The sequence below is a fragment of the Misgurnus anguillicaudatus genome, chromosome 25 (genome assembly GCF_027580225.2).
Source record: "Misgurnus anguillicaudatus chromosome 25, ASM2758022v2, whole genome shotgun sequence".
NCBI classification, from domain to species: Eukaryota; Metazoa; Chordata; class Actinopteri; order Cypriniformes; family Cobitidae; genus Misgurnus; species Misgurnus anguillicaudatus.
This window is the reverse complement of record NC_073361.2, coordinates 22,729,707-22,873,885: the sequence shown is the minus strand read 5'-3', so window position 1 is coordinate 22,873,885 and position 144,179 is coordinate 22,729,707. Positions and strand designations below refer to the sequence as shown.

Sequence of the window (144,179 nt, the reverse complement as noted above, 5' to 3'; positions counted from 1 at the left end):
TATTGAGTCTGTGCTCAGAATTGGGCCGTGCCGAGCAGAGCAAAACTGGTGCGGCCGTCGCAGACTTGCAGAAGATCAACAAGGAGCTGGAAAAATTACAGGTGTCGGATGACGAATCCGCATTCTCGGATTCTGCCAGTTTTTCTACCGAGAACGACTATGGGTCCAAAGCCCGGGAGAAACAGGGCAGTGAGGAGAGACCGGTACGGCAGCGGCAGAATAGTGGACACAAGGAAGTAAGGGCGGAGTCAGCAGCTGTTTTTGGCTCCGCCCCCACACCCTCGCCTCGGCTGATACGTACAAACAAGGTAATTTTTTACCGGTCTTAAGTAGCATGGGTATATTTGTAGCAATAGCCAAAAATACATTGTATGGGACAAAAATATTGATTTTATGCTAAAATTATTAGGATAAAATGTAAAGATCATGAAAATATTTAGTAAATGTACTACCGTAAATATGTCAACACTTTTAATTTTGTGAGCGGATGCAGTCATTTGGACAACTTTAAAGGCGATTTTTATCAAAATTTAGATTTTTTTGCACCCTTAAATTCGATTTTTAAATAGTTGTATCTCTGCCAAATGTTGCCCTATCCTAACAAACCATACATCAATAAAAAGCTTATTTATTCAGCTTTCAGATTGTCATATAAATCTCAATTTAAAAAAATTGTTGTCCATGGTAATATATTATAAAAAATGGTCCAGCATTGTAGGTTTTTCAAATGCTGATAGTACTGTCTAGGGCAGTGGTCTCCAACATGGTGCCCGCGGGCACCAGGATGCCCGAACAAAGTCTGTGAGGTGCCCGCCAAAGCACATTCTATTAAAGGTGCAGTGTGTACTTTTTAAAAGGATCTCTTGACAGAAATGCAAAATAATATACAAAAGTATATTATCAGGGGTATATGAAGACCCCTTTATAATGAACCGTTATGTTTTACTACCTTAGAATGAGGCGTTTTTATTTACATACACCGAGGGTTCCCTTTATATGGAAGTCGCAATTTTGTGCCAACATGTTTCTACTTTAAACTTTTTTTACTAAGTTGTCTCCGTCTATGACATGTTTTTCCGGTGGCGGCTGTAGCTTCTCTATGCGTTTCAAAAGTGAGGGGTGAGCAGTGGACTGAGACGTTGGTTGCAATTCGCAACCTCACCACTAGATGCCGATGAAAATTTACACACTGCACCTTTAACAGCCTCAATTGTAATACTTATTTTTACATTATTTTTACTATTATCTTTTTTTATATTAGCTTGGCTTCTTTCATGCATGTTAACATTTTAAATCATAATAAAACAGAGCAACAAGTAAAATAAAATAAAATCAATCAGTAAAACAAAAAAGTTTTGAGTAGACTTTATCAAAAAGTAGCCCTCAAGATTGTCTTATCCATTCCATTGTGGTAGCCCTTCCTCAGAAAAAGTTTGGAGACCCCCTAGTCTAGGGAGCAGGTGGCTTAAAACAGACATCTAGTAACATCCTACAAGTCAAATATTATATATTTATAAACAGAAGTCTAGTTTAGTTGCAGTGGTTAAAAAATGTTTATATCTACACAAAAATTTTTATTCTCAAGTGTATAGATTGAATGCACACATTGCACGGTAAGTCACTTCGGATAAAGGCATCTTCCAAAGGCATAAATGTAAATTAATCTGTGCTGATCAGGTGACCCTCAGCATTTTCCACTATAGCTTCATGCACAGAGTTTTATTCGCTCATGCAATGTGTCTTTAATCTTGTTAGGTAATTGAATCGTTTGTAAAGCCTTACTGCTAATTCCTGTGAACTTATAAGAGTTTCCCACCCTTCCTTGGCATGCACACAACCACACACATACACACTAATCCAATGAGGAATGTGCGGATGTCTTCCCTCCTGCTCATGTATGGAATGATGCACTGCACTGGAGAAATCCTGTTAAACTGGTGATGTGCGCAACTAATTGACAAGTTGGTAGGTTGCCTGTATGAGGAGTCATTTTAGGAACTCATTAGTTGTAATGAAGCTCTGTTTAAATCGGCTGGTGTTTGTTTACCTGACTCAGATTCACAGTGGGCATTTATTTACAGCATGCAAGATGTGTTTGTGCACACAACATTGTTCAACTTGACGTGCCATCTTAAAAATGCAACGCTTGTAGTGGAACACTCCATAAACAGCATAAGACCCTTTAAAGGTGCTTTATAGATGATCTTTTTAAGGGTTGTAAAACACTATTAAAATTAGCATAAGACTAGTCGATAGTGTAACAAAACTATTCAAAGCTTTGGAAACTGTGATATGGTAATATAAATCTGTTTGCTGCTCTCCTTTGCCTGCCCCCCCCACACACACACACACACAAACGGTGTTGAGAAAATCCAGAGATGTGCCACCCATAGCATAAACTACGATGAGGCGATATATAAACATCACAGTCCAAATATAGAGGAGTCACGGACATGATCTTTCCGTCACACCTCACTGCATGTGCTATACCAGGGGGCTTTTTGTGAGCAAGGGCTACCACAAGGGTAAAACAATGTGGAGGGCTACTTTTTTGATATAGTCTACATAAAACCTGTTTTACTCATCGATTTTATTTTATTTTACTTGTTCATATGTTTTAGCATTGTTTAAAATGTGAACATACATAAAAGAAGCCCAGCTAATATAAAAAATATGTATTAAATAAAAATTTAAATTGAGGCTATTATTAAAATGTACTTTGGCGGGCAACTCACAGACACCATGAGGGCACCATGTTGGAGACCGCTGTGCTATACAATGGACAATACCAATATCTCTCTTTGTCTCTCTCTCTCTCTCTCTCTCTCTCTCTCTCTCTCCTTAAGAAACTCAAAACAGACAGACATTCCACTGAAATTAAAATCCTACATAAATAATTGGTTAAGGAAATATAGGAAGTAGTTCCACCCTTCTCAAAGTTTTCTCAAAGTTTCTATTGGATTTATTCTGTTGTCGGGTCATTCAGTGGCGCTGCTGCCACAAGGAGGCATGTCTATGCTGTATTTCAGTGCTTTCCAATCATGGTCCTCACGTACCCCCTTCCAATAAGTTTAAGATGTCTCCTTACTTGAAACACCTGATTTAACTCTTCAGCCACCTTCCAGAATGGTAAACATGTCTCCCTTACAAACTAATGAGTTAAATCCCGTGTTTAAAATAAGGAGACATCTAAAACATTCTGGGAGGGGGTACTCGAGGACCCCCTATAACTATTTTAGGGCTTTAAAATGTTTTTAAACAATTACATAATAAATAATTGATAGAGTTTTAAAGGACAAGTTCGGTATTTTACACTTAAAGCCCTGTTTTCAGATTGTTTATGATAAAATAGAACGGTTTTTGCTGAGATTTGGACGTGTGATGCTGTCCCGAGAATTTTCGGGGTTTCTTGTATCACCTCCCACCTCTATAAAGGCTCTATAGGTGCACAGGAACAATCCTTCCTAAAATGCATTAAACTTTTGTTTATAAAGACGTGAAACTCACCGAGTGGTCAGGGGTGTTCACTGATATGCTCACACAAAAATTGCTGCAAAAGACACATTCCAACAGGTTTTATCGTAGTTTTGTCCAACTCCATTGACATGTATTAGATGTGCTGTGAGGTACGGTATTACTCCGCGCCGGGAACTTTGTTTGTATTCTTGCAATTGGCAAAGGCGGATTATCGCCACCAACTGGGCTGGAGTGTCTATTATTCAAGCTCTCAACGGAAGAATATACGGGTGTGAGGCGTTTGGAAAAATAGGTCCACAAGTTTACAACGAATGGTAAAACACCTGTTGGAGGGCATCTTTTGCAGCCATTTTTGTGTGAGCATATCAGTGAACACCCCTGACCACTCGATGAGTTTCACGTCTTTGTAAACGAAAGTTTAATGCATTTTAGGAAGGATTGTTCCTGTGCACCTATGCAGCCATTGTAGAGGCCACCTGATAAAAATGAAGAAAACTTATTAATATCTAGAAAAAAAAATGCAGATGTGTGTCTATCAGTAATAATTTCCTCAAATGTTTATTACTCAACAAAATAATATTCATATAGCTAATATTGATAACACTAATAACACTATGAAATTATGTCTGATTAAAATCCTACTTTTACCTGTGTGTGTGTGTGTGTGTGTGTGTGTGTGTGTGTGTGTGTATATATATATATATTTTTTTTTTTTTTTATATATATATTTGTATTTACTGTAAAGCTGCTACAATACAAATTTTTGCTGCAGAAATAAATTGAAATTGACTCTTTTGCCTGTGACCAGATTCACAATATAACATCCTCTCATATAGTTTTGGTTAATAATTGTTTGCTTTCTGATGTTAGTTAGTAGTTTATGACATTATGATGTCATCTGCAGGTGCCTGAGGACGACGCACAGTTAAAGCTGGAAGTGAGACGTATCGAGGAGGAAAGGATCCAGGTCCTGAATAATATGGAAGAACTGGAGCAGAAGATCAAAGACCTGGACAACCAAATGGAGGAGTCCATTAGAGAGGTACGTGTACTTGAGGGAAGGGGGCAGATTTTATGAAAGGTGGGATTAGTTGAGAAAGGGTTGTAGTCACATGTTATGTGGAAGAGCACATGTGGCAGAGTGATCAGGAACCGAGGTGCGGATGAGGTCTGACGTTCAAACATATATGTCTTTTCCTCTCTCTTGTCCCCATTAAGTTTTAAGGTTGGATGGCTTACTTAAATTTGATATTTTGGTCTAAGGTATAAAACAGAGGAGGTTGTAGTTGTTTGACAAGACGAGAGATGAAGAGAAATTACTCTGTTGTTGTAAAGCAGAATCGTTCCATCACTTGCATGTCGATTGGTCCTCCGCCAGCAGTTTCTCTTTACTGCTACGTCAGCTGTTCCATTAGATCGCCATTTAACAAACAGTAGCTGCCTGTTTTTTATAAAACTGTAGTTTTATGAGCTTGGGCTTTCATCAGTTTTATGAGCTCAGAATGCGGGCCCCTTTTTATGTGTGTGAACTGAAGCACCCTCTTGGTGGTCCAACACTGACATCAGTGTTTGCTGCAACATTATCAAATTTTCTGCAGTTGCTGTGGTCAGAGGTTTTGCTTTAGTTAAAATTAAGCATCTGTTTTTATGTCTGTATGCACATTTAGCTGGAAGTGGAGCGTGCTCTGTTGGAAGGTGAGCAGGATTCAGAGATTGCTCAACTGCAACAAGAGAGAGATGCTTTGGAGCAACTTAAAGACAAGATGGCTGACATCGAAAACAAAGCACAGACGGAAAAATCTCAGGTATGTGTTCGAGATCTCGAGTGCTTGCATATTCTCAGGATTCATATCAGTTCACCCTTTTGAGAATCCAAAAGAAAATAGGGTGCAGGACCTCGATCTTAATTTTGGACCCTGCACATTAAATTTAATCTGTTCATTTCCTTGCACACATTTCCTGGCTGCCTCTCAGTCACATTACACATTTGGTAATCCCAGGTCTGCTCTAAATACACCACCTCTGCTAAACCGAGTGACACCACAGACTCTGTTGATGTGAGGGATTTCTAAGATAGCATGTTGTGGAAACCCTGGCACTTGCATCTGCAGGGTCAAGTTCACACTGACTTCCGGCTCAATTCATTTGAACCTGGCAGCTGCAGAGACACACGAGTCTACAGCCCTGCTTGAACTCACTTGCAAAGGTCATTGCAGAGGTGCTAACTCTTGTAAAGGATGGTTGTTTGGCTTGTATGAAACGGATGTCTTCGGCTTTAAAACCTGATTGAATGAGCTATGTTCAAAGCTGTTGTATATTGCAGTAGCTGATATATGTACACCTGTGACCACACATCAACTTTGCCTTAAATTCTTTACCTAAGCTAAATAGGCAACACAAAAACTGTACCATATGATCAAATCCAGATGTGCATGACTTCCTTTCTTAAGCTGGACACAACAAATACATTTATATTTTAATGCTTTCATGTTTTCATATGTTACTCCAAATGGCTAAGCTCCAAAAATTCATACATCCATCATTAAAGTAATCCAAATTACTCCAGTGGGTTTTTATTGATTCTCTTTTTTTATCTTTTTTATTTTTGTTATGGACCTAAGGGTCTGAAATAAGAATTGATGGATGGATGGATGAATTAATAAATTAATTATTGTATTTCTTCTGAGGCCTAATCCACACGGACACGGGTATTTTTATAACTGGAGTTTTTCCTCCATAAAAATCCCGTCCACACATGCTCGGTTAAAAAGAAATCTCCATCCTCATGAAAAAGCACTGATTAAGCGCTGTCAAGAGCATGCCACACCAGCAGGTGGCGATATAACCCAAATCATAAAGCCACCTTGGCCAATCAGAAGCATGACAAAAGTGACATCGCAAGGCAAAAACCCTGGTTTTACTGTCTACACGACAACACTGAAACCGGCGTTTCTTAAAATCCTCACCCTGGCAGTTTTTTTTTTAAATGTTCGGTTTCAGTGCTCGGATACTGCGTTTTCGTGTGGATGAACGGCCAAACCGCTTAAAAAAGTCACGGTTATAAAATACCCATGTCCGTGTGCACTAGGCATGAAGTAAAGTCATAGGCGCCGATCCCACTGAAATGGCAGAGCACCCACAAAAAAACCTGTTAGATATACTAAATTAATTTTTAATCAAAAGCGCTTTCGAAATTCGGTAGCCTCTCTGATTTTTGGATCTCACGATTTGTAATATCCACAATGCTTTGATGATTAAGAGGCACCTTACATTTTGCGTGTAAAACCGCAAGGAAAACGCAGCAACGCCACCTTCCTCCTCCTTTCCAAAGCACTTGGGCGCTCCCATAGCGTCTGCCGTTGCTAAGCAACCTAAGGGGGGCGTGTACACCAAGGCGTTTACGCATACATTTTTAATTGTTTCCAATGGAAATGTTGTGCTTTTTAAAAAAAGCCAGCAGCTGGCAGATTTAGTTTGGCTGAATCCCAAACCGCCTACTTCCATACTATATAGTACGCAAAGTATCGCTTTTTACATACTATATAGTATGGAAGTAGGCGGTTTGGGATTCAGCCTTTGTGTTTTTTCTACGCTCAGTTAAGCACCCAGAGTTGAAAAAAATGTGACTTTGGGTGAAACGCTCAGCCTGTCAATGTTATTTTTCACTTAGCCGTCCAATCACAGTGGAGTTACGGTACATTCACACGGGGCGTAAGCGTTAACGCTTCCCATTCACTTTTAATGGGTGATGTCATGCGTTGCCGAACTGAATTGTGGATCCGTCAGCGCCGTGTCAGTGCCGTTGCTCGGGGTAGAAGTGAACATTTCTCAACTTTTCAAGCGGCAACACATGCGTCAGCCAATCAGATCACCTTTTGCAAATAACCTAGGCAGAGCCAGCCAATTACGTTTAGGGAAGACCGGAGCATGTGTTGCGGCCACTGTGCTTAGCTGTTGGCCACGCTTCAAACAAGCCTTCCGTCAAGCGTTAAAGCTTTCGCCTCATGTGAATGTACCGTAACGGCTGGACAAATATCACAACAACCAAAGTATCATAGCAACCAAAGCGCTTAGCTAAAAAAAGCTGGCAAGCGCTTACAGATGGTATCCGCCTGGTGTTTTCCCGCTTTTGGTGTACACGACCCTAATGCTGCGTTCAGACCAGCCGCGGTAGAGGCGTCAAGGGAGAGTGATTTCAATGTTAAGTCAATGTAAAGACGCGTTGACAAGCGTCTGGAGGTCTCGCGGTGCGAATGATGTGTTTAGCGAGGTGCGGTAGACACGATTCTGCGTCATTCGCACGATTGCTGCGGGAAACGCGCAAGTTGAAAAATTTGAACTTTGGCGGAAAAACGTGCCGCGTTAACCAATCAGGAGCTTGCTCTAGTAGTGATGTGATTACAGGAAGCGAGCGGAGTCGCAGAAGACCTCCCATGACGCGAATTTCCGCATGAATGTCTCGATGACTTTCACACACAAAAATAAAGCGAGTTTACACGGCAAACTAGACGCGGTAGACGCGAATTTGACACCTCAAACGCTGCTGGTGTGAACCCACAGTAAGCGTTGCATGATGTTGTGCCGAGCACCCACCTATGAGTAAAATGATACAATTTTAAGAGAATTGATTAATATGTTCAGCTTATGTACATTTAAACTTGGTGGCTAGATGACTTGGTGGATTGAATTGTGACTATTAATGAAACTTAGTTTTGCATTACAGGCATAGATTAGTAATTTTTATCAGTCTTTTCTTAGTTTGAGAACTAATGATCAAGATAATATTGGATTTATGCAAGAATATCTGTTTATACTGTCATCATCATGCCATGCTAATCAAAGACAGTCATGTTCTTCATATTAATCCAGCATCTCCGCTCCGTTCTCCATATTCTCCTGCTTGTCTGATTGTAGTAACTAACCCCACCCATCCCACCTGCTCCATCGCTAACCCTTCTCTCCTCTCTTCTTACATCCTATCCATACGCACATGAAGGACAAAGTCAAGCTAGATGCAGAACGGGTAAAGTTAGAGCACCTGGTGAATCTGCTAGCAGAGCAGAAGACTCAGCTGGACTCCTGCCCTGAAGCCCTGAAAGAGCAACTTCAGCTGCAGCTCAGCAGGGTCAGTACTCACAAAACCCCTTCGTCCTCTTCTTCCTCTTCTTCATAATAACCAAGAGTCTTTCCTCTCTTCATCTGTAGCACTTGCATCTGTCTCACTTCAATGAAAGTCATGCTGTCTTTCTCTCTAATACCACATGCATGTCCTTATTGAATGTGTTGCATGGTATTTAATGTAATCATAAATAACATCACTGTCAATGTCATGCCTGCCTGATTTATCCATTCTGGCACTGATGAATCTCATAAAGTTAAAAAAAATTTAGCATACAATTTTTATGGTATCTTAATGACAATATTCATCCAAATATTTATTATTGTACAACAAAAAAGTGACCACACGAGGTGTGAATGAAGTTTTAGATTGGAAATGTGGTTTTACAAAGCTTGATGGCTTTGAATTAAAGTGTTGCGTAAGTTGGCTGTTTATTTAACTGAGTGGATTTGCTGCAGGGCTTGCGGTTGCGGGGGTCAGGTTATGTGAGTGTTGACGTAATTGATCTAAAGGTCAGTGGTCGCGAGTGAAAGTTGCAGCAGTTTGTGTGTTGTCTGACATGTGGTGGCTGAGGAGGAATGTTTATGGCTGTGATTGGCCCGGTTCCAGCGATGTGAAACCTTAACCTCAATCTCCATCCCAAGGGAGGGTGGAGGAACCAAGAAGGTTTTGTTTGAAATTTTGTTAGAGGAGTGGGAGTGCTGGTGTCTGAAGTTTTAAAGACTGTGGGGAGATGACTTCACTTCCTTACTTTTAAAATGTATATAGTTCCCTAGAGAACCTTTAATATCCACGTTACTACTGCACAAAAGTGAAAAAAGGTACAAAAAGGTACAAACTAAATTATTGCGTATTATGCAAAATCCACTTTTACAAGGTGTTTGTACATAAAAGTTTATTGGCAGTGTTTGAACACAACCATCCAATGAAAAAAAATCCCCATTAAACCAAAACAGTCTTATTATATTAAAATAACCCTTTAAAGTAACTTTATTTTTAAGTGTTGGCTGCAGATGATAAGCTTTGAAAATGTTGATGTAATACAAATGGAGAACCTTTTTTTGTGTATCAGGATGCAGAAACCCTTGAGGTGGAGACCAAGCGTTTTGAAGATCTTGAGTTTCAACAGCTGGAACGAGAGAGTCGCCAGGATGAGGAGAAGGAGACGCAGACTCGGCAGATTCTCAGAGAGATCGCAGATTACCAACGTAGCACCGTCACACGAAAGGTGGGTTTCCTGTTTGTATGCACACCATGTGCATTTTCACTGCAAAAAAATGACTTTCTTATTTAGTATTTTTGCCTTGTTTTCATTTAAAATATCAAAAAAATCTTAAATTAAGATGTATTTTCTTGATGAGCAAAATGACCTGGGACAATAAGTCTAGTTTTTAGACCAAAAATATAAAATTTAAGTGATTTTGTGCATAAAACAAGCAAAAAAATCTGCCAAAGCAAATTTTTCTTGAATTTAGTGTTTAAGAAAATGTTTAAGACTTTTTTGCTTACCCCATTGGCAGATTTTTTTGCTTGTTTAATGCACAAAATCACTGTAATTTGATATTTTTGGTCTAACGACTGGACTTGTTTTCTTGGGTAGTTCTGCTCATCAGGAAAAAGCATCTTAATAATTAATTTAAGAATTTTTAGATATTTTTGCTGAAAACAGGACAAAAATACTAAGAATTGTTTTCTTGAAAATCTTAAATTAAGATTTATTTTCTTGATGAGCAAAATGACCTAGGAAAATAAGTCTAGTTTTTAGACCAAAAATATATAATTTAAACGGATTTGTGCTTAAAACAAGCAAAAAAATCTGCCAATGGCATTAAAAAAAAATCTTGAATTAAGTGTTTATTAAAAAAGTAAACTTTTTCAAGAAAATTTTTCTTATTCCATTGCCAGATTTTTTTGCTTGTTTTAAGCACTAATTTACTTAAAGTTTATATTTTTTGTCTAAAAACTAGACTTATTTTTCTAAGTCATTTTGCTCATCAAGAAAATACATCTTAATTTAAGAATTTTTTGGTATTTTTACTGAAAACAAGACAAAAATACTAAGTAAGAAAGTCATTTTTTGCAGTGTTGGTGCCAGAAAATGATGGGATGGGATCCTGTCATCTCATGATGAATTTCGCATGCTTTTAAATAATTTTAAACTATCGACTTGTACACTGCAAAAAATGATTTTCAAGAAAAAAAATCTTAGCATTTTTGTCTTGTTTTCAGTGAAAATATCTGGGAATTCTTGAATTAAGATGCTTTTTCTTGATGAGCAAAACAACCTAAGAAAAAAGTCTAGATTTTAGACCAAAAATATCAAGTTTAAAGTAATTTTTTCATAAAACAAGCAAAAATGGGGTAAGCAAATTTTTCTTGAATTTTTCTTGAATTAGTGTTTAAGAAAAATTTTCAAGATTTTTTGCTTACCCCATTGGCAGATTTTTTTGCTTGTTTTATGCACAAAATCACTTACATTTGATATTTTTGATCTAAAAACTAGACTTATTTTCTCGGGTCGTTTCTCTCATCTAGAAAAAGCATCTTGATTTAGGAGTTTTTAGATCATTTTTACTGAAAACAAGACCAAAATACTAAGATTTTTTTCTCATTTTTTGCAGTGTATGCATTTGTGTATGTATATTTATAAGCATTTTAATGTTTAATCCCATTAGGAGAGGCTCCTGGCCCTGAAGAAACAGTACACACAGATTTCCCAGCAAGCTCAGCGGGACAAGGAGAACTTCCTGAAGGAAAAGAGTAATCTTCAGATGATGCTACGGCGGGTATGATCCTAGTCTTTATGTCATATACTGTAAATGTGACCAAGTCCATGAAATTCATCCATTCTGTTTTTAATCCCCAGGAAAAGGAGCATCTTGTCAACTTAGAGAAGAGATATTCAGATCTCACAGGGACATTGGGTTTCCCTGTTAGTCCCATCAGTATGAAAGAGGTGAGTAATCCGACAGCTGCCAATCACAAATCATGTCCTCTTGGTGTCTGTAAGACAATCTTTTCTTGACATGGACTACAGCATTGTCCTCTCTTGGACCACACATGAGTTGTGAGACCTGAGCGCTTTAACAACCATATGTGGCTGTCCCAAAAGATCACCATATTTCACAGTAAAAGGGAAACTTCTGTGAATCAGGGAAGAAGTATCTATGTTTTCACTTTGATTTATTGGTTTCCTGCAACACTCAAGGCCCAATCACAACTCTTTCCTCTTGGAAACCTTCAGTCGCAGAAGGTTATTTGTGTTTGCTCAAACGTTTCTGTATTTGGAAACGTGTCTGTTTCCCTTTATTCCAGGACTGCGTCCAATTGGCTGACGTTTGTCTGCCTCATAGTGAATCTCGCCATGCCCACAAAACTCAGTCTGCACTTCCTGCCGACCTGCTGATGTTTTCTTCCCTTCTTTCCTCTCTGTCTATCAAAAATGCAGAGGTAACGCACTAGCCCTGTGTGCATGCAAGATAATGTTCCTTATATGCTGCTTTCCGAAATTTCCTAACATGCTTAAACAGTTGATATTAAAAATAACATACTAATATTTTCCATTTTGACTTTTTTGTCAGTGCTTCAAAGGTGAGGTGTGTAATTTCTACACTATTAGTGGCAACAAATTAAATTCCAAATATGTGATCCAGTCTGTAAAAAAAAGTCATTTTTGGTCATTTTCTACATATAAGATTTTTTTTTTAAAATATTATTTTGATTAAATCAATGTGAAATCAAATATTGGTGCTCCTAATCTCAGAATTAGTTCATGAGACTTTAGCCTGGATTTCAGGGTCATTTGTTTACATTTTTGTGAATGGCTCATTTATACATTATAGTCTACTCGTATTAATTTGGGAAAGAGCAAAGCAAAAAAATTACTTGCATCACCTTTTACATTTAATTTCTTGTTTTGAATTATCCAATAAACATTAACAGATTTTTTAATATTCATTGTTTCATCTTATAGTTATTAATTTGCTTATTAATAATGATTTTTTAACCTACTTGAATCTATTTTTCTACCTCCTCTTCATCTCTCCACCGTTTTTCAAACGGTTTATTCCACAGGGCTATGTCACAGTCAATGAGCTCACTGAACTGTACTCTCAACTGGGGGTAGACCCCACCCCAGCCCCCCTCCCTACCCAAGCCGAGCTCTCCCCTGACGCCCCTGCCACAGAGACTGAAGCCAGTCCTGCAAAGAGCACTGCCCTACCAGGAGAGGGTGAGGTGTGTGTGATCAGGATGGTTAGTGTATTTTAGGATTTAGGAGTGTCCAGGTTGCCATTATACAGGAAATATTGAGTATAAGGTCAAGTTACATGATCAGTGTGTGGTTTTCTTTCTCATAATTCCAGATTTTTTTGTGTGTTCTGTTTTATCTGTTTAACTTGAATTGTTGTTTTAAAGTAATCACATCTTGTTTTGGTAATATTATAATTATTTAATACTATAGCTAACATGAAATAACTAAACTAGTATGTGTCTTAAAGGCGCAGTATGTAATTTTCACCACTAGAGGTCAGGAAACAATAATATATAGGCAATGCTGTGAAGGAGCATGAAATGAGGGAAGATGTAGGCTGTGTCCAAAATCACATACTGTCTTGAGTCACTAGTTTTTTGAATAAGTAAATACTTGGTCACAATAAAATTAAAATAAAAAACTTATTTTTGTAAATACTGTGGTATTTATTACAAATGACTTATCTGTAAACTTCATTATTTTTCATTTTAATCTTAAAAAAAACATCTCCTCTTCTCAAAACAATCTCTCTTTATTTCCCGTCACGAGCTATGACATCTGGGCGGGGCCTGGGAAAAGATTGCAGCGATTAGCAACTATCCACATGACCCAACTTAAAACGATCCAATCAGTTTTTGATGGACGAATTCAAGTCCCGCCCTACCCTTTTGACTTTGACCTCAGCTCGCAGTAACATCACTCCTGACTACTCCCCCTTTCGCTCAAACTTCCGTCAATATTATTGCACCCGAGGTCGAAGTGCTGCAAACTAAGTGCTCTTCCGCCATACAATATAGTTCTCTTTTTTTTCTCCACTTGAAAAATTGCCACATTTTATTTTGTGCCACCATACTTACTTGTGTAACTACTCATGTCTTTAAATAGGGAAAACATGGAAGTGTTTGGTGGCTTTTAAATTCATCCCGGTTTGGATCTTAAGGAATGAATGGGGCTAGGCTAAATGCTAACACATTCACGAGGCGCTGTACAAAGATTAAGTGTATGCATTGAATAAAGATAGGAATGTATTAATTGTCATTTATTGGCTGGAACACTTTGTTATGTTTTGTTGTGCTAGGTTTGGCCACTATGTTGATATTGCGGTTTGTCGAGCCTGAGCTGTCTACAGAGATCGCGTTTTTTTACAGTTTGATCAGCGGACAGGCAGCAAACAGATAGTGAGGAGATGTTTGCTGTATGTAACAAAAAATGTTTTATGGTCTAAAACGCGTCAATTCGCTTAGAGCGCTTTTAAGGAATTATGATAATGTCGGTCTTCTGTACATCATCAATCCCAGGAAGTAAACTGTTGCATACAATCCGTGTGTTTGTTGTAGTCCAAGAAAAGAGATTTACGTTGGAGGCGATAACTCGCATCATCAATTACTTTGGAGTTTGTACCTTTTGCATATCATTAACATAAACTAAGAAAAAGAAAATGTAAAAAAGTGAATCGGACAATATGTGCTCTTTAATGCAAAACTTACATATTGTGCCTTTAAAGTTACTACATACAGTATTTACATGGTACATCAAACTTTTTTTAAATATGACGACTTTAAACTAACCTTCCTGTTGGCCAACCTTCTGCCATATTTGTTTCCTGATTGGCTCTTCTTTTCCACCCCCTTCCTTCATTTACCAAAGCTCTTTTCTCCTTTCTGTTCACTACCTCCCTTCAATTCTCCTTCCTCTTCCACCCCATGCTCTCACCCCAACCTTAAATCACCCTCTGTGCACTGGCCTGAGGACTTAGCGACCTTCCTCAACCCTTCTCCTCCTCCTCTACCTGCCAAAAAACTGCGTCGCCACAGGCAGGTAAACCTTGTTTGTAGGCCTGTTTGTACAAACGAGTACAATTATTACTGCAACGCTCACATGAAATATTCTGTTCCTCAGCATTTCCGCACACTAGAGGAAAGGAAACGGTACGGGAAGGAGGGCGGATCTCATTCGAGCGACACTCTTCCTAGGAAGAAGACCCAGCCCACTGTGACTCCACAGTTTACATGCGCCACACTTGGTCGTAACGTGCCCAGCAAAGTATGTATACACACTTACACAAGCATACATACACTTATATACCAATATAATCGTACCTATTATATAATATATCCTCTATAGAATCAGCTATGCCTGGCTCACTCCCAAGGGTTTTTCCCCTCTTAGGACTTTTCCCACAGGGTTTTTCTCCTAGGGTTTTTTCAACCCCTAAGGAGTCTGCTGATATTGACTTAACTTTGCACCCTCTTATATACGTTACATTATTACTACACTCTCTAGTATGGCTAATCTTAACCACTGTATTCTGCTGCTTATGTTTTATGATTTTTCTGTGATTTTGCCTGCATCTTAACTCTTTCACCGCCAGCGTTTTTAAAAAAATAAGTTGCCAGCCAGCGCCAGCGTTTTTCATGATTTTCACCAAAGTTTAATGCCTTCTAGAAAATGTTCTTCTTTACATATATAAACATACAATATACCCACCAAAAAAAAAACTTTTCATCCTACCTTCAGTGGTTCTTTTGTAATCAGCTTTTGAATATGGGTAGGTTTCTGCAAAAACACCACATTTTGAGCAAAAAGCTGAGATAATTCAATTTTTGTGACGGACTTTTCATAGAGATCCCATTCAGAGCGATCTTTAAAACAGACACGGACATGCAGCTGCTTGCCATAGGGCAATAATTCCGGGTTTAAAAAGTTGCGGAAGGGCGCCACCTGGTGGATAATAGCGGTATTGCGGAAAGACGGAAATTCTTGTCATTGGCAGGGAAGCGTTTTCTCTTGATTGACGAGGTTTCTCGTCAATGACGGCAAAAGAGTTAATGTAAAGCTGCTTTGAAACAATTAAACAATTGTGAAAAGTGCTATATAAATACAATTGAATTGAAATTGAATATTATAGCTAATATTTCATAAACAATCTGTATTTTTATTATTAAACTGTGATGCAGTACATTGTTGATAGAGTTGTGAAGTTTGATTTAATTCCTGTGAATTAGATTTTAAGTTCTTTAAACTGACACTTCTATGAACATTTTTCACTTATGATGCAAACAGAGTTTTGAACTGGTTCATTGACATGATTCAGTGAATCAGTTCAAACTTTGTCATAACTCAATGTTACCAGAAGTTTCATTTCAAAGCCCTTTTTACTATTTTAGGCAATTATTGATTTCTACTTTTGGGTGCTGTTATCCAAGCCTAATAAACGTGTTTAAATATATAGTCATCGCCCACACTAACATCATCCTCTTGTGTTCAGTCTCATCCGCCTTTAGCTCAAAGCTCCAGCTGTGGAAGCGTGTTGAACCGAGCTCTCGCCGTCTCTCCCAAAGAGACACAAATGGAAACACACCGCTTGCACAAAGGTAAGACTCTCTCCACCTCAAACATTCACTCTGTTTAAAATATACAGTGTTGTTATGTGGGATTTAACTTAAACTAATATGCATAGAAAGTGTAGTTTTCGATCTTAATGGCTTTTAGTGGAACTAATCTTAGATTGCTTTCTCCTTCCTGCAGGCAGATCTAAGAAAGGTAGGGTACCGTGTGAGGTCTTTCTGCCTGATGTAGTTTACTGTAGATGTGTCTGTTACATAATGTAAGGTGTTTTTTTCATGGGTGTCCATTTATCGCATCATTAGATTTTAACCTTAACCGATGTCACCTCTCATTGTTTAATCGAAAGGGAAAACCATTTTTTATTGCATGTTTTTTTTTATCCACCAAAGCCATTTATTATCCTGCCATCTACTACCTTGTTTCATCCTTGTTCTTTTCACAAAGAATGTTTTGGTTAAGCAAATCAACATAGTACATCAATTTAAGGCCCTGGAATGTTTTTTAAAATATACATACATTGATACAGGTCATTAAAAGTGCTTGAATCTATTTTATGCAAGAAGTTTTCTGGAAAAAAATCCATATTATTCCCTGTGTAGTGTGGGATAATATCATAAAATTTCTAGACTTTTTAAGCACACGTGCTAAACTGTTTTCTTTAAATGCTTATATTTTCTGTATGAATGTTGATTCATACCAAAATGCTTTTTTGCATAGTTGTGTTTGAGACATGAAAACATCTCTGGTTACGTATGTAACTGTTTTTCCCTGAGAAGGGAACGAGACACTGTGTCTCCCTTGCCATACTTCATGCGTCCCTGTAACGCCGTCTTTGGCAATATTTCAGATAGCGATATACTTCCTGGCTCCCGCATCACCCTGTCTTTGAGCCTCACCATTGGTTGAACTAAAAGGAATAGTCTACTCATTTTCAATATTAAAATATTGGAGCGCGCTGTGACGCTTCGATAGCATTTAGCTTAGCCCCATTCATTCAATTGTACCATTTAGAGATAAAGTTAGAAGTGACCAAACACATCAATGTTTTTCCTATTGAAGACGAGTAGTTATACGAGCAAGTTTGGTGGTACAAAATAAAACGTAACGCTTTTCTAAGCGGATTTAAAAGAGGAACTATATTTTATGGCGTAATAGCACTTTTGGGAGTACTTTGACTCGGTGCAGTAACACCCTCCCTCTCCCATTATGAGAGTGAGAAGGGGAGCGGACTTCGAAGTACTCCCAAAAGTGCTATTACGCCATAAAATATAGTTCCTCTTTTAAATCCGCTTAGAAAAGCGCTACGTTTTATTTTGTACCACCAAACTTGCTCGTATAACTACTCGTCTTAAATAGGAAAAACGTTGATGTGTTTGGTCACTTCTAACTTTATCTCTAAATGGTACAATTGAATGAATGGGGCTAAGCTAAATGCTATCGAAGCGTCGCAGCGCGCTCCAGCGCTTACGTGCACGCACACAGATGATAGAGGGATGTATCAACAATTCTTAGTTAAGGTAATAACATATTTTTGTGAAATGTGGAAAAGATCAACCCAGTAACTTAGTTTTGGGAAACCATTATCTACAAGCACATGAAAAAATAGGTCGTTGAAATTTGGCTCTCCTTATGATGTCATAAGGAGCTCTTATTATAATAATACTGCCCCTTAATCTGCACTATCCAACCACAGCAGTGCCATTTAGTGCAGAGAAAAGCACAATTGAGATTTAATTGCAACAAACCACCATTATTGTGATCAGTGTTTGTGTTTTATCTGCTCATTTGCTTTTTAAAGGACACACCCAAAACGGCACATTTTTGCACACACCTACAAAGTGGCAATTTTAACATGCTACAATAAATTATTTATATGGTGTTTATATGAGCTAAAACTTACATATGTGCTCTGGGCACACCAAATATTTATTCGACATTTATTGTACATTGCATTACTTATATATTTATATACTAAATAGATTTTCTATTTAATCTTAACGCTGTACTAGCACTTTCTTTGTCACTGGATTTAATTCTTGTCTGTACATAAAGCAGAATATTTAAAGAAACCAAATCAAGACCAATTAAAGTGAAACATCTGCTTATAAGGCATTGTGTCTTTTGACCAATAGGAACTGTTTATTCCAACCGGGTGGAAACTTTTTACGTTTGTTTATTTATTTGTCTGGTGAAGATAGTGAAAGAATGCTGGGAAGACAGGAAACTCTTTCATTTGTGTTTGTGACAAACATCCATCTCAACCAGACTGAACTTAAATACATAATTTTACTTCCCAGGTTTATTGTTGCGAGAACAACCAAACTTTAGTGAAGTTGTAATGTTTCATGTTCACATTTTAATAATATAGATGAAACGCTTGGCTGTGTTGTTCAGATGAGAGGTCCTCTGGGTAGGACCATCAGAGAGGTGTGTCTGCGCTTCTGTACGCTGTGGTTGATGTTATCAAGGTTAATAGTGGAGTCTCACATCCGTTGGACTAACTACAGCCACTCTATAACTGCTGATTTTAACTTAAACTCCACATCTCCAAAAGGGAAACACTTAACTAGACAGCAAGCTCGGATATATCAGTCTGTCATTTGGTTTTGGACTTCTAGCTGAATAAGTGTTGGGATTTAAGATACCTTTAAGCTTTCTCTTACATATAGTCAAGATATCATTGCACAGTGGCTGGTCTTTGTGAACAGGGTAAGGGTGCACTGGGCACTGACCGCCCAGAGGTCACCGAACTGGGCAGCAGGAATGGTGAACCACCCCCTGGTGGTGATGTTGCTATCTCAGGTAAAGCTACAATAGCACTGAAACTCTAATAGGAAGAAGTCTACGGTACGTGGGATAAGGCGTGCTTGATAATTAAGACGTTCATTGCTGAATTTTTGATTTCATTGTTTGTTTGGTTTGACAGGACACAGCCAGCAACACATCGGTGAGGACCACAGAACAAGGTCGGATAATCTCAGCGGTCGTGCATCCTCGCAGACAAACGTTTATCTTGACTCATTCGGTTATCAAGACAACGGCCGTACCTTCGACACGCTGAGCGTGGACAGCTCAGATAGCATGGACACAAGCATCTCCGCCTGCTCACCCGACAATGTCTCGAGGTAAGGCAATGCCCATTGTAACTTGACGCTGTGCTGGATTTCATATCAAAAATATGACGTTTGCCAAATGCATACATTTAAAAATGGAATGTCCTCCCAAATCATACCAATAAATATAAATGGCAATGCCAAAAAAGCATTTAATAACGGAAAAATACAGAAATCTGCACATTAGATTTATATTGTATACTTTTTATTATTTATTTATCATTTTTATTTATAGTGGAATAAATTACCCAGAGGAAAATGCTCAGAGATTGCTCAGGTTTGTTTCATTTAATTTTTAGATGTCTTTAGTGACATTGCTTAGCAGAAATAAAAATAGAAACAAATGAGACAATTGTTAAAATCCAAAACAGTGTGGAGCAAAAATAATCTGGATACATTTGATGAGAAATGTTGAAATCTCATCAGTTTGTGACATTAAGATCTCTTCTTGCAGAGACATTTGTAAGATTTCTGGGGGGGGGGATCCTTAAATCTCATTGATCTCTCTAAATCATTAGCCTACCCAGTTACGAAAATTGTTCCCAAATGTGTGGAAATTGGCTGATGTCTTTCCTGTATTTAAAAGAGGCGATCACATGTCCATCTACAACTATAGACCCATTAGTATCCACCCGGTGTTTTCCAAGGTGGCAGAAAAACTTAAGAACAAATGACATCTTAATACTAGTTCCAATCCTTTACATCCAAATCAATTCGGTTTCCGTATTAATCATTCAACAGAAACAGCCAATTGCTATTTTGTTGGAAAAAGTCAAGTCACTGTTGGAAAGAGAAGGTGTAGTTGGTGCAATTCTTCTTGATTTAAAAAAAGCTTTTAATACCATTAATCATGAAATTTTACTATCTAAATTGCAAACATTTAACTTCTCTTCACGCACCATTAAATGGGTTGAATCTTATTTAACACATCGGACTCAGTTTGTTAGAGTTAGGAATCAACAATCAGATGCTATTTCTAGATCTGCAGGTGTTCCGCAGGGCTCGATCTTGGGTCCACTTTTATTTTCCTTGTATATAAATGATTTGTCTTAATGTCAATTCCCAAATGTATGCAGATGACACAGTAATCTTTGTATCCTAGTATTATTGATGTGCATTGCATAACCTTTTTTAAGTTTTTTTTGGGGGGGGGCAATTTGTGCCTTTATTTGACAGACAGTATGTAAGGAGAGGACAGGAAAGTACAGGGTGGAGAGAAGGGTACAGGATCGACAAAGGACCACGAGCCAGGAATAAAACTTAGTCACTAAAGTAGCGTCTGCGCCATATGATATAACACTGCCCAATACACCAATATACTATAAACTTTTAAAGGTGCATTGTGTTACTTTAAAAAGGATTTCTTGACAGAAATGCAATATAATATATAACTATATTATCAGTGGTGTATAAACGCCTTACAAAATGAACTGTATTGTTTTTATTGCCTTTTGAATGAGTCCTTTTTATCTACATACACCCACTGGTTCACTTACATGGAAATCACCATTTCCCACGAGCAAGTGCCAACTGCTCTATAAAGAGTATTTTGTCACTAGATTGTCTTAGACGATGACGTGTTTGTCCTGTGGCGGCTACCGTAGCTTCTCTATGCGTTCCAAAAGGGAGCGTGAAATGTGGACTGAGTCGTCCATTGCAATTCACAATCTCACCACTAGATGCTGCCACTAGATTGCGAGAATGCATGTTACTGTATGCCAGTATTCTCCAGAAAACCCCTCCCGTCGGGTTCAAAACTCCAGAGAGCAGTTATAAAAATATGTTGCCATTTTTAGAAAGCATCTGTGAGTGTATGTTGTTTGATCTACATCGCACAGATGGATCGTGTCAACTCACCATGATGCATAAACATATGTCTCTTCCACAATCCAAAACTTCTCCAAGCTCCTATTGTAGTTCCAGCCAAAAAGGAATACAGGTAAAACCCGAGCATCTGTAATCCAGAAATAGTTTCTGAATGCACGGCTGTAGGTTACCATAAACTTCAACCTTACTTGTGTGAGAGTGATTAGTTAAAGACCTTAGTGACCGTGACAGATGTGACATACCACACGAGATCATTTCTCTCGAGTGTTTATTCTGCGCGTGTTTCTGAGCTGGAGGCAATGGGCCGGTGATTGTGTAATTTGAGTTGGGCTGTTTGAATAATGTGAGTTCTGAGGGGCCCGGGTATGACGGTGTGCACCCCCTCCTTTGCTTCAGAGATGGATCCACTCGGATTACAGCAGGAGGAAACAGATTTTGGGTTTTTTTTCTTCAGTTTGAATGTAATCAACTGCAGAGCGCGGGTTCGAGCTGCGCTGGGGTCTTTGTGTGGTATGTTCCCCTACTCTCTTGTGGTTCGTTGGGTTTTGCGAGTTCTAGAGCAAGAATGACCTCCGTGTATCTTCAGCATTACCGGTAAGATACTATAAAGATAGAAGATCTGAGAGGAATGCACAGTGCATGGATGAGGTGGAAACAGGGAGACCAGATGTTAAGCTAGTGAGCAAGATGGGTAGATGGTTGTGAAGGAATTGATGTAGATATGTGTTAGGATTGAATGAAGAAGTTGTAAAAACATGACATAAGAGTTGTTTTGTTTGTTTTTCCATTACATATCTGCTGTAGGCATAGAGGATTGTGTTTGTGTTTGATTCTACTTGTGGATCGGCTGAAATGATTATGCTGAGGATTATTACAGCAAATGTTGACTTCTATATGATTTGCATGATCTTTAAATGTGATTTAAAACCTCTTGACTTGACAAAAACAAAAATTGCATTATTTTTTTGCACCTTGAAGAATCAGAAGCCAGTTTACTGTCATGCATCAGTGTGTCATTAATGATTGACAGCTGATAGACACAAATCTATACCTGTGCTTTTCTGTCTTGTGCTATGAGGAATTTTATACAGCATAATTTACACCAGATGGTATAGAAACCAATACTAGAGCTTGAAAGTTAACCGCAGCGATGATGTCATTGTAATATTTGAAAACTGAATTGTGATTGGTCTTTTTTCATTACATCAGAATTATGGGTGGTCTTTCCTTTGTTTATTTGCATACTGAATTGCAATCTTTTCTTTTCTATTTAAAAAGTACACTGATTATAAACACATGTATGGCGTAATAGATTAACAATGGCATTGGCTATAGGAATGCGAAATAAAAACGGTACAAATGTCATAGTTTAAATAAACTTTTTAAAAAATGTTTACTCCGAGGCCGCCGGTTTGTTTACATCACAACACATGATGTCAAAATGTTGCAATCAAAACCTGTTTTATTATCGAAACAGTGAAGTAAACATGGTAAACAACAAGTCTTTAAACAGATTGTAAAGTGATGTGAAACGGAAGATGAGTTATAAATGCACACAGACAGTAGGTGGCGGTATGCGGTCTTGACACCTGCATGCCATTAAAAATAAAAACATTAAAGGAATAGTCTACTCATTTTCAATATTAAAATATGTTATTACCTTAACTAAGAATTGTTGATACATCCCTCTATCATCTGTGTGCGTGCACGTAAGCGCTGGAGCACGCTGTGACGCTTCGATAGCATTTAGCTTAGCCCCATTCAGTCAATGCTACCATTTAGAGATAAAGTTAGAAGTGACCAAACACATCAACGTTTTTCCTATTTAAGACGAGTAGTTATACGAGCAAGTTTGGTGGTACAAAATAAAACGTAGCGCTGTTCTAAGCGGATTTAAAAGAGGAACTATATTGTATGGCGTAATATCACTTATGGGAGTACTTCGACTCGGCGCAGTAACACCCTCCCTCTCCCATTATGAGAGTTAGAAGGGGAGCGGACTTTTCAGGCGAGTCGAAGTACTCTCAAAACTGCTATTACGCCACAAAATGTAGCTCCTCTTCTAAATCCGCCCAGAAAAACGCCACGCTCCACTTTGTACCACCAAACCCGCTCATCTTAAATAGGAAAAACGCTGATGTGCCTGGTCACCTCCAACTCCATCTCCAAATGGTACCATTGAATGAATGGGGCCAAGCCAAATGCCATCGAAGCGTCGCAGCGCGCTCCAGCGCTTGCGTGCATGCACACAGATGATAGAGGGATGTATCAACAATTCTTAGTTAAGGTAAAAACATATTTTAATATTGAAAATGAGTAGACTATTCCTTTAATATTTGGGTCAATGACGTGACGGTAATTATTTTGTATATCCGCATGGTTCAATTAAATGTAAAAGGGTTAAAAAAAATGTAAAATAAATTTGCAGATTACTTGCATACATTCTCTTTTTTGAGGACTAAGTCTAAAATTTCTGGTTTTATTTCATTTTGAATGAATATTTGGGGGATAATTGCAAAAATGTCAATGTGGTGTAACCAGTCTGTGTCAATTGGTGTAACTAGTATTTTATGTTTAAATATAAATATATTCATAAAAAATGTGTAATAAAATATAATCATCTAGTTTAGTGTAGTATGATTTTTTTACATACATTTTTGAATCATTTGTCAAAGATTATTCAGAAAACAGAGCTGTTTACAGTATATGTTAGGACAAATATTACAAAAAGACATTAAAATGTATATTTAGAAATAAAAAATAAAATTATATTTTAATTTTTTTTTCTTGATGATTACGCTTACATGCCATCAAGGTTAAAATATTTAATATTTCTAATTCTTTGGCGCAATTGGCGGTTACACCATTTGAATTTCAGCTCCATTCAGTCTTAACTTTCATAAAAATGGTGCAAATTAAATTTTTTATTGCTTAAAATTAACATAAATACACTATGTGCATTGAAATAAACCTGATGCATGCTTTTAAAAAAAACGTTTTTTAAAGATTTTTTTAAAATTCTTATCTCACTACACGCGGACCATAATGGTGGCATCTACAGGTTAAAATGTGTATTACGTGTTTTTTTAAATAATTAAAATATTTCATGTTTTTAACAACTGAATTTAGTAGGCGGTGGCAAATATAAAGTATTAAAGCATACAAGTCTTCATAGTCGAGGTACTCTTTAAATATCTATAACCACATAGACACTGCCAAGACTGTCCTGTTATATGTTGGTTTTTATGCAAAGCAGCAGAAAACAGGATGCGGGCTGACTGTCATGACAGCAGCAATATTTCATTATGCAAGTCTAAAACCTGCTGTTTTCTTCAGGAAATTAAAAACATCTTTAAAAAAGTTACAAGCATCTTAAGAAAGGCATCATGGAGCTGTCTTTTATTTCATTGACAGTTGTGGTTTTAGCAGGACCTATAATGCCAAATGGGGCGGTATGGGGTTTGATACAGATTTTATGATACCTATATGTTCTTCATGGGGGGGAGGGGGAATTTTAGTGTAAAATTGTAGTTGTACATGAAGGAGGGACTAGTCAGATCTATTCCACGTGTTTTGTTTGAAGTCTAAATGGAAAGCATCAGTGTCAAGACGATGGGCGGAGCTCCCAGGCCTTTTCTGTCTCGACTGTTAATACATTCCAGCACTGGACAACTTTATTGATTCCTTCTGTGTTCTCCGACTACAGCCTGTATACATATGCGCCACCCCACGTACGACAGGTTTACGTTTGCACGTCTCGGACATAAACTAACCGTAATGGCTCACCGGCTTGGTATTAGATTGTGGGAGGTCTGCTGTTAAGGAGCAAAATGATGATTTATCCTGTATGTTATTTTTGGTAGTGCCAGCACCAACGTTTCGAAGATGGAAGAGATGGAACGTCTTCTCCGAGAGGCTCAGGTGGAGAGAAACAGGCTCCTGGAGCACAGGGTAATAATATGGAGATGCAAACATCTTATATACCAATACAGATTAGTGGTAGAGCATTGCATTAGCAGCACAAAAGGTCACGGGTTCGAACCCAGGAAACACAGATACTGATAATATGTATACCGTGTAATGCACTGTAAGTTGCTTAGGATAAAAAGGATCTGCCAAATGCATAAATGTAGAAGTTAAAGAGGTTTTTAATTACAGTAATGGGCAACATGTAAATGGTTAAAAAAGCCATGAAAATCAAATCCAGATACTTCTACAGATCATAAACCCAAATGATAAATGGAACACATTTGGTAACAAGTGTTTTAGATTTTAAACAGCTTGTTTATTGTCTTAGAAGTTTTTCAGTCAGCCGTGATCTGTAACAAATTTGGCTTGAAATACAACAGCATTGCTGGAAATGAGTCGTTCTTCCTGTTTGTGATGTTTTTCATGGGAGATGGTGCTTGTACAATAATCGTGCAGCTTTAAACATTTTATTAGTGAGTATTTAAACAGAACAATGGCATTTGTTTATGTGACAGGAGAGAGAGATGGAGAGCAAGAGTCGAGCCCTTGAGGAGGAAAGGAGGCGGCGAGAGGAGCTGGAAAAGAGATTGCAGGAAGAGACCAGCAGGAGGCAGAAACTCATCGAGAGAGAAGTGAAGCTCCGCGAGAAACAGCGAGCACAGGTGAGATTTAAGCACACATGGTGATGAACCACAAATGCGTACAACAATATTACTATTGCTTATACTTAGGGTGTGCTATAAAGGACAAGTTGGGTATTTTACACTTAAAGCCCTGTTTTCAGATTGTTTACGATGAAATAGAACGGTTTTGACAGAAATTTCGACATATGATGCTGGCCCGAGAATTTTCGGGTGTTTGTTGTATCACCCCCACCTCTACAATGGCTGCATAGGTGCACTGGAACAATCCTTCCTAAAATGCATTAAACTTTCATTTACAGAGACGTGAAACTTATCGAGTGGTCAGGGGTGTTCACTGATATGCTCACACAAAAAACGCTGCAAATTATGCTTTCCAACAGGTTTTATCTAGTTTTTGTCCAACTCCATTGTCTTGTATTAGATGTGCTGTGAGGTACGGTATTACTCCACACCGGGAACCCGTTTGTATTCTTGAAATTGACAAAGGTGGATTATCGCCACCAACTGGGCTGGAGTGTCTATTATTCAAGCTCTTAACAGAAGAATATACCGGTGTGAGGCGTTTGGAAAAATAGGTCCTTAAGTTTACAACGAATGCTAAAACACCTGTTGAAGAGCGTCTTTTGCAGCGATTTTTGTGTGAGCATATCAGTGAACACCCCTGACCACTCGGTGAGTTTCACGTCTCTGTAAATGAAAGTTTAATGCATTTTAGGAAGGATTGTTCCAGTGCACCTATAGACCCATTATAGAGGTGGGAGGTGAAACAACAAACACCCCGAAACTTCTCGGGGCAGCCGCATATGTCGAAATTTCAGTCAAAACCGTTCTATTTCATTATAAACAATCCGAAAACAGGGCTTTAAGTGTAAAATACCAAACTTGTCCTTTAATGATACCAAAGTTTGCCAAAGAAACTTTATTAACCAAGTAATTTAAACCCCGGTGGGTATAAAATGCGTAAAATGTCAAAACATAAAAGGATTTCCAGGTACCCATGCCATATTTAAGGACTAGAATATATGAAGAGTTTGGTTCCAAAACACAATAAATCCATTTTTACTAATTTGGGTAAAAATTTGTTTTCTATACCAAGAAAGTGAAGAGATGAAAACCACTATTTTCTGTTACAAACTTTCACATAGCATCTTAAGGTTATAATAACATTTGAAATTAAAATCCATAATTTGATTTTCAAACATTTATTATAAAAACTGATAATTTTTTCAGCAAAATGCAATAAATCCATGATCCAAAAAATATATAAATGTGCATTCATCTTTGTCATGTTATATTCATTTAGTTGACTAGTGGTATTTACTGATTAAAAAAATAAATATTAATAGCATTAATCAAAACACTTACTTTGTCATATTAAGAACACTGTCATTGCTGCGCTTATACTTGGGACGTCGTCGCTGAACTTTTTTGACAGCGATCAGCTGTAAAATGTTTTGGTCCTGCTCGATTTTCGTTGACTCAAAGTAAAATATTGAAAAGTTTTTCATAAGATCCGCTGAGGTCAAAGTTTTAGCATGACAGAAGCTTGATGCTGTCATGTGAGAAGCAACAGCCGGCATTTTTCTTTTGCCCGAGTGGCTTACATTTCTTCCCCGCCACAGAAAACCACCACAGGTTTATCAATGCCATCAAAGTATTATTTTGTTTTTGTTTGTTTGATGATCACGAAGTACAAAGTAGATGAGGAAAACTAGGATTCTGTGTGTATTCAACGCACCGCTATTGTTGTTTACAGTGTAATGGTGCGCTGTGATTTGCTGAGCGGATTTATTGCATTCTGCAGAGAAGAAGGACTGCCGTATATCGCATTTTGGGAAAAAAGGGAGAAAAGATGACAGATTATCAAGGCAGATATTGGATTTTGTGTAAAATTAAGAATTTCCTTTTTAATACGGACCTAATACAATACTGATTTTGGTGGTAACAAATTTTTTTAAAATGGCATTTATCACGTTTTGCAAGCAAACTCTTCATATGCATTACCCAAATGATCAGATTATATACAAATCTAGTTTTAAATATATGTATTATTCACTCGTGTTTCTTCGTAACGTCTTTCATATCGACTGACTGTGACCTTTGACCCTCAGTCTCGTCCGCTAACGCGCTACCTACCGGTAAGGAAGGATGACTTTGACCTTCGCGCCCACATCGATTCAGCCGGCCACAACACCGAGACCTGTTTCCACGTATCCATCACAGAAAAAACTTGCAGGGGCTTCCTTATTAAGATGGGGGGCAAAATCAAAACCTGGAAGAAGCGCTGGTTCGTCTTTGACCGCAACCGGAGGACCTTATCCTACTATTCAGGTCCGAATCCACTTCTTGGAAGATCCATTTACATTTGGTCGATACAAGTGACATAAACGCTGAGTATTTCATTATTTTTGCAGATAAACATGAGGCCAAACTAAAAGGAGTCATTTATTTCCAAGCCATAGAGGAAGTGTATTATGACCATTTAAAGAGTGCACACAAGGTAACAAAAGTAATACTGCAAACCAACAGCATTTGCAGTACATTTACAGTCGTTTACATTAGTGGTTCTCAACTTTTCTCACTTCAGGGCCCCCACAACATTTGAAGCCCCTCCTACTCATTCATTTTTACCAAATAAAATGTACTCGAGCACAAAAATAACAAAGTATAAACAAAATATCTTGATTTTAATGCTTGTTTTGTCTTATTTTGATTAATTGAATGATCTTTAGGCCCCCTTGGTAATCTGTTGAGGCCCCCTGGTTGAGAAACACACGTTTATATGTGCAAGTATAGGGCTTATTCGCAAACACCGGAAGTCGCTCGCCGCGGCCATCTTGTTGACATGACATCTGTCCTGCCCCTAGCCGCACGTAGATTTGAGTCAAGGGGAGCAGTAGCCTAATGGCTTAATCTCGTCTGTATTAAGAGAAGATGAGCTTGATTATTGTGGAACAATATCAAATAGACCCAATAGCCTTAAGTAAAGATCCGTCCTTATTGCCAGCCGTAACTTATCCGGATATTTATAACTATATCGTTCATACAGTATCCGCATTCATCATACAAGCACTGAAGCACCGTTCACATTATAACGATAACTATAACGATAACTATATCATCGTCCACATCACCAAACAATACGTTTATGCTAATTCGCTCACGGCACTCGCGCAAATCACTTGCATTTAATATTGCTTGTAATAAAAACTTTTGCAGATGTCCTCAACGCGCTGCGTATCGCGTAACTCTAAACAGTGAATCTAATAGTTTGTGTGATCTCTTACCTTTTGGCATAACAGTTAGTTAATGTAATAGATTAAAAAGCATTACGTAGTCAATTTTCACAGCAAATGGAGGTAATCTAATGTTATAGAGCTCAGCAATGAGCTTCACTGTCATTTTAAGTGGCCGTGCGTGCACTTGAAGTTCAAATAGATTTTAATGCTATCAATGGTTTATCCTTCATCAGGTGGGAAAATCGCTCAGAAAGTGATCCCAATGATGTCGTTCATTGTATCTGTATTGTTATAGTTTTGGTGTGAGCTCCGCTATTCTGTTTAATATAAAACGATTTTCAAAACTATGTGAACGGCCCTTAATTCCCTACCTAGTATCAATGCCAGACCTATTATTATGTTCATATAGTTATTTATACTAATTGAATAACTGTCTCAATTTATGGCAGCTTATTTGAAAGAGCAGTTTCAGCCACTGCTTACAGCTAACCATATGTGATCAAATTATGGGGACAGACTTTGCTGTGAGCATATATCCCTAACGTTACCTGTGGTAAAACGATGGGGACAGACTTTGCTATTGGGAGTCTCTCCTTCGCTGGTTCAACTCCTCTGTCTCCTTTCATGTTTTCTGACAGTCGGTATCGCATAAAAAGTAATTCCGGGGTTCTGTTTGCTGTTGTTAGAACATCCGTGTATTACACCACACACCATCGCGCGGTTTTAAAAAAAATTACACCGATAATACCATGCATAATACCCACGCTGCCTCGCTTGTCAATTGACAGACTGACAGTTTTATGTCAACAATATGGCCGCCGCGAACATTGATGACGTAGATCGAATAAGCCCTATATATGTGCAAGTGCTGCCCTCTAGAGGCCAACTTCTAAATCTCAAATTTTTCTCCACAAGAGTCCAAACCCGTCTCTAACGTTCAGTGTCAAGACTCATGATCGTGTGTACTACATGGTGGCACCCTCACCAGAGGCCATGCGAATCTGGATGGATGTTATCGTAACGGGAGCGGAGGGATACACGCAGTTTATGATTTAAGACGTTGTCCGGCATTAATAGGAGGAACGTGTGCAACATATGAATTTGTTGGACTGATCTTTTGTTATTAGTCTTCTATTTTTATTAGCTTCATTTTTGATCCGATCTCAATCCACAGTGTTTGGACGCTTCTCGGCTGCCTTAGTACTTTACTTGAACTTTTACTTGGCAGCCCAGATGATGGAGCACATATCCTATTATTACAACTGCTAGTGTGTGTGTGTTTGTGTGAATGTTTCTGTGTCGTTTCTGTTTCTTTTAAGTGTGTGTATAAAGCAAAATGTGTTATGTGATATTCAGTGCCAGTGTGCCACCGTTGTGTGTGGTCTGTTTGTTACCTTGTGTACAGGACCTCAGGGACACACACATTATATCCATAAACAGTTGTCAGCTGTTCTGCCAAAGATGAAAACAAACCGTCCACATGCTGTAGAGAGATTTTGTATAGACTCATGTGGTTCAGTGCCTTCAGTGTTATGCATTTATATCATATATATGATAAATAATCAACGGTGCTATACGACATGCAAACATATTCATGGTTTTATGAATTTGTGATGCAGTTATTATAATGGTTTTATATCTTCTGTAACACTAAAGATGCTTGAAATTCAAGTATTGCAAAGATTAAATCCTGTTTGTTTTGAATATGTTTTGTCTTCATAGCACATATAGGAATATAGACTGTATTCTATAGCATTTTCAGGCTATGGTTACTTGTATTTTATCTCAAGATATCCCAGAAATGCTTTTGGTTAATAGATGTATTTTGTATTATTTTTCTGGCTTTACATTTATTACAACAATGTCCTTTATTTCTTTATATTAAATTTAAAGTCTTTGATCAGCAGGGGGCGACAGACATCTAATGCATTTACATATACTAACATGCTTTAAGCTTTAATATGTGAATTAGAATATCGTGTTAATACTCTTTTGTGATAAATATTTATACTTCACCATGCATGTGCCTTCATTTTTGCATATGCAAAATAAAGCAAATGTATATTGTTATGATTCAAGTGCACTCTGTAGTGGTTTGATGATGTTTTCTTGTATATGTACTGTACTCATGTAACCTCAATCTCCTTAGGCAGACAAGATACGCTGGATGGAAATCAAATTGAGGATTTGAGTAATAACAAGTTGCTGAGTGGATTTGTCAGGTTACTCGACTGGTTTTCAGAAAGATTAGAAATAAACAAGACGCCCTACAGAAGCAGATGAAATATTTACACATGCATTATTATTTGAACACCACCCAACCACATGATGCGTGCATGAGTGTTTGTACAGTTGAACCCTACGGGCATGTTCTTATTTTTGCATATATAGTCGTGTTAGGATTTGAATACCAGGGTTAGGTTGCAGCATGACATCAGTCCCACATTTAGATTATTTATTTTTTTACTAAAATGTATTCCCAAATACAACCCCAAACCCCTTTTTCCGACTGTCCTTTGTGTGGTCCATCATCTTCCTCTTTCATTTCTCCTAATTTCTCATCATCTCCCTCTCTTTGTTGTGGCACATCTTCTTGGTAATGCATCCTTACACTTGTGTGCCCACAGCTCCCAGCATAATAAATGAACGTATTGAACTCATCCTCATATATTAGCAGTGGAAGAGGCGATTGGACCTCATGTTGTGAAGCGTCGCCTTGTCAATTTAGAGATAATTGATGTCGGAGGAAATCAGACTCAAACACATTTATGCAGCGCAGTCTGTCCTCAGGGAATACACATACGGATGTCATTTTCTTTAAGGGTTATCCCGAGGGAACTTGTTTGCATTTAGGGCCCCATCTTTCACCTTAGCCCCAAGGCAGAGATGCACACATGCATGCTGTAAAAAGTGGTTGAGATGATACATAAGCCAGAAATATATTTAATGTATAATATGTGATGCAAATGTTTCTAGCTACACTGGCCGAAAAAAAGGTCAATGGTTTCTAGCTGTCACCATGGTGTTACCCCTTTTAAAAAAGTACACCTTTGCACCTAGAGTTCATATTAGTAGCCTACCTACAAAATACATAGCTGGGTATTTCTCAGATTAAGGGCCAAATTGGGTTGCTGCAATTTTGAAAATTAAAATTCTAAATTTGACTAATTGGTATACATCAAATTATTAGTCCGCAAGTCAGGAGCGACATTATGAGCTTGGTTGAGACCATAAGATAAGGGAATTTATGATTTTTTTTGCCATTTTCTAACTATGTCAAGTAAATGTAAAAATAAAACTTAAATGATAAATCAGTGCCTTTATAACATTTTGTGGTTTCACATGAAATCTAATTTATCTTGAACTTAATGAGATTTTTACTTGCAAGATGAATTATAGTCATTTACGTATCTACATTTCTGATTCATCAATCTACCCTGACTTGGAATATAAGCTTATTTAAGTGAATGCCATATATCAAAACTTTTTAATAGTGATCATTTAGACTGTCCAACCTTGTCAGAAATGTATAATTGTAGGATGCTTTGTAATTTATACATAATTTACTGGCAAAAATATGTATGGTGCTGGTAATGACGGTGCTGGTAATGACATTTTTGTCAAAAAACTAGCCCTACTAGCTAAGATGATGACTAAGCAAGAGTAGCTAGCTTTCTACATGTAATGTACACAACTTTAACTATTAAAGTGATACAAATATTTCAAAAATTTCTAAATAACATAAATACAACACATATGGTAATGACGCATAATAAGTGTACATGCCCATCACAAAGAATAAAGAGTAGATTTACTTACTTTTCTGGACATCAAGGCATCAGTCTTGTAGCTTGAAATACATGTGCACCATGTCATTAGGTTACCATGACTACCAAATAAACTTTTGATGAAAATCAGTGGGAGAGTCCCTTTATGCAGTGCGTGTTGGTAATGACAGATAAACCATGGGACAGGTAGAAATTACGCAAAATAAAGTACAAAATGCATATATATGCTTAATCTGTGCATTAGTTCAAGTAACATTTAATTAATATGAATATATTTTTTATTAATTTGTGATAAATGTGAAAACTCTGGTGAAGGACAACACCAAAACATAGATATTGTACCACAAAACACTAATAAAATGTGATAAAATTATTAGTAAGAACATCCATAAAAAAGTCTAGGCTTGTTTTTGTTTATACTAATTAATGGTGCTAAAATGTATTAGATTTAATTAGTTTTTAGTTTTTGGTGGACATAAATAGGGTCGAATTCTGGGAAATACCCAGCTACTGGTACGCAATGTATATCTGTACCTAAATGGTACATATTAGGACCATTTTATTAAAGGGTACTGCGCCAGTGACAGCTTGGGACCATTTTCAACCAATTTCTACAAAAATGTTGATATGGTAAAGCTTGTTATTTTGTTAAACTATAGTTATGTCTTATTAATAGCACATCTGATTTGTAATTTTGACTGTAACACAGGCATGCACTTAAATGAAATAGAAAACTATTATGACAGTGTGCCACTAGATGGGAAATATCTCGAATAATATTTTCAAAAACATTTCCTAAACCTTTCTCATACTGTCTTTCCACCCTCGGGTGTACATTGATAGGTCTCGAGTGACATTATTCTTAACCTTCAGTCCTCCACCCCTGTACACAAAGCATGAATATTTAATCCATGATTTTTTAGTTAATGGAAGATTTTGTTGGGGAAATTATATGTTAGGGATGAGCAAAGGTAATGATTGTACGTCAGGCGTCCCAGCTGCTGTTTTTTATTGTCTTCGGCTTCTCTGTCTTGTCTAAACTGACCTCAGGCAGTTCATCTGCAAGTGAACTTGACCTCGAGCCTTTGTGTCTGTGGCAGACGTTTTTTATGGGTTTACTCAATGGGGGAAGGAGGCACAGTTAGTGTACGCATGGTGGGACTGATAGAGCTCCACCTTTTTTTGAGTTCATGGTGGTCCACACAAGGGGTGTCTGGTGGAGGGGTACAGCTGGTGCGTCCAGCTGCAGTGTCAGATAAGCCTTTCCTGTCATGTTGTGTATGGGAATAGTTGGATTGGTGTCTGCTAAGTGAATAAAATGTTGATGCTTTGATGCTGTTAGTTCTTATATGACAGTGCCCCAGACATAAGATTTTAATGTAATTTTAATAAAAAACTTTTGATGTGAAATTTGCTATTGAAAACGTAAAAATTGACATGGGCCACATTAGGGCATTTCACAATTGAATAGTTAACCCTGGGTTTTTGGAATCCTGGGTTATGTTTCACGTTCACACTGTTCATTTTTAACCAGGCCAGGGGTTATGAGAGAACCCTGGGTATTTAATACTCTAATGGTGCGTTCACACCAGACGTGGAAGAGGCGCCAAGCGCAAGTGATTCACATGTTAAGTCAATGCAAAGATGCAAATAGGCATCCTGCGGCGCGGAACACATGGAAGGCACGGGATGGATGGCGTGGAACACGCGAAAGGCGTGGCGCGGATGGCACGCTCTGTGGGAACTGAGCGTTGCCGCATGATCCGCACAAGTTGAAAAATCTGAACTAAACCAATCAGGAGCTTGCTCTAGCAGTGACGTGATTACAGGAAGCGAGCAGAGGCAGAAAAACAAAACAACAATGGAGTACAATTATCATCGTTACATGAGACATCTTCATACTTTTACAGGAATTAAAAGGATCTTGTTTGGAAGAAAGTGAGTAAGGAGCTCGAACAATCTGGTAAGTTTACTTAATTTGAGCTATGTAAGCCCCTCCCCTGATGCGAATTTTCGCGGGAAGCAAGTAAACTCAAAATGTTCAAGCGTCCACCCAGCTAACAATTTTTGGTTCCCAAAACGTTTCCCTAACGTTAGTTTTTGGTTCCCATAATGTTATTTCCCAAGATTTGTTTTTGGTTAGCCAGGGAAGTTTTTTAAGGTTCTGTGTAAGGTTCTGTGTTTGCTGGGCAACTACCCGCCAATAGCGCATTTTTGCCGCCTCTTCCGCATCTGGTGTGAACGCACTGTTAGGCAGGGTTTCCCAAACGAGGAATCGCGAACCCTACTGGTTTGTGGGGGAAATGCAGGGGGTTTGTGAGTTGATGAAAAATTTTATTAAATGAAAAATTATGAAAATTCTAACAAAATATATAATTATCTGTTTATGACGTGACTATTACACAACACTAATTTATCAGAAAACTAAGAACTTACGCGAAATGGACAGATACATTACTTTTATGTAGCAATAAAAATAAACATTTTGAAGTTAAAAATGCAAATTTGCTATTAAATTATTTAATTTTATCTCAGGGGGTATTTCAAGTAAGCCATTTAGGTCAAGGGGGTTCGGCTGACAAAAACGTTTAAAAACAAGGTTTCAAATTGTACATTTGTAAAAACCGGGTTAACGTTTTAATTTGCATATTTGCGGTGTCAGCAATCATGATTGGATAAATGAAGCTATCGCTTTAAATAACTAATTGCCTCGCGCTGCCGCATCAGTGACAAAACCGGTCGCCAGGCAAATCTTTTAATAGTTCACGGGACATTTTTATACTACAATTCGGGAGTTTTTCCATTACCGTTGACAGTATTTTTTACGTTTCCCTCAAATGGTGAAGTTCAAACAAAGCCTGTGGAGTTTCTAAACACAGCTCGTGAGTCGTTATATGAGGTAAGTTACGTCGAGTCATAGCACTCACCCCGCTTCGTTTCCGACAGCGGTATGGTTTCATAAACCCTCGTTTAATTTTGGGGTTAACCTTGCTTCTAAATTACAAGTGTGAGCCCGGGGTTAAAAGCGGGCTTTAAAACGATGAAAACCTGGAGTTAAGCACAGTGTGTAAAGCCCTATTCTGTGTGCACATACAGTATACACTTTTATAGCTCCTAACTTTTGTTTCCTAGTAACTGTTATTTTGATTTCAAGAAACATTAGTGACGGGGAATACAATTATGTTGACCGACCATGAGTGAATTACTGCTCCATGGTTCATTTATATTCATTGAACCATGACTCAGGTCTATCACTGACACAAAGGGTTCTGTTCTGTTCATGCCATATAATGTCTACAATCGTGCCTGTAAAATGACAGTTTAGCATAATCTGGTTAAGATGAATGGTTTGCCCTTTATCTTCATTATTTCCTGCCCTCTCTCCAGAGATGTAACCATGTAAAGTTGACAAGGCACATCAGGCTAAGTAATGGCGTATTGATCAAATGGGTTTTTAAAATTTAACTTTCTCTAGAGGCTTTTTCCCTCGAATTCAGACTGTGGTTGAGTGACTATGGTGTATTAGCGGACTGATCATAAATGTGACATTTAATTTATAAGACACAGACCAGTGAACATGGCTAAGTTTTTAAAGAAATAGTTATAAACATGGTGCATTCACTAAAGCTTCCTGAAAGGTTCTTTGTCAGTCGTATGGTTTCATAGAGCAGTGCTTCTCATACTTTTTTTGGCTTGCGGCCTCCCTTGCATACGGTTGCGCTCACTCGTGCCCTCCGTGCCCCCCCAAAGAAAATTTATTACATAAAACATAAATGATTTCTGAGGTTTAATTACACAGAATTCATGATAAATTGTAATGTATTTTATGAAATGTCATAAAACTGGGGCACCCCTGGCACAATATTGCCAGGTTTGAGAACCACCTTTAACATCCAATGATCTACAGATAATATAAAAGTAAGAACATTGAACTGAAAGGTTCTTTGGGGTACCAAAAATTGATCTATGGCATCTCTCTGAGAATACCTTTTCAGCACCTTTATTTTTAGTGTTCAGTTTTTTCAAGCGTGTTTCAGTTTCTTTTGAGCGCAAAGAGAAATGCTTTTCATACATAACAATGAACACTGGTAACTCTGTCTGACCAGATCTGACTGAAAGGATATGATGAAAGTATCCCAACAACAGTAAATTACCTGTAAGATATATGTGACCCTAAGGGTCAATTACATCACGAAAGGTGAATAAATAAGCTTTCCATTTATGTATACTTTGTTAGGATAGGCCCATATGCAAAAAAATTAAGCCAAAGTCCCCCAACCTTGCCCGTTGGCACTGTTAACTGTGGCGCGCAGGTCTGTTAACAACATATACTTTTAATAAGGTAGTCCAATATTTTTACTTTACTTTTTTACTTTAAAGGGTAGATTTAAATAAAGAAAAGTGAAATGTTTGGGGTAGTTTTTGACTCGTGACTAACTTCTCCGCCTTCTCTTTTCTCTTTAAGGCCCCACTTTTATGTTTATATTTGTCCATCCTTAATGTTCATGTAGATAGCCGCTATAGTAACCTCTCACACTGCGTTTTCTTTTTTTTGGCCCAGCGTTGCGTCATGTAAAAAAATTATGGCATAGTAGTCTACGGCAGCCGCAGAGTGCAAAAAACAATTATAAACGCAAACAAGAAATGACGGAGAAATTAGACATTATGGAGAAATAAGAAATCACTACACATGATATGCATACAAAAATATATTTATTACGGCCACAAATAAAAATTTAATAAAAAAAAATGAATTAAAAGCTGGGGCGGGCCCAGGGCCGGGCCCCCTATTGGCCTGGACCCATTTGCACGTGCATACCCTGCATGCCCAGTGTAACGTCCATACCGCCACGCCGCCAGAGGGAGCCCTCGCCGGAGTACTGACATGGCGCCGCCCTCTGCTTCTCTGACTGTTTCCTGTTTGTCCCTATTTTAGTTTCAAGCTAGCTTAGGGCTAGCGCGAAGTATTGCCAGCTAACCCCTGCATACCGAGCGTTTACTGAGTATTATTCTGACTGCCTGTTGTTGTGACCATCTGCCTGTTTATCTGTTTCTCTGCCTTTGGATTTGCCCTTTGTATTGGTTGCCTGGTTTGGACTGCCTATCTGTGTTTGATCTGCCTGCCTGTACTTTGATTACTCTTCTGCCTAACGTCTTGGATTTGTTTGCCAGATTGGTTTGTTTTAATAACACCACAAAATGGATCCCAGCGTTTCTGAGCCATCCTTACAGAATACTTCGCCCACCATCGATCCAGCGGATGTCACCAATCTGAGGGCTGCGTTTGAACAGCAAAGCAGCCTCCTGCAGGGTTATAGTGAGCAGCTCACGCGTCTTCAGTCCGTTAATGAACATCTCACCGTTTACATTCAAGCCTTGCCATCCACGTCTGCCAAACGAGTGTGTGTATCTGAACCGGAGAAGTTTGACGGTACTGCTGAACACGTGAGGGGTTTCCTTCGCCAACTGGATATATATTTCCAGGATCATGTGAGTGAAAAGCTTTCTGATGTTACCATGTGCTCTAAAATGTTTTCATTACTGTCTGGTAAAGCGGTCGAGTGGGCAGCCGCTGTTTGGGACACGGATCAGCACATTCGCACTTCTTACCCCTACTTCGTTCAACAACTGCGAGAAGTATTTGAATATCCAGCCGGAGGAAGAAGTGCCTCGTCACAGATCATTCACATGTCGCAAAATCATCGTCCTGTCGCCGAGTACGCCATTGAGTTTCGCACGCTTGCTGCACAAAGCGGTTGGAACGAAAAATCGCTTAAGGACGTATTTCAGAACAGTCTGGATATTGAACTTCAAGCGGAGCTGGCATGTAAAGGTGAGAACCTGAATTTTTCTGACTTTGTAACTCTGGCAGTCCATGTTGATAACCTGATGAGAAATGTACCGTCTAAATTGAAGCCGAAAACCTCAGCTAGGCCCGAGAATACATCCTGTATTGCAAGGCATATTCATGCTGAACCTAATGATACCGTAGAACCTATGCAGATGGGGTTCGCACCTCTCACCATGGAGGAACAGCAGCGCAGACGTACATTAAATTTATGTTTCTACTGTGGAAAACCAGGCCATCGCATTAATTACTGTCCGGCTAAGAAGCCTCGCTATAATAATGTGGTAAGCCACTTCCTTAACCTCCCTTCGTGTACTGATATGTGCTCACAAGCAATAACTATCACGTACAATAACGAAGCCATACCATTGACTGCATTGATTGACTCTGGCTCTGCTCTAAATCTGATTCATGAAGATGTTATTGCTAAATTTCTGATTCCTGTAATTCCTTGTCAACCTCCTTTGAGTATTTCTGCAGTGAATAACGTCCCCATTGGCAAAGGCATTACTCACCAGACTGTGCCTCTCCTTCTACAAATTGGTTCCCTTCACTTCGAAACCATCACCCTGTATGTGATATCCTCACCTCGCTATGACATCATATTAGGACATCCATGGCTTGTGGCACACAACCCTAAAATCAACTGGAGATCTGGAGAGATTCAACAGTGGTCATCACGTTGCCTGGAGAACTGCATTGTACCTTTGAAACCTAAACCCTGCCTGTCTACCCAAGTTGAAAGCCCGACGGGTAAGAACGTTCTAATTCCTGATATATACTCAGAATTCACTGAAGTATTTAGTAAAACTAAAGCCACTGAATTACCACCACATAGACCATGGGACTGTGCTATTGAGTTGCTACCTAATGCCATGCCTCCCAAGTGTAAAGTTTATCCCCTGTCTCAACCTGAGACCCGAGCCATGGAGGATTATATATCTGAAGCACTACAAAACGGCTTTATCCGAACATCTACCTCTCCTGCTGCAGCTGGTTTCTTTTTCGTGGAAAAGAAGGATGGTGGCCTGAGACCCTGCATAGATTACAGAGGTTTGAACAACATTACAGTAAAATTTCCTTATCCCTTACCCCTGGTGCCGTCTGCCTTAGAACAACTCAGAGAAGCTAAGATTTATACCAAGTTAGATCTACGCAGCGCGTATAATCTGGTGCGCATCCGTGAAGGTGATGAGTGGAAGACTGCATTCCACACCACTAGAGGGCACTATGAATACCTCGTAATGCCGTATGGTCTCTCTAACTCTCCCGCCGTCTTCCAATCATTCATTAATGAAGTTTTCCGTGATCTCCTGAACCAATGTGTCATTGCTTACATCGATGATATTCTGATTTATTCCAGCAGTATGGAGGACCATGTCTGTCATGTCAAGGAAGTCCTGTCTCGCCTCCTCCAGAATAAACTGTATGTAAAAGCGGAAAAGTGTGAATTCCATGTTTCTCATACTAACTTCCTGGGCTACAACATCAGTTCACAGGGAGTGGAAATGGACAATAACAAGGTCAAGGCAGTCACAGAGTGGCCAACCCCCCGCACTGTTAAAGATCTACAAAGATTCCTGGGATTCGCCAACTTCTATCGCAGATTCATCCGAAACTACAGTATTGTAGCAGCTCCTCTGACATCTTTGTTGAAAGGCAAACCCAAGAAACTTCCATGGAACCCTCAAGCTGACCATGCTTTTCTGAAGCTCTCGCCATCAAGGCAGCCCTTGAAGAGTGGAGGCATTGGTTAGAGGGTGCTAAACATCATTTTGTCATCTTGACTGACCATAAGAATCTGGAATACGTCAAAGGAGCCCAGAGGTTGAATGCACGCCAGGCAAGATGGTCACTATTCTTTACCCGATTCAACTTCTCCATAACATATAGACCCGGTCACAAGAACGGAAAAGCTGATGCTTTGTCTCGTTGTCATGATCCCACACCCTCTGACCGATCACCCACTTCCATCATACCGCCTTCTCACATCATTGCCCCCATAGCGTGGGATATAATGCAGGAGATTACCCAAGAGTACCAGCAAGATCCTGTACCTCCTGAATGCCCTCCTGAAAAAACATATGTCCCACTCACACTTCGTCCCCGCATTATGCAATGGGTCCACACCTCACTTAGTTCTGGTCACCCAGGTATCACCCGCACTACGGCCCTGGTGAAGACATCATTCTGGTGGGCTACCCTGAACCACGATGTGGCCCAATTTGTAAAATCCTGTAGAGTTTGTGCCCAGTCTAAGACACCTAAGGAATTACCCTCCGGTCTTCTGAAGCCATTACCCATACCTCAATGCCCCTGGTCCCATCTTAGCATTGACTTTGTCACCGACCTACCCCGTTCCAACAATTACACTGCTATTCTGGTGATTATTGACCGCTTCTCTAAATCCTGCCGTCTTGTACCTCTCAAGGGTTTACCCACAGCCATGGAAACTGCTGAAGCAATGTTTCACCATGTGTTCAGGAACTTTGGTATCCCTGAGGACATTGTCTCTGACCGTGGAACACAATTCACCTCCCAGGTTTGGAAAGCATTTTGCAATAATTTAGACATAAATGTAAGTTTGACATCTGGTTATCATCCCCAGTCTAATGGCCAAGTTGAAAGACTAAACCAGGAGATTGGACGCTACCTTAGGTCCTATTGTACCCGAGAACAACATCGCTGGTCAGAATTCCTGCCCTGGGCCGAGTACGCACAGAACTCGTTGAGACATTCATCCACCCATCTCACCCCCTTCCAGTGCGTACTCGGCTATCAACCCCCCATGTTCCCTTGGTCAGGAGAGCCTTCAGATGTTCCTGCGGTTGATGATTGGATGAGGAGGAGTGGAGAAGTCTGGGAAAGCGCTCATGTTAGGCTCCAGAGGGCGATCCGCAACCAGGAGGTCCACGCCAACCGTCACAGACGTCCTCATCCCCCCTACCAGCCTGGTCAGAGGGTCTGGCTCTCCACCCGGGATTTGAAACTCCAGCTCCCGTCTAAGAAACTAAGTCCGAGGTACGTAGGACCTTTCAGAATAATTAGACAAATAAATGATGTTACATACCAGTTAGAGCTGCCTGTTAATTATCGTATTTCTCCCTCTTTCCATGTTTCCCTGCTGAAACCTTACCATGCGGAGTACGACCCCAACGCCGAGCCTCCTGAGCCACCTCCTCCTCTCGACGTTGCTGGGGAACCGGCATACGCCGTGAGAGAGTTGTTGGACTCGAGACGGCGCGGGGGTCGTCTCCAGTATCTGGTCGATTGGGAGGGCTATGGCCCTGAGGAAAGGTCCTGGGTAGCCTCGGACGACATTCTAGACCCGAATCTCATCGAGGAGTTTCATCGAGCCAGACCTAACCGTCCTGCACCACTCCCCAGAGGGAGGCCCCGTAGAGCGCCAGGAGGCGCTCCTAGAGGGGGGGATTCTGTAACGTCCATACCGCCACGCCACCAGAGGGAGCCCTCACCGGAGTACTGACATGGCGCCGCCCTCTGCTTCTCTGACTGTTTCCTGTTTGTCCCTATTTTAGTTTCAAGCTAGCTTAGGGCTAGCGCGAAGTATTGCCAGCTAACCCCTGCATACCGAGCGTTTACTGAGTATTATTCTGACTGCCTGTTGTTGTGACCATCTGCCTGTTTATCTGTTTCTCTGCCTTTGGATTTGCCCTTTGTATTGGTTGCCTGGTTTGGACTGCCTATCTGTGTTTGATCTGCCTGCCTGTACTTTGATTACTCTTCTGCCTAACGTCTTGGATTTGTTTGCCAGATTGGTTTGTTTTAATAACACCACAAAATGGATCCCAGTGTTTCTGAGCCATCCTTACACCCAGACGCTACTATTTGAACATAGGCATGGTCCGGTTACCGGTTTCAAGGTTTACCGAGGTTTTCAGTCAAGGTTTCAAAACCGCAAAAATGTTCTGTGATACGGTCTCCGAGGTATGAGATGTGTTTATTGACCGTTTCAGCAGTAACAACATAAACAAGCGGCTGTCGTGGTCTTCACGTAACTTCCGGTAAACTCCGCTAAGAATAAATAACAACATAGTTCTTTAAACATAGTTTATTTATATAACAAGCAAAAAAACAACAACAAATAGATTACCTAGGAAACCAAAACATTTGTTATTTTCGACGAAACCGGAAGTAAAGTTCGGATCCAGACGTGTATCGCGTCAGTGCACGTGTGTCCGATGAAACCGTCTATACAAAATTCATTAAATCATTAAGTCATGTGATTGATTTGATGTTTACATTTAATATACATTATGAAAATATATTTTTTGAAAGCATATTATAATTTAAATGCTTTATTTTTACCTGGCATTTGAAAATAACACCGCAACACCGTGAAATCGTGGTATTTTTGCTAAAGGTTATCATACCGCCAGATCTTATACCGGCACCTGTCTATTTAAAGGGGACATTCCAGAAGACGTTTTTAAGATATTAAATAAATCTTTGATGTCCCCAGAGTACATATGTGAAGTTTTAGCTCAAAATACAATATAGGTAATTTATTGTGGCATTTTAAAATAGGCACTTTATGGGGCTGAGCAAAAATGCACCGTTTTTGTGTGTATCCCTTTAAATCCAAACGAGCTGCTCAGGTGGGCGGAGTCTCAAGCGCTCGCGCTGTAGAGTGCAGTGTAGAGAAGAGAAGACAGAGCATCAGGGAGATTCTCTCACGAAAGAAGTTAGTGAGCGATGTTAAGCATTATATATTTGAACAAGTTTAAAAAGTCAATTATCTGTTTTATGCATACTAAATACATGTTTATCAGCAGATGGGGAACATTGTGGAATAAAAATAAAGACTTTTAGGTCTCATGCTGCCCTTGTTTTAAACAGGCATAATGAGTCTCAGCATGTTACAATAAAATACACGTCCACAAACACTCAGAAGTTTACTTTTTGACCAAACCACACGAGCACATTTAAATGATCTGTAATAAAACAACACGTTTAATGCTTAAACGTTAGAGAAACAGATCAAATGACATGTTTAAGTTTATTGTGTACACATATTGAAAACATTCGCGTTTCTGTCAGTCTCTCATCTATTTTGTAACTCCTCATTCATTTGAAACTTCAGAGAAACATTAAACAACATATTTACTTATTGTGTATGATAGTGAACACGCGTTGTTCACTCACTCTGTCTCGTGCAGTGCATTAATCCTCGTGTTCATTTATATAAAATCAGAGAAACATATTAATCAACATAACTTACTTGAAAGCGAACCGTCGCGTTGCTCTCTCTCTCTCGTTCGTTCGCTCACTCGCTCTCTCTCTTGCACTAAGGTAACGTTAATCCTTTAGAACGTTGATTCAATCTTTAGAAAGATTATTAAAACTACAAGTTATAAGATTGTAGGCTCCTGTTTGTGTTTGATGGAATACAAATGCGTCATGCTGTCAGTCATTCTTTCTCTCTGTCTATCGCACTCGAGGAAGCATCATGGTTGGATAGCGCAGATGAAGGGGCGGTATCATTATAATAAGATCCCTTAGCTACGTCATGCGGGGAGCGAAATCCGCATGACCTAAGCTGTGTCTGAAACCGCTCCCTATCCACTATATAGTGCACTATATCGGGTGTCGGCCATTTTGTAGTGGTGTCCGAATCCTGAGTGAACAACTTCATTCCCTACATTCATTCACTACTTTTTACCCACAATGCACTCTGATTTTGAGGGTACATTCGATGTACACTCGTTCACTCATATTTCCCATGATGCAATGGGAGACGAACGCAACTTGAATCAGCTGAAGGATACTGACAGTAAACACCAAACATTTAGGTTGATAACACTTTTGTTACTTCTTGTTGTCAGTTATTTTCTACTTTTTGAAAATAAACAAATGAAAAATAATTGCGTTATCTTTTATTTAAAATCTAATACACATTTTTATTAAACAATAAATAAACAGAAGTACATAAATATTATAAGCAGTTGTTTTGCTCTCTTTATTATCAACTAATAGAATAAACATGACAAATGTGAAAAACAGTAAGAAAGTAAACTTTACCATTTCACAGCACAATCAATAAAGCCACACAGGTGTTTATGATGAATCTCTGCGACAGCTCTCTGACGCATGATATTTACGTCAGTGTCCGAAATCGCTCACTCATTTTCATTTGCTTCTTCCCCATATAGTGGACTCAATTGTCATTCCCCATATAGGGAATAGTGAATGAGTGAACGGTTTCAGACACAGCTCTATTTATTCACATGCATGCAGAGAGAGCCTTACCAAAACAAAGTTACAGGGTTGCTATTTTTCATGTTTTCTGGGTTAGTAGAAGCACTGGGGACCCGATTATAGCACTTAAACATGGAAAAAGTCTGATTTTCATGGAATGTCCCCTTTAAAAATCTAGGGAAAATATTGAGAAAATCACCTTTAAATTTGTCCTTAAGTCCTTAACAATGCATCCATTCACAAAAATATTTTTTATATATATTTACGGCAGGAATTGTAAAAAATATCTTCATGGAACATGATCTTTACTTAATATCCTAATGATTTTTGGCATAAAAGAAAATTTGATAATTTAGACCCATAACCATTTTGGCCTTTGCTACAGATATACCCATGCTACTAAAGACTGGTTTTGTGGTCCAGGCTCACATATATTTATAGTTGTATGGATTAAAGTATGGCTAGTATGTTGTGTAGCTCAGTGGTGAGCATTGCGTTATCAGTGCAAGAGGTTGTAGGTTCGATCCCAGGAACACACACACATAATGATCAAATGTATACCTTATAATGCACTGTAAGTCACTTTGGATAAAAGCATCTGTCAAAGGCATAATGGAAATATACTTATTGAAGCTTGATGGGAAACCACCATTGTGTCTATTGTGGGGCATGGATGGATTAAAAATAAAGTCAGCAGAATTTCGCATTTGGGAATCTATTCCACCGTCTCGCATGTAAACTTACTGAACAATATGTTACTTTGTTCGTCCTGTTTCAGAGATGGAAGACCTTGTTTCCACCACTCAGCTGGAATGAATTATACATGTAAAGTTTGTGATGTGGATTTATTATTGATGGATGGATGGAAGAGCAAAATTGAAACAAGCTTGGAAAGAAACAACGGCCTTAAGGGAAGGAAATGACATCATCCTTCAGGGAAAGAATTTTAGAGTCGCATTAAACTGAAAATATGGAGACAGTCATACATTCAAATCATGTAAAAAGAAACTAAAGGGGTTTTCATTCTCAAACGGCTGCAGCAAATCAAATACTGCAAGTGTATGAAACTAGATTTAAGTCTTACATGTGAGCAAGAATTTTACACAAATTTACCCTGCACCATTCTCACTCCAATCAGTGTCCTCAAAAATCTCTGTCAGTCTCATGAAACCCACCCCCCCAGCCCCACCTCCACCTCTCATTGGATGACCTACTGAAGTTGCCATGGAGATTTGTGTAGTAGGGCAAGCGTGTGAAATGAAGGGTGCATATTTTGAATGGTCAAATCCCTGTGACATACTTTAATATGCACACATACACAAACACAAATTTTTGATAACGCTAAGCTGATGAGATGGAGCAAAACCAAAAATTGCATTTGGCAAACGCTTTTAACCAAAGCAACTTACAGTGCATTCAAGATATAGGCATAATTTTATCAGTATGTGTGTTCATTAGGAATCGAACCGGCAAACTTTCGCACCGCTAACGTAATGCTCTACCAACTGAGCGACAGGAACATTTCTCTTGCTCATTCCTTGTGGAATTTCCTTCGGATGATGGACTTCTAGAAAGGAAATTGCATGGAAAACAGGAGAAAGAGAGGAAGCAGAGAACGCAAGAGATATTAAAGGTCTTTGGTTTGCTCTGTATCAGGTTATCTGTCAACTAAAAGCAGTTAAACAGGAAAAACAGGGAGTGCATTTCAGCCGAGCACTTACGAAAGTTCAGGCTTGGATAGACGGCAAACACTTGTGAAGTTTTAAGCAATGGCTTTTAGTTTCCCCTGGAGATGAAGGAAATGTGTTCCTGTAAGGAACAAAACAGAACGAGCCAAGTGAGACCACTGGTGGAGTTTTAAAGCTGAAGTGTGTAATTTTGATGATGTTGAAATACTACTTCCAAGCCTAATATGCAGAGACAACTATTAAGCAACCTATTCTTCCAGGGAATTCCCCAAAAAAGTGTAAACAGCATTCTCTTGCACTGTCGAAACATTGCTTGGTTTGTTAGGGCAGGCAAATACTTGGATCAGATAGAGTCTGAGTTTGGACTGTTGCTGTTTGTCTGATCAAGATGAGATAGATGGGACAGCGCTGACAAACCTGCACTCTAAAAATTTTTTAGTTTCAATCCATGTTTGGGTAAAATATGCACAAACATTATTGTTGGTTAAAATTCCATATGTCCATATATTTCCCAAACATGCAGCATAGGTTAATTTAAACCAAACATGGTTTGAATCAACCCCACGGTCCTTGAAAGTTTGTGAATCTGGGGAAAAAAATTCAAGGCCCTGGGACGTTTTTGAAAATATACATGCATAGATATGTTCGTTGAAAGTGCTTGAATCTATGTTATGCAAGAAGTTTTCTGGAAAAAATCCATATTATTCCCTGTGTAGTGTAGGATAATATCATTAAAATTCTAGACTTTTTAAGAACACATGCTAAACTATTCGCTTTAAATCCTTTTATCTCCTCTATGCGAATGTTGATTCATACCAAAATGTTTTTTTGCATAGTTGTGTTTGACACAAGAAAACAACTCGTGTTACATATGTAGCTGTTGTTCCCTGACAAGGGAACGAGACGCTGTGTCTTCCTTGCCATACTTCCTGCGTCCCTGTAACGCCGTCTTTGGTAATATTTCAGATAGCGATATACTTCCTGGCCCCGCTTACCCTGTCGTTAAGCCTCACCATTGGTTCAATTTGATATACACATTCAGACCCACTTACCCCTGGAGGCCTCCCCAAAGTGTCACTGCAGTGACGCAGCGCGAGTTCCCTTAATAGGGAACTGTAACTATGTTTCTTAAAAGGTAACACAATGTAACCTTGCTCTCACTTGAAATGTGTCTCCACATTTAGTCCTTGAATTTGAGTGTATTCGACCTGGAAAGTTCTTGAAAAGTCATTGAATTTGAAGTTAACTAAGGTGTGGGAACCCTGTAGCAGTTTTATAGAGTGTGTTTGAAAACAATAATTTTTTATATTTGGTGACAATAGTGGTGCAGAAAAATTTTATTCTATCATCAATTACTCACCGTCATGTTGATCCTGAACCTGTATGAGTATTTTTATTCTGTTAAACAAAAAAGAAGATATTTTGATAGATGATGGTAAGCACACTGGTGATGGTAAGACTTCCTTAGTATTTGTATTTCCCACTATGGAAGTCAATGGGTACCGTCAACAGTGAGGTCACCATTGTGTATAAAATATCTTCTTTTGTGTTCAACAGAATAAAGAAACTCATACAGGTTTTGAACAACAGGGTGAGTAAATGATGACTAAAGTAAGTAAACTCCTGCTTTAAAAAGATATCAAAGAAATGCTGCCCTGTGCCTCCATGGTCTGTTTCTGAATTATTTAGCTTTTAGGATGTAAGCATGCGCTCATACAGCAGCCCACAACTGTAACTCACAAATACGGCTTTTCACTTCTTACTTCCATTTGACATTTGGGGTTTACTTAACACAATCCTCCACTCAGTCATGAAATAGAGCACTCTTTCTCTCTCTTTCTCTCTCTCTCTCTTTCTTTCTCTCTCTTTCACTTGTTTATAAATGCACTTTTGTGTATCTTTTCTCGGTTGTTTGTAATCAAATTCAGTAATTCCACCCAAGCATTATCCCTCCTATAATGGACCCCACTTATTACATTTAGTCCATAACAGTTTTTTTGTGGCTGTTTACCTTTTGGTCTCTCTCTCCTACTAACACACTCCCTACTAAACACACAGGATTCATTATACAACCAGTGGCGGCCTGTGACTTCTTTTTCGAGGGTGCTCAATGCAAATTTCGTCACAACATGGATGTAGCCCGCCATCGTAATTTCAAAATATGTGTTCGGCGCGTCAAGTAAACCTGTGTGCATCAAGTGTCCTGTCAAAATAAGTGCTTGCTGTAGATCTGCGTTTGCCAGATACTCGTATAATCTCATGCGTAATCAGAGTTTACTGGTAAGGGAGTGTCTTGCTTGTATTTTGTGAACGTGAGCGTCTCTTTTAAATGGCTTTGACGCGTGTGCAGCAGGCACTTATTTTGACAAAACATGTAATGCACATGGTTCACATGACACTCCGAACACTTATTTTGAATTTGCACCCCTCGGAGGAGCAGCCACGAGCCGCCACTGAATACAAAACACTGTTATTACTTTTGTTTTGTTTTTTTAGTAAAAATATCTGAAAATTCTTAAAATAAAATAAGTCTAGTTTTTAGACAAAAAATATAAACTTTAAGTAAATTAGTGCAACAGGCAAAAAAAATCTGCCAATGGAATAAGAAACATTTTCTTGAAATTAGTTACATTTTTTAATAAACACTTAATTCAAGAAAATTTTTCTTTTTCCTTTGGATTATTCCTTCAGATTTTTTGCTTATTTTAAGCACACTTAAATTTTATATTTTTTGTCTAAAAACTAGACTTGTTTTCCTAGGTCATTTTGCTTATCAAGAACAAACATCTTTTGCAGTGAGGGTCCTAAAGTCGGTGCCAAATCTGGCTTTTTGGTGCCTGTCTGAAACTCATACAATGAGTTAACAGGAAATATCATACAAAGTTAAAACGAAAGATTATGTGTACACTGTCAGAAAAATAAATAGTACACTGGGATTGTACCTCTTAAAATGTTCTAATATTTACCATTTAGGTGCAGATATGTACCTATTAGGTACTAATACACTGAAAAAATAATAATTCATTTTATTTACTCAATTTTTGTGAGGTAAGTGGTTGCAATCCATTTATTTAAGCTACATTTAAACAAAAGTTTTTTGTTTTTTGTTAAAATGTAGCTTAAATAAATTGATTGCGACCACTTACCTTAAAAAGTGAGTAAATTGAATGAATAATTTTTTAGTGTATGCACCTTAAAAAACAATGGTTTTAAAAGGGTACCGCCCCAGCGACAGCTTCTGTACCTTTTTTTCTGAGAGTGTTCCAGAAACCATTTAAAAATGAAATTGACAAAATAAAATTGATTGAAATTCAGTCTGTGTTTTTAATGAACTTTATTTCTGGAAACGTTTAATAGTTTTGTAGCCAAGCCTTTAAACTATATGCTTGAAATTGACTTTCAAAAGTATCTTGTAACCTCACCTCCGGGGACGGTTGAGATTTCTTTATACAATGTATTACTCAATATATTGCATCATTCTGTCTCTCACATAGCGTTATTGAATTGCCACACTAATGATTCTGCCTCTTGTGTTGGTTTTGGAGCAGATCCTGATCTTATTAAAGAGACCGCCTGAGCCCCGCGGGAGTCAAGCCACCGCTCAAACCATAGCGCTACCCACCCAGCTACCAGGTGTGATGAGAGGTTAATGAGAGTATGAGCTCAGGACTCAGCAGGTTAACCCACCCCCTTCCCTCAACCACATGCTAAGTGTAACCATCTTATTGAGCCAACACATGATGCAGATAACTTATTCTAGCTATCTTTAATACTAGATACCATTCAGTACCTTGATGTTCAATCCTAAATTTAGGAGAAATAAAATAGAAATAAATGCATTTGCATTTATGCGTTTAGCAGACGCTTTTATCCAACGCAAATTGCATTACAATATATAAAATTTTTATTAGAATGTTTTTACCCAAAGCCTTTTGAGCTGCTAACACAATGCTTTACCACTGAGCTATGATTAGACTATATGTAAAATAATCTGGATTTGTGTAAATATCATATAAAAAATATATAATATTGACTTTTGATTGCAGATTGATTGGCAACTATATGTTCAGTTTGTGACATTGAGATTTTTTTTAACTCTATAGGAGACATTTGTAAAATTTGGGGGTTTCTTTCTCCAGAAAAAAAGTAGCTTAGACACAGGACACTTAAGCATAAGTTTCCATTTGCTCTCCATTTAATTTGCTCTTCATTGATGTCTATGAAAAATATAATTCCATATAAAAAAACACATAAAAATGATACTCGTAGGCATCAAAGTAACATTACCATCACTGTCCAATAGTAACACCACAGTGTTTTTATTGATTTGTTTGTTTGTTTATCTCACAGTCTGTCAACCATTTCCCCCTAACTCATTTAAAAAATCAGGTCTTTGAAAACTAGGTCACCTAACCATTACTCACACATACACACTCTCATCTCTCCTTATGCATACAGCAGTAATGTGTCATTCAGCTGCCCTACACACAGATTAAACGCATTGAAGGGCAATGCCAGATGTGGCTAACACAGTTATGGCTAATTCAGAATTCATTTATTAAACCATGATGGTTAATAGTACACAACCAGTTCTCTCCGGTATGAGGGTGATATCAGAGGGTTATAGTGTTACGTAAGGGCTTTACATAAGAAGCCAAACACTGCAGCCAGACAAATACACACACACACACATCCTTAATGAATAAGTCGAGCTCTTATCTGTATTCTCTCCACACATTTCTTTTACATCATCTTTAAAACCACATTAGTAACAGATGTATGACAATAGAAGCCCATAATTCTCCTCTAAGTAAACCACCCAGATTTGCATGTAGCCCCACGCCGACAAATCAACCCACACCCATGATCTTCTGCCTCACGGGACAATTTAAATCCCAGTCCGGCAGACTGTGACTGGCTGCAAAACAGCAACCATGATGCCCACTTGCATCTCTGCGATTAAAAACTAAGCTAACATCTGAGCTCGGTCAAGCTTCCCCACATGGCCCCGCTGTGTGTGGGTGAAAATAATGCACACTTTCTGAAATAGACTTCCACCAGCTGGCACACAAAGTGCGTTTTTATTCATTAAATAAAGAACAATTTAAAGAAAGGGAACAATTCAACTTACAAACATAGTGGTGTTTAAAAACAAAAACTTTAAAGTAGAAAACTTTTGACAATAGTGGATCAACCCCAGTTCTTACATGATGACATATGAATGCCCAGTCTGAATCTGAGAGCAGGATACCTGGATGTCCAGAAGAGCCAAATAGTGGAAGACAATTAACTCATAATTTATATGGGCTTGTTCATATCTCTCTCATTTATAGAGCTTTAAGCAGGCAATAAAACAGACCTGTGCTTAATGTCATGCTACATTCAAAATGTCCAGCTCAGTATGTCCAGTTAGTGAGAGATTACAGTAAGAAGTGAGATTCTTATGATCCGTTTTTTGCAAGTTGTATTTTCCAAAAGACAAAACAAGCAGTGCCACATATTCACAGTGAGGTCACAGGGAAGTCCTTATACAATATAAAAGAGTAAGAAATGTGAAGATTCGGTAATAAGAAATGTCCTCACACCAATAGGAAGTCACATTTTATGATACAAAAAGTGTCTGAAGGCTGTGCTCCCTGATCCGGTTCGAGTGTGCAAGTCCGTGCAGCTTTGTTTAGGTGTGTCAGAAGTGCTCGATCTGGCTTCGTCTTGCACAGTTGCACTCCAAAATGTTTCGTAAAATCTTGGAGAGATGAAGATTGCAGCTGCATTTAACACAGTGCTAAGGGCTTATTGGATGAATGAGCCAGAAATTCCCAAGTTGAATCGAAGGGAACTTTTTAGAGAGAACTTCTCTGAATAAGAAGCTTTTTTGATTTAAACATTCTTTTACTATCAGCATTGTCACCATATCATGCTTTTTTCGAAGGCTGGTATTCAAAAACCTTACAAGCTTACTAAGAATGTCATGTGTTAAATATTGTAGGGCTTACTACAAAGGTAGTTTGCAATATGTGTAAAATCACAAAAAAAATTGTCCTCAATAAATGAATGTAACCAAAGTAGAAGTTGATTGCTTCATATTAAGTACATTTGTTTTGGCCTAAAGCTCTAGGTGAACGATTTCCTATGTCAAAAACATCTGATAGGTCTCCAAGCTCTTTACTTCCTGCTTTGTGTGCTGGAAGCACTCTTGTTGCCGGAACGACGGACAGGAACCTTAGAGACGGGGATTCGAGTGCGTGGTGGGGCATCAGTCTTTTTAGAGGGGCTATTTGAAGTGGGACTAAGATTTGAAGACAGCGCTCCTTGGCTTGAAGAGTGGGAAGGCGGAGTTGGTCTGACACTAATGGGAATCTTGGAATCTCGAGGTAGGCTTGTGCTGCCTTTCATGGAACGGAAGGAGGGAGAAGAGGAAGACGAGGATTTCTGGGAAGAAGAGTTCAGTTTAAAATCACCTGAAGATTTTGTAGGCGAACTTACATCGTCGTCAGACCCAGCGGCACTAGGGCTGTCAGGATCGTAGAGGTCGTAGAGCGCATCTCCAGAGCAGCTGTCCCTCATAAGGCCGTCCCGCCGAAGGAAGCTGCTTTCCTCATCTTCAGGTCCAGGTGTTGGAGAGTCCCAGTAACCTTCATCACTGGGTGGAGCATCCTGGAGGTCTTTTTCGACAGGGGGAGGGGAAGGACGTGCAGTCTGCTGTTTTTTTTCCACCTTACAACCACTCACAGGGATTTTACTGAGTCCAAGCGCCTTCACTGGTGGGGTCTTCTTGTCCAATCGGGTTGGCACATGATGTAGGACGGGCTCTGGACGACGTAAGGCTGGGGAGTCTTCACCCTTTTGGGGCAACATGTGCCACAGTCCCTGCATATCTGCATCATCAACACCTTCAGGACTAGCCATCTCTTCTCCTCCACCCATGTAGGCAACAACCCCACTGCCCTGAGGCTTTTTAGGGGCCGCACGTGCTCTTTGGATGTAGCAAGAAGCTTGAATGGATGATAAACTACTGACCTGAGGAGGAAGCGGAGGCTTGGCAGGTGAGCATCTCTCAGAGTTCATCCCAGCTCCATTTAGCCTGTGACCCACACAGCCCCCACTACCGCTACCCGTTCCACTGCTCGTGGCACTTGCCCCATTCCCAGAATCCTCTTCTGGGTCAGCGATGATGTCACCACAGCCTGTTAAAGAATCAAAGCTTTTAAGGGAAGTAACATCAGTGAACATGGAGCATAAGCGATCGACCGATTGTTCAGGTGGGTCGACTGTGCCATGTTCCACTGGAGGGGTCAAAGCGCAGGACGGTATGGAGGACAGGTGCGTTGAATCACTGTGCTGAAGTTCCCCTGCCTGGTCTCGCAGTGGAGAAGGAGGTGGAGACTCCTCAGTGACTGGATGTTGTTGTGAAAGACTACACGTGTCACAGTCCACTTCATTAGCTCCCTGTAATTCCTGCATAGATGTTCCCTGCCATTTCCCGGTGTCCCCTGGGAGACTACTTTCCTCAAAAACTTGCGGTAAGGGCTCGAGAGTAAGAGTCATGTCCTTCTCTGTTTTCGTGTTGTCAGAGGAAGCGGAAGGTAATAGATCTCCCTCCTTCCCCTCTTTGGCCACCTCCTGCACCTCACCTGAGTAATCTTGAGCCTGAGGTTTCCGGCGCCAACGCATGCTGCTAAAAAGTCCCTTTAATCCACGTCCCCGCCGTCCTACCGTAGTATTCCCATCTCCTGCACGGCTGCTGCTACGCCGCAGTAGAGAGAAGAAGCTGAAAGACTTAGTGATGGAGCTGCGTAGGGGGGCGTTGGACACACCATCTGGCGTTCCTGCGTGAAGCTGGTCGCTGCTGGCAGATTCATCTTTCCTGTGGCCGTCAAGCACCGAGGGAGTGTCTGTTATTAAGCCATCGTGGGTTTTGCTCCTAACAAGTTCCAGCGGCTTGCCAGAGGCTTTTCCGGCGCCCTCTCCTTTGTTCCTGACTGAGAAGATGCTCGGCATGCTGCTGCCGGACTTGCGCTTGCTGAACAGCTTGAAGGCAGCTTTGTTGAGCTTTCCCGGTGGCTGGGGGTCGCATGGAGGTGGTTCACTGCATTCAGTCTGTACCTCCATCTTTGCAGCGATGTTGTTTTTCTTTCTCTGCTTTTCCTCTGTTATTTTACCCTGTCTCTAACCACTGCTCTCCTTCCTGCTATCGCTGCCGTCGCTTGTTGGTGTTCTCTCTCCCTCGCTCTCACTCTCTCACTGGTGGCTGCGCCTGACAGTCTCTATGGTAACTAGGAGGGTTAAGCAGCTTTCGTCAGCGCTGAAGGCAAGCCAGTGTTTTCTCTCCGCCCCCTCAGCTCGCCCCCTCCATACACACAACACACCCTCATCCCCCACGCGGCAAACATCACATATCCCTCTGTTGTTTCTTACCTCAATTATTCTCTCTTGCTACTCAATAGGAATCTGATATGGATCTATGTGCAGGCTCCAAAGAATGTAACGTGTCATTGTTACGTGTGCACGCATTTGTTTACATGTGTCTGTAACAGATAAAGGGCATATGTTTAGAAATGTTTTGCGTCATTTACTTATCATTCTTTACTTATCCATAACAGATCACTTATGTTACAGAAAACAAAACATCGGCATTAAGTGAAAATAAAAATAAGCCCCTTAGATGAGAGGGCTCAGAGAAAAACATAGACTTGAGTCATTGCTTTCATGTCTAGGCGTAGGATTTAAATTAAAGCTGCTGACTGGGGAACGTGTGTGAAGACCTTACGCAGATTTTGCTAAACATTTATTATAATTATATATAGTGTATCCACTATATATGGACACTTGAAATGGTTTAAAGAAATAGCTAATTGAATTTAAATGAGATTAGATTAATTCACGTTGGTGGTCCTCACCTGTTATGTGCCGTCTGGGGTGGTTGATCATGTTCAATGTACCCCTCAATATCCCGCAGTCCATCTGCCTCCAGCATATGGGCTCGGGGGGACTCCTGTTACCACACTCCTCCACTGTTAAAAACAAAGCAATTAGATCTACTTTACTCCAGTTGTGTGAAATGGCTAAACAACTGAAAGCTTTTGGGTTTTTTGTTTATAGTGGTTGAAACATACACTTCAACATTTGGTAAGAAACCATATGTGCTATAAAAGAGTCCAGACATTACAAAAATATTAGTCTATACTCGTGTTTTCTATTTTAGAGGGAAACACACGTGCATTATGGATGTGAAAAAAGGACTAGTTTTTGAAAGACAACATTCTTTTGTAGAAATTCTGTGAATTTTGCAAAACAAAATAAAAAACGCTCCACATTATTATTTGGTTCCCAAAAAAGTTACTTAATAGGAATCAAATGTGACTGTCTGTAAAAATTCAGACTATAGTCTCATACTCAAATTTTGAAGTTATGAGCATCTTTGACATGGCCTTACTCAGTCAATATTAAAGACATCAAGGTTATATTTTCAATACAGTAAATCACAAAATAGCTGGGCTTTCACAAGCGGGGTCACAAATCCTAATAATAAGAGGACGTTCTGTGTTTCCTGGGTAGGAAGTAGAAGTGCCCATCCGCTTACCCCCATTTGGACATACAGGCCTCCTTTTCCACCTCACTGACATGAAACAATGTCTACATTCACATAATGTGCAGTAAGGCTTCGCCTGAGCATGCGGTGTGTGTGTGTGTGTGTGTGTGTGTGAAGGTAAGCTACCGTGCAACCATTTCAACAAGGTCAAGTCTTCCTGGCCTCTGAATCATCTTTGGTTATAGGTCTGCACCAAAACTCCCCACCTGTGTTTGCCATTTCTTTCAGCGTCCTCTGGGGCACGGCGGGTGGAATGCACCTTCCCACCTATTGTTTCTAAGTTTGGGTCTGCACTCTTATTTTCAACTATCTATTCTGAACCATGGGCGGCTCCTCTGCTTTAGGGTACAGGAAGACAATTAGGCAGAACCATACAAGTGAAGTTGGAGACCAACAGGAAGGAACAGAAAGATCATGAAGGTTTGCAGTTGTCCAATTTTTAAGCTCCACCTTACATCATTTGCCCGCAGTGTCACATTCCTGTTGCTGTCGAGGGCAGAACTCTCCTGAGAAGCAAACTGGGACACTTAGAATAGAATAGGGCTGCACTGTTTGTGAATAAGGGCGTGTTGTCTAGGTTGTACAAAGCTGACTTTTCCTCCATTATCTTCAATCTGAAAGAGCACAGGTGCGTGCAAAAAACTCTTCAGATGTCGTGACGCTCTTAACGGAGTGTTTGTCAATGCCAGACTAGATCAGGAACATCAATAATGACAGTGTTTGAGGATAAATATTCTCATGGACTGCATAATGCAGTTGACTACAAAGATTTTATTTAAAGAGTTTAATAATCCCACAGAGATGTGTAACATCTGCGAATCAATACACGTGATGGGTCACATACCATTGCTTCGTTGTACATCATTTAAAACCGCAGTGTTTGTTATACTGAAGACTTTAAATCTTTGTAAAGCCTAATTTCTTATTTTGACAGTGATCGCTAATACAAAGTAACACTTATTGTAACAATAGTGTTTTGGTGGAAACTATAGTGACACTGGTAAATTTGTATAAAGATATCTTTTGTTCTCCATTTGAGAAAGCTTAGCTTACTCGCGGTGGTTTGATGTTGGCCATACATTGTTTCCTTATAAAACTTGCTGTTTGATATCAGTAGGAAACATCAATGCCTAAATTACATCATCCACAATGTCACGTACCCATTAAGGAGTTATGGACATGTCCAGCCCTGGTCGTGAATATTCAGTCACATAGGTGCTTATTTGTTTCATACACTCAAAACTCAAAAATAAAGGTACAAAGCTGTCACTCGGGCGATACACTTTAAAAATGACACCTTTGTACCAAAGAGGTACATACGGCAATAAAATGTATACATTTCTGTACCTAAATTTGTGTGTGTGTGTGTGGTGTATGTGCGTGTGTGATATATATTTTTTTATTGTCTGTGTATGTGTGATATTTTTTTAATTGTGTTTGTGCGTGTGTGTGTGATATATTTTTATTTATTGTGTTTATATACTTTAAAAAGTTGAAAATTTTGAAACCGTTAAATCAACTAAAAATGTGATTTAAAAATGTGAATATATATTATATAATTTTTTCTAAATTTTCTACTTTTTTTAAGTTAACTGATATTTTTTTTAACTTGGCAAAAAAGCCAACTAATATATATTACATAAACTATTTTCTTTTTTTTAAGAAAAGATCTTCTTTATTATAAAATCTTGCCAAGCAGCCTGAACACTCTCTTTTTAAGTTGAACCAACAAATCTTTTTTTTCTGTTTGGCAATTCATGTTTTACAGGATGGTTAGTTCATATGAAATTTTGATCTCATTTAAGTTTTTGTATAAATTGCTTTTGCCTCAGTAAAGTTGGGTTTTGGGGATCATTAATGCTTTTCCTCATATTGTACATTTTTTATACGATTTACTTTGTGCAAATTCATACATATCACAGGAATTCACATGCTGATTTAGCCACACGATGAAATACATACGAATTTCTATGGGAATAGATATCTCAAAAACTGTTATATTTCATGGCACAGGTTCATCGATACAATAGGCTTTATTCCCAGCTGCACTACTTCCTGAACTTCAGCCAGCTCCTTGTTTCCTGTCTGCCATTATTGGACAAATTGATTAATCCAGGTGTGCCTGACCTCAGTAGTCGCAAACAAACTGATTAATCCAGGTGTGCCTGACCTCAGTAGTCACAACAACAATAATCAGACACACCTGGATTAATCAGTTTGTCCAATAATGGCAGACAGGAAACAAGGAGCTGGCTGAAGTTCAGGAAGTAGTGCAGCTGGGCATAAATCCTATTTATGAAGGCAACATCAAAAAGACATTGGCCATTGTTACTTCATTGATTGAGTTAATAATTCAATGTATTATTACTTGGATCTTAAACAGAAGTCCAGTGAAAAGACACATTTCACACTAAAGACCCTTTCACACCATACGCAAAATGCAAGCATTTCTGTTTGAAGATTTTCATACAGCAGGCAGTCACCCAGAGCCATATTTGCAAGGATTAGGACTAATTCCCATTTCATCTAGTGATCCTCTTCCAGTCAGTAATACACATCTCTAGGGTCTGCGACCTGATAATCACTCTTAAGACATGCTTACAAACACAAGATAGTTAATGAATGGTGAATGTTTAAATCTGCCAGTGTGGCAGTGAAAGACAGTAAAAAATGTTAAGGTACTGAATTTAGCTAGACGGTAATACTCTAATAGTTCACATCAAAGGGGTCTTTGGTTTAACCCAATTCTGATAGATAGACCGCCAGACCAAAAATAAATAATTTATAATTATAACACATAATTGAATTGAGTTTTGGGCCACAGGCATTTGCTTTAGCCCTCTTTTGTTCTTTGTGCTACTGGTTATTTTGTATGTGACAATGATAGATTGCTATAGATTCACTTTCAGATAAGCCTTAATGATTTATTGTTAGCTCATATAATCACCTATGAGGAATTATGACCCTTGACCTGCTCTATAACATTGCATTAACCTCTTAAGTACTACGAGACCGCACATGGAGCACCTTTGTGTCGGGCACCACAAGAGTCATCCTTTATTCTGAACATCATTAATCTTTATAAAGACCCTCACTATCCCCCTCCCCTCAGATAAAGTATATGTGGCACAAAGATTAACTTGATTCACAGGTCCTTCTTCTCTTAGTTTAATCTTTTCTTTCAAGTGCTATTAACATCTTTAAAAAAATGAGCGACAAGCTAAATGTAAATGATGACTGATATAACATTTGAATGGACAGATATAACAATGAATTTACATGAAAGGATCCACCTCTCGATTCCTTTTTCCTCTTTAGCTATAATCGTACATGTAGAGATCACAGCAAGTGCAGTCCCATCACACAGAAAAAAAACAAAAGGCAAACATACTTCACCTTTCTCACAAATGACTATACAAATGTCTTTAAAGATTCCTTAATTTTCCAAAGCTTTTAACAAAGTCCTTAGCAGGTCATCCTGGCCACTCCGAACTCCAAGGTAACAACTGCCGGCTCGCTTTTGGAACCAAACGATCCTGGCAGCTCCCCGTACCCGTTCTCTGTAGCACTGCTGCCATCTACAGTCCGTTTTTCATCAGTGCTTGCCGAGATCTCCTCCCTGGCCTCCTCCGCAATCACCTCCTCATCTTCCTCCCGTTGCACCTCCTTCCTGCTGAGAAGAGGAGCTCCCAAGATAAGAGATTGAGGTCGGGGAGGGAGACTGCGCTCTTTTGGAGGCATCTGGGTCTTTAGTGGAGAGGTGCTCACTCCAAACTTCTGCAACTTCTGTGGAAAGAACAAAATTTATTATCTTTATCCACTTAACAAAAGTAAACAAAGTCCTGAGGTAAACTTACAGCCTTCAGGGCTTCCACCGTCCCCTCAAGCTCTCGGTTGCTTTCTTTCAACGTGAGGACTTGTTTGAGAATGGACTGTCGAGGGTGCATGGAACGGTCATACTGGTGGTACAAGTTTCTCCAAAACCTGCAACACAAAAAATGACGGCTGTGTGAAACCTTGCAGTCTAAAGGAGTTGATTTTATAATGCGAGACGGATGGGCATCCGTACTTGAAGTGGTAGGCTTGGGTGGACGGCTCCAAAACCGGGTGCGATTCGGCAAAGCTCGGGCAGTACACGGGGTTCAGGTAATTCTGTTTCTCACTCAGCAGGTGAGCCCAAAGAGAATATGATCTTTCCTTTATCTGAAATTACAAATGCAGGTGAACAAAGACATTTTAGAGATGATGGATGCCAAAGAATCCTAAAACTTTACTGGTTTGTAAACTCACTGAAGGTCCTCTCTCTGTCGCTGGCTGTTCCCGAGGAAATTCCCGAACTGGCAGGAGTGCACGTGCTCGTGGATCTGAATGAGGAACCACTCGCTGAACTCGAAGGCCTGAGGAAACTGCTCGGTTAGCTGCCATACGCACTCCAAAAACTGGGTGAAGATGGGCGACACTTCTTTAGAGTCACTATATAACTGATCGCACCTGCAGGGAAACAATCACCATTATTATTCCTAAAAAAAAAAGGATTGTGAATCTTTCAGAGGACATCTGTGCATTCCAACCTGTCTGCAAACTTGTGTCCAAAAGAGATCCAGTCTTTCTCAATAAGTACCTAAGAAAAGAAACATAATTTTTTTTTTGATGATGTCAGGTTGCTAATACAGCAGCCACATTTATTCATTAGATAGCATCTTACCATAAAGCCTTTAATGGTGCGGTAGTAAGGATCCATCAACAGAGAGCCCAGAGCGCAGACTTGAGCCGTGCGGTCCCATCCGTCCGAGCAGTGCACTAGAATGCTGGCGCCCTCTACAGTCACGGCCTGTAATAAAAACATTTATGAGACATCATCTGTTGAAACCAGCAATGCAGCATTGGTGAAATAACAAACCCAATTTCACCTTGGAGAGAAATATGGCGGCATCCATAATGGCTTTGATGTGACGCAACCATCCGCTGTTTTCCAATCCGACCAGGTAATCAGTCATGGAAAGGGATCGTGTTCCTATCACTACAAGAGGCAAGAAAATAAAATGAGCGCGATGATACAAACACACCCAAATCCGATTAGTCTCACAAACCTTCCAGGAGTTTCTGCAAACTTCCTCTCATCACATGGATGTTCTCAATGCCGACAAACTGGAAGCGGATATTCGAGTAGTTGTCCTCATTCTCGTAGCCTTTCCCCGCTGCACGATTCGCCAGCGCATTCAGCTACCAAAAAATATGAAAACCAGACTAAGTGAACCTGATTGTTCTAGCGAACAAAGGAAACAAAAAAAAAGGCCTACCTTAGGCCGCGTGTCCATCACATAGATGCATCGATTGTTGTGATTGGCCTTACTGATAGCCTGAATCATGTGCTCATCTTCCAAACAGCGAGCGCTGAAGCCGGAAAGAGGCTGACTGCACCGACACACTGCCGCCTTTTTCTCCTGGTAGAAATACGTGAGAACGGGAAAGCGGCCTTTGCTCCTGAACTTTGAGCTTCCGACAATGATGGGTTTACTGGCAGTAACGGGTACATATAAATCTCTGGGATATGTCTTACACACCTAAACACAAAATGTATAATCAATTTCAATAAAATTACACTAAAATAAACAACATTATCACAGTATAAACAATGCGTACACATACGAGACCTGCCTGGTGATAATATATAAAACTTACACACAGTGGCGGCCGGTGACTTCTCTTCCGAGGGGCGCAAATTCAAAAAATATGTGTTCGGAGTGTCGTGTATTGCTCATAATTTCAAAATATGTGTTTGCTGTGTCATGTGAACCATGTGCATCATGTGTCTTGTCAAAATACGTTCCTGCTGCACATGTGTCAAAACCGTTTATGATAAAAGAGACGCTCACGTTCACGAAATACTCGCAAGACACTCCCTTAACACTAAACTGTGATTACAAATGAGATTATGTGAGTATCTGGCAAACGCGAGCGTCTCTTTTATCATAAACTCCTTCGAACCATCTGTAGCAGGCTTGTATTTTGACATCACACGTGATACACATATTTTTTTAAAAGACGAGCCACAGATGACGGGCTACTTGCATGTTGTGACAAGCCACCAGCCGCCACGATACGAATGTTATGCGGCTTTCACAGATGCGATGTGCGCTGCGCTATGAAACCCGTTCATTTCAATGGCTTGTGCCGCGCAAGGGCGGTTTTTTGTTGCGCCGAGCGGTCAAAGTTCAAAATAGTTTAACTTTTGCGCTGCGCTCTGTGACGATTACCCGCGCATCCAAACAAGCAAAATGGACGAAAGCTTGTACTCGGGATTCTCAGAGCTTTATAATACAAGTTTATGCTCCTACAGAAACACGTAGCATGGAAACACATAGCAATTCAAGTTGGCATGTCAGGTGTGTTTTAAGTCAAGCAGCTTGTTGTAGGTAGGCTTAAAGTTACGTGAAATGGAGACGAGCAGCATCTCTGTATTCCTCATCGACTATTTTACGCAAATATAAACACTGTAGTAATTTATTGAAAACCCCGCCTACTTTGGTCTGGCCATCAGAGCACAAATCGCTTGGCTGCGCGGAACCCAGCGGCGAGCGCAGCGCACACAGCATCCTATGTGAAAGCCGCATTAGCCTCTTCAAATTTATGTCTTTAGCACTTTCCACTTGTCTACTTTTAGCAATTTTCCATTGTTGCATTGCAGCTTTACAGTAAATGCATGTTAGTACAGACATAAGGAAATACTGCAAATGATGAAATATAGACTATATATTATTCCCATTATTTTTGCTATTGCTGACATTTTTATTGTAAGTCATATATATAAATACACGATACTAATTAAAAATAATTGTCTGTAAGATCAGTTTCTAAATTGAAAAATTAACGCAATTATGATGATAACTACATCAAATTTGTGACTCTGAGCCATACTATGGTTTTTTTTTTGTTATTGCTACAAATATACCCATGCTACTTATGACTGGTTTTGTGGTCCAGGGTAACATATAAACCATTTCAAGAAATAGACAGGTTTTGCTGCTAGTCATTTCATCTGATGGCTGGTAACTACACTGAAAAAATAAAGTCTGGGTTTACTTAAAAATATAGTGCATACATTTTTGCAAAATTTATGCAATTGCTTAAAATCTCATGTAAATTTTAAGCAAAACTTACTTAAAAAAGTGGATGCAAAAATGATGCACTATATTTTTAAAGGTGCAGTAATAATTTTTTTATACAATGTACCTCAGTGCTTTATAAGCAATGTATTTAGACATGTAGCCTACTAAAACATTCTGTCCTTTAGTAAACCTTGTGTAATGATTTTCATTTAGCAATGGTGATACTAAAATAAAAAACCCACAAGTTCACTTTTAAAATGAATGAATTAACCTTCCCATCATACCTTGTAATCCCTGTTAACATCTGTCAGCTGCCATTGGTCACATGGCACACCCATTCGTTCAAACTCAGCACCGAGGTCTATAAGCTGCCACCCATCCTCTCTCTGTTGGTCATTTTGCTTTGGGTTGTAGGAGAATGCGTAGAGATCATCAAAGGACACTGAAGAAATTAATTAATGATTAAACGTCACGAAGGTGAATACAAAAAGTCAAAGCATTCAAATGGCCATCTGGAGTACATACATGTCTCTGACCTCATGCCAACAAAATATGACCACAATATCTCTGACTTTGTGACTTTCAGGAAACTTCTTCTTGTCTTTAAAGTATTTAATAATGAGGGTCGACGTGTGGATTTACCCACCTGGTCTAAGCAGCTTAAGCAGAGAGCTGTAAACATCATGGCAGTCGCGCTCTCGTGGAAAGACGAAGTGTACAACCCGAAAATTACGACACTGAATGAGGAGCGGGCAGCCATTTGTCGTGAGGGACAGCTTCTCCACCGAGGCGATGTGATGATGCAAAATCTAAACACACACAATTGTGACGACACATGAACTTCAAGTACTTTAGAAAGTGTTGAATACTCTGGGATAGTTTCCCAGAGAGGGTTTAAACTTTACATTCATCCAGTTATAATAGGACATTTACATAGTTTTTACAAACATACCTTACAAAAAACAAATACTGATTTGCATATTGAGACAAAACAATGGCATAGATATGTGTTTTAGCATCAATTTTAGCCTGGGACTACTGTCTGGGAAACCACACCTTTGTCATTAAATTGGATACATACATCTAATCACCTACAAAGTCAAGCCATTTTCAAAGTAACACATGTGAATGTCATTGCGTTAGCTGTCAAACAAAATCTCATTCATTTATAATTTAAGGAAAGATGGCACAAGCTGTTCCCGAAAAAACATGTCACAAAAATAAATGACAAAAGGGTGAGTCATATAAGTGTTCTTTCACTTTAAGATGTACATTGTGCACATATGTTATTTTTAAGGCTTTAATCAGAGGAATTCAATAGATGCGCACAATTACCTTCTTCAATTAAATACACTGCACTTTTTGGAAGGTCAGAATCTGGGAAGGCATTAAAATGCGCATGTATCTGCATTTTCAACTGGCATCATGACTCAGTGTCCTGTTGTCATAGATTGCTGAAGTGTGCACGTAATGCATAATGCATAGGGAACAGAAGGCACTATTGCGTGCACAGAGAAATGTTTTGTCTAAGTGTGATAAGACACAGATGCAGAATTTATTAAGGTGGCGTCCAGACTTTTATGTGAAGTATAAAATCTAAGATAAAGACCCAAAAATCTCAAACATCTCCTATAGACTTTCAAAAGAGATCTCAACAATGCTCATATTTGCCAAGTCTGCAATTAAAAGTAAAGATTTTAATACACATTTTTTTATTAAATTTACCCCCAAATCCTATAAGCTTACGGGGGCTGCATGATATTGAAGAAAAATGTGATATGTGATCATTGGATTTACGATATGCAATACAATAATGCTTTAAAGGGACACTCCCCTTTTGAAAATATGCTCATTTTCCAACTCCCCTTTTGTTAAACATTTGATTTTTACCTTTTTGGAATCCATCCAGCTGGAATCTCCGGGTCTAGCTGTACCACTTTTAAAATAGCTTAGCATAATCCATTGAATCTGATTAGACCATTAGCATTGCGCTAAAAAATAACTAAAGAGTTTCAATATTTTTCCTATTTAACACTTAATTCTTTTTGTAGTTACATCGTGTACTAAGACAGACAGAAAATTTAAGTTGCGATTTTCTAGGCAGATATGGCTAGGAACTATACTCTCATTCTGACGTAATAATCAAAGACTTCGCTGCCGCAACATGGCCGCAGCAGGCGCAGCGATACCACACAGCAGCCGAAAATAGTCCACTTAGTAACTTTCAATAGCAGAGGACTATTTTCGGGCATTTTCGTAATATCATTGCTGCCTTCACATGGCTGCAGGAGGCGCAAAGTCCTTGATTACTACGCCAGAAAGAGAGTCCAGCTAGCCATGTCTGCCCAAAAAAAACCCGCAAATTTACTTAGTACACGATGTAACTAGAGTCAAGTTTTAAACAGGAAAAATATCAAAACTCTTTGGTTATTTTTGAGCGCAATGCTAATGGTTTAATCAAATTCAATGGATTGTGCTAAGCTATGCTAAAAGTTGTAGCGCCAGACCCGGAGATTGGCTAAATGGATTCCAAAACTGTAAAAATCAAATGTTTAACTCTAGAGGACCCGGAAAACAAGCATATATATTTTTGTTTGTTTGTGAATGCTTTTTTAACAAAATATGTTTTTATACAACCAACATACATGTTTCACATACTTGATTGGACAAAGAAATGGCTCTCGTTGTAGCACCTCTCTGCTTTCTGCATAAACTACCTACAACTTTGATCTTATGTAACTTTAGAAGTATTACAATCATTAAGTTATTGCATTTCGCAGTCCTAGCAAGCGCAAACAACACAAGTGTATTATAATAAATAAATTCTGTCTGTCAGCGTATGAAGTATCCCCTGATTTCTGACCTGCTTCCTGCGTGTGAAAGATGTTAAGATGATGTTCATCAGCTGTTATTAACATCATGTTTACACACTTAGACAGACAGACCACCAGAATTTAAACATGGCAGACGATTCCTTCAAGTATGTGGGTCATTGGTATTCATGTCTTCTCATGGCCTTCCCTACGCTCTCTTATTCACTTGGCCTCCAGGTTTCCACAGCAACAATGTCATCAGCCAACGTGAGAAGCTAGTAACTCATTCTCATAGTCTAACTCATTATAATCCTGTTTACAAACAGGGTGACTTCATGGTATCGGATATTGACTGTCACAAGAAATCAGTGCTAAATATAGATGCAAACAGGGTTTTGAAAGGATGTTCATACCCATATCTCTTGGGCACTGGTTGAATTACTCTCCGCAAAGATCAGATGTGTGGCTGTCAGATGCAGGGTTCCTGTAGTGGATTTGTTGTTAAAGCGATCCAGCAGCTTCACCTGTTCTACCTGTAAAGTAAACATACAATCTTATCATTGTGAAAATGTATTCAGTACTATGAATATGAAATATGTAGCCTTTGCACCGTTAAATTGTGGAAATGACAAATGGCACAGATAAGTTTAAATTTTTTAACTATTAAAGACAATACACTTTTTAACTTTCTAACCAAGACAAACTCATCTAATTGTTAATATGTGTTCCTGTAGCTCAATAGTAAAGCATTGTGTTAGGGATGCAAAGGTCATAGGTTCGATTCCCAGGGAACACATGGGTGATTCTCACAAAATTAGACTTATGAGGTGGAATGAAACATTTTGATAAAAAAAGTAAATGCAAAGTAAGAGTATCAAAATAAGAAGCATACAGTTACAAACATCTCTTCATGTACTATTTTGCACATGATTTCAAATGACATCATACAAACCAATTTGGTTGTTTTTTCCACATTTAAGGGGAACATTTTCATTACCGCAACATGTCCATGACTGGATTTGGGTTCTTTGACATGGAAATATTTATAATTAAAAAATCAAAACAATAAAAAGCTTCAGTTCATGTTATACTATAAACATTTACAGTAAAGAAACATGTGGTATTTGGTGATCATTGGTAAATATAGAGACAATAATAAGGAATATAAATGTGTCCAATACCAATTATCTCATCCTCCACAACAATTTTCAATCATTGTTTAAGCCCTCAAGACCTAACATTTAAAAAAAAAAAACAGGTAAGGAGTATTTATTTTTTCTCTCCAGACTCCAGATAAAAGTTGAAATTTTGTTTGTCATAGTACCTAGACAAGTTTTTAGTTCTCATTACCGAAACATGAGTTTGTAAATGCATATATTTAATGTAATATCATGTTGCGGTAATGATAATTTTTTATAATGATAATCTAAAACAATTTAAATAATTCTATAAGAAATATTTTTTAAATCCTCTAAAAATAATGGTTATAGTAAGTTTAGACCTTAATCTTATATGTACAAAAAAATTGCTTTAAGGGCTTTTTAAAAATTCTGATGCTGGACACCTTCTAAATCTGGATTTCGTGAGAATCACCCACATACTGATTAAAAAGTTTATCTTGAATGCAGTGTAAAATCCATAAATGTAAGTACTTGTATGTTAATGTAAACGTATTATGCGTGACATATTCGTACCTAATTAACAGTAAATGATGCTTCGTGGGTGTTGCATTGCATGCATATGTTGACTCACTATTAAAAGTAATAGCATCTGTGTTAATGGCTTATATTATACTAACACTGTTGAAAGGCATAGATAAAGCATAAAATGTGACCCTGTCCTTGAAGACCCAGCTAGTCATTTTTTTTTTCTGTAAATATCATCCTAAATAATGCAATGAACATTATGAGAAAATGTAAGCTTGCTATCTTTAATATTGACTGAGTAAAGTTTGAAATCAATTAGTGATATTAAAAGCAGGTTGCATGATCTCTGAAAACCAATGTTGATATCTGAAATCACCTAAACAAACACGCCCCTACCCCAATAGAATCTGGACCTTCTTTTCATAGACCCGCCCCACACATACGCAACCCAGGCAACAATGTCAGTTAGTAGACATGCACCTTACTGCTGATTGGCTACAAGTGTGTTATGGTACTCGGCCCGACTCCCAACATTTTTCAAAAATCATGCACCCCGCCTTTAATCATTGGCACTCCAAATCTCATAATTAGACTTGTGTGGATTTGTAGACACATTTTGCTAACTATATCACCTTACAGACCACATACAGAGATATTAACTTATATTATCCAAAAACTGCTGTATATTACACACAATTATGCCCGTCTCTGTTTCCTAGCAACCAGTCTATGCATGCAAAGCTACACTTCCTGTGACCGCAGAATAAAATCAGCAGTTTCACAAAAACAAACCATACGCAAGACTTTTAGAGGAAACTTTGGTTTGGTGAGGTTATTTCAGACAACAACAGTTAATAGAAACTGGTCTAAAAAAGAAAAGAAGTAAGAAAGAGCATGTGTAGTACAAGCAGACTTGTATAGGTTTTAATGATTAGTTATTTTTTATAATAAGTGACAGACCACAACGAATAAGACCAAATAAATACCAATAGTTGCGTTTTATTACATCACTCTGGTCTAATCAGATCACATAAAAATGCAGAACCAGCCTCTAAAAGGCCCAAAGATGCCACGACAATACATCCATCTGAAATCTTAGTCAAAATGTCATCGGATATTAACACAAACATCTGTGTTTAGACCACTGATAACAAATTCAAGCGTGAAACACAGTGAAACGTCCAAATGACTTTTACAAGACCATATGACACCATTATAAACATCGACAGGCAACTGCGTCCACTTTAAGTTTAAAGCACCTATTTTGTTAAAATACGCAGTATGTATATATATTACGTTCACAATGAATTTGTAGGTGACAAGTGTTTGTGACTTTTGAGTCTTAACTGATCATGTCATAGCAGAGCAGATCTCGCAACATTTGCTCATTGAGTTTCTACCTTTGGCGTGCGGATGTGCTCCATGATGCCGCTGTTTTGGCGCGTTCGGCACAAGGAACGGGTGACAATCTCCGAAACAGATGCGTTTACACATCGGATGATTAAATGAATGATAAATCCGTTTCCATTTGATGCCACGTTCAAAACATCATATCTTCCACTAGCGGCTAACAGCTTCTCTGCTGCTGTACTCTCTGCTCTTCCTGCTTGGGGCGTGACTTCGTTGAAAACAGACCGGTGAATTCTGGGATATGTAGTTTTATGACGTGTATGGTGTGGTTTGGGTTTTATTATTTTTCTCTTTGAGTTGAGAAATTCATTTGAAGATATTACACAAAATATACCCAACTAATTTACTTCTTTCTAAATTAATGGACATTGGGAATTAATGTTCATTTTGTAATAATACGGAGGAGTCTTTATGTCATTTATTTTTTGATTGCCAAAATGTACAGGCATTTTGGAATGAATGTTTTTCTGTCTTATCAACTAAAATTAACACAGTCATAACATTTAATATGAAAGATATTATTTGTTACTTTGAGAATGATGATAAAAACATTTACAATTTGGTAAATTTCTTCATTTTGTATGGCAAATTATTTATTCATAAATGTAGATTGTTAAAATCTCATCCTTTACACCTGGTTTTCTTAAAAGAAATCACTCTTTTAATGAAGTCTCTAACTTGTAAAAAATGTAAAAGGTACATGTATTGTTAATGTCTATGAATCTGTATTTGGTGTCTTGTGAATGTCTTCTATTTTACTTTTATAACTATTTTTTTGTTTTTGTTATTCAACTTTGGAAGTTTCTATTTTTGATGCCTGTTTTCTGTATTGATGTTCATATGTTCTCTAAACAAAAAAATATATATCTTTGAGAATATTAAAGAATAACACATTTACATCTAACATTACTTGTTGTGCTATGATAAGATATTTTATGTATCTTGAATTATACTATATTATTAATGATAATTGTGTCGTATTTTTAAAAAAGTAAGCAAATAAAAAAATTCAACTTTAACCGTAACGATATTTTGTAAAAAAAAAAAAAAAAAAAGAAAAAGGAAAAAAAGAAGTTTGATTTTGGGTGGCTATACCTTTGAAATAAAATCCACCAAAACTAAGATATGAGGACAAATACACCAGGGTAACGTTACATAAATAATTATAGTGTTTATTATTATATGAATACTGTTGTCATGTTACGGTTTAACTAAATAAAACATTTGTTAACTGGCAAAACAAAATAAAGCAAAAAAGTGAATGCTCTCCACAGAAAAATACGTTCACAAATAAAAAACTTGCCTGCATGCAATTTCCAGGTCGATAGGTGGCGATACATCGCAACAAATATGATTTGAATTTTACTGTAACACTAAGGTAGCTGAAGAAGAAATTGTGCGCGGAAACAATAAGGGTAAAAATATTAGCAGCTATTAGAAACCCAGAACACATTAAAAATAATAGTAATAAACCAATTTATTTTCATATTGTGTACAAATTTTACTCTCTAAAGCCTTATCATTGCGACTGTTTCAGTTAATATGCTATAGTCGTAAGCAGCGTGTTTAAGGGCCTCCACGAGGTCTGATCCGCTCGTTTCTTATTATTTCGTTTCGGAAGCTAAAGTCCAGAATGTCCTCATTTAACTTTGGGGCAAGCACCCTCGGGTCCACCAACACCGGCGGGGGCTTTTCACTTGGAGCTGCGACCAGGTAACTGTATGAGGAAACAGCAAATTATCTAGTTTAGTTTCACTTTAAATGTGTTACTGTGGAAAAACTAAGTTACCGTTTGTAATAAATCCTAGCTGAAACTATACATTTAATTTTTTCTATTAACGTTACAAATGCCATTATGACCAATAGGTTGTTTACCATTAAAACCATTACAGAACGTCCTCATGTAGTTTGTTTTGGACTTTATTCCAATAATATGTAATGGTGTTCTGTTAGTTCTCATCTGCCAGATAACATCCCACATATTACCAGTAGAGATCCACAGAGACCATAATAGTGTTGATTAAAACCAATGCAATAACCATTATAATCATTAAACTCGTGATCATTTTAGTGATGGTTTCTATTGTATTTGCAGCTGCACATTGTCTAAATGATGAATCTCTTCAATTTTGAAGTTATTTTTTATCTCATTTTTCAGTGCACCGCCTGCAGGCACTGGATTCTCAATTGGAGGTTTTGGCCCAGCGACTTCCACAATGGCGACCACGAGTACCACCTCAACACTAGGCTTAGGGTCCAGTTTGTTTGCGCAGAAACCAACAACTGGATTTTCTTTTAACACACCTGCCTCAGGTACATACGTGTTGTTAAATAATTGAATACTATTATTTTATAATACAAGTGTGTTTATTTAATTTTATGCAATTATAACTAACAACCATTTATCATCTATAGCAGCTGCTGCATCTACTGGCCTTACATTAGGTAATCTTTTTTTTTTCCCTTTTTTGTGTCTGCATTTTCACAACCGTTATTTTAAATTAAAACTACACTGTTTTTGTGTGTTTTAGGAAGTCTTACAACTTCAACCCCCTCTACCACTGGGTTCAGCCTAGCATTCGGAAAGCCAGCGGCCTCAGCTACGCCTTTCTCAATGACCACCACAACCTCCGCACCTACAGGCGCAGGCTTGACTCTGGGATCTGTCCTCACCTCCACAGCTCCTCAGACCAGCTCCACCGGCTTCTCCCTTAACTTGGGAGCCACAGCCACCACCTCCTCTGCTCCTGGCTCTGGTTTCTCCTTTGGTTCTAGTCTCTTTTCTAACCCTGCTGCAACAGGTCAACTTCTGTCATTCACTCAACAATTATGCTTAAATGAGTATATTACCCAAAAATTAAAATTAGCCCATGTTTTATTTTCCCCTTAAGCCATCCTGGGCGTATATGACTTTCTACTCTTAGCCGTCTGAGTCACTGTGCATTCACACCAGACACAGAAGAGGCAGCAAGTGCGAGTGATTTACATGTTTAATCAATGCAAAGACGTGAATAGGCATCCTGCGCGTTCCACGCGAATTGAGCGTTGACGCGTGATCCGTGAGTTGAAAAATCTGAACTTTGGTGGATATTCACGCCGCGTTAACCAATCAGAACCTTGCTCTAGTAGTGACGCGATTACAGGAAACTGGAGTCCTCCGGCTGGCAGGCCCAGAAACCCCTCCCATGATGCGAATTTCCCTGCGAATGAAGCGAGTAAACTCAAAGGGGTGGTTTCCCAGACAGGGATTATCTTAAAACAGGGCTAGGACTTAAAGAATGTTAAATAAGGAAATATAACTAGTTTTAACAAACATGCATTGGTGTGGATTTTGAGGCAAAACAAAGGGCACTGATGTATTATACGATATGTCAGTGCAAGTTGATTTCAGTTTGGACAGCTCTTACATATATTTTAGTCTAATCCTTGCCTGGGAAACCGCCCCAAAATGTTCAGGCGTCCAACTACGCGCGTCATTTCAAGCTTTGTAATGGCTTTGGATAGTGCCCCTTTTTAAAGCTCCAAAAAGCGTATCAAAACTAGTCCATGTGGTTTGACCTCTGGCCCTGGCCCATCGAAACAAAAAAAACTTTTTTTTCACTTTGGAAAAAATGTAACCATATAAATTAGTTTTTGATTAATGGATACTATGGGGCACTATTCAATGCATTAAAAAGCCAATTTAAGTAATTTAACTCTGACTGTGTTTGATTGAAAGACAAAAGTCATAGGCTGTGTCAGAAATAGCTCCATACACCCTTAAATAGTGCACTATTTGAGGGGACAGCCATTTATAGTGGTGTTCGAAATTATAGTGGACATTATCGGGTGCACTTATTAAACTTCCGCCGCTTAGTGTCTGAATTCACACACTCATTTTCATTCACTCTTTCAAGTGGGCTATATTAGCAAAGCTAATGTAGGGAATAGGAAGTGAGGGTGTAGGGGGCTATCTCGGACATGGCCATATACATCTAGGGTTGCTTGAGAGTAAGTAAAATTTGGGCTCATTTTGGGGTGAACTTTTCCTTTAAGTCTTATGTTCAAGCATGTGTGATGATTATTTTACTGTGTTTATTATTTTACTAAGTGTAATTTTTTGTAACGCAGGTTTTGGACCGTCTACTCTTGGTGGTGGTTTAAGTCTGGGTGGTTTGGTCTCTACATCTCTTCCGGCCAGCTCTGCTCCTGTGCCCAGTATTGGTCTGGGTGGTGTTGACTTCAGCACTTCTTCCGAAAAGAATAATGACAAGTCATCCAGCACCAGACCAGAGTATGCAACACCGCTCAAAACCACTTTTGATGTAGAAGGAATATAATTTTACAAACTATTTAATTTGTAAGATGGTTTAATTAAGTTTTTTTTTTTATTGTTTACAGGGATAGTAAAGCTCTTAGGGATGAAAACCTACCAGTTCCAATTTGTCAAGATGTGGATAATTTTCAGTAAGTGCTGTGCTTTATTAGCTTTATTATACTGTTTTATTAGACTTGTTTTACTACAAAGAAGGTGAATAATAACAGGATCGGTCAATCTTAAAAAATATAAAAATTCATCCAGAGTTCATCTAAAGCTACGAAATTTAGCGAAATTCAGCATGAGGTTGAGTAATGTTGATGTTCTTTAATATTTGTCTTTATGTCTTTCCACAGGAAGTTTGTCAAGGAACAGAAGCAAGTGCAAGAGGAGATCAGTCGGATGTCCTCTAAAGCCATTTTCAAAGCGCAGGAGGACATCAAGACCCTTAAACAGCTCGTGTCTGTCTGTGCCAGTGGCCTCCAGAGAAATTCCCTCTCTATAGACAAACTGAAGATGGAAACTTCTCAGGTTAGACCGAAAGTCTCTGAATCCTTCCAACACCTAATGGTTCCATGAAATGTCATTAAAATCATGAAACCCACGTTTTTTTTTCAAGCAGGAATTGAAAAATGCAGAAATTGCTCTACGCACCCAGAAGACTCCTCCTGGACTCCAACATGAGAATATGGCCCCATCTGAGTGAGCGTATTTCTTTAACCTATTGTTCTTTTTTTTTCTTAAAGGGACATTCCACTTTTCGAAAAATATATTCATTTTCCAGCTCCCCTAGAGTTAAACATTTGATTTTTATCGTTTTGGAATCCATTCCGCCGATCTCCGGGTCTGGCGGTACCACTTTTAGCATAGCTTCGCAAAATCCATTAAATCTGATTAGCATCGCGCTAAAAAAATAACCAAAGAGTTTCAGTATTTTTCTTATTTAAAACTTGACTCTTCTGTAGTTAAATTGTGTACTAAGACCGACAGAAAATTAAAAGTTGCGATTGTCTAGTCAGATATGGCTAGGAACTATACTCTCATTCCAGCGTAGTAAGGACTTTGCTGCCGTAACATGGCCGCAAATGATATTACGCACTGCCCGAAAATAGTCCCTTGCCATCAGAGCATGTGAGCGGTGCGGAGCGGTGTGACGCTCTGCTAAATATTCCGCTCTACTGTTCAAGCGCTCCACTCAGTCGCTCACCGCCCAAGCAAGCGCTCCGTTAACTTTCCGCTCACGCTCGCAAATAAACCAATTCCCGCTCAGATCCCGCTCCGACATAAAAAAATATTTAGTAAGCCTAATTGTTTTCTGTACTGACGTTCTTGGAAAATTGCATTTAATTAAAGTTTTAGCTGATAAATAGCAGTTATGTACAGTGTGTTGGCTATTAGACCTAGTTTAACTGATACGGATATAATTCAAATTAACAATTTGTTTCCACGACATCCACATATTTTACTAATTCACAATTTTAAGTTATAATAAATGTAATAAGTAATTACGAAATATTATAACAATCCGTTCCCCTTATGAGAAGAAGATTAACAAACTATAATATTATAAATACATTATTTGAAAAAACTAAAATAAATTGAAGAACAATTTCTTAACAAGAAGGTTTTTAAGTGCGAATTTACATTGCATCGGTAAAAACAGAACACGGTGTCTTAAAGAAATTAAAATTAGACAGTATTTATGAACCTGTTAATGTACAAAACGAATTCAATACAGAATATTTATTTATGGCATTTTCAATAGTATATTAGTAGATAAATTAGCATGTATCTATATAGTATGAAAACGAATAAATCATTATTTTGGCTAAATTAATCTGGATAGATCATTTTAGTCAGACTCAACATTTCATCATTTCAAAACAAGAACAAGCTTAAATGCTATCTATAACAACTTACATTTTATCCCAAATGTTACATGGTCGAAAATATGTAGAAATATAGCCTATAACAAATTACAGAACAAAAATGTTTAGCTCACGCGGACCGAACGAAAAGCCGTTAATTAGGCGGACTCTCTGTAAAATAGAGGACGTGCTGAATCAGTCGAGTCGGCAGATTATCATCAATGTTTATAATGTTCCACGCAGATACTGTTGAAGAAAAAATGTAATATCTAAATGTCCAGGTAAGTCAAGTGTTCAGTCAGTTAATACTAAAGGCACCGGCGTTTTTGGCAACAGCTTCCTCATCCACGGAGTGGCTGATGTACATACACAAAGAACTATAAATGTTTTTATTTTAAGTGGTTTTAATGCTGGTAAGCAATCAGTTATATTATGTACAAATATATTTGTATTTGTGTTGATCAGTTAGATTAAAGTTATTTTAATCTTTAAAACTGCATCTAGATGCAGACGACGCTACGGTTATTGTGTCATCTGAGTTTCATTTCTTTCATTTATATATAAGGCTGGCCACTTCATTAAATAATATTTGAACTACAGTGGATATAAAAAGTCTACACACCCCTGTTTAAATTGCATGTTTTTGTGATTTATAAAATGAAACCAAGATGAATCACTCTGGAACCCGCTCCAACCCAACTCCCCACCTCAAACCTACATATTAAAGCAATTAACATCAAGAATAATTTTGTGGTGAACAAATGGCAAGCAAAGTTGTACAACAACCAGGCTGCATAAGTGTGCACACCCTTTTACAATAGTGATTGTGGCAGTGTTCAAAAGCAACCAATCACATTTAGACTTAAGTTAAATATGAAGTAGTACATACCTCTCATCAATTAAAATAACTTTTTAACTATTAATGAAGTGTGCCTGGTCCTAAAGGATTTTTTTTTGTGTATCATCCCACTGAAAAAGCCATTGTCTGTGTAGAGCTTACTCAGCAGGTACATGATCCCATTGTTGAAAAATATCAATCAACAGAGGGTTAAAAACATTTCCAAGACACTGAATATACCATGGAATACTGTAAAAACAATAATCCATAAGTGGAGAAAATATGGCACAACATTGACATTACTAAGACCAGGGCATACACCTAAAATTTATGAGAAAACCAGGAAAGAAAATGGTAAGGAAGGCTGCCGAGAGGCCTACAGCAACATTAAAAGAATTGTAACAATATCTGGCAAGTACTTTTTGCTCCCTACATGTGACAAAAATCTCCTGAATTCTTCATGTTTGGGCTATTAGCATTTTTAATCAAAAATATCATTAAGTCCATCTAAAGTTTGTAAAAACAAATATTTCTATATCCCAAATCCATGTGGAATAATGTATTATAGTCCATTGAGACCAAAGTTGAACTTGGGCCATTATACCAAAATATATATTTGGTGCAATAAAACCCACATCACATCACCAAATGAACACCATGCCCAGAATAAAGAATGAAGGTGACAGCATCATACTTTGTGGCTGCTTTTCTTCAGCTGGAACTGGGGTTTTAATCAGGGTGGATAGAATAATGAATAGCTCCAAATACCCTTAAATTTTGGCCCAAAACCTAAAGGCTTCTGCCAAAACACTTAAGATGAAGAGAAATTTCACCTCACAGCATGACAATGACAGAAAGCACACATCTAATCAACAAAGGAATTACTTCACCAAAACAAGATCAAGGTTTTGGAATGGCCCAGCAAGAGTCCGGATCTAAATCCCATTCAAAATCTATGGGGTGATCTGAAGAGGGCTGTGCACAGGAGACACCCAACCAATTTGACAGATTTAAAATGCTTTTGAAAGGAGAAATGGCAAAATATTGCAAATTCAAAAGTGTCAAATTGATTGACACATTCCCATTAAGATTGAATGCTGTGATAAAATCTAAAGGTGCTTAAACTAAGTTTTAGTTTAAGGGTGTGAACACCTATGCAACCTGGTTATTGTACAATTTCACTTGCCATTTTTTCACCACCAAAGTTTTCTTATTATTATTAGCTTTAATATATAGGTTGGAAGTACGGAATTAAATTGGAATTGGTTCCAAAATGATTCATCTTGTTTTCATTTTTTAAATCACAAAAACCTGCAATTTTAACAGGGGTGTGTAGACTTTTTATATCCACTGTATATAACTTATTGCTAGCCATTTTTACAGATTCTCGAACTAGCAAATTACCAAAGGGCATTCTGGGATGAGCGAGCGGTGCTGAGCGTATTGAGCGAGCTGAGCGGAATTTTCGGAAATGCGCTCTGATGGAAATATTACCGCACCGCTCAACGCTCCGCTCCCGCTCCCCACCGCTCACATGCTCTGCTTGCCATTTAAAGTTACTAAGGGGACTATTTTCGGCTGCTGCGTAAAATCATTGCTCCTCCTGCAGCCATGTTACAGCAGCAAAGTGCCTGATTATTACGCCAGAATGAGAGTATAGTCCTAGCCATATCGGCCTAGAAAATCGCAACTTTTAATTTTCCGTCTGTCTTACATGATGTAACTACAGAAAGTTCAGTGTTTCCGCTATATACATTCTACCGTGGCGGGCCGCCGCGCATAAAACATCCCCGCCACGCCTGCGGTTGTGGATAGAAGGGATACAGCAAACGAAATCTCGCCAGATGAGCACTGTTTTATCCTAATCCTTCACCCAAACCCAACTCTAAACACAAAATTCACACGATTGTAGGATGTATTTGTATCTTATTTAGCCAGAGCCGCTGTGTTCATCCTAATAATCCTACCTCCAAATCTAATCCTTAACTTTTCGGCATTTGCTGTATCCCTTCTAGACAAAACCCACGGCGGCAGATCGCAAAATAAAGCTACCAAAATGTCCGACCTGCCAGACTGGCTGTCTTAGAAATAAATTCTTTTCTGGATTCTCGTTCACTCATTTATAAATAAATCTCCTAAAATATCATAATTTCCTCCCTGGGTTTAGTTTCATGCACAAATAGATTTAAATCAACAGATGATGATTAGGCTACGTCTCTGTTTTGAGAAATAATAATAAAATAAATAAGCCTACACGAAATATGTTACACTTAAATAATTATTAAATTGACAAAACGAATAAAAAAGTATTTGAGTTTGTTCTTTTTTGTGACGCTCTAAAACCAAAGCAGCAGATCGAAGGCACGTCATGTTTTTAATGATTTTAAATAAGCACAAGGTTTTTTCCTTATTGTGAGTTAACACAAATAAAAATACATAATTTGAAGGTTCGAATGTTGTTTTATTTTTATGACTATAACTTTAGGGTAATTTAAGGTCATCACGCGTAGTATGTTCACCGGCGCATATACACCGACGCAGCGCAGGGATGCGAGAAAATAAATGATTAAACTTATGATTTAACATATTAGGAGTTTTTTGGACATTCATTTGTAATCACTGTACTCATATAATCAACTTATCGGGCATTAGTTATTCAGAATATAGACTATAAGCGCAGCGCGCTGCTGACCGCTCAGCTGTCAATCTTCCGTTCTTCGACACTCACATTAAGTTTCATATTAAATGATAAGATATTTGTCCAAAAACAAAAGGCTAAATACTGAATACTACTCATATGCGCCTGCAAGACATTAATAGTCGAATCTGTTTGTAAGGAAACTTACATTATTCCCGTGGGAAGAGAAGAACGTTGGTAATAAAAACTTGAGGCAGACTGTGAATCTGTTTTATCTGTTTTCAGACGAAACGGCAGGGTCGGGGTACCCGCGGGTGAACCGCATAATATTGGATGTAACAGATGTAATAATAGGCTATTCACGTGTCATTTGCGTTGTAGATGCAGGTCGGGACTCAATAGACAAGAGTAAAATTCGGGTCTAACATCCAAGACCAAAATTCGACTCGTTTTTAAATGGCCCGTGCTTATTTGTGTTACAGATTTGTCTGAAGACCATTAAAGGTTTCTATTTAACTGCACGATTTGCGGTGTGAACGGGTCGGGGTCTTTATGTCAAACGGGTCGGGTGTGAAATAAAATTGCTGCTCATGTCGGATAACTGGTCGGGTGTTCGGTCAATCACAGCGGTGCGGATTATCAAACAGGACTGTGCGTGACTTTGCAACAGCTCTGTAACGCTAAACACGAGCATGAACTTGCAATGCACACTACATTAAAACGACAATGAAATATCCCAACTACGTAGCTATATAACGTATTTTTAAGAAAATATGGTTTAGATCAAACATAGAAAAGCAATATGCTATAAATATAAGGAAAAGTAAATGACAGCATGAAAATGATAAAAAAATACATGTTAGTTTACTGTAACCTATATTCTACATAAAAAAATGTACATTTATAATCATCATGGGCGCCCCCTGCCGCCACAGCTGGAAAAAAATCCTAGAGGAAACACTGAAGTTGTAAATGGAAGAATATCAAAACTCTTTGGTTGTTTTTTGGCGCAATGCTAATGGTCTAATCAGATTCAGTGGATTGTGCTAAGCTATGCTAAAAGTGGTACCGCCAGACCCCAAGATCAGCTAAATGGATTCCAAAACGGTAAAAATCAAACGTTGAGCTGGAAAATGAGTATATTTTAAAAAAAAAAGTGGAGTGTCCCTTTTAACTTCTGTAACAGTAGACAAAGTCTGTTTATAAGCAGGAAAAGTTGCTTACTGGCATCCGTCTCTCTCGCTGTAGTTATTTCAGAGATCTGGTTGAGCAGTTCGAGGTGCAGTTACAGCAGTACCGTCAACAAATCGAAGAACTGGAAAATCATTTGACCACACAAAGTAGTGGCTCTCACATCACCCCTCAAGGTTTCTAAATTAACGTCCTGTCAAACAAATAAAACGCTTTAATTTGTCTCATGCATGTGATGGTTCATCCAGTCTCCTGATGTTGTTTATTTTGCAGATCTGTCCATGGCCATGCAGAAGCTCTACCAGACGTTTGTTGCCCTTGCTGCACAGTTGCAGGGAGTTCATGAGAATGTAAAAGTAAGTCATCTCAAGTTTTTGGGCCACATCTTTCTCATTAATAAAACACAGCATTGTAATGTATTATTGTGTCAACCCTGCCTGTGAAATCCAGGTTGGTGTCTTATGTAATCATGAGATTAGGAGCATCAAAATGTGCTGACCTCCTTTTGTTCCCCGTAGACCCTAAAGCATCAGTACCTGAACTACAGGCGAGTCTTCCTCGAGGACTCCACCGACGTGTTCGAGTCGAGGCGCACAGCCTATAAGAAGTGGCAGAGCTCTCCGCACGTCACCACGGGCCCCGCCCCATTCGGCAGCGTTCCCAACGCCGCAGCCGTTGCCATGGCTGCCACTCTCTCTCAGCAACAGCAGCCGGCTCCAGGTCTGACCGCCTTCAAGTTTTAGACCTCTAGACTGATAAGATGATGAGGGAAATGATAAATAAGGCAGACAGAGAATAAACCGAAAATTCAGTCTGTTTTTAGTTTCGGTTCTTTTGATTTCTTAAACTTCGTCTCTTATGGAGATAAGGAGCAACAGGGTTCTCTAACATTTCGGTTATGTGACTACATGTGCCAACTACCGTATTTGCTGACTGTCACACCCAGAAAAACTTCTTATAATGCTGTTATTGGCCGGATATGTTTGGCACATTTCAGGTCAAGGTTTTCATTACATGGGTCTTGATTGAAGTGATCTGTTGGGAGGGGCCACCCTTTTGATCGGCTTGTACATAAATTACAAGTTTTAATGCTGAACGTAGGGTTGGATCTCTGGCTCTGATATAACAACAGCACTAATGTAGCGGTCACTAATTAAAGTAGCCATACACTTCAATATACTTCATTCACTAAGATCGTGATGCACACACAAACTAAACCGTGTTCACTTGTCTTATACACGCAGTCAGCCAAACATTTGGTGTTTTTTAAAGTGCCAATTAACATTTATAACTTCTAAAAATTTTGCTGAGGCTTTCTGAGCAATATGTTGTCTTAACTGTAGGTGGAGATAAACCGAAAGTTATTCTGTTAGGGATGAACGTGCCTCAGGTATGCTTGGGGACAATGTCATGCCTCAGGACAGGAAGTTCAGTTTTCCATATATTCAGTGGCTGCTAGCGGGTATTTCATTTGATGCGATGCATATACTAGTTACCTTACTGCTTGTTGCGAACCGCCATAATCGCTGGTTTGACAGTGCCATTATGCTTTTCACCTTGGATCCTTCACATCTCAACTGCTGTCAGTTTGTGTACTTTTATCATACGTTTATCCAGATCTTCAGCGTACAACAGGCTTGTCAATGGCTGGCTGCTTTACTTTTTCTTCCTTTTTGGGGTTTTGATTGACAGTTGGGTTTGCATACGCTAATGTATTTATATAGGAAGCGTGTAAGCTGCTGACTTGAAGGCTGTACTCGTTATGGTCATTTATTGTCTCACATTAAGCATATCTCGGAGAATGTGAGACTATTTGTGACTCTATACCTTTTCTTTGGTAACATCCTCCATCCGTCGGTAACCATGGTTGCATTTGTGGTTTCCATGGAGATGAGCAGGCGATGGCAGCAGGTCGGAGGTGTGGGAAATGGTGTTAGTTTTCTCAATCGTACTAGTTCTCGGTCTACACACATGAATCCTCACGTATTGTTGATTTTTTTGTGATGCAATAGATGAAAGTTGATTTTAAAAGGGCTTTGATGGTGTGATTTGACTATTAGCCAAAATTACGAATTTTATGACTGTTCTGCGTTCATTTGGCATCTCGTTGATTTCCAGTATTTATCTTTTTTACAGTACTACTACAATATTTTTAGGAATGGATTGTGCCGTCGTGCCTAAGAAAGTCTGGGCTGTTGTGGGTGCTTTTGCATATTAAATAAACTGTAAATATGTAGTGCGCTAAACCAATAGCATGGCTTATTTAGTTGCACAGAATATATATATACACATACACTTGCTAGTTGGGAGAAATAATTCCTGGCATTACCATTGCTACACTGCAGTATAGTCTGCTAAAAATGAATTTGTACACATCAGTTATTAGGATATTTTATTTTTCAAGGGCTACAGTGTTTCAGTCTTTAGTTTGAGTACACATGCTGCTTTAACGGACTGTTGTGGGTCCATTGTGAAGGATTGTGCCAAACTTTAGTTTACTACTCAAACTACTTTACTATACAAATGTGAATGCAGTGTTTGTGATTTTTAGCTTTTTGGTGGCTCAAAGCTGCTAATTCATGCTTGAATTGATCTTTTTCTGCTATGGCTGTTTGCATATTGCATAATATAAAAAAACTTTCCCTTTCAGTTAAGGTCTTTATGATGGCTGTAATACCTCACAGATGTATGCATTAAAAAACAGCCACACAATCACTTATCTAGTTAGTATGGGACATTACAGAACAGTGTAGTAGACCATTGCAAATATCTAATATTTGCTTTGCCTTTAATCAACTACTATTTAAACGAATGGTTTTATTGCATGTCATGCTTTTAGAAATGTGTGGCTTCTGTGTGTTGGTACAAAGCTCTTACGCAGAATGTCTGTTAATATAGACACGTCTGATTTTTACATTTCCATTCCTTGGAACACATAGGGGGCTTAGTATTTAAGTTGTAAGTCAATTCTGAAATCTAACTTATAATTAAAACATTTTATGTTCAGATGATGCTTGTTATGCATATATAATCGTGTGCCTTTGATATAGATACAGCTTTTATTTTAATCATTGTTTGAAGTGATTTTTTGGCACAGGTTGGCTTCAATCTTAAATCGTTTTGAACCGTGTTTAATGCCATTACTACTAGGAATCGTTTTTTTCCAAATGTTTGTCATGTTTAATGTCATTTGAATTGCTTTACATTGACAATAAATCAGTTTTTTAAAGAAAAGCCCTTGTCTTTGTTTCTTTTTGACTGATAATTCAGATTTTCAATTAATTGGATTAAAGGATCCATTTGAGATCCTGATTTATTTTTAATATATCATCTCTGTTAATAACAATCAAATTTAAATAAAATTTTAAACAGCTAAAAGGAAACAAGACACGAGCACGCTTTATGCATTAAGGATTAGCAGGTCAATATATAGTTTCAGCAACATTTTAAAAAGCAACTTTTTCCTTTTATGACTAAAAAAAACTAGTAGGATATTAGTATGGCGAGATGAGTTAAAACAGAAAGTAGGCAAAAATTTTAGTGCATATTTTATTACATTTGCTCCTTATATTTTATCTTAAAGAATTATTACTCCATTTTCTTGAAATAAAATCCCGATGGTTTGCTCACCCCCATGTCGTCCAAAATGTTGATGTCTTTCTTTGTTCAATCGAGAAGAATTTTTTTTTTTTGAGAAAAACATTCCAGGATTTTCTCAATTTAATGGACTGTTGAACCCCGGCGGTTTGCAGTTTGGATGCGGTTTGAAATTGCAGTTTCAACGCAGATTCAAAGGGCTCTAAACGATCCCAAACGAGGCATAAGGGTCTTATCTAGCAAAACTGTTGTCATTTTTGGCAAGAAAATAAAATATGTACTTTTAAACCACAACTTCTCGTCTTGCACCAGCCGTGTGATGCGCCAGTGCGACCTCACGTATCACGTCAAAAGGTCACGCATGACGTATGCAAAAATACCGTCCCAGTGTTTACAAGTGTGGAGAAAGAGGACCATACCGACGTTGTTGTATGTGGATTGTTACTAATATAAATATCTTTGTGTCAGTTTATTGTTTAAAATGGTCCGCAAATGTGCATTTCACATATGTGACGCGTGACATTTTGACGTGCTTATGCAATTATATAAGGTCTCGCTGGGGCGTGACACGGCTGGTAAAAGACGAAAAGTTTTCCTAGATAAGACTCTTATGCTTCGTTTGGGATGGTTTGGAGCCATTTGAATCTGAGTTGAGGCTGCAGTTTTGAACTGCATTTGAACTGGAAACTGTTGGGGTCCATTAAAGTCCATTGAAGTGAGAAAAATCCTGGAATGTTTTCATCAAAAAACTGAATTTCTTCTGGACTGAACAAAGAAAGACATCAACATTTTGGACGACATGATGGTGAGTAAATTATCTGGATTTTTTTAAAGAAAGTGGAGTAATCCTTTAATGAATATCCTTATGATAGTATATATTATATCTTTAAATTATATATGTTATAAGACACTTGATATGATGCAAAACACTCATTCATCCCTTATTCAATAGTCAATAAGAGCTGCGTTTAAAAATGCATTATGAGAATGAGCTTCTCATTAGCCTGTGTTTTATCAACCATTAAGTTTGCATCTAATATATGGGATAGGAACATTGTGAGCTACAGTACATTGTGCATGAGAGTAAGTTCCTCTGCTCTTTCTCTCTATCCCAGGAGCACAAGCGCCTGGCTTAGGGGCCAGTTTTGGCACTTCCTTTTCATCGGGTATTGGCAGTAGCATGGGCTCATCCAGCCTTGGAGGTACATCCTATAATATACCTCTCCTCTTCCTTTTTTGGATCATTTATTCTTAATTTTGAAAAATAAAAAACTTTATTTTGTAGTAGTAATTATCCCTTCTTCAAATCCACAATTTTTTCTTTGTTTTCTAATATGTAAATGTAACTCATCATTACTACCGTCATTCCCCTGCCATGTACAAAAGAGATTGCCCCTGTCCCAAATGGCACCCTAAACTCTCACTGTTTTACTAGATAGAAGAAGTGCACAACAATGATGCATATCGACCAAAAGGCGGGGCCCTTAGCACCCTTTTGAAACCTAAAATGACAAATGGGACACTATGACAGTGGTTCTCAACCTTTTTCACTTCACTCTTTCAATTTTTTTCCAAATGAACTAGAGTTTGGAATGACATATTCACTTCTAAAATGGCCAAAAAAAGAAAAATTTTGCTGGTTGCTTGTTTTAGCTTATTTTAATGCTTGTTTTGACTTGTTTTGAATAATTTGAGGCCCCTTGAAAATCTGCTTTGGCCCCCAGCCCCCCGGTTGAGAAACACCACCCTATCATCTTGTAAACTTATAAGATACACACAAACCTGAGATCCACAAGTCCACATTAAGTGCGCCATTTGGGACAGGGCCATTGACTCTGGTGTACATGTACTAGTCACAGGACCTAAATGGCCCTTCTGTCTCTCGGCAGCATTTGGTAGCGGCCCTGGGTTTGGGGGTCTGGCAACAGGAGGTTTGTCGTTCGGGTTTTCCTCTAGCAAGCCATCTGGAGGGAGCCTGAGCGCAGGTGTGTTCTTTAGCACCCTCCTCTGTTTTCCCCATATTCATCGATACTAACCATAACTAACTACTCGACTATTTTAAATATCAGCTTTTCTTGTGTAAAGCTGTCATGACTTTTTAATGACATGGACAGAATCACTAAACGTGTTTGAGTGTCATTTGCTTGTTTGTGAGATGTTAACAGCTTTGGCATGATATTACTAAATGCTTAGTAATGCTTGTGTGTTACAGCCAAAAACTAAGATAATGTTTTTACCATCAGCATTTACATTTTTCTTTCTTTGTCAGGATTTGGAACGTCTAACACCTCAGGCTTTAACTTCAGTAATCCAGGCATCAACGCATCGGCTGGGCTCACCTTTGGGGTCTCCAACACACAGACTCCAGGCTTTGGGACAGGAGCACCCATGTTACAGCTCAAAAAGCCCCCAGCGGGTAACAAGAGGGGAAAGAGATAAAACAGCATGTTGGTATGGGGTAAAGGGAAATGTCACGAGGTAAAGATGACGTATGTCTAAGATCTTTATTTTTATATATATATACTGTATATGTATGTGTCTGTATATATATATTTTCTCTGTTTGATGCCATTAAAAGGATATTTAGGATTGTTCTGTTTGCGTTTCCTTTTACCCTTGTGACTGTGCTGTGTCTCTATTTTTGTTTACCATTGACTCTGGTTAAGATTGTATTAAGATGTAACTGACTGGACCAGTGTCAGATGAGATGTATAAGATCTAACGCAGCGTGTGTTGTTGACCTGCACAGATTTCAATGTAGATGCCCTTGATATTGAAGATGCTTATGAACTGAGTTTACCTGTGTGTTTGTGGCTTTATTTTCAACTCCATATTCTGTGATTGTAAATGTTATCACGTAAAATTGTCATTTGTTCACTGCTAAATTGTACCAAATAGATGCCACTTGTATAAGAATGTTACATTTGTATACGCCATTTTGTTTCCGTATGTTCTCATTACCAAATCATGCTGAAGTTTCTATACTTAGGCAAACTTTGTGAAAACAAATATTTTTCGACAGACGTGTTTGTTATTAAAGAAAGACAGCGACCATGTTACATGCGTCACTTTTATTTTACCCAACCCTTAGCATAAGTGTTTATTTTATTATGTTGGCTTTGAGTAAAGCCTACATACAGTTGTTGCACTTAAACTTTTAATTATTATTATTATTTTTTTTTTCTGAGACAAAATTCGGTCTGATCTGACAAGGTGTGATCATGCTAGCTTCATGTTAAATAATGTTAGCTTCATGCTAAGTCATGTTGGCTTCATGTTAAATCCTGCTAGCATTGTGCTAAGTCATGTTAGCTTCATGTTAAATCACGCTAACTTAATGTTAAATCACGTTAACTTCATGCTAAATCAATCTAACTTTATGTTAAGTCATGTTAGCTTTATGTTAAATCATGTTAGCTTCATGCTAACTTCATGTTAAATCATGTTAACATCATGTTAGCTTCGTGCTAAATCATGTTAGCTTCATGTTAAATCATGTTAGCTTCAGGTACATTCATGCTAGCTTTATGTTAAACCATGTTAGCTTCATGCTAAGTCATGTTAGCTTTATGCTTAATCCTGCTAGCATTGTGTTAAGTCATGTTAGCATCATGTTAAATAATTTTAGCAATCATGTTAGTTTCATGTTAAATCATATTTGCTTCATGTTAAATCATGTTTGCTTCATGTTAAATCATGTTTGCTTCATGTTAAATCATGCTAGCTTCATGCTAAATCATGTTAACTTCATGCTGCAATCATGTTAAATCATGCTAGCTTCATGCTTAATCATTTTAACTTCATGTTAGCTTCATGCTTAATGTTAAATAATGTTAGCTTCATGCTAAGTTGTCAAACTCTACTCTCAGACTAGGCTTTCTCAAGCCAACATAAAGTTTGTTCAGACAAACTTTTCTATCTAGTTTAAAAAAAGATGCTTTTAATAAGTGTCCCTTTCACTTTCAACTATATCAAAGTAACAAAAGTTTGTTTTGCGTTTATGTGTTTGGCAAAATCCTTTGATCCAGTGTGATTTTCGATGCATTTAATCTATTTTATTTATCATCAAACCCATGCTCTACCAATTTGATCCACAGGAACCCAATCTTTTCCAACCCCCATCTATATAGTTGTTTAAATTACAGGGTTGCTCAATTATTAGTCCTACAATAACAAAATCCTATTTAATGTAGTTTTACAGACTTTGCTCGATAACGTTTACTTAAACCTAATTAATATTCATAAGCTGCCACTTCTTCATTCGCAAATAGAATGGCGCCTAGTTGGCACCGTCTGCTTTTCAGCAAATCAGAACGTCAAACTGGGTGAACGTCACACAACTTCATCAATATTCATAAGTTCCTATCTGTTAGGACAGCAAATGGGCGGCAGCGCAAAGGCGGGGCACGGGTGGACCGATCTCATCCCTCCTTTCCCGTCTTTTGTAGTCAAGGAAGAAGAAAGATGGCGCCTACACATGTACTGAGATGCTGCCAGAGGGGTCTGGCGTGGATACCGGTGATATTTATTGCCTTAGTTGTGTGCTGGTCATATTACGCTTACGTGGTGGAGCTATGTCTACGTAAGTGCTCTTTATTATCCCTAACCGGGCGGCACGTGCCGGCCGGAAGTCATTGGTGTGGAACGCCAATGAAGGATTTGTTTACATGAGCAGGCTAATTAGCTTATTGGTTTTCTACTGAAAACAAACTAATAAACATAACAAGGCGAATGGTTTTGGTGTCATTTTCGAGCATATATTATACGCTAAGTCCTGACTAAAAATAAGTGGACACTGCTGACTAACTTACGTTGTTTAGTTACAGCTGATTCCTGTTCGGTATGCAAATGCAGTGTTTACAAATAGCCACCTGCAACAAGAGGAACGGTGTATTGTGTTTTTTCAACCAATGAATTGGGTTTCTTGTCCTGTACAGGTTTTCACCCTGTTTACCACTATTGAAAATTGAGAAATAATATAATTAAGTGGCTTTAAAATTGCTAGCATAACTATGTAAATAAAGCCATAATCTATTCAGTTGCCTTGTGAGTCACTCCTCTGTACGTGTCTGAATGGATATGCCTTCATATGTCACACTATAATTTATGTTTCTCTTTCTGTTTAGTTACTATTGTCGACACTGGGGAAAAAAGTGAGTAAACTTTTTTCACCCAAACTTTATTGCAGTTGTGTTTGTGCTGACCGCAGTATGTCTGGTCCAGAGAGGCTGCATTAGTAATCACAAACACAGACTGATTTATACATTGTCTGGCTTCTCTGCTGGCTTTTGGTATTAACTGTACTATCTCTTTTATTTGCAGTCATCTACCTTGTTGTCTTTCACTTGTCGTTCATCATGTTTGTGTGGTCTTACTGGAAAACCATCTTTACAAGACCAGCCAACCCTTCCAAAGAGGTACAGAAAACTGTTATGTTTGCAATGCCTCCAGACAGTTATTTCAGTCATGCAAATGGGGAAAGACAGATCCTTCTGTAATATAATAATGTATAATACAACAGATCTATGACCAACAATTAAACCTGACATAAACTGTGCCGTAACTTTTGTTTTTAAGCTCGAACACCTTTTATCGAGATCATTTTAGCTACTGCATGCGCACAGGTTGGCAAGCATATATAGCGTCCACCAAAGTGTTGCTTATTCATAGTAATAGCAGTGCTCAATCCGGTTATATGTAATATCTTTGTCTTAGTTCTGTCTACCCAAAGCTGAGAAGGAGCAGTATGAAAAGGAGCATCGTCCAGAGACCCAGCAGGACATCTTGAGGAGGGTAGCCAGCGGTCTGCCCCTTTACACCCGCACGGGAGCTGGAGGTCAGAGACTCAAATATCTGCAAATATTACCCACAATCCTTCCTTCATCTGCTTAACTACCAGACATTGGCAGACACTGATTTAGTCTTTTTGTTGACCGAGAAGTTATAAATTGGAAACAGTTGTTCACCCTGATTAACTTCAGTATATCTGCACGAATAGGCTATTTATAGACTCATAAAAGTACTTAATAGATAGCTAAGATCAGCACCATCACTTATGGTACATTCACACAGGGCGAAAGCGTTAACGCTTCTCATTTACTTTTAATGGGTGACGTCATGCTTTGCCGAACTGAATTGTGGATCCATCAACGTTGGCTCACTGCTGTTGCTCACGGCAGAAGTTGAACATTTCTTAACTTTTTAAGCGCCAACGCGTGTGTAAGCCAATCAGATTGCCTTATGCAAATAACCTATTGCGAGCCAACCAATTACGTTTAAGCAAGACCGGAGCATGTGTTGCGGCCACTGTGATTGGCTGTTGGCCACGCTTTCACCCCGTGTAAATGTGCCGTTATGGTGTTGCCTCTATTGATTTATGCGAATTAAAGGATAATTCCGGTATTTAACACTTGGAGTCTCATTTCTGGTTTGTTTTGGATGAACTACAGTGATGAACACTGAAATTTTGTCATTAAAACAACACTTTGCATTCATTTTCAAAACTGTGCTACTCGAGTGGTTCGTGGTGTTCGTTGATGATTAAAAACAAATATATCGGCGCAATGTATGATTTCAATACCTGTTATTTGCTATAATGGATCTATTTTTTCAGATACCTCACAACCGCATATAAACTTCCACTCTATAGTTGAGTCTTTAGCGTTAGCACACTCCCGACCACTTGATGGCGACAACCACTTTCAAAATCAAACGGGTCCTCCAGAATTCACCTTTCATAATCCATTTTACATGTAAGGATTTTTGAAAAATTAGATATTTGTTTATTTCGCTACTCCGAGGGCACCTTTGCTCTGCTCACGCTAGCCTTCTGAGAGAAACCGAGCGAAAAAACTACAACCACCACATGTAAACAGACCCCTTTTCCGTTTCCGGCCGCGGAGTGATATATCAGCGAGCAATGAGTCTTCCAAGAGAAGTCAATGGAATTTTACAAAATGCCAAATAAAACATGACAGAAACTGTATTTCGCTACACTACTTGTTTTTAATCATCAACGAACACCACGAACCACTCGGAGAGTAGCACAGTTTTGAAAATGAACGTTAAGTGTTGTTTTAATGACATGTTTGTGCATGACCCTTGACTTCCATTCTGAAGCAGTCAAGAGACGCTTCTAAACGAGTCAAAAAGTCAAGACACGACCCATTGTCAAAATGTTAGTGTCCATCACTGTAGTTCATCCAAAACGAACCAGAAATGAGACTCAAAGTGTTAAATACTGGAATTATCCTTTAACATTTATTTTATATATTGATAAATCTTCATAAAAGTCTATGAAGAACCCTTCTAATGCTCTTCCACAGATATACCTGCAAAAAATGTTTCCACCTGCTCCTGATTTTCTGTCTGTCCACTTTCATCTCTAACTGTAATTGAATTTTGCCATGTGCTACAGCAAATCTTATTGTGTCCTGTGAGAGTGCAGACCTTTATTATGGTTTTCATCAATTCTTATTAAGTCTTGACTTCTTCCTTTGTTGTCTTGTAGCAATCCGTTATTGTGACCGCTGCCAAGTGATTAAACCAGACAGATGTCATCATTGTTCTGCTTGTGACATGTAAGTGTCCATAACACCTGTCTAGATATAACAGAGTAGTACGGTTAATTAAATGAATAAATTACACTAAAAAATCACTTCATCAGTCTGTTATTCATTATTATGCAACTTCACATATGGGTGATTCTCACGAAATCCAGACTTAGAAGGTGTCCAGCATCAGATTTTTTAAAAAAGCCATTGAAGCCAATTTTTTTTGCACATATAAGATTAAGGTCTGAACTTACTATAACCATTATTTTTTTGAGGATTTAAAACATATTTCCTATAGAATTATTTACATTTTTTAGATTTTCATTATCAAAAATTATCATTACCGCAACATATTACATTAAATATATGCATTTGTCTCGGTAATGAGAACTTAAACGTTGTCTAGGTATTATGATAAACAAAATTTCAACTTTTATCTAGAAAGAAATAATAAGAACTGCTTACCTGGTAGCCATCTTGATTGTCACAGTCAATTATGTCCCTTCCAACATTTTTTTTTTTTTTTTTTGAAAATGTTAGTTCCTTGAGGGCTTAAACAATAATTGAAAATTGTTGTGGAGGATAAGAAAATTTTTCTTGGACACATTTATATTCCTAATTATTGTCTCTACATTTACCAATGATCACCAAATACCACGTTTCTTTACTGTAAATGTTTATAGTATAACATGCACAAGTTTTTTTATTTTTTAGATATTTTATTATTAATATTTCCATGTCAAAGAACCCAAATCCAGTCATGGACACGTTGCGATAATGAAAATTTTCCCCTTAAATGTGGAAAAAAACTAAATTGGTTTGTATAATGTCATTTGAAATCATGTGCAAAATAGTACATGAATAGATGTTTGTAACTTTTGCTTTTTATTTTAATACTCGTACTTTGCATTTACTTTTTTTATCAAAATATTTCATGACACCTCATTAGTCTAATTTCGTGAGAATCACCCAAATGCTAAAATGCATCATTCAATGATATTCAAGGCAGCCTTGTGCAATGCTCAAGATCTCAAACATCATTACTTTGTTAAAAGGTGTGTACTGAAGATGGATCATCATTGTCCGTGGTGAGTGAGATATGAGTTATTGACGCTGACATTTTGATTGGTTGATGAACATCGTGCTCACTTCTCTATTCATCTTCCCGCAGGGTGAATAACTGTGTGGGTTTCTCCAACTACAAGTTTTTCATCCTGTTCCTGACCTACTCACTTATTTACTGCTTATTCATAGCAGCCTCCGTCCTTCAGTACTTCATAAAGTTCTGGACAGTGAGTAGATTTATTTAAGGTCTTAAATGTCAGCTTGCGTGTACATAAACTTGTTCACTGCCATTTAGTATAAAGGTACATTTGAATGGACACATGATCTCCTAATATAAATATGTAGTTTCCTGTCAGCATTTCCTCCGCTAAATGACTCGCAGGCCGTATTTGTCTATTCATGTTAATTGTTGGCGTATTTCCTATCTGCCTGCTTCCAGTCACCTCCTTCCGTCAGTGTTACTCTTCCTTTCCTCATTTCTGTCCCTCTCTGTTGGGCAAACACCCATTTTGTTATTGTCCTAGGTCTGTTTCACACTGCACAGACAAGCAGTACATGTTTATTTTGTCGCTTATTAAGTTTTTAGTGTTTATAGAGATTATATGGAGATGCATCTTCCAACTTGTTTATGGATTAACTAGATCTCACCATAAATATAGCCATAGATGCTGGAATGACGTTAACAAACAAATACATTGGATGCTAAAGGATACTCAATGTGTAACCGCAAATCACTTGATTTTCTGCATTGTCGCAGTAACACTGCAGTGTTGTGCCGCCCATGCATGCGATGTGAAACAGCCCTTGTAAGACATTGTAATCTCTCCTTGCCTCTGTGTCTGATAAGCTTCTGCTTTCCCGCTGTGCTTTCCGCGTGTCTTAACAGTCTGTCTCTGTTTGCACTTAAGCTTTGCCGGAGGAAATCGGCAGAAAATTGTCCAAAGGTAATCCCTCACAGTGTTGTGTTCGATAAACGTGTCAATGTTAGCAATAGGTTACGATAACAATGTTTTTGTTGTCTTAACCCCCGTGACCTGGTCAGCTCGTGTCGGTGCAACACGTTGCCCATGTCCTGCCCATTGTTGATTTTTGTCTCTCTCCCTTCTCTCAGAGTGACCCGACAGAGTCGCCGAACGCCAAATTCCATGTCTTGTTTCTCTTTTTTGTGGCGGCCATGTTCTGCATCAGCATACTTTCGCTCTTCACTTACCACTTGTGGCTTGTGGGAAAAAACAGGTCCACCATAGGTAACGCACATAATTTTTACCTCTCTGTATCTTTTGTCAACATGTATAGTTAGATAGATTCACGTTTCTGCTTGTTCCTGAACTGAGCATGCTGTTATAGTTACCATAGCAACAATAGTGGACTTGCTATGCTCAGACAGACCTCGATTTTGGTTACCTGGTAATTTACATTTCCGCCTGTTGACCAAGTCATTTATTCAGTCTTTGAAGCAATTTCTGGCTCATTTTCCTACCTGTTACTAGAAAACTTGAAGCATATACTACCTTATGAACTGTATTGTTTTTTTTTCATTAATTTCAATTAGCTTTTTTATGCATACCCCTGGGTCCCCTTACATGTAAGTCGCCACATCGCCATGATTCTACAGTAGCCCTAAACCAGAGGTGCCCAAACTCGGTCCTGGTTGGAGCTAAACTCTGCAGGACACCGACCCTCGAGCACAGAGTTTGGGCACCGCTGCCCTACACGGACAAACGTGTTTTGTTGCTACATGGTCTCGGACGATGACATGTTTGTCATGTGGCGGCTACTGTAGCTTCTCTATACGTTTCGAAAGGGAGGGGTGAGCTATGGACTGATCAAAATAAAGCACACTCATTTAAACACCTGAAGGGGTTAATGCAACACAAGTTCCTGTGTGTAGATTTTTAGCGGCATCGAGTGGTGAGATTGTGAATTGCATCCAACGGCTAATGGTGCTTTCACACCAGATGCAGAAAAGGAGGCAAAAGCGCGCTATTCGCACGTAGTTGGAAGCTTGAACGTAAATTCGCCATCGTGGGAGGGGCTTATATAGCTCAAATTGAGTAAACTTACCAGATTGTTTGACCTCCTCACTCACTTTCTTCCAAATAAGATCCTTTTAATTCCTGTAAAAGTACAAAGATGTCCTGTGTAGCGATGATGTTTGTCCTCCATTTTTGTTTTGTTTTTCTGCCTCCGCTCGCTTCCTGTAATCACGTCACTGCTAGAGCAAGCTATGGTTGATTAATGTGTCATTCGCTTCGCGCCATTAGCGCTTACCGTGAGGTAGGATCCCTATTCGCGTCTTTGCATTGACTTAACATGTAAATCACTTGCCCTTGCCGCCTCTTCCGTGTCTGGTGTGAACGCTCCATTAGCCGTTGGTTGCAATTCATAATCTCACCGCTAGATGCCGCTAAAATCTACACACAGGACCTTTAAACTTGTGTTGGATTAACCCCTTCAGACCTGATTTTTCAGGTGTTTAAATCAGTGTCTTATTTTGATTGGTTGATCAGCAGTGGACGCAGGGACTGAAGAGGTTAATGCTAAATGTAAAAGACCGCTTCGGTGACCAGTGCTCAGTTATTTCATGTATGGTGATGCATTTTTCTGCGATGTTCTTCTACATTCAGAAGCGTTCAGAGCTCCTGTCTTCAGAAATGGCCCTGATAAAAATGGATTTTCCCTGGGATTCAGTAAGAACATTGCTCAGGTGTTTGGAGACCAGAAAAAGTACTGGCTGCTTCCTATCTTCACCAGGTGAGTCTGAAAGTTTTTAGTGGTGCATGCAGTTATCACTTATAGTAATGCTCATCCGTATTGATAGGCATTTAAACAAAGACTTATGTGTTAACTTTGGCACATAACAAGTTTGACATGCAAATGACATAGCTTGTTGAGGAGCCTTAAATCCATTAGGTTTATTTTTAAGGATGAACACACATTGTTTTTAGAAATGAGAGTACCACCATAGAGACTTCAGGGTGGACAACAACTGTGACAAATCTATACAAATCTGTTGTAATCTGTTTGTTATAGTCAGGGAGACGGCTTTTCTTTCCCCACACGGCTGGTGACTATTGATCCAGAGCAGCAACACACTGAATGTCTTCAGCCTGAGGTGTTGGATAAAGGGTGAGATGCCTTTACACTTGTTGCATAGGGACAGTGTTTGTGCAAAACTAACTTCAACTCCATCAATTCAGAATAACAGTAATGATATTTTCTCTCTTCCCTAGTGCTGTTGATGGATGTGTAGAGCAAGCCAGCCTTACGAGCGAATCACAAAACCGCCTGCTCGCCAATGATTACCACAGTGAAGAAGATCACAAGGAGATTGATGTGTTAAAATCTGGTACGTATTACCATACTGTATGTCTTTATAGCAAATAGAAGTTAAAGGTGCATTGCGTAACTTTAAGTAGGGTCTCTTGACAGAAATGCAATATAATATACTTGACTATATTCTCAGTGGTGTTTAAAGACCTTATAAACGGACTATGTTGTTTTTAATGTCTTCGAATGAGTCGTTTATCTACATACACCATAGAACAGGGTTTCCCGCAGCATATTTCAGTTAAGGCGGCCCGCCTAAGCTTGGAAACCCTACCGCATTAACTAGGCCGTCCAAAAAAAATAAATAAATTGCTGCACGAAAGGTCGTCAAGTGCATCTCGGAGAGTAGCACGTACGTGCATCAAACCGCGAGCGGGGACGCACGCCACATGGCCGAAATGAGAAAGACGTGGTCCGGACCGTCACTGTCTGGAGGATAACTAGCCAGTTGATAAAACATCTCGGAGAATAGCGCAGACGCGTTTGACACCGCGAGCGTGCACGCGCACCACACGGCCGAAATGAGATAAAGATGTGGTCCGTCATGTCTACAGTATAGCCAGCTGATAAAACGCGCGTCCTTGAGAACTGTAAGTGGACTTATGTTTTGGGTTTATTTAAGCCTGTTATTGTATTAGTCTATAGTTTTTGCAATTTTAAAGTAAGTTAGCTGGTGATTTTGTTGTTTGAGCAACCTGCTAGCTAGGTTTCACGTACCTGTTGATTAGATATGATTGTTGCTCACTTTATTTATGTGCATTATATACATGCTACAGTAGTTACACTCCTTTAAGATAATGTAACTTATAGTGGGAAATAATCAGTTTTTACAATTTTTGCGCTATCTATCATTGTTCGCCAGACGTTCTACAACATCTTTGCTTTAGTTTGTGTTCATTAACCCTTTAGTTTCACTTCATCACGCAGCTATTCCCATTAGAGGTAAAAACATTTAATTCATTAATAATCTAGTATGTGTTCATTTTTTGTCATAGTTTCTTCAAACTTAAGTTTTATTTGAGTGTTTTAAAAATAAATATTTTATTTATTTAAATATTTTAATTTTTATAATAAATACACCACGCCCCTTTGATTGCCACGCCCTCTTCTCCGCCCACTCGCCCAACCCTACCACCTTAACTAACAAATTTTCTGCGGGAAACCCGAGAGGCATCCAGCTGCAGCCCCGCAGACTCACTTCTTGCTAGACACCAGTGGCTGGACACCAGTGGATGGACAGCTGAAGTCATTTCCGTATCGTCATTCACTTTTCAAATTTGACGCGCCATGCACATGTCAGCGGTAAGAAAAAATAATAAACTGTCGATGATTTATCGGTCATGAATTCAAATGCACAAACTAGCTAGACAGTTTTAGGGGGCAGGAATGAGGTGTGGTGTGCACAGTGTGCAATAGTTTATTTGGAACGGTTCATGTTTTATTTTCTCTTGAAATCGGGACTTCCCCCACAACCTTACGGGCCTGACTGTTGCATCTTCATTCTGATGGTCAGATTTGTCTAATTTTACTAAGATGTGTGTAATTTCCAATAAATATTGCAAAACCACGAAGTGTTAATTTGATTTGCATTGTTTGGTAAAATGTCTGATCATGTCTATGTATATTTTAAACACAGAAGTGGTTACATAAAAAAAAAACGGTGGTCAATTAACATGTAAAGTTACAAGTCTGTTGTATTGACAAAACGTTATATTCCATTGATCTGGCTGAATTTAAGTCACAAAAAAATAGTGAAATGATCTGAACAATATATATTTTCAAGGTGGTTCTTGTGAATGCAGTTTGCATGAATTATAATATTAAGCATATTATTGAGAATTTTTTTAATGTAAAGAGATATGATAAAGATCATATTTCAATTTGCACACATTTTATATTATATATTTTAAGTCATTAAAGTAAAATGACAATACGGAAAAGACGTGTGCAATTAAGCCTGCAAAAAATGTCTATCCAGAGTTGAAAATCGAAAATAAATATGCTGTCTATCCAGATATGAAAATATAAAATAAATATGCTGTCTATCCAGAGGTAAAAATATGAAATTAAATTGCTGTTCATCCAGCGGCGAAAAAGGAAATTAGCGGCTAAACGGAAATGACGTAGGTTGTCTATCCACTGGTGTCCAGCCACTGGTGTCTAGTCGGAGGTGAGTCTGCGGGGCTGCAGCTGGATGCTATTGGGAAACCCTGATAGAAGTCGCCATTTTGTACCGGCATGGTAGCCTACAGTAGTTTTGTCACTACCTTTTCTCAGACGATGACATGCTTGTCCTGTGGCAGCTACTGTAGCTTCGCTATGCATTTTGAAAGGGAGGGGTGAGCTATTGACTAATGGTGCATTCCCACCAGCCACGGTAGAGGCGGCAAAAACGCGCTATTCGTGCATAGTTGGACGCTCGAACATCATTTGCGCGTGAAATTCTAGTCATTCGAAACATTTACGGGGAAATTCGCTTCATGCGAGGGGCTTCTGAGACTCCGCCACTACGCTCACTTCCCGTAATCACGTCACTACTATAGCAAGGTCCTGATTGGTTAATGCGGTGCGGAAATTTGTCGAAGTTCAGATTTTTCAACTTGCGTGTTTCCCGTGGCAACGCTTATTCGTACAGAACGCGCCATTCGCGTCACGCTTACGGCATGTACCGCGCCGCAGGATGCCTAATTCCATCTTTGCATTGACTTAACATGTAAATCACCCGCGCTTGCCGTGTCTACCGCGTCTGGTGTAAACCCTGCATTAGTCGTTGGTTGCAATTCACCATCGCGCCAATAGATGCTGCAACAAAATTTACACGGTGGACCTTTAAAGCATCTGAGAATTAACCTTACTTTCTTGCTTTCCAGGTGAAAGTGAGGCTGTTACTATCTCCATTGAGAGCGAGTCATAGCCACATGAGACTGCTTCAACTTCAGCACCGATCGATTGATTCTCCCTAGGAACGAAGCTGGCGATGGGTGCGTCCCCTGTGCTCTCGTGCCTTTGACTCCCAGTACTGGGGACTGTTGATGAGAATCGCAGCCATCAAAGCTGATGCCTTAAACTTTTTTGCTGTGAAACCCTTTGCTTATGGAGGGGCCCACATTACAACCGTCCTTTACATCAAGTCCCCGAACGTCAGTAGCAGCGTCACCCGAGATTTGCACGACTCTCTTTGCAAACTGGTTTGTTGCTTGCACAGACCCTCAAGACATGCATATTCCTCAACCTTGCATGTGAATTGAAAAAGTGTTTACCTAAAAATACAGCAGTGCTGCTCCACAGCCCTCAGTCAACCCAACGCAGCTGCCAAAATTTGGTACCAACTGCTGTTTACATGAGGGACAGACACAATCATGACTTCTTCTGGATCTATGTTACTGAGTATGAAATGGTGTGGGTGCTGATGGCGTCAGGTTCAAGACTGGAGAGCACAAGATAGCTGTCTACAGTGTTGGAATGTATTCCTTTAAAACTCCATTTAATCTTTTTTTTTAAGGATGGAAACACAGCCGTTCGCAAAGTGCAAAAGATTGTGATCAGGCACAGGATGCCTGCAAAAGACTGAAACTATCTTTGATGTTTTCTAAAGCTGTATGGTAACGTTTTATTGTTTTCTGATGTGAAATCTTGGCCAGTTTTCATATGCCAAATAAAGGGCTTAATACCAGAGCTCGGAGATTCACAGGAGTGTTTACAAAATGTTAGTAATACCTCTCTGCTTTGGCAGTGTAGCTTCAGTGTCATCTTGGAAACCAAATGAAACTGTGGTGTGACCTCGACTCAACTTTAGGTTTACAGAACTGGCCAGCAGGTGGCACTATTGACACTATTCATATTAATTCATATTTTTGGTGGTCTTGTGTATTGCATCACCATACACTCAATCCGATGTTTTTTACCATAATTTTTTCTTCTATATGTGAATGTTGTTGATGGCTCTTCTTGGATTCTTTAGATGCAGAATATACGTTCTTAAATGCCTTTTTGGCAAAGCGATAAAAGTGATATGTTCGTTTATATTTGTCGTAATTTATCCTCGGTGAACTTTAGTCCAGTGTGGAATAATTGTGCCCGTCTGATGTGACTCGTAGTGTGATCTTAAGTGGAAACCGATGTGTGGAAAGCCGATGTGTTTATGTGCTACAAAGTGAAATGCAGTGATTGCTGCCTTATGTGCTTTGTGTTCTGAAGTATCTCCAGAACCGCCTTGACAAATCAAGTCAAACCACCAAGCAAACAACATTGTGTTGATGTTGTAGAGCATTTGAAGGTTGATGTTGTTAAGCTTGTGTCATTAATTCCAAGCAATTCCATAGCGGCATTTCTGGAAAACGTTGGTGACCTATAGTATGATTTTTAAGTATTGTCAGATTTAAAATCGGTGCTTTTGTTCTTAAAGATATTTGTGACTGTTTATGTTCTGAGAAAATCTAACATGAATCCACTTCATCTCTGCTCGAACATTGTTTTCTTTCTGCTGCTAAGGATTGCATCATGTACAAGATATTTCTGTACGAAATGGTTTAGCAGGTTTTATTGAATGCACATAGCGGTGTAGATGGGTTTAGAGATATATGTTTAGTTTATTGTTCTTTGGGGAAAGTGTATTTTAAATTATTGCAAGGGATGCACAGATATAGACGGTTTCAGCAGTAACAACATAAACAAGCGGCTGTCGCGGTCCGCACGTAACTTCCGGTAAAAGCCGCCAAGAATAAACAACAACAAAGTTCTTTAAACGTAGTTTATTTATATAACAAGCATAAAAAACAACACATAGATTACATAGGAAACCAAAACATTTGTTATTTTCGACGAGGCATTTGTTCAAGAGATCAGTTTAGCAACTAGTCAGACCATTAAAAAACCTAAACCGGAAGTAAAGTTCGGATCCAGATGTGTATCACGTGCGTCCGATGAAACGTCTATATCTGTATTGGCAGATAAAAGCACAATTAGAAAGTGATTGTTTAAAAACATACAATCAGGCCAAATTATATCCTGGAAAAAATGATTATTTTAAATTGGATGCTTGCACTTTTAGGATTTCAAGACAAAATAATTTAAAACAAGGCATGAAGAGCAAAACTGAAGGTATCAATCAGTATCAGAAAACGTCATTCTATTAAATATTGGTATATTTGGCACAGAAATGTTGTATCGGTGCATCCCTATGAATAACAGAGCCTTGACATCATATATAAAAAGCTGCTTTGTTGATGCCTTGACTCTGCCTGAAAGCATGGCCCTGAAACCATTCTTACGTTATTTACCGCAATTCATTACCTCTTTCATTACCTTTTATACTGAATAATAGAGGAGTAAACATAAAGCCATAATGAAATATATAAAACTATTGTTGTTTTTTTATTATTTATGCATTTCTGTTACAAAATACCTTAACTGCATGTCAAGTACAATTATATGTTTGATCTACTTGATGTGCTCGGAGGATTTGTTTATTTTGTTAAATTCATGTTACAGATAATGTAAAACAGAATGACATTTTTTATTTAACTTTATTATTTTGTTAAGGAAGTACATGCTTATATGTAAGAAGAAACAATAAATGTTCTTTTATATCAACCTGTCTACTGTGTAGTCCATCTGCTTTTATACTGAACGAGTATGTACTTGTTTCTTTTACCCTGACCCCTGACCAGCGCATTAGCACTGAGGCCATTCAACCCTTAAAAGTTTAGCATGTTAAATACGCTCCTCTCTCACTCCTTTTTTTAGTTAATCATTTTTACTTTGTAAAAGTGTATATGGTTATTGTCAATCTTTTTGTGAACTTTGATCATTTTAAGCTTGTAACCCTTCCAGTAATGCCTTATGCTATTTTTACACATTTTTTAAAGTCGCAATATCCATTTTGATATGTGGTGAGAAATGTAAATGTTAGAAACTTAACATTAGCACAGCACATTATCAAACCTTATTACATACTTGGTTATATTCCAGGTGATTTCAGCAAAATTGATGAGATCTTTAACCGGGCAGGATCAGAGGAACACATCAGAGGAATTAGACATTATACTTTGGACACTTTATGAGCATCATCATGCCATTATAACAAATGTTACATGAATCATTTCATCTGGATAAAATATTGGCTTTCAAAGAATGTTGTTCCATAAAATGAACTTGGATTTATCTTTTATGTTATCATCAATCTGCTTTAAGATCCCCATAAAATCAAAACTGACCATTCTTACTTTTAAAAGAAATAATGTTTATTAAAGCAATTTATCCATATGAGTCTTTTTTTATTCCTGTTCCTCTTATAATCTTTAATCAAAATCAGAAAATTTACTTCCACCTGTGGTGATCCTTCTCTGATGACGTCAGCTATGGCTTGGGTGCAGCATCCGTTAATCTCTGTTAAACTCTGCTGAGAATAAATAACAATGAAGTACTTTAAACGTAGTTTATTTATATAACTCTAAATAAACAACACGTAGATTACCCAGGACACCAAAACAAACATTTGTTATTTTCGACAATGTATTTGTTCAAGAGTTCAGTTTAGCAATTAGTCAGCCTAGGAGCAGCCACCAGCAAAAAAAAAAGAAATCGCCGCTTGTAAACACAAGATTTCACAAGATTTAAAGGACAAGTTGGGTATTTTACACTTAAAGCCCTGTTTTCAGATTGTTTATGATGAAATAGAACAGTTTTGACTGAAATTTCGACATATGCGGCTTGCCCAAGAATTTTTGAGTGTTTGTTGTTTCACCTCCCACCTCTATAATGGCTGAATAGGTGCACTTGAACAATCCTTCCTAAAATGCATTAAACTTTCGTTTACAAAGACGTGAAACTCACTGAGTGGTCAGGGGTGTTCACTGATATGCTCACACAAAAATCGCTGCAAAAGATGCTTTCCAACAGGTGTTTTAGCATTCGTTGTAAACTTGTGGACCTATTTTTCCAAACGCCTTACACCCGTTCATTCTTCCGTTGAGAGCTTGAATAATAGACACTCCAGCCCAGTTGGTGGCGATAATCCACTTTTGCCAATTGCAAGAATACAAACAAGGTTCCCGGCGCGGAGTAATACCGTACCTCACAGCACATCTAATTCAAGTCAATGGAGTTGGACAAAAACTATGATAAAACTTGTTGGAATGCGTCTTTTGCAATGATTTTTGTGTGAGCATTCAGTGAACACCCCTGACCACTCGGTGAGTTTCACGTCTCGGAAGTTTAATGCATTTTAGGAAGGATTGTTCCAGTGCACCTATAGACCCATTGTAGAGGTGGTGATATAAGAAACACCCAAAAATTCTCGGGCCAGCATCATATGTCAAAATTGCAGTCAAAATCGTTCTATTTCATCATAAACGATCTGAAAACAGGGCTTTAAGTGTAAAATACCAAACTTGTACTTTAAGACATAGCTGTATCCCATCTAGCAACTCCTGTTTGAACTTTAACATAACCTAATATTAAAAACTAGGGATGCACCGATACTTTTTCTAAAGTACTCGTTAAAAGTCCTCCGATACAGGGGATCGATACCACGGTCTGAGAAATGTCTATGTTTGAGTGGCGTGTAAGGGGTTAATGCCTCGTGTTGTCCAAAGAGGCAGAGTTTACAACAAACTGAAAAAATACTTGAGTTGCACTGTCACTGTTTAATTTTTTAAATAATTATTTATTCTGTAATATGTTGCATATAACATGCTTTTCATTTTAAATAAATGTTCCTTAACCCAAACTAGTCCCTTGTTTTTTTTTTATATGACTAAAGCTGTTACATGTAAATTTAAATCATGTTTTTTATTTTATGAAGTACTCGGTATCGGCAAGTATTGAAATGCAAGTACTCGTATTCCAAAAAAGTGGTATCGGTGCATCCCTAATTAAAACCTGCATGCGTCTGTCTGGCCGTTTCTCAACCGAAGGCTGCAGCCTCCGGAGGTCGCATATGCAGGCTGCAAGCTACATCAAGCCTGATTTATTTACGTTAACTGAGCATTATATTCGCAAATCATACTCATATTACAACAATTTACAATTAAATAAAAATAACAGTAAACATTATAATTAATATTCTGAAATAAGACATTCTAGATGCGACCGCCGGAGCCTGCATCCTTCGGATTGTGAAACGGCCAGAGTATGTCATGCTATGAAAGTGAGACCCTATTGCACATGCGCAGAGCGGTCGGATGAAAGCGCTGATTTTAATTGGTCAGATTCCGTTACTGTGTACCACAGGGAATGGGCGGCTCTTTAACAAGTGTTTCTGAATCAAAGGCATTCACTACACGGGCAACTTTATTACTGGACAGAGTTTACAACACAGCAGTCTGGTTTCATTTCATGACTGCTGGTGAGGAGGACTGTTCAGGTTTCAGGGGGTTCAGTTTGCTTCGGATCTTGTAAATAATTTTGAAGATGGACCAGAGCAATCACACTCTGTTTGATCCCAGATGCAGGGAACAGGCTCCCTTTGCAATCGATGTTATTATGCGTAAGTAGCCTAACTTTAGTTTATGCTAATTTACCCAAACACTGCACCCTAATGTTTATTAAATGTTTACTGACATTTGTTTTTGTAATTCGTTTACCACGATCCTCATTACTAATTAGCCATAAGTGTCAGTTTCATTAAATTGATAACTAGCCTATATTGCAACTAAGTCCAATGTAATTGCAGGAGTTGCACTTAGCTAAAAATCAATTTTTGTGAAACTAGTAAAGACAGTAAACATTATTAAGGAAACAAAATAGGTCCTGGCAATTCATACATGAAATAATTTGTAATATTCTAAGAATTGAACTTGAAGGGAACTATAATTTCCAATCTGATCCAAATCTAATGTTGAATATCTTCATATACTCTACAGTACACAATGATCTAGCAACTATAGTCGACTAGTCATCTTTTTTACAGAATATAATAAAAGTAAATAAAAAGGTAATAAAAAGATTAAATAAAATTGTTTGAGATGGTCAATATAACCCCGACCCATACTATGAAAGAACTGTTGTACATTTGAACAGTTATATATTTCATAAACCTTCAGCCTTATTTAAGTGTACTGATTCGATTTGCATACTTTCTGAGTCAGCGCTGATAAGAGATTGACTTTCTTGTTGTATTTGCGGTCAGTGTACTTTGACTTGAGCTGGGCACACTAACTTTCAATGAAAGTAATGTGGATCATTTCCTAGACGTGTAGTATAGTAGACCACGTCAGACTCATGCAGGTGGTTTAGGTGGGAACTACATAAGTTTTTATAAGTAGTTGTAGAAATATTAAGTGGTTTTGGGGGTTCTCACATTTACCCAAATGTGCAGTATATGGTAAAAGTACAGATCAATATTAGATACGCTCTGTATACTAACTGGAAAATTCATGTATTTTGTTTGTGAGTAAATTTATTAGACATTTGTTTACCCCTTAAGTGGCGCAAATACCCTTTAATTTGAGGGGGGGCTGAAAATGTGATATTCACATTCAAATTAATAAAACTCTGGTGTCATTTTTTGGTCTAGAAGCCAGGGGCGTAGCCACGAGGGGGCCTGGGTGGGCCTTGGCCCCCTCATTTACATGTCCGGCCCCCTCAGATTTCCAATTGCTTAAAATAAAATAAGAAAATGTTTATTTCTTATTCTGATGGATAGATTGACCAATCCAAATGCTGCGTGGTAAAATGCAGCTATTTTCAAACTTGGTTTGATTAGCTCATGTCACGCGTTGTTGTGCGTAACTTACGCTGTCATCTTCGCATGAGAGTTCATTAATATTCGGTGACAATGTGCCATCTATATTATATATATAGTTGAGTTGCCCCCTCATTTTAGGATAGGACACCCCAAAAATAAAATTCTGTCTACGCCCCTGCTAGAAGCCTAATCTTGGTTTTGTTTTAAAGAAGACACTTTGGGGGGGTTTCGCAGACGTGTTAGCAGGTGAAAGTATTAAATAAATAAATTGTTATAGCAGTTAACATTTATTTTAATAAATACAAATAATTCCATAACATATTAATTTTATAAATAAAATTATAAAAATGTAAATATTTGACAAAAGTAATCATGCAAACATGAAGCCATAAGTCTCAAGTAGTTCTGATCCAAATTTCAAGTTAAAATCGCAAAAATGAGGTTTGTGTCACACTTTTAGTGATTTGACCAACAACGGCCACTAGGTGTCAACGGTTTGCTGCATACTTTTTTCACAAATTAATAAATTACTGTCACTGCATTATTATTACTGCAAAAAGGTTTTGAAATATGAAAACTACACTCTTAGAGCTTTCCAGTGATATATACTATTGTCATGATTGTTTAGGTTTAGATGGGGTATTAGTGTTGCAAATATATAATAACAACGTGGGCCCACCTGTATACCTGCGGTATTTTAGAAAATGGCTCTCACTATGTCATTGCTTTACCAAAATGGCGATGATAAATGAAAACTACAATCTTAGAGCTTACAAACAATCATTTATCATGATTGGATAAGAATTCACATGCAAAACACTGATGTATGTAGGCGACAGTGACATTGCGCAAGATAGGAATGTTTTAAGGCACACTGTCTTCATAAATGAATCAATTACTCTCCCTACATAATTTATTTTATAAAACACTGTTTGAATATGTATTCTATAGGCTTCGACCTTTCCAACAATATATAGTTTGTTGTAATAGACATAAAATTTACATGGAAAATATTGAAATAAACTTAGGTGTCCCGCTCACAGGACAGCGCCACTTAACAGGTTAAGTATTGCGAGTTAGGTGATGTAATGGCAGACACCTGGTTTGTGTTAATCACTTTTAAACGTGAACCCCCCCCCCAAACTATCTGTTGCCGTAAATGAAAGCATTTTCTTGGAAATCCCCACTAGACTTTCTCAGTTCTTAGGAAGCAAGGAAGCGATTTACAAGGTTTCTAACGTTAACTGCTGTGTATGATGCAGGAGACAAGTCCCAGATTCCCACATCTCAAAAACATGTGTTTGGTTGTTTTTTATAGTGTTGATATAATATAAATTGTTACAAGGTTATAAATGAGTCCCAGATTCCCACATCTCAAAAACATGTGTTTGGTTGTTTTTTTATAGTGTTGATATAATATAAATTGTTACAAGGTTATAAATGAGTAATTATATCCAATAGCAAGTACAGTTGGTCTCTAATTATATTTTTAATTATATTATCAGTCTTTGGACACTAAATGCACCTGCAATTATAAAATCACCCAAAGGAGGACTGGTTATGATGGCATATGTTTCTCTTCTTCAGAGTTGGACATCTTTGGCATAGTTCTGTTGTCTGTGCTGACCTTTATGGCCACGGTCTCCATGCTGATTTTTATTGAAGAATGCATCTATATCTATAAAAAAGTGCCTGCAAACAAGAAAAGTGTAATCATCTGGGTAACTGGAGCAGCACCGGTGGGCATTGCTTAATATTTATCTGTTCTGTTTTCTTTTTGTCTCAGTGTACTGCATCAATTATTTATTTGTCTTGTGTATCTGTTTATCGCATATCACGTGCCTATCCTCACCTGTCATTCTTTATTTCAAAGGCTTTGTTAATAATTCCTCAATTTTACATATTGCGTGACATATTTAAGCTTTATCTGAATTGCATCTGTTTTGTGAGTCATTTCAATCATCAAGTGATAATGAGTGTCAAGATTGAACTTTGGAGACATTATATTTATCTTTTCTAGGTCATTAGCACTATGTCTTGTTTGGGCATGTGGATTCCAAGGGCCACGATGTTCTGCGACATGACATCAAATACGTGAGTTTAAGAAAAAATAAGGCACACTATTGATAAAAATGGAAAAAAAGAGTGTTTCTAGAAGTGCTGTTAACGAAATACATCTAATATATTAGTATTTGTTGCGAAAAGATGCTAGAAGAAGAAGATTTTAATAGACTTCAATAAGTTTCAATAGATTTCAATAAGTTAGTATTGTGCCAGCAAATGATTACAAAAAATGGATTAAAATGTCAATATATTGTTTGTCTTAAATCAGTTAACCTAAGCTATTTACCAACCTGCATTTTTTAACAGTCTTTTTATCCAAGATAAACTTAAGCCGCTTTTCCACCGACATGTCCCCCATCCCCACTGGCACACACACTCATTTTTTTTTTTTCAATTCGGGCCTGAGCGTGGTTTTGTTATTAGGATGTGACTGTTTGGAAGAAAACATTATCTCAGAACAATGTTAAGTTTGTGGCATTTTATTTCAAGTTATTTGGGACACAGTGACACACAACCCTTAAGTCAATCTATTGCTCATGCCACTCGGACATTTTCATGTTGCACAACCATCTGATTAGGCACGGTTGGCACGGTTAGCCCAATTCTGCAAGCGTGCAATGGCATAATTCACCACTAGTCAAACAAGGCTTTATTGGGTCAAACGTGCTCAAGCACAGTTTGGTTTGGAGAGTACGCAAGTAAGTACGCAATAAGAACAATGAGGAATGGTTAAAGTGATGTTTCCACTTGAGAATCATTTGCATGATTACACATTAGGCCTCCTCAAATTCTCGGCACGGATGTCTATCCGTGTTGAATCATGCTGATTGAATGCGTGTACTAATGTCGACACTCAGGATTGGTCACTCACTCATTTGACACCTTTGTCTTCGAGTTAGTCGAGATTATTATTTCAACTCAGATAAGGACTGAAAACAGAAATATCTTTCATCTTTCAAAACTCGATTATTATATCTATCTCGTACCATCTGGAATATCTTGTGGTACAAAGACAATGACTTACGCAATGACTTATCTACTATCAGCCCCACAGTGTATAAACGACGCCATCAGTGTTCCGGACGGTCACAAGAATAGTTTGGCCTGATGATGGAAGAGCGGCTTTAGACATGTCCTTGTACTAATGTACCTCTGCATTGTTGGGTAATTCTTGGGAAAGTACATGTTTCTGCCAGCCTAAAAGCTTTCCAAGTTATTGTTTAATGGTCTTATTATTTCCCAAAAATGCAGGGGAAATAACCCTCCCCCCACACACAGAACTGTGCCTGAAACTTTACAAAGAACAGAAAAGGGAGCACTGTAGACAGCCAAAGAATTGTGCCAAAAATTGTGAGTGGGTGTTGTGAATGAGTGCGAAAAAGAGGTGTTTAGATGAATGATGCTTCTTGTTTGACATATTTCGGCAGATATTTTGCAGTTGTGATCTTTAAGTTCCTGATTCTTATGATTGAAGAGGTCGGAGGGGACGATGCGTTCCTGAACCGATCTGAGAAAAAGACTTTGAGGATCAGCACGGGACCCTGCTGCTGTTGCTGCCCATGCTTGCCAAGCCCTGCTGTGACAAAGTAAGAGACTTTTAAACTAAAAATCTGGCACAAAGATGGGTGATTGTTGGGGAATTGCTTACTGGCAGAACACTCCACCAACCATGTGTTTTTTCTTTCGGTCATGAGATAAATATTCTAATTGCTTAGAAAAGTAAAGCTGACTTTTGTCATTTTTATCATATGCTATCAAATGCCTAATTGTTCTTCCTGTCAATATAAAAATGACTGGAATGATGTATTGCACTTGCATTTTACTAACTAAGCTAAAGTCAGTAGGCCATTAATGGTCCATATCTTTAACTAAACAGGATACATGTACCTCTGGCCATTCAACTCTTCTGCAAACACGGGAGTTAGATTATGCTATGTTATCTGAAAAAAGGCACCTCGGGGCCATTGCACTCTTCAGGAATCTGGATGAAAATAGCTGTTTGTGCCTACTGCCTAACCATTGTCTTATCAGTTTTATGTTAGATCATCATTATCAAACTCAACCATAACGCGTGGATCTTTAACAGGGAGTCCCCTTTGGGATTACAATGGGTCCTCCAAATATCGGTGAATTCAAAACAAAAGGCTTTAATAGTATAATAATAAAAAAATTATTAAAACAAAAGTTCACAGATTACATTTTTTTTAAATGTTATGTTATATGTTAACAATGTGAGTGCATACCAGAAATGTTTATTTTAATATCTTTATAATGCAACCATCATAACACTGGCAGTCCCTGTTCCTCCGGGGGTGGGGGGACTTTTATTACATTTTATAAAATAAGAGCCACTGCATTAAAGGGACATTCAACTTTTCTTGGAAATGTGCTCATTGTTCAGCTCCCCTGGAGTTAAACATTTTATTTTTGCCATTTTGGGATCCATTCAGCTGATCTCTGGGTCTGGCGTTAGCACTTTTAGCATAGCTTAGCACAATCCATTGAATGGTATTGGACCATTGGCATCGCGCTAGAAGATAACCGGGGGGTTTCGATATTTTTCCTGTTTGAAACTTGACTCTTCTGTAGTTATGTCGTGTACTAAGACCGACAGAAATTTAAAATCAAATTTCAGGCAGTGCGTAATATCAGTACGCCTGCTGCTGCCATGTTACATCAGCAAAGTCCTTGATTATTACGCCAGAATGAAAGTATAGTTCCTAGCCATATCTGCCTAGAAAATCGCAACTTTTGGTTTTCCGTCGGTCTTGGTGCACGATGTAGCTTTAGAGGAGAGTTAAGTTTTGGATGGGAAAAGTGTCGAAACTCTTTGGTTGTTGTTGGGCGTGATGCTAATGGTCTAATCAGATTCAATGGATTGTGCTAAGCTATGCTAAAAGTACTAGCGCCAGACCCGGAGATCAGCTGAATAGATCCCAAAACGGTAAGAATCTCCAAGGGAGCTGGAAGGTGAGCATATTTAGAAGAAAGTGGAATGTCTCTTTAAGGGGTCCTTGGCCTAAAAGGTTGAAACCTACTGATTTAATGAGTCTCATTCATTTTAATCTTTCTTCACGTTTAATTTTTGTGAGTGGGATAGTGTGATGTTAACATTTAAACTAAGACTGTGTGTTGTTTTTCAGGCGAAATCTGTTCATATTGAAATTAGGGTCCTTCCAGTTTGCTTTGTTAAAATTGGTCTTGACCATCTTCTCTATAGTGCTTTGGACCAATGGCAACTTTGATCCAGCTGATGTAAGTGTAGACTGCCACTTTATTTAGAAGTTGGCTAAGTTTATTCACAGAAATGTAAAGACTTGAAGTTGTGAAGTGTGTTAATGTTTTCTCTGTTCTGTAGGTGGCTATAAATGGAGGAGCCATATGGATAAACTCATTTTTAGGATTTCTTACAATTGTTGCACTTTGGCCTGTTGCAATCATTTTCATGCATTTAAGAGAGTCGTTACGTGTCCTTAAAATCATCCCTAAATATTCCATGTATCAGGTTTGTGTCTTTTTTATTTGATGTTTAAGATCATACTCAATATTGCTAAAATGATTAAGATTTCATTATTATATACCTATTATTATATAGATGGTGCTGATTCTCAGTCAGTTGCAGACAGCCATCATCAACATACTGGCAATGAATGGCACTATCGCCTGCGCGCCACCCTATACTTCTCAGTTCCGTGGATATTTGAGTATCTTCAGATGGCTAAGCAGTGGGTTGTGAAAGACCAATTATTATGGAGTACACTGAAATGGCTAGTGCTTTGAAATCTGTTCAGATGTTAAAAGTTAATCCGTTTGAATAAAACACATTTATTCATTGCTCTTACCTTTATATCCTTTCTTTGCTTCTGGCAGTGATGAGTCAACAACTGTTAATCGTGGAAATGTTCATCATCACATTAGTCACTCGCCTTTTATACAGACGTCAATATGATCCCATACCAGAAGAGGATGGTGACGCGGAGATGAAAAAGGGATTTACTTCGGAAAAACCTGTGAATTTGGCCTGAAAGGAACAGACTGTTGTGTGTGAATGAGATGTGTGTTTTCTTTATAATGGATGTGTGTGTGGTTATATCTCATATATCATTAAATCTATTTTATTGACGTTACTGTACATTAGTGGAAGACAGAATTTGAGTCTAGACTGAACCGTGACTTTAAGGCTCTGACTTTATAATAAACACAAATGATCAACTTTTTATAACTATAAAGTGAACAACATCTGGATATTGGCAAGTGACAGAAAATTTTGTTTGTTTGTTTTAAAGTTGATGTTTTTCAAGAATTTTATTTGAAAGGGACCACAAAGCATCAATGTATGTGGCTTATTCATAGGCTACAGGAAGACTTTTGTTATATTTCCATATTGTACTAGAGATATTATACTTTTTAAAATACTCAATATTCATGTAGCTCAACTACGTGTATGGAGAAGGTAATGTAGGCTACAGTATTTTTTCTATTTTCTTGTTAACTGTGTTTACATTAGTAAAAAGGCATCGTTTGTTTGATGTAACATAGTGTGTTGATGAGTAAGAATAATATATATTTTTCTTAGTCTTATGGCTTGCTCCAACACACCTGAACCAGAACCACAATAAAATAAAAAACACTGTTTAATGGTGCCAGAAAAAACACCTGCAGCTCATAATCAGGGCAAAGAATTGAGACATGTTTCCATCATTCCCGTGAACATGTGTCTTTAACCGTTTAAAAATCTGCACACAAGTTTTTTATCTCTGCGAAGCACGTGTAACTTTTCAGTCTGAGGCTCTCACTAAAGCCTTTTGGTGTTTTCGAGTCTAATCAAAGGGGCGTGGTTTTCTGTCTCCTGTGAAGTCCTGTGGATTTCAAGACTGTTTTGTCTTGCAGAAACATATATTGACCCCAAACCTGAAGTTTTGATGACTTGACATAACCCACACATGCTCCTTGACCTCAACAACAAACCACGCTTTCCTGATGTCGCCAGACTCCCATCAAGGATTTAGTAAAAAAAGTTACAAATCATTTAATGTGACGTCACACGGATGTGCACAATATCATTAGCAATTGTTACATCCAATCAGATGTAATACTACATAAATTAAAGGTGCTGTGTGTAGATTTCTAGTGGCATTTAGTGGTGAGATTGTGAATTGCAACCAACGGTTCAGTCCGCAGCTCACCCCTTTCTTTCAAAACGCATTAGCTGCCACAGGACAAACATGTCGTCTGAGACAACATAGTGTCAAAACATGCTCTGTAAAGCATTTTGTCCATTTAGGGCTACTGTAGAAACATGGCGGCACAAAATGGCGACTTCCATGTAAGGGAACCTGCTCTGTAGGTAGATATACTGTAAACGGCTCTTTCTAAGGTAATAAAAACTTAAAGGATTAATCAATTTTCTTAAAAGAAAAATCCAGATAATTTACTCACCACCATGTCATCCAAAATGTTGATGTCTTTCTTTGTTCAGTCGAGAAGAAATTATGTTTTTTGAGGAAAACATTGCAGGATTTTTCTAATTTGAATGGACTTTAATAGAGCCCAACATTTAATACTTAACACTTAAAAGTTTTTTCAACGGAGTGTCAAATGACTAAAAACAATCCCAAACGAGGCATACGGGTGTTATCTAGCGAAACGATTGTTATTTTGACAAGAAAAATAACAAATATACACTTTTAAAGCACAACTTCTCGTCTAGATCCGGTCGTGATGCGCCAGCTGACCCCACGCAATGCGTCATGATGTCAAGAGGTCACAGAGGACGTTAGGGATTGTTTATAGTCCTTTGAAACTCCGTTGAAAAAAACTGTTAAGTGTTGAGTTAAGCATTAAATGTTGGGCTCCACCAAAGTCCATCAAAACTAGAAAAAATCCGCAATGCTTTCCTCAAAAAACTTCTTGACTGAACAAAGAAAGACACCAACACCCTGGATGACATGGTGGCGAGCAAACCATCTGGATTTTTCTTTCAAGAAAATGGACTAATCCTTTAACGGTTCATTATGTAAGTTCTTTATACACAACTGATAACATAGTTATGTAGATTATATTGCATTTCTGTCAAGAGATCATCCTAAATGTTACACACTGCACCTTTAAGGGGAAAAACATAGTTAAATTGCAGACAATACAAAAAGAAGATATAAAAATCAGTTTTTGGTTTGCATAAAACTAAAAGTATAAACTCAGTAGCTGAGTAAGAAAAATGCATAATTTAAGTTAAAAAATTTAAATAAATCATTATAACATTTCAAAAATAGTGTATTTTTTGTTCTATAAAAGTCTTAGAGATGAGACAATGGATCTTATTTCAGCACGAAAAGTCGAAAATACAGAGGGAATTAAGCCATTTTTGTTTGTGGATGAAGAATTTAGCATATAAAATAAAAAAGTTAACAGTATTTTCAAGGAAAAACATTTCGGGATATTCATTGTAGAAAATAACATCTTTGATAGTGAAGCTATGGGTCATATTTACAGAGCTGAAAAGATAGACACCTAAATCAATAAATGAGCAACAGTTTCGTTCTCAAAACCACAAAAGGAGCAAACTTCTTCAATATCAGAATACAGGGGGAAATATTTCTTACGAATAGAGTGCCGCAGGGATGTCTTATTTTTGTAGGCCAACCCGAAAGTTAACGGGACACGGTTCTCTCACAAAACAGTCCATTCATTTCCCCCAGACTTTTGGATTATTTAAGCTCAGTGTTTAACAAAAGTTAGAAACACTTATTGTCCAACAAGTCAATCTTCACAGATTTTATTAATTTTATGATGGTAATGACATAATTAGGCCTACCTCTGGACATTTACATTTTATACGTTTTCTGTAAAAAACAAACAAAAAAAACATTAAATTACAGCAAATTTTTTGCTATATTGTAATTTTTCAAAACAATTCCGCCTTTATATATATTCTGTCTTTAGACTTTTGCATAACGTTGATTTCACTGAAATTTTAAACGTCATGCGATTTATATATAATATATGTACACATAAGTAAACATGTCATTGCAAAAATAACTTGTATGCTGTTTTTCAACCTAACTGTCAACATATGAGGGGCGTTTATGCACGTACACGGATTGACCAATCGCAGGGCACCGTCTATATTTTCATCTCACTCGTAACCAATCACAACGCTCGCTGTTAAAATCAGGGTCGGTTGTTCCGTCGCTGTTGTGTACGTGCTGTTTAGCGCAGCAATGTTTCTCTATGATCGTTTTGAAAAGCGCGTTAATAAATAGGTTTAATGCAGTGGCCTGATATATCGATAATATTTGGATGCTGAATGCGGGCATTGCTGTCAGCTGTACGCTTTGGACCGACCCCACTGCCATGATCCCAATTTAAAAGGATTTCTTTCATAAATATTCTGGCCTTGGTCGTTACACATTCTTCCACTCACAATGAGACTATACGCTTATCTCCTAAAGGACCATTTACCAAAAATTGAATATTATTCAAGGTTTTCACCGTCACCTCTGTCAATCAAACAGTTTCTGGAGTTTGGTAAGTGCGAGAGCATCCGTCGCATGATTGTTGACAGTCACTGACAGCGTACTTGTGACGGTTGCTGCGGTATGATTTGTTGATGTTACTGTTATAATACATTTAATCAAAATTGTGTTGTTTTGTACGTTTTTCGTGAGTTTAGTGTTACACACTGTCCTGATTTGAAATTCGACAAATGCTTTGAAATGGTAAACAAAATGTTCATTTTCTTCCTATAAAGATCCATAACTTGTTGGTCAGTTTTTGCTTAGGCCAATGCTTATTATGCTCATTTGCATAGCGAGTAGCCACCTTAAGTAGTTGTCACTTATCTAATTAAAGTCTGATGCTTTTAAGGGGATAGTATATGTTACCCTTAAGGATATATTTATAAATAAGTGTGCCATAAAACATTTAAAGGTGCATTGTGTAACTTTTAGAAGAATGTCTTGACAGAAATGCAATATAATATACATACTTATATTATCAGTGGGGCATGAAGACCCTACAAAATCAACTATTGTTTTTATAACCTTAGAGAATGAGCCGTTTTTATCTACATACACTGTGGGTCCCCTTACATGGAAGTTATCATTTCGCGTCGCCATGTTTCTACAATAGCAAATTGTCCTATAGAGGTCGTTTTGTCACTACATTGTCTTAGAGTCTAAGACAACGTAGTGACAAAACAACCTCTATAGGACAAATTTGCTATTGTAGAAACATAGCGACGTGACTTAGGCGATGACATGTTTGTCCTGTGGTGGCTACCGTAGCTTCTCTATGCGTTTTGAACGGGAGGGTTGAGCTGTGGACTGAGTCTTTGGTTGCAATTCCCAGTCTTACCTCTAGATGCCACTGCAAATCTACACAGTGGATCTTTAAAGGGGCCATGTCACAAGACTTTTTAATAATGTCAAATAAATCTTTGGCGTCCGCAGAGCACATAAGTGAAGTTTTAGCTCAAAATATCATATAAAAATGTATTATAGCGTGTTAAAATTGCCACGTTGTAGTTGTGTGCAAAAATGTAGCGTTTTGGGTGTGTCCTTTAAAATGCAAATGAGCGGATGAAATTCAAACACTGATCACAATGATGGTGGTTTGTTGCAATTAAAACTCAATTGTGCTTTTCTCTGCACTAAATGGCAGTGCTGTGGTTGGATAGTGCAGATTAAGGGGCGGTATTATTATAATAAGAGTTCCTTATGACATCATAAGGAGAGCAACATTTCAATGCCCTATTTTCTCATGTGCTTGTAGAGAATGGTTTACCAAAACTAAGTTACTGGATTGATCTTTTTCAAATTTTCTAGGTAGGTTGATAGAAGCACTGTGGACCCAAGTATAGCACTTAAACATTGAAAAAGTCAGAGTTTCATGCCATGGCTCCTTTAAAGGCTACTAGTCATAGTAGTATTTTATGTAACTTATCTCTATAGTGGGTATTTATGAAATAATTCAGCATGTATACTCCCCAAAATACTTAGTTAAACGTGAGAAGTTGTTTTGTACACGTGCAGGGTATATTTATCGTACTTTTATTCTAACTTCAAGGTGAACTTATCAGCAACAGTTAGTCACATTTAATTGTTTTATAAGGTCCATTGAGCAAACAATAATAGCACACTTGGGAGTTGGGACTGTAATACGATGACTGAGTGTCGACTCATCTTTCGACACATTGTCACACAGTAAATTAGTCCCAGTTTAACTTAACTGCTTGCTTTGCCTATTATTTTTCATTTTGCCATACTTAAAATGTCATAAGTGGGATTATGTAGAAGTTACCATACTCAGTAAATTGTTTCTTTTGCAAACTTCTTGTACATCTTGGTGCTTGAGCATAGTGCTAGCAATAGCAAGATCATGGGTTTGATTCCAAGACAATCCGGGTGATTCTCACCAAAACTTGGTTTTAAAAATGTCAAGCATGAAAATTTAAAAATTGCTTAAATTTACTTTTTTCCCACCAGACATTGAAAAACAAAGTCTGGAGTAAATGGGAACATTAATGTAAAAACTTTTACTTATCTTTCAACACTTTTTTAAACATAATTTAAAAAATTAGTCCTAAAAAATCTCATTACCGCAGCAGTCAGAAAACATCAACACTGACATATTTTCAAAATGAAATGACAAACCTGAAAGAACATAATTATGAGATTCTGCACAAGCATTTAAAATCAAAGTATTATGCTTCTATTAATTAAATTAACATTTAATAAGCATCTGTTGCGGTAATGATAATCAAAATGTCGTGTAAGCATTCTGACAAGACAATATTTCAAATTAACTGTAAAAAAATGATCTTACCTGGTAGCCATCTTGAAGTAACTGGTCCATGTTCTTGGTCACTCAAAATCAAACTTTATTAAAATTCTGTATGTGTGCTTAAACTGTTCTCAAAAAGTGTTGCGGAGGATGAGAACATCAGGCATGGACACATCATTTCCCTAATTTTTCTTCATTATTATTATACATGAATATTCAGTAAATATTTTTTCTGTCATCTAAAGTAGTCTATCAAAACATCCATTTATTTTTTTTCTTAATATTTTTGTGTTAATTTGATTAAATTACAACATAACGCATGTTCAAACACAGCCGTAACATTGCGGTAATGAGAATTTCAGCAGAAAATGAGATAAAATTTACAATTATAAATTCTTATGTTGAAATCACACATTGTGCAAGGTAGAACACAGTATTGTGTTAATTCTGATGCTTTTTAATGTTACTATATTACACATTTTAAAGCTAAAATCATTAGTGCCGTGGTGTTTCAATGGTTTCGTGAGAATCACCCATCCACACACTTGTTAGCCGTTTTGTATAAAGCATCTGGCAAATGCGTTATTGTAAATATCGAGGCCTTTGACACAAAAACATGTTTTTCGTTTTGACTAATTAACATACCATTGCATCAGTTCTCGTGTATGGATGACAAGGCATTTTTCAACTCTGTCTCATTTGTAGTCAAGCCTCCCTCCCCATCTTATATAACTTATTTCGTACTCATTTTGATCCTGGTTTTGCAGGCAGGGATAATGCCTGCGAGAAGACGTCCTACATGTTTTTGCGAAAGGAGCTGCCAGTGCGTCTGGCGAACACAATGAGAGAGGTTAACCTACTGCCTGATAAACTGCTCAGTCAACCATCAGTCAAATTGGTGCAAAAATGGTGAGTCCAGTCGAAAGTCCAGAACATCAGATGCAACCGTGCATGCAAAACTCTACAGATAAATGTGTGGCATCTTTCTGCAGGTACATGCAAAGTTTTTTTGAGTTGCTAGAGTTTGAAAACAGGAAGCCAGAAGACCCACATGCACTGAATGAGTGAGTGCAAACATTTTTTTTAACCATTATTATGTATTCCTTACTACTCCAGTGTGTTTTCGTGTTAACTGAATGAGTTGAAAATTAAACAGTCGTAGCTTTTCAACTCATGTCTTTGTAGCTTCCTGGAGAGTCTTATTGACATAAGAAACAGACACAATGATGTCGTCCCGACTATGGCCCAAGGTGTGATCGAGTATAAAGAGAAGTTTGGCTTCGACCCATTTGCCAGCTCCAACATCCAGTACTTTTTGGACCGCTTCTACACAAACCGAATCTCCTTTCGCATGCTCATCAACCAGCACAGTACGTCATAAAACATGACTGGTGCATGCCAGACCACAGGTTTTTATGAAGCATTCACTTAAACGCTTTTCTGTTTATGACAGCTCTCCTCTTTGGCAATGACATCAATCCAGCCCATCCTAAACACATTGGCAGTATTGATCCCAATTGCAATGTGGCAGAGGTTGTGACCGGTAAATTTGTTGTTTTTCATTGCTTCAAAGTCATTATGTCACATTTCCCTATCTTTAATTTTTTTGGGATATTGTGCTTGCTGATTTTGAAGCTTGATCTTGTGTTCAGATGCGTATGAGACTGCCAAGATGGTGTGCGAGCAATATTATATAGCTGCCCCGGATCTCAAGATTGAGGAATTCAATGGTACATTTGCCTCTTACATATTTGTATTGTTTTTATTTTTATGAAATTTTGGTAGTACTTAATTTTATAGTACTGTACTAGATACCAGAACTGAACCTAACCTATATGTACTAATAGTATTTTATTGGTTAAGTACAATATAAGTTCATGTCCTGTAAAATAAAGTGCATCAAAATGTATTTTTAGTGATGCACTGAAATTTTGGCCAGCCTAAAACCAATAATGCAATTTTCGGTAAAAAAAACATGCTAAACCAAAAATAAATTGCAATCCTGTATAAACTGTAGGGGTGTCCCCGACTACGGATTTACATATTCGAATCAGAATTGCCGAATCTTTCTACAGTCGACTGATAGTCGAATCATCTCTGTGTATGTGCATGGGTTGGGAGGGGGACTAGACCAGGTAGTCAACAAATGGTTGACTTTCATTTTCTTTCACAAGCAGCACACAGAAACAACTTTCTGATAAAGTGACCAAAAATGCCTTTCAAGTGATGAATGAAGACAAAACTGACAATGCATTTTATCTTTTTTTTTTAAGTTAAAATGAAAGGCAGTATAAACATTCTTTAAATAATTCCTTTTAAATAAATACCATTTTAAAGCCATGAGTAAATAACATCACACAAAGACAAAAAAAACATGTGCAATGATATTACGCAGCAGCCGAAAATAGTCCCCATAGTAACTTTCAATAGCAGGGGACTATTTTCAGGCACTGCATAATATCATTGCGCTTCCCGCAGCCATGTTACGGCAGCAACGTCCTTGATTATTATTACTCCAGAATAAGAGTATAGTTCCTAGCCATATCGGCCTAGAACATCGCAACTTTTAATTTTCTGTCAGTCTTAGTACACGATGTAACTACAGAAGAGTCAAGTTTTAATTACAAATTTTAGCAAAATGCCTGAAGTGCAGGATAACAAAACACAAGCCACAAAATAGTTAAATCAGATAACCCCGAGTGATCTATAAATAAAATTTAAATAAATAAATTATTAAAATAATGAAAGTATAGCCAGAATTGCTAGCTTTGTTTTTTTAATGGCAGAAACAAAGAGACAACTGCTTCGCAATGGTTTATTAACCTGGAAACCGCTTACCATTTGGATGTGTAGCCCCGTCACAGGGGTTGTTGGATTTATTAACGCACTTTAAAAATATTTATTGAAAGCTACTTTTTCAGAAATTATTTGCATTTTGAGATATTAATATATATTGGGAAAAAGCGGTTATATATGAATGCACCCTTATAAAGCCAAAATGGACTGAAACTCATTTCATAACACGCAAAGATTGGACTGTGTGATTGGTAGTCGAATTAGGCTTCTCATATCGAAGCATCGAATTTTTGATTATTCAAGGTCACCCCTCATAAACTGTTTTCTACATCATTTAGATAAAAAATCTATTAAATTTGATTGTTGCATAGTAAATGAAGAATATATGGTATTGTTTTATTTGGGTCCAATTTGTTACTTTAAAATTACTATTATTATTTAATAGCTTTTCCAAATCAGATTCATATAATTAATGGAATTAAAAAGTCTAAAATTAATACAATTATACAAATAAAATTTTTCCAAATAATTTTTTAAAAGGTAATTTTTGGTTTTCAGGCCAAGTGCATCCAGAATTTTAATTTCGGTGCATCACTATTTTTTGGCATGATTTAATGTCCTAAGTCTAATTTTTAGATCATTAACTCACAAATGATGCAAGTATTTACCTCTTTTACACCTTTTACTCTCTTAGCAAAGGCTCCTAAAAAACCCATCCAATCTGTGTATGTACCCTCTCACCTTTTCCACATGCTGTTTGAATTGTTTAAGGTAGGTTTCGTGTAACTTCCACATAAACGTTAAATTTGATATATCCAAACACCAGCATTACGCAGTTTCACATTTCAATGTTTTTCTGTTATGCACTGCACGTCTCATATCTCTCAAGGCCAATATTTGTTGCTATAACCACATGTGCTTGTTTTCAGAATGCAATGCGGGCCACGGTTGAGCTCCACGAGGGCAGCGAGGAGGGTCTTCCCCCTATAAAAGCAAAAGTGACCCTGGGAAAAGAAGATCTCTCTGTGAAGATCAGTTTCTTTGCAAATCAACGCTCTTTGTAAATAAACACGCACCTTGATCTTGATCTTCCTGTATTTTCCTAGATCAGTGATAGAGGAGGAGGTGTGGCTTTACGGAAAATTGACAGGCTGTTCAACTACACATACTCCACTGCACCGACTCCCAGTCTGGACTCTAAACGAGTGCCGTTGGTAAGATTTATTTAATGAGAAAATTGATATTTTTAGGTGAACAAATCATCTTTAACCCTAACCCACATCTCGAATGTCTCATTCATATCTAATCTTTATGCTTGGTTAGGCTGGCCTTGGGCATGGCTTACCGATATCACGACTGTATGCTCGCTACTTTCAAGGGGACCTGAAGCTGTACTCAATGGAAGGAGTTGGGACAGATGCTGTTATCTATCTGAAGGTAAGAGAAGCTCTTATTTTGTCTCATCGTTCACTAATGAGTTTTGAATGATGTCCACTCCTGCATCCTCTCTAACCAGGCCCTCTCTAGTGAATCATTCGAACGTCTGCCCGTTTTTAACAAATCCGCTTGGAGGCATTACCAAGGAGGCCCAGGAGCCGATGACTGGAGCAACCCAAGCAAAGAACCAAGAGACGCCTCGAAATACAAGGCCAAAAGATAATTGCACTCGCACCGCACACCAGCAAAACATTCCACTGCACCAATTACATCATATTCTCTGTGTTAGCCTGCTAGCGTCTGTTGCCATGGCAACATCACATCAATGCTAAGTGTTCTATACTTGTTAGCATTTCCAGAGCAGAACAAGTGATAATTTAGGTGTCTGCTTATTCCTTCTTTGTACAGCTGCAAATTTCAGATATAGATTCCCATTACTGTGTCTTCCAGGGTAGTGTAGAATGAGGGGTGAAACTTTGTGCCCATAGTAAGTAGCAGATGCTTGTGCCACACAGTTTTGTTATCTAAAACAGCTAGAGAAGAAAGCCTGGAGTTTGAGAAGGTCAACACAAAGACCACTACTTATGCTGCCATTCAGAAATTCGCAGGCAATAGGAAGGCGGGAATTGTCCACTGTTTCCATGGCTACCACTGCAATTTACTTGGCCCTAATGGAGACGTATTTAGAAAAGACTTTGTATTATTTAGTAGGTGCTGGATGAATCTCATGATACCTATCAACGGCATTAGGACGACACTGCATTGTTTTGTTTTTCGTTTTCGCATCGCATTGCGATTTTCATATTCAGTTACATTCTTAAAATAATCACAGTGCATGCCTTAATTTATCCTCTGGAAGGAAAATTGAGTGGATCTGCAAAAGTGATGATTCCACTCATGGAAGAATGCACTTTTAAACAAAATCTAAATAGTTAAATACTATTTATTTATTTATTTATTAACCCCCGCCACACTTATTTTACGCTGTCATCCAAACTTTGCATTTGTGGAGAGACATGCCGATGTTGTTCTTGACCGCTCTGGGATAAAGTCATATTTAAACGCAGGTAGCAGTTTATGTGGTATGTTAACTTATAGGCCAGCAATGTAAATAAAGTAACGGTGGTAAAAGAAGAACGCACACACCAGAACAGCGTATTATAGCATAAAAGTGCTAGTCATTGTTTGTTTTTTTTGTGTGTGTTAAGAAAGCAGATTCTGCTTTTATAATATTTTGGCCCAGGTTATGATCGCAAGATATTTAACTTATTTTAAATGGACAATAACATTTAGAGAAAGCATGCATGATGCTAAGTCATAAAAGCATAGGCGAAGTTTCGCATTTGTGCTTGGGGGGCACCTGCCAGCAAACAAGATACTGCATGGTGTAGAGGTTGCGTCTTTATGATTTTAAAATATGGTTTAAATTAATTAAAACTATTTTAGCCTTAAATTACTCCATTCTCATATTTCTATTTTATTAATAGCGGAGACAAAATCATAATTTGCTCTGGTATGGGGGGCAGTGCCCCCCCTGTCCCCCCAAACTCCACATTCTCAAAAAAAGTATGTTTTCTCTATGACTTGTCTGTCACTGTGTATAACTGTACAACATAACCCTCAATAGAATAAGTTCTGGTTAATGTAATACTGATTATGCACTCTTTAGTTTTCGATTTAGGTCCTTTTTTAACATAATTCGTTTTAACACCACCTTTTCCGACATTCCTTCTAATGAAATTTCCTTGTTTGTCCTAAAGGAATGTTTTCCACAGTCTTAAAATGATTTCACATAGGGAAACAGTTTGTGAGTGTTTAGGGCAATAACACTTGAAAGGAAGGATTGGATGAATTACAGTGTACCAGCTTGCCTGGTTTACAGGAACTGTAATTATAAGCTTAACTTTGGCCAGACCAGTTGCTCTGTACTGTGTGACAGATCTGAAAGTAAGTAGTACTTGACATAAAATACCCTGGCTGTTATACTTAATGGTTCTTTTGTACGCACAACTGAATTTCAGTGATATTTGAAGAGTTCAGATGCAAAAGCCACTAAAGGCCACCTCAGTCAAAAATGAGATTATGATTGTACCGAATGCTTTCGACACACATACTATAGACGGTTTCATCGGACGCACGCACGTTGTGGTTACGCGCCTGAACCTGAAGTGTGTATTTATTTATCAGTCTGGCTAGCGGCTAAACTGATCTCTGAAACAAATTTGTTGAAAAAATATTTTTTTGTTTGCTAAAGACAAAGGGAGACGATGAGCATGGATCACAACTGTGTGGAGAGGTTTGGCAGCCAGGAAAGAGTTCAAGGACCTGTAGCTAACATTGTATACATTAATTTTACAAAATAATGTTAGCTCAGTGTAATAGTTAATATGCGTTAGATAGGATATGTGATTTTTCCTTGTTATCAGAAATAAACTGCCGTAAAAGGAATCTGATGTTATTGATTCTATGTGGAAGTTTACTGGAAGTTGCGTTTAGTCCACAAAAGCTGTTTGTTGATGACCTTGCTGCTGTAATTGTCTATACGTACATCAAATACTTTTGCCTCAAATCTGCTTAATACCGCCCTCAGGTAGAGCTGGGCAAAATATTGCCTACGATTCTCATGCGTGACTCCTCAGTAAAGCCGGTTCGTTGATTAGTAGTAAATCGCCATCAGCTGCTTTCAGATGGAGCGCCATTTACTACACAGAGCCGTATTACACAGAGAAGCTCATACAATGTTGCAGCCGATTTCCCACGATTTTGAATGGGATTTTACGCTCTTCTTTGTGAAATTCGTCTCTGTGTAGTAAATGCCGCTCCATCTGAAAGCAGGTGAGAATTCAGAAATACCATTTTTTGGGCAGCGTTAAATAATAGTCTGATAAAAAAGAAATCATGCAGATGCACTTAGCTGGTTTTGCATCTGAACTCTTCATTTCTAGAGTCTTGTTTTGAGTTTTTGCATTCGAATCTGAATAAGATGAACATTTGTGCAGTATTGCTTAACTTTGTGTATTTATTGCAATACTCCTAAGTGAATCTCTTGAAAACCAAGTCATATTTTATTACAAAATTCAAAGGAAAATGCATAAGGAAAAGATTTTATGCTTGCATTACAGAATGAAAGTTGGGGAGAAAATTTGCAAATTTATGAAAATGCCACAGTAAATGAAAAGATTAAGTGTTGTTAAATAGGCTTCATTTTTTTAATACAAAAATATATAGTTTATATTATTTGAATTTTTTTCCAGAGATTCACCAACTCCAACTTTGCAGGCATGTTATTGTTTTATATAGACTGTCTATATACCTGCTGTAAATCTGCAATGTTCATTTAAAATGTTTGGTTAGTGTTCCACTACTTATGTTTTTGAAGTATAATTTTCAGTATTTATTTTAAAATATTTGAAGTAGTTTGCTAGTTTGTGTGTTTTATTAAATCAATGAAGAAAGCACTTTGATGCCTTGAATTCCGAATGCTGAGAAGAGATGAAGTTAAAGGGATAGTTCACCCCAAAATTTTGCCATTTTTACTCGCCCTCAAGTTGTTACAAACCTGTATGCCTTTTTGTGTTCTGCTGATATTTTGAGCACCATTGACTGCCATAGTATTTTTCTTTCCTACTATGTAAGTCAATAGTGCTCCTATTTCCTGTTTAATTACAAATATCTTCCTTTGTGTAAAATTTATACAGGTTTGTATCATTTAAATTTTTGGGTGAACTATCCCTTTAAATGTAAGAATACGACCTGTTTACCTACAAAGAAATGTTGATCCTATTGTAATGAGCTGATATTTTCATTGTGTCTTGCGAACATTGTATGTGCAAAACGAACAACGATTTATGTGTTTTATGTGATGAAAATTGTTTACTTTGCAAGTAAAACACCACTCCTTGATGTTTGAAACATTTTAAACTGGATAAGCTTAAAACTACGTGTTAGCTGATTTTGTGTGTTTAGCTGATATTTTGCAACTGATATAAATCATTACAATGAGAACATTGATCTACTGACACATTCCATCTGAAGTACTAATAAACAGTCAATCTCAAGTTTCTCAATTATTTATTATTATTATTATTTACATAAGAATTAAAACACAAAATATATAAACAAAAAAGACTATACAGAGTGAATAGCACATAAATGGATGTGACTGTCGCATACATATAACTAGACAATAAAGAAGATTATTAATAATGTAGGGTAGAATGAGCTCAACACTAAATGTGAATCCTTTAGCTTTAATCTAAAAGTTACTAGACCTCGTCGTCTTAATGTGATAAGATGTGTGATGTATCTTTCTGCTGACTTATGACAATATCAGACTAGTAATTGATCATGATAATGATTTACTGTAGCTCTATTTAGGTTAGGGCACACAGGACACAAAAGGGTTAATGAAAATTAAACACATTCATGCACAAAAAGCGCTGCATTGATACATATTTATCATGAGGTGGATGAGACATTGTTTGAAAACACTGAACAGAAATGAGTGTACACTGTACAGTATGTATGTAACAGTACAGCATTTCCAATGATCCAGACCTGAGCAATAGATGACAGAATCCTTCATACAGTCATTGTCCTCTATGAAAATCCTGTCATCATTTACTCACCGTTTGTGTTGCTCTCAACCTGCACGAGTACAAAAAAAGATATTTTAATAAATGACGGTCTTCACAAAGTTGACGGTCAACTGTGTGTTTATTATCGTTCATCAAAATATCTTATTTTGTATTCAACAGGTTTGGCACAACACGAGGGTCAGTAAATGATGACAGGATTTTAATTTTTGGGTGTATTATCCTTTTAATCCACTACTGACTACTTAACATACTTCATTAATCACCCATAATCCAGTTTAACCAGACACTAAGGGATGGTTACCCAGACAGGGCTTAAGTGTAGTCTTTCAGCTGCCTTAACAGGAAACGGCTTGCACTGACGTATCTTAAAATAAATCAGCGGCATTATTTTTTTTTTGTAAAAACTACTTAAATGTCTTAATATAACTAAGGGCTAGTCCTGGCTTTATGTACGTTAAACCCTGTCTGAGAAATCACCCCTAATGTGCTGGATTAGCTGTGCTGATGTAAATGATGTCATTGTTAATCTTGTAAGCGAAAAAAAATCGCTTTCTTCTTAGGTAATACCTTGAGTATCATCCTTGGGTAATACCTTCCTCTGTCCATCAAATAGGAGCTGCAATGGCTTATTATTAAATATTTGCTGTAATACCAGCATAACCAAACAAGACAACCCTGTGCTGTGTATGTGAACACAAGTTTTCATGTAAGTAGTTGTGTGGACCTCTCTTTACTGACTGTGTGTGTGTGTGTGTATGTGTGTGTGGGTAAAGTGCAATCTACAAAGTACATAAACGTTTAATGGTCACTTTTCATCCTCGTCACCTTCGCTCATGCTGCTAATAGAAGCGGATGCGCCTTTCGGGGAGGAGGGCGGTGATGTTCTGGTCATGGCCCAGCGGGAGGGGGGCGACGGGGAACGCGATGGAGAATATTCTCTCGGAGGGCTGCTGCTGGGCGAGCAGTGCGGGGAGAAAGCCTGGATCATTCTTCCACTACGTTCCTGAAACATCTGCTTCTGGAGAGAAATGCATTCATTATATGGAGAAATAGGTGTATTGTTTGGGTCAGTGACAAAACGGTTTGGCAAAATGAGAAGTCCAAAAATCTTTTTAAAAAACTTGTTTTAAAAGCACACATCAGGTTTATTTTAATGCACATGGGGCGGTTTCCCAGACATGGATAAGACTAATCCTAGATTAAAATACATGTAAGATCTGTCCAAACTGAAAACAACTTGCACTGACATATCTTAAAATACATCAGTGTCCTTTGATTGCTTTAAAATTCACACAAGTAATGTTTTAGTAAGACATGTTTGTTAAAACTAGTTATATTACCCAATTAAACTAAGGCCTAGTCTTGGCTTAAGATAATCCCTGTCCGGGAAACCACCCCATAGTGTATACTATTTATGTGATTAAAAATTATATTTGCACAATTTTTATGAAAGTTAAAGGATTAGTCAATTTTCTTTAAAAAAAAATCCAGATAATTTACTCACCACCATGTCATCCAAAATGTTGATGTCTTTCTTTGTTCAGTCGCGAAGAAATTATGTTTTTTGAGGCAAACATTCTAGGATATTTCTCATTTTAATGGACCCCAACACTTTTAAACAGTTTTAATGCAATTTAAAATTGCAGTTTCAAAGGACTCTAAACGATCCCAAACAAGGGATAAGGGTTTTATCTAGCGAAACGATTGTCATTTTAGACAAGAAAAATAAAAATATGCACTTTTAAAACACAACTTCTCGTCTATGTCCAGTCATGTGACGTGCCAGTGCGACCTCACGTAATTGCGTAATGACGTGAAAAGGTCATGTGTAACATATATGAAACGCACATTTGCGGACCATTTTAAACAACAAAACAACGTCGGAACGGTCCTCTTTCTCCACACTTGTTAACACTGGGGCGTATATTTGCATTCGTCCTCCATTACCTCTTGACGTGATGACACATTGCGTGATGTCGCGCTGGCGCATCACATGACAGGAGATAGACGAGAAGTTGTGGTTTAAAAGTGCATATTTTTTATTGTCAAAAATGACAATCGACCCTTATGCCTTGTTTGAGATCGTTTAGAGTCCTTTAAAACTGCAATTTAAAATTGCATTAAAACTGTTAAGTGTTGGGGTCCATTAAAGTCCATTAAAATGAGAAAAATTCTGGAATGTTTTCCTCAAAAAAACATAATTTCTTCTTTACTGAACAAAGAAAGACATCAACATTTTGGATGACATGGTGGTGAGTAAATTATCTGGATTTTTTTTTAAGAAAATTGACTAATCCTTTAAGACTGAATGGACCTGATAATGTAAAATAAGAAATATTAAATATTTTATCAACCTTGATGGCATGTAAGCCTAATCATAAAAAAAATAATAATTTTAAAATATAATTTTTTTAGTTATTTCTAAATGTAAATTTAAATGCGTTTTTGTAATATTTGGTATGACATATGCTGAAAACAGTTCAGTTTTCTAAATAATATTTGACAAATAATCTTTGATAAGTAATTTATGTAAAAAAATTATATTACACTAAACTAGATTATATTTAATTCCACATTTTTTTAGGAATATATATTTTCATTAAAAAAATACTAGTTACACCAATTGACACAAACCGGATACACCACATTGACATTTTTACAATTATTCCCAAATACTCTTTCAAAAAGAAGTAAAACCAGAAATATTTGTCTTGGTCTTCAATAAAGATAATGTATGCAAGTAATCTGCAAATTTATTTTGAAAATATTAACCCTTTTACATTTAATTGAACCATACGAACACAAAATAATTCACATAACTTCATTGACCCATTTGCCAAAATAAAGGTTTTGTTTTAGAGATGAACCAAAAATGTAAATTCTGTCATCATTTACTCACTCTCATGTTGTTACAAACCTATATTCATTTCTTTGTTCTGATGAACACGAAAGAAGATACTTTGAGAAATGTCTGTAACCAAACCGATCAGAGGCCCCATTGACTTCCATAGTTGGAAAAAATAAACCTATAGAAGTCAATGGGGCCTCTGATTGGTTTGCAAAAATAAGATCTCTTTAAACTTTCAATAATTTCTCTTACACAAGAGGTATAAAAAAGGTTCGAAAGCGTCACTGGGATGGCACCCATTTAAAAAGTACACATTTGTACCTAAGAGTGCATATTAGTATCTCATATTGGTACCAAATGTATACATATCTGTACATACTAGGAGCTGTTTTAAGGCTACCATTCCAGTGACAGCTTTTATAGCTGTTTTCTGAAAGTGTGGGCTTACCCATGTTCCATCTGGGCCAAAGAGCTCCAAAAAGTTCCCAATAAACTCCCGTGATTTCTCCTCCCACTTCTGGATTAGATCGTGGCTCTTCTCCTCCACTCTATAAACAAAGTGCTTGGATTTTTCCTCTACAGTCCGCACCTTTTCCTTCATCTTGTCCACCTGATTCTGCAGACGATACTTCTTCTCCTGTCCAAAATCATTTTCGAGATCAGCAAAGAAGTCTCCACAAATTGAAATACGTTTATAATCTGTTGACTTACGTTGATATAACTGACATTCAGTTCCTTAGCTGTGTAGCCCCTCTGCAAGTTACGCCTAGCGTATACATCATAGTCTCTCACTATCCGGGTTATCAGGTCAGACGTCGAGATCCCTTCTGTCCTTTTAGTGGGCACAAACATACCTGAGACACTCACACATGTTAGACTCGACTGAAACGCAAAGATACACATGCACTGAAGCGAAGCCCTATGTTCTTTACCTGCCTGCTTAATATGCTTGTAGACATCCTCGGATCCAGCGGAGGAGTATGGGATATCATCGTGGGCTACAAAGTCAATCTGAAGAAAAAAAACAGGGGAATTATGGGTAATGCACAATGCATGCACGATTCTTAAAGGAAAACACCACCGTTTTTCAATATTTTACTATGTTCTTACCTCAACTTAGATGAATTAATACATACCTATCTTTTTTAATGCGTGAACTTAATCTTTGTACAGCGCGTCGTGAATGTTTTAGCACTTAGCCTAGCCCCATTCATTCCTTAGGATCCAAACAGGGATGAATTTAGAAGCCACCAAACACTTCCATGTTTTCCCTATTTAAAGACTGTTACACGATTAAGTATGGTGGCACAAAATAAAACTTTTGTCTGGAGCCATAGGAATGAATGGGGCTAGGCTAAATGCTAACACATTCATGAAGTGCTGTACAAAGATTAAAAGTGCACGCATTGAAAAAAAGTAGGTTTGTATTAATTAATCTAAGTTGAGGTAAGAACATAAAATATTGAAAAACAATGGTGTTTTCCTTTAAATTACATCTATATTTGTGCATTTTGCGGACGCTTTTATCCAAACCGACTTATAGTTAATTATAACGTATACATTTTATTATTATGTGATAAAACCCATTATCCTTTGCGCTGCTAACACAATGTTCTACCACTGAGCTACAGGAACACAAAAACATTATACACTATATAAATACACACAGTATATATACAGACTAAAGAGCTGACCTTATGTTTTTCTAAAAATTCTTGGGTCAGAGTCCAGGGTGCGTCAGGCAAAACCTCATCGACGTAGCGGCAGTGTCTCAAAGCTTCGTATCGCTCCTCTTCGGTCATTACCGTGAAGCCCTTGTACTTGTGAGTGAGCTCATCACTGCATACTTGACACAAACATTTATAGTTAGATTATGATCGTACATTCAAGAAAAATACATGTGTAATTTAGGAAAGTCTTTGTAAGTGGATATGGAATAGTGGAATATACCTCCAACTATAAGATAGGTATTAGGAAACAGATTCTTAGCTTGCATCAAAGCACGGGCGTGACCAGAATGGAAAAGATCAAAGATCCCATCTGCATAGACTCGCACCGGCCTGTCCACTGCGAATGAAATATACACACTTTTAGAAACCTTTGACAGATCTAATAAGAGTTCCATGATATAATAATATAACCTGATACTTGGCTGACCCCCACCGTGAACTACTTAGAGTCCATTTGCTGACCGTTTGATCTATATTTCACACAAAAGCAGAACACGCTTTTTGATTTGATAAGCGCTTAACTGATTGGCTGACTTCATGCAACTTTCTATGACTAAAGGATTGTTATCAGTCTACCCAGATTAAAGCCTTATTATGTTTAAAGGGTATTTGGCTAACACAGGGGTTTTCAAATTTTTCAAACTTTCATCAGCCAAACCTCTAAATTATTTACAGAGATTTTAAGTAAATATTTAAAAATTTTAATGGCAGATTTGCATATTTTACTTTATTTTATTTAAGTTTATATATTTGCGTTTTTATCAGTAGTATTTTAAATACACTGTAAGATTGTTTAATTTGTTAAGTTAAAGAGCACCAATTATCCAATTCACGATTTTACATTTCCTTTGGTGTGTAAGTGTGTATTAGTACATACTAATGATATGCAAAAGGTACAAACCCAGAGGTATACGATGACGCGAGTTATCTTCTCCATAAATCTCTTTTCTTGGACTACAACAAACACACGGATTGTAGGCAATAGTTTACTTCCTGAGATTGGTGACGTAGACAAGACCGACATTATCATAATTCCTCCCGCTTTGAACTCACAGCCTGTAAAATAACTCGTAAGCGAATCTTTCAAACGTGGTAAGGAGCGTCACATTTCCTGCTGATGAGGTATTCAGACCAATCACAGCGTACAGATTAGCTGGCCAATCAGGGACACAACGCTTTTCAAATCGATGAGTTAGAATCAGAGCATTTGAGGAAAAGAGGGAAATCTGGAGCTACAAAAATGTACGGTAAGTGGAAAATAATGTGTTTTTAACCATAAACCACGCAAACACACATTGTAAATACACAACATAACATTGTTTTTTTAGCAATTAAATAGGTGCCCTTTAAAGTTACAGAAAAATAAATGTGAAATGCTGAACATTTTTACAGTGTAGTTATTGTTTTTATTACTTTTATCTGGTAATTTTAGTGTTGTGTAATGGTCACATAACATGCAGATTAAGCAAATAAAATATATATTTTGTTAGTAAAAATATACTTTATTTATTTTAAAATAATTTATTTGAATCTTATGATTTAATTGTAGGCCTAAGTAATTAATTTCATGTTTTTCCATGAACTCATGAACCCCCTGCAATTCCCTTGCAAACCACTAGGGGTTCACGAACCCCAGTTTTGGAAACCCTGGGTTAATACAGTGAGCTTACTGGTTAAAACAGTTAGTACCAAGTAAATTGGACATCTAGATGTATATTACAACACAATTTCTGTACCTTACATGGGGTAGGTGAGTAATTTTGATGAATTTGTACAATCTCATTTCGCCCCTTTGAGGTTGGGGTTAGAGGTGGGGTTTATTCATGCTTTTTTCAAACAATTGTGCATTTGTGTACAATTCCTACACTCTAAAAACAAACGGTGCTATATAGCACCAAAAGTGGTTCTTTGCTCGTAATCATGGAGGAGCCGTTTTTGGTGCCATGTGGCACCGGTGAAGCACCTGTGTGGAACCATGTGGTGCTATGTAGAACCAAATGTGGTGCTATAGTGATGCTATATGGCCCCTATATGTTTCTACACAGGTGCTTCACCGGTGCTATATGGCACTAAAAACGGTTCTTCTATGGTTACGATTCAAATCAACAGTTTTGGTTCTATATAGCACCGTTTGTTTTTTTATTGTACAAATTCATATGAAATTGCCACCATGTAAGATAAGAACATGTTCAAATGCTGTCACTAGGGCGTTACCTTTTCAAAAAGTACAAATTTGTCTTTAAAGAGTAACTACACCCCTGGTCAGAGCCTGACTCCACCCACTGGCAATATTTGAAAAATGCAAGAAAAGTGTGCAGAGCCCAACCGAGATAGAGGGGACAAACTGAGCTCGTACCAAGGGTGTGGTAAGATCGTAACAAGGGCGATAAGCTTGAACCTGCTTACGTAGGGTCGTACTGCTTACGTAACGCGGTACCGCAACATCCAGGAAAATTCACCTCCAGTAGTCACTGTTCAACCCGAAGAGGGCAGCACTCAATACATTTTTACAGCATAGCATTGAAACACTTTATACTGAGAAACTGGGTCACAGAAATACAGGGAATCCCTGAATCTCGCAGTGTCCAATCTCAAAGGTTAGTATAATTATCTAAAACGCCTCATGAGATTCTATTAAACACACACAAACAGCTCATGCAATACTTTATTTTGTTACTCTAGACAACCACGAATCCTCGTCTTATTTGTTCATGGATACCTTATGTGATTTTTGTGGGAACTAAAACAGAGATGAACTGACCGGGTGTCCCGAGCCGAGCTTGATCTACTGTAAGCTTCTCGTGTGGGGCCTGACACTCACAACTCGTCTCTGTGGTAAATATGGCTGGTTCTGTAAGAGGCTGGAGAGAAGATAAAAAATTGATTTAAATAAATCAAGAAATAAATAACTAATCCAATCCAAATAAAACACTATTTAAGTTAAACAGGCCAACATTGTGTGGCCATGACGTCCTTATTACCTTTCGAAAAAATGCTTCCCTATTTGTACTAATAGAGGATATTAGCTGATGTATTGATTTCCAGTCTGCATAACAGCCTCTTTACGCTAGATATTGATTTGTCCACAAGAAGCTTCTCTGATGTCAGACAGATTGTGCATCCAAAGCATCACAGACATACATATAAATAAAATATTAAAACACTATCTAAAGTAAGATGCCACAACTTGTCTGTATAGAAAATGGAATATCGTACAATAAGGTTACATGATTTCCATGTGTGAGTGTATCCTTCACAAATTGGGAAATGTCACCATGTTTGGATTAAGAATCAATGGATTCATGTGAAAACATTTTACATGAACACGTGTACACATTTGATCACATGTGAAAAACAAAATGTGGGTGTTTTGGCATAAATGTAATTATATGCTATTTAATGGCTTGAAATATATACATATGAAAAACAATTTTTGAATAAGGAAATGTAAAAGGTATCAAACAAAAATACAAATACTATAAGTTTTAGCTGACAGATGATAAAAATGAAGTCTATCAAACAATTACAACACTTAAAAACAGATCATTTTAAGGGCAATGATGTGACTTTAATTATTTTGTGTCCGTACGGTTCAATTAAAGGTAAAAGGGTTAAAAATAAATTTGCAGATTACTTGCATACATTCTCTTTTTTTAAGGACCAAGTCTAAAATTTCTGGTTTTATTTCATTTTGACAAAATATTTTGGGAAAAATTGTGGTGTAACCGGTCTGTGTCAATTGGTGTACCTAGTATTTTTTTTTTTATGAAAATATAAATATATTGTTGGAGCCGATGGTGTAGTGGACCGTCCTCCGACACATATAAATATATTCTTAAAAATGTGGAATCAAATATAATCATCTAGTTTAGTGTAGTATTATTTTTTTTTTACATACATTTTTACATCATTTGTCAAAGATTATTTAGAAAACAAAGCTGTTTCAGTATATGTCAGGACAAATATTATTAAAAACGCATTAAAATGTACATTTAGCAATAACTAATATAATGATATTTTAAAATTTTTATTTTTTTATTATTATGCTTTACATGCCAAGTTGGATAAAATATTTAATATTTCTCATTCTTTGGCGCAATAGGCGGTTACACCATTTGACATTTTCAGGTCCATTAAGTCCTAACTTTCATAAAAATGGTGCAAATGTAATTTTTTATTGCTTAAAATCAACATAAATACACTATGTGCATTGAAATAAACCTGATACATCCTTTTAAAACAAGTTTTTTAAAAAGATTTTTGAATTTCTCATCTTGCCAAACCATTTTTGTCACTGGCCCTTTAAATAAATAAAACAATGACAATTATTTTGCTGGGGGTGGGATGGCGCACGCCATTGGTGTGAGAGACATGGTTTGAATCCACAGTGACACACCATTGTGTCCCTGAGCAAGAAGCTTTACCCCTAGTGGCTCCAGAGGCGTGCGACCTCTGACATATATAGTAATTTTAAGTCTTTTTGGATAAAAGCGTCAGCTAAATGAATAAATAAATAAATAATGATGCCTTAAATGTGCAGTGTGTAGATTTTAGTGGCACCTGGCGGTAAGAATGCGGATTGCAACCAAACGCGTAGAGGAGCTACGGTAACTGCCACATGAAAAAATGTCATCGTCTGAGACAACGTAGTGACAAAATGCACTCTGTAGAGCAGTTTGTCCATTTAGGGCTACCGTAGAAACATGGCGTGCAAAATGGCGACTTCCATGTAAGGTGACCTGCTGTTTACGTAGATAAAAACAGCTCATTTTTAGGTAATTACAACAATACAGTTCATAATGTAAAGTCTTTATGCACCATTGAAAATATAGTTATGTATTGCAGTTCAATAGATCCTCATAAAATTTACACACAGCACCTTTAAGCGTGAGTGAACGTGAATTCACAAAATTGTTTAAACTGGCATACAAATCCATCTAATAAAGAAAATAGGTATTAGCTTGACTTAAAATCACATAGTAACAGATATTGCTATTTTGACAACTATCCAGACAATTAATCAACCCTCGTCTCCATATAAATGTGGATAAGTACAATAAAAAAATATGTTTAAACCTACTTGCTTTTAAAAAGAGTCAAATAGATTCAATTCAACTTTTTTTTGTATAGCACTTTCATAGTTTACACTGTTGCAAAGCATCTTTACCGAAGGCACAAAATACAACATAAACTCAACATCCATTAAACACAATAAAAACACAAAGCCACAAAAAACAACAAAGAAAATCTTCAAATAGGAGTTCAGAATGGCGTGGTATGAAGTCCTTTCTTGGTCTGACACCATCTTCCGCTGTTATTGGGTCATCTGACAACCTTGTGGGAGGCTGGATCCGGACTGGAGGGGTGCCTCGGGATGGGCATGACGATTGCCCATTTAGATGAAGAAATGGTAACGGTCTGACAGGTATGATCTAAACCACTGTAATGCCTGTCTCTGAATGCCATTACAATTCTGTACAAATCGATCTAGAAGTATGGCATGGTCTCCAGTGTCGAACTCAGCACTAAGATCGTGTAGCACTAGGAGTGAGATTCAGCCTCGGTCAGCTGCTAAAAGCAAGTCGTTTGCGATTTTAAAGAGTGCAGTTCCTGTGCTATGGGGTGGCCTAAAACCTTACCGAAATTTCTGCTTTTGTAAGAAAGAGCACAATTCAGGGACACCACTTTTTGTAGTATTTCAGACAAATATGGAGGTTTGCGCTCTAATTTTCAAATGCATTTTCTATTTTAACCTTGCATTGATCTTTTGGACATCAGGAAATGCCCAATCAGAAAGGCTTCCTGTTTGTCAATTTTAAGCAACTACATATACATTTACATTTCCAATGAGCCAAACCACTTCATATAAAAGATTTCGTGTGATAGTGTAATGTAGGTGTGAGGTCTGATTACTCATTGGATCTCCATGGAGCTCTCAAAAGGAGCAATGTATGATTCATTCCCATAGCAACGGAAGCAGGTGCTCAGAGGATGCTTGGGACTTTTCCCAGAATTCTGTACAAGGTGAGAAGGAAGAACATAACATAACATAACAGAAGGGCAACCTGGAGTCAAATGCAATCCAGATATGTAACATCAGCTTTGCACCAACCTAATCCGATGGCCAAAGCATTGGCTCTTACACTTAAAAACAACATCAGGGGATTAAAAGAGCTGAGCATCATCATGATTTGTATTTGGCATTTGTGCAAACACAGAAAAGCACACTCTGTATATCAAGCTTAACTTCTACAGGCAAAGATATTAGTCTAACCATCACAAAAAGACAAAAATGTATCGTTTTGGATGGGTTTGAAAGAAAGATGATAAGCAACAACAACCCAGCATCCTCGCTATGCGTACAAACAGACCTCTAAAACAACAAAATACAGCCGTCTCACCGTTCGTGGAAATGGACAGGTATGTTCCAGCTCCTCCATAGTTTTTGGAGAGTCCAAACCGAGCAGGATGTGACTCTAATTGAAACCTCTCCCTGACTCAGCATCAGTTTTGAACCGTAGCTGTTAGCCGAGCCTCTGTGTTAAGGATGCTCTACTACAGAACCTGCATCTACGTCCCGCCCACTCGATTCTTTCTTCCCTCAGCCACTCCCATCAAAGCCCTTCCACCGTAGCGCCTCCCCCTCACAATGTCTGCCTATTGAAAAGAACGATGCTCCCACGCTCCGCCCTCGACCTAGCCCATCAGCTGGACTTCAATGCAGATAACAACAACAAAGAAGAGAGGCTGTGATATGGCCAGGCAGGAGAGGACCAATCAGGAAACTTTATCTCGTTTTTTATTTACATAAAGGAGTCTGATTGGCTGAGCTGTCCGCTGAGCGTCATTGCTTGTTCATTGTGTTGCACAGATGCATAGTGGCTTGTTAGAAGATGCATCATTACACACACGCGTACACACGATTATATAAGTAAATATTTATTATATAAATAATTATTTTTAACTCTGGTCATACATGTAAACGTAGCGTTGTAGACTACACTAATTGTTGATTACTTCATTTGTAAGTCGCTAAATTAATTTATATAAATATATCTTATTTTTAAATCCCATTAAATCACAGCATCACAAATAATCGTATATGTTGAAATATATATTTTTTTTAGTCAGCTCAATTTGTTTGTTTGTCACATCCACAATCATACTGAGGCCGTTTCTCAATCAGAAGCCTGCAGCATCCGGAGGACGCATTTGTAGGCTGCATACGTCATCAAGACTGTCTTATTTCAGAATATTAACAATTATACAGTTGACTATAAATTTTAGTTAATCGTAGATTGTTGTAATATCCTTAAGACTTGCAAATGTAATGCTCATTTAACTTAAATAAACTAGGTTTGATGACGTATGCAGCCTGCATATGCGACCTCCAAAGGCTGCAGCCTCCCGATTTTGAAACGGCCACAGTATACAATTCGCACAATTTGGCCGGACCGTGCAAGTAATAAACATAATAGAAAAAGAGATGATAATAATAAAATACAAAACAACAACAATAATGTATGTAGGATAAACTAAAATAAAAAATGTCCAAGTCTTCCTCTAAAATACAGAAATCCATCTGTTCGCATGTCCACCTGCATTTCATTTAATATCCACATGGTGGGGCAATTGTTTTAAATGTAGTTTGTATGGTTAAACCTGGCCTGAAGTGGTTATTTTGAAGAAATTATAAATTAGTTTAAGAAGCAACCTTTGTTAATGTTTAGCAATGAAACAATATGTATAAAATCACGTTGTAGCTTGCTGATTTATTACATTAAAAAAAAAAAAATTAACAGTTTAGTTGTTGGTTAATAATAATCATTTACAAGCTAGGCCTACATTATGAATTGTGTCTATGTCAGTGGTTCTCAAACTGGGGGCCGTAGCCTCCTGGGGGGCCCTGAGATGGTCCCCAGTTTAATCACATTTTATAAAATACATTAATTTATCATAACTTCTGTGTAATTAAACCTCAGAAAAATAAGGCTACTAACCAACAGGACTACATTATATACATAAAATGTTTTGTTTAATTCAAATTTTAAGTTTTGAAATGTTTTATGTCCTAAATTTTCTTTGAAGGGGCATAAAGGGATACACCGTATGGGGCGCCACACGTCGAAAAAGTTTGAGAACCACTGGTCTATGCCCACCTGTCAATGACCACCCAAGTGTGCAAATAGTATTTGTTCATTTCTTTAAATGTTTTACCATAAATGCATTGCAACATACAATTGTTTGTCAAGTTAAAAGGTCAACAAATTGCACATTTTCAAATAGTAGTTTGCATGGTATTGTTTCATAATTGAAACACTTTAGTAGTAAAAGCTTCTATTTGCTAGCCACTTTTCATGAGCAGTTCCTGTGTGTACTTCCAGTGAGTGCCAAACTCTTCACAAAGTCGCTGCTTGTAATCATTTCAGTCAGGCAAAGAAGCAAATAGCTTTGAAGAATCCTCAGAGAGATTCGGTGTGGTCCAGAAGAGGTGACAGGAGATTTGAAAACTCTTTTGTGTTTCCTGTGAGACTCATCAGCATGAAGAACGAGTATCGTTTTCCTCTTTGACTGGGCCTATGTACTTTTGACTGCTATCTCTCCAGAGACTCCAGTATATACTGTGAATAACATTTCCATCGGCGGAGCTCCGGCTCTCTCCTCTGACGACTTGTGAAGCAGCTGTGCTCTTCCAGCTCAAAAAGGTTATCGGTCTGTGTCATAATCAAATAGAGAATAAACAAGAAGATAATTTACAGGGAGAAGAGACTCTTTCCTCCAAGGCTTTGAGGGGTCCTGAAAAATCAAGACCTCATTTTTAAGGCAATTGCATTGTGACATAAGCATGCTGATTCAAGGTTAAGGATATTTCTATTATCTCCCTTGAATACTGACATGCCCATGAGTATTTTTGACGTAGTTTCTATTTTACTTCACAAGTAATTTCACACCGGTCTCAAATGTTTGGAAGCAAAGCACATTAAGTACCCATTTAGAGATGCAAAATAATACACTGCAAGAGAAATGCTCAAAAGCTAAAATGCTTCATAATCAATTTAAATGTTAATAAGTATCCACCGTATCCCTCTACATTCACGGAACACAGAAAAACAACTCTAATAAAATAAAAGTGCTACAAAAGATTCCTCACAACAATGTCATAACCATTTTTGTTTGTATAAGCGAAAGGTTCATTAAAGAAACATTTTTATAGTCTAAATAACCCTTTTCCATTACCAAAAACCTTTAATGAAAAGAGAAGTTCATCATTTTAAATGTTCCTTATGATACCATACAGCCAAAAAATGAATTTACTATGGCATTGTGTTGCACCTTTATTTTTAAAAGCAAATATTAACAAAGTCCATACAATAAAAGTGAACTATCAGACTATTATCTCCATTAATGGTAAAAATATCTGATAGTTGCCTGATAAAGACCTTTTTGGTCAAAACTTGCGTTTTTTAATAAATTATCTTTGGGAGTAGTAGTGGCAGCATGCTGATTTTTGTTTATGTTACGTTGCTTGATTGGCACCTGCCCTGTCATGAAAAGCTGTCACTTGGGCAGTACCCTTAAAGGCGGGGTGCACGGTCTCTGAAAGCCAATGTTGACATTTGAAATCACCTAAACGAACTCGCACCTACCCCATTAGAATCTGGACCTTTTTTTGATAGACCCGCCCCACACATAGGCAACCCTTACTGCTGATTGGCTACAAGTGTGTTTTGGTACTCTGCCCGACTCCCTTTTCCAAAGCCTTTCTCAACAATCGTGCACCCTTTATCATTTAGGTACCTTAGGTACAAATATGCACCCTTTACACTGTAAATAAAGATTTATGGTTCAACTTCAAAAAGTAAGTTACCTGGTTACCTTAAGATTTTGAGTTAATTCAACTTAAAAGTTAAAACAGTTGTCAAACCAGGGAAAGAAACCAGGTGACTTACTTTTTAAAAGGGATAGTTCACCCAAAAATGAAAATAATGTCATTAATGACTCACCCCAATGTCGCTCCAAACTCGCAAGACCTCCGTTCATCCTCGGAACATAGTTTAAGATGTTTTATATTTAGTCCGAGACTTGTTGACCCTTCATTGAAAATCTATGTGTGGTATACTGTCCATGTCCATAAAGGTAATAAAACATCATCAAAGTAGTCCATGTGACATCAGTGACTTTATTCAGCATTGTCTTCTCTTCCGGTTCTGTTGTGAATTCAATGCGCGAGACTAAAGTCACGTGACTGCAGTGACACGACTGACGTACGACGTGGCTGACGTGTTATCTGGTGCACCCCAGCTGTTTGTTTTTTTTTGCGTCCGAGCTTCGTTTACAATCTGAGGGAGATGCATGCTGTAAGTTTGAAAAAAAAACTTTGCAAACATGTCTGAGGAAAACACGTCAGCCGCGTCACTGCAGTCACGTGACTTTAGTCTTCTGTTTTAGATTTAGTCCGAGTGCTTGCTGACCCTTCATTGAAAATCTACGTACAGTATACTGTCCATGTCCAGAAAGGTGGTGGAGACATCATCAAGGTGGTCCGTGTGGCATCGGTGGGTCAGTTAGAATGTGTCGAAGCATTGAAGATGCATTTTGGTTTAAAAATAACAAAAATTACGAATTTATTCAGCATTGTCTTCTCTTCGGGTTCTGTTGTGAATCGCGTGCACGAGACTAAAGTCACGTGACTGCAGTGACGCGACTGACGTATGACGTGGCTGACGTGTTATCTGGTGCACCCCAGCTGTTTTTTTTTTTTTGCGTCCGAGCTTCGTTTACAATCTGAGGGAGATGCATGCTGTAAGTTTGAAAAAAAAACTTCGCAAACATGTCTGAGGAAAATACGTCAGCCGCGTCACTGCAGTCACGTGACTTTAGTCTTCTGTTTTAGATTTAGTCCGAGTGCTTGCTGACCCTTCATTGAAAATCTACGTACGGTATACTGTCCATGTCCAGAAAGGTAATTAAAACATCATCAAAGTAGTCCATGTGACATCAGTGGGTCAGTTAGAATGTGTTGAAGCATAGAAAATACATTTTGGTCTAAAAATAACAAAAATTACGAATTTATTCAGCATTGTCTTCTCTTCGGGTTCTGTTGTGAATCGCGTGCACGAGACTAAAGTCACGTGACTGCAGTGACGGGACTGACGTACGACGCGGCTGACGTGTTATCTGGTGCACCCCAGCTGTTTTTTTTTTGTGCGTCCGAGCTTCGTTTACAATCTGAGGGAGATTCATGCTGTAAGTTTGAAAAAAAACTTCGCAAACATGTCTGAGGAAAACGCGTCACTGCAGTCACGTGACTTTAGTCTTCTGTTTTAGATTTAGTCCAAGTGCTTGCTGACCCTTCATTGAAAATCTACGTACGGTATACTGTCCATGTCCAGAAAGGTAATAAAAACATCATCAAAGTATTCCATCTGACATCAGTGGGTCAGTTAGAATGTGTTGAAGCATCGAAAATACATTTTGGTCTAAAAATAAAAAAAATTACGAATTTATTCAGCATTGTCTTCTCTTCCGGTTCTGTTGTGAATCGCGTGCACGAGACTAAAGTCACTTGACTGGAGTGACACAGCTGACACGTTATCCTCAGACATGTTTGCAAAGTTGTTTTTTTTAACTCATAGCATGTGTCTCCCTCAGACTGTAAACAAAGCTCGGACGCACAAAAAAAACAGCTGGGGCGCACCAGATAACACGTCAGCCGTGTCATACGTCAGTCGTGTCACTGCAGTCACGTTACTTTAGTCTCATGCACGCGATTCACAACAGAACCGGAAGAGAAGACAATGCTAAATAAAGTCACTGATGTCACATGGACTACTTTGATGATGTTTTTATTGCCTTTCTGGACATGGATAGTATACCGTACATAGATTTTCAATGAAGGGTCGGCTCGTACTAAATCTAAAACATCTTAAACTGTGTTTCCAAAGATGAACAGAGGTTTTACGAGTTTGGAATGACATAAGGGTGAGTCATTAATTATATATTTTTCATTTTTGGGTGAACTATCCCTTTAAGTTAAACCAACTTTCTTTTACATACAAAAAGGTACTTTTTGCAATGGTACTGCCCCAGCTTTTGCTCCTTTATTTCTGTGAGTGTGCCGAAAACTCTTTCTCTATGTGCAGATATTTGTCTCCAAATCTGCATTAAAAAAGTTTGAAACAGCATGATAGGTGTCTTATCCCTTTAATGTAACCCATTGCTTTTAACAATGTCTTTACGTGGGAGACATACAGTACACATTCAAATTGCATATAAATCCAGAGGAAGCTGATGTCAGCGCATTATGATGTGAATTCATTCTGACGTGCTTGTCAACCACTGATAGCTTTGAGAACAAATTCCCATTGTTTCGGCAGACCTATGTATAGCAATTCAAGCAATATATTTAGACCAAAGCCATAGAATCTGAAGGCAGCCTCGGTTTAAAGAGCTCTACAGGGAGGTCCGGCAAGATTGATGTGGCTATAGAGCGCAGCCGGTGCTAATAAATTCATTAACTTGCCCACTACAGGGCCACAGCGAGAATCATTTCCTGACTTTTAAGGATCTGATCAAGCATGCTCCACATGAAAATCGAGTTTAATTATGATAGACGTCTTGCTCGGAGTAGTTAAACATTATCCAGCCTGATGTCACGGGAATCTTGACGTATTTTACAAAAAATTTGCATGAAGACGTACGAAGTAACTACAAAATGCATTTATAAAAAAAAAAAAAACAATAATGACTAACCCCAACATCTCAAGTGTAAAAGCAAATAATACAAAAATGTACGAATGTGGTTTTAATTTAAATTATCCACATCGTAAAATACGAATGCCATGAGATTGTGTTGGCATTAACAACAAGCAAGCATCACATGGCATTTATTAGGTGAAAACTCCAAAGTCACACAGCATCCATCTATAGATAGCTTACAGGTATGTGAAGCATCTTGTTACAGCACCCCAAGCTGCGATTTTGCATTTACAGTGTCAACAGATCACCAAATGGCATTATTTTATTTTGGGCATCACTAATTATACATCGTATTGAAGCCTTTCCTTGAAAGTGTGGCTTCTGACAGCTATGAAAATGAGAATAGTAATGATGCTCTCGTGTACGCCTGCAGGTGAAATGATGGCGAGAATTTTAATGAGAGGTGAACGCAATTGCTCGAAACAAACTTAAGTGTCATTCAAAGTTTTTGTTTTGTTTGAATAGTGTTTTGTTTGTGCACTAAGAGGAAGACTTTATAGCTCAGATGTTGAGACTTTATTGACCTCAAGGCTTCCTGAGCAGAGGAAGACAAATTTCCTCAGATGTAACATGGCAGTAAAGTTAAATCGTGTATATTGGTATAAAGAATGATCAGCTTTGAGAACACATATACCTGAAGGTCACGCTGTCATTGTGTTGTTGTTGGGACTGATCAGACTCTCCTTGTAACACTTTTTGACTGGTTGCACCTTTGGTGATACATGAATCATGGGTAAGTGGATGGTAAGCATTGTTATGTTGACTTTACGTTTCACAGGGTGTTGACCCGTCACAATCAGAGGGCACAATGGGCAGAGAAGTGAAACAAACAAAAGGGCAATGATTTCATGCCCATCTGATTTAATCCAAAAGACGCTCGGTTAGTTGTGCTCTTGTATTTTCAGTGTTACGTAAATGGACGGCACATCCGATTATACGGAATAAGATGGGATCACATGAGGGTGAAATCTGTGTAAGGATGTCCAAAATGAATGTTTATG

The 144,179-nt window shown here is 38.0% G+C and overlaps 8 protein-coding genes across 30 annotated transcripts in view; 5 read left to right on the top strand and 3 right to left on the bottom strand.

Moving 5' to 3' along the window:
- phldb2b (pleckstrin homology-like domain, family B, member 2b) overlaps window positions 1–31,273 on the top strand; it is a 57,546-nt gene extending 26,273 nt beyond the window's left edge. For 5 of the 13 annotated variants that reach the window (XM_055181317.2, XM_055181314.2, XM_055181322.2 and 2 more), the window contains 19 exons: window positions 1–308; window positions 4,382–4,519; window positions 5,145–5,282; window positions 8,474–8,602; window positions 9,669–9,824; window positions 11,272–11,382; window positions 11,463–11,552; window positions 11,912–12,046; window positions 12,671–12,832; window positions 14,496–14,666; window positions 14,748–14,891; window positions 16,117–16,222; window positions 16,377–16,391; window positions 19,123–19,321; window positions 25,000–25,087; window positions 25,621–25,767; window positions 27,861–28,080; window positions 28,164–28,249; window positions 29,904–31,273. The exon at window positions 1–308 is cut by the window's left edge and continues 22 nt beyond it. In XM_055181317.2, coding sequence (XP_055037292.2) covers window positions 1–308; window positions 4,382–4,519; window positions 5,145–5,282; window positions 8,474–8,602; window positions 9,669–9,824; window positions 11,272–11,382; window positions 11,463–11,552; window positions 11,912–12,046; window positions 12,671–12,832; window positions 14,496–14,666; window positions 14,748–14,891; window positions 16,117–16,222; window positions 16,377–16,391; window positions 19,123–19,321; window positions 25,000–25,087; window positions 25,621–25,767; window positions 27,861–28,080; window positions 28,164–28,249; window positions 29,904–30,044 — 2,684 coding nt within the window. In that variant the 3' untranslated portion in view covers window positions 30,045–31,273. The remainder of the gene's footprint in view (window positions 309–4,381; window positions 4,520–5,144; window positions 5,283–8,473; window positions 8,603–9,668; window positions 9,825–11,271; window positions 11,383–11,462; window positions 11,553–11,911; window positions 12,047–12,670; window positions 12,833–14,495; window positions 14,667–14,747; window positions 14,892–16,116; window positions 16,223–16,376; window positions 16,392–19,122; window positions 19,322–24,999; window positions 25,088–25,620; window positions 25,768–27,860; window positions 28,081–28,163; window positions 28,250–29,903) is intronic. The other 8 variants (XM_055181318.2, XM_055181319.2, XM_055181320.2 and 5 more) reach the window with 8 other exon arrangements.
- Window positions 31,274–35,514: 4,241 nt separating this feature from the next.
- Window positions 35,515–86,583, top strand: nup58 (nucleoporin 58). Of its 8 annotated transcripts, XM_055183056.2 has the most exons (15): window positions 35,515–35,675; window positions 50,080–50,208; window positions 71,257–71,411; window positions 71,514–71,543; window positions 71,630–71,899; window positions 73,209–73,371; window positions 73,479–73,544; window positions 73,752–73,926; window positions 74,015–74,097; window positions 79,988–80,106; window positions 80,204–80,286; window positions 80,449–80,650; window positions 84,643–84,729; window positions 85,417–85,512; window positions 85,797–86,583. In XM_055183056.2, the coding sequence occupies exons 2-15, from the start codon at window positions 50,189–50,191 to the stop codon at window positions 85,964–85,966; spliced, it is 1,719 nt and encodes a 572-aa protein (XP_055039031.2). In that variant the 5' UTR covers window positions 35,515–35,675; window positions 50,080–50,188; the 3' UTR covers window positions 85,967–86,583. The 8 variants fall into 8 exon arrangements, with proteins under 8 accessions (XP_055039031.2, XP_055039029.2, XP_055039027.2 ...); XM_055183054.2 differs by lacking the exons at window positions 35,515–35,675; window positions 50,080–50,208 and adding an exon at window positions 70,321–70,811 and having other exon boundaries at window positions 71,517–71,543; XM_055183052.2 differs by lacking the exons at window positions 35,515–35,675; window positions 50,080–50,208 and adding an exon at window positions 70,321–70,811.
- Window positions 51,994–54,827, bottom strand: amer2 (APC membrane recruitment protein 2). The gene has a single exon (XM_055183050.2). It carries the CDS (start codon window positions 54,638–54,640, stop codon window positions 52,694–52,696), a length of 1,947 nt encoding a protein of 648 aa, XP_055039025.2. The 5' UTR covers window positions 54,641–54,827; the 3' UTR covers window positions 51,994–52,693.
- Window positions 59,273–69,306, bottom strand: mtmr6 (myotubularin related protein 6). Its single transcript, XM_073863895.1, has 13 exons — window positions 69,089–69,306; window positions 66,456–66,575; window positions 63,876–64,038; window positions 63,514–63,671; window positions 61,421–61,684; window positions 61,211–61,343; window positions 61,031–61,140; window positions 60,826–60,951; window positions 60,692–60,741; window positions 60,415–60,611; window positions 60,190–60,328; window positions 59,978–60,104; window positions 59,273–59,906 (listed from the first exon to the last, which is right to left on the bottom strand). The coding sequence occupies exons 1-13, from the start codon at window positions 69,110–69,112 to the stop codon at window positions 59,586–59,588; spliced, it is 1,932 nt and encodes a 643-aa protein (XP_073719996.1). The 5' UTR covers window positions 69,113–69,306; the 3' UTR covers window positions 59,273–59,585.
- Window positions 86,584–87,248: 665 nt separating the features above from the next.
- zdhhc20b (zDHHC palmitoyltransferase 20b) lies at window positions 87,249–101,067 on the top strand. Of its 2 annotated transcripts, XM_055183062.2 has the most exons (13): window positions 87,249–88,109; window positions 88,654–88,680; window positions 88,850–88,944; window positions 89,243–89,363; window positions 91,038–91,107; window positions 92,136–92,168; window positions 92,252–92,372; window positions 93,054–93,089; window positions 93,257–93,392; window positions 94,773–94,899; window positions 95,179–95,274; window positions 95,379–95,494; window positions 98,346–101,067. In XM_055183062.2, exons 1-13 carry the CDS (start codon window positions 87,992–87,994, stop codon window positions 98,387–98,389), a joined length of 1,140 nt encoding a protein of 379 aa, XP_055039037.2. In that variant the 5' UTR covers window positions 87,249–87,991; the 3' UTR covers window positions 98,390–101,067. The 2 variants fall into 2 exon arrangements, with proteins under 2 accessions (XP_055039037.2, XP_055039038.2); XM_055183063.2 differs by lacking the exon at window positions 93,054–93,089 and having other exon boundaries at window positions 87,254–88,109.
- A 2,656-nt stretch (window positions 101,068–103,723) lies between these two features.
- On the top strand, window positions 103,724–111,840 carry slc51a (solute carrier family 51 member A). The gene is made up of 8 exons (XM_073863750.1): window positions 103,724–103,963; window positions 106,751–106,902; window positions 107,184–107,257; window positions 108,655–108,813; window positions 110,371–110,482; window positions 110,586–110,732; window positions 110,823–110,931; window positions 111,101–111,840. The coding sequence occupies exons 1-8, from the start codon at window positions 103,888–103,890 to the stop codon at window positions 111,250–111,252; spliced, it is 981 nt and encodes a 326-aa protein (XP_073719851.1). The 5' UTR covers window positions 103,724–103,887; the 3' UTR covers window positions 111,253–111,840.
- Window positions 111,841–114,380: 2,540 nt separating this feature from the next.
- Window positions 114,381–125,301, top strand: pdk3a (pyruvate dehydrogenase kinase, isozyme 3a). The gene is made up of 11 exons (XM_073864173.1): window positions 114,381–114,754; window positions 117,778–117,919; window positions 118,003–118,074; window positions 118,196–118,380; window positions 118,464–118,553; window positions 118,663–118,740; window positions 120,501–120,577; window positions 120,736–120,843; window positions 120,919–121,020; window positions 121,130–121,243; window positions 121,323–125,301. The coding sequence occupies exons 1-11, from the start codon at window positions 114,652–114,654 to the stop codon at window positions 121,464–121,466; spliced, it is 1,215 nt and encodes a 404-aa protein (XP_073720274.1). The 5' UTR covers window positions 114,381–114,651; the 3' UTR covers window positions 121,467–125,301.
- On the bottom strand, window positions 125,298–137,023 carry pcyt1ba (phosphate cytidylyltransferase 1B, choline a). 3 transcript variants are annotated; one of them, XM_055181603.2, is made up of 8 exons: window positions 136,821–137,023; window positions 133,181–133,280; window positions 130,640–130,756; window positions 130,384–130,535; window positions 129,622–129,700; window positions 129,401–129,543; window positions 129,138–129,326; window positions 125,298–126,856 (listed from the first exon to the last, which is right to left on the bottom strand). In XM_055181603.2, exons 1-8 carry the CDS (start codon window positions 136,857–136,859, stop codon window positions 126,647–126,649), a joined length of 1,029 nt encoding a protein of 342 aa, XP_055037578.1. In that variant the 5' UTR covers window positions 136,860–137,023; the 3' UTR covers window positions 125,298–126,646. The 3 variants fall into 3 exon arrangements, with proteins under 3 accessions (XP_055037578.1, XP_055037577.1, XP_055037579.1); XM_055181602.2 differs by having other exon boundaries at window positions 125,298–126,859; window positions 136,821–137,021; XM_055181604.2 differs by having other exon boundaries at window positions 125,298–126,859; window positions 129,401–129,516; window positions 136,821–137,021.
- Window positions 137,024–144,179: the final 7,156 nt, after the last annotated feature.

What these genes read in the sequence shown, in the direction of transcription:
- amer2 (XM_055183050.2), bottom strand. Translation starts at nt 54,640, where the DNA reads ATGGAGGTACAGACTGAATGCAGTGAACCACCTCCATGCGACCCCCAG.
- mtmr6 (XM_073863895.1), bottom strand. Translation starts at nt 69,112, where the DNA reads ATGGAGCACATCCGCACGCCAAAG. An exon ending in GCTTAAGCTGCTTAGACCAG is followed by an intron (nt 63,672 to 63,875) that starts GTGGGTAAATCC and finishes TAATTTCTTCAG; the next exon opens with TGTCCTTTGATGATCTCTAC. An exon ending in TGATGGACACGCGGCCTAAG is followed by an intron (nt 61,344 to 61,420) that starts GTAGGCCTTTTT and finishes ATTTTTTGGTAG; the next exon opens with CTGAATGCGCTGGCGAATCG.
- nup58 (XM_055183052.2), top strand. Translation starts at nt 70,732, where the DNA reads ATGTCCTCATTTAACTTTGGGGCAAGCACCCTCGGGTCCACCAACACC. An exon ending in TCACTTGGAGCTGCGACCAG is followed by an intron (nt 70,812 to 71,256) that starts GTAACTGTATGA and finishes CTCATTTTTCAG; the next exon opens with TGCACCGCCTGCAGGCACTG. An exon ending in CTCTCACATCACCCCTCAAG is followed by an intron (nt 80,107 to 80,203) that starts GTTTCTAAATTA and finishes TTTATTTTGCAG; the next exon opens with ATCTGTCCATGGCCATGCAG.
- zdhhc20b (XM_055183062.2), top strand. Translation starts at nt 87,992, where the DNA reads ATGGCGCCTACACATGTACTGAGATGCTGCCAGAGGGGTCTGGCGTGG. An exon ending in CATTGTTCTGCTTGTGACAT is followed by an intron (nt 91,108 to 92,135) that starts GTAAGTGTCCAT and finishes CTTTGTTAAAAG; the next exon opens with GTGTGTACTGAAGATGGATC. An exon ending in CTGCTTCCTATCTTCACCAG is followed by an intron (nt 94,900 to 95,178) that starts GTGAGTCTGAAA and finishes TGTTTGTTATAG; the next exon opens with TCAGGGAGACGGCTTTTCTT.
- slc51a (XM_073863750.1), top strand. Translation starts at nt 103,888, where the DNA reads ATGGACCAGAGCAATCACACTCTGTTTGATCCCAGATGCAGGGAACAG. An exon ending in TGCGACATGACATCAAATAC is followed by an intron (nt 107,258 to 108,654) that starts GTGAGTTTAAGA and finishes ATATTTCGGCAG; the next exon opens with ATATTTTGCAGTTGTGATCT. An exon ending in TCAGTTCCGTGGATATTTGA is followed by an intron (nt 110,932 to 111,100) that starts GTATCTTCAGAT and finishes TTCTGGCAGTGA; the next exon opens with TGAGTCAACAACTGTTAATC.
- pdk3a (XM_073864173.1), top strand. Translation starts at nt 114,652, where the DNA reads ATGAGACTATACGCTTATCTCCTAAAGGACCATTTACCAAAAATTGAA. An exon ending in GACCCACATGCACTGAATGA is followed by an intron (nt 118,075 to 118,195) that starts GTGAGTGCAAAC and finishes ATGTCTTTGTAG; the next exon opens with CTTCCTGGAGAGTCTTATTG. An exon ending in ATGCTGTTATCTATCTGAAG is followed by an intron (nt 121,244 to 121,322) that starts GTAAGAGAAGCT and finishes CTCTCTAACCAG; the next exon opens with GCCCTCTCTAGTGAATCATT.
- pcyt1ba (XM_055181602.2), bottom strand. Translation starts at nt 136,859, where the DNA reads ATGGAGGAGCTGGAACATACCTGTCCATTTCCACGAACG. An exon ending in AGCTCGGCTCGGGACACCCG is followed by an intron (nt 130,757 to 133,180) that starts GTCAGTTCATCT and finishes TTTCATTCGCAG; the next exon opens with TGGACAGGCCGGTGCGAGTC. An exon ending in TACCTATCTTATAGTTGGAG is followed by an intron (nt 130,536 to 130,639) that starts GTATATTCCACT and finishes GTTTGTGTCAAG; the next exon opens with TATGCAGTGATGAGCTCACT.